Source organism: Eleginops maclovinus, chromosome 21 (assembly GCF_036324505.1).
Source record: "Eleginops maclovinus isolate JMC-PN-2008 ecotype Puerto Natales chromosome 21, JC_Emac_rtc_rv5, whole genome shotgun sequence".
In the NCBI taxonomy this organism is placed as follows: domain Eukaryota; kingdom Metazoa; phylum Chordata; class Actinopteri; order Perciformes; family Eleginopidae; genus Eleginops; species Eleginops maclovinus.
The window spans coordinates 7633391-7767445 of record NC_086369.1 but is presented as its reverse complement, the minus strand read 5'-3'; the positions used below and the strand labels follow the sequence as shown (position 1 = coordinate 7767445).

Below are 134055 nucleotides of genomic sequence, written 5' to 3'. Positions count from 1 at the left end.
ACCAGCAACACAACCTGATGGGTGGGTCGGTATTAGTCGCAGGATAGGTGACGCGGTTTACACGCACCGGGGATGCCGGTGGAGCGGTTTGTCAGATCAGCCTAATCTGGGTTTTTCTCTGCGGCAGAAGGCTTTCTGTCTTCCGTCTTCTCCTCTCCTCATCGCCCCAGTGGTTAGACGGAGTCCCTGTTTATCCGGCTGCTCTCGAAGCAGCTACTGCTCTCCTCATTGAGAAGGCACGTCACTAATTACCTGCTTTCAAACCAGGGACAGTTTCCCTCTCTCTCTGCCTTTTTGTTTCTTTCGCACCGCCCTCACGACCCGCTCTGAGCCCCGTTTTGTGCCCCTCCTCTCTCCGTCTCGCTACAATGCAGAGAAACACCACATCCATAGGCTGCTGAGTAGTGGTAGTGTTTGTGACAGTGTTAGTTAATTCTAGAAATGTATAATATGCAGCCAGAAATATGCATAAGCCACATGAATGATGGCGGCTTTACAGGCAATTCAATAGGCTATCTTAATATCCCTTTAATATTCACAAATACTTTAAAAAATGTACCTTAATGTGTAAAAGTTGCTGAGGTTTTAAAGATACTTAAAAAAAACAAAAGGTAATCTCAGCATTATTGCAGGTTATCTGTTTTTATCAAAAGCGTGGTATATAAAAAGATAGTATCAACAATCTCATGAGGCATTATCCTTTTTCCCCCTGTATGATACAAATGTACATTTTATTATGAATCATTTTTGCTACTACTATGATTTTCCTCACACAATTTAAAATGATATCAGTGTTACTAGCCTTGCTGCAGATACGTTAAATAGTATGTCTGCTATTGTGTAGCATGTTGCCATAGAAACCAGACAAATTACTTTCTTTTTTTACAAGCCCTGGTTCCCATGGCAATGGTGATGCCACCCATCCCCCCAAAACACTTGCATGCACAGTAGTGCACAAACACAGTACATGACACTTACACACTCTATCTCTGTTTCCCTAACACAAACACAAATACACACACACACATGCACGCGCGCGCGCGCGCGCACACACACACACACACACACACACAAATAGACACACCTGCTGACTCCCAATCTGCTTTTTGTATGGAGGTGTGTGATACAATGACATTAAAGGCAAAAGAGAAAAAAGAGAGACAGAGCATTGCGAAAAAGAGCTGTGGAAGTAATAATGAGTGCAAACAGCCTGAGAACACATTCTGTGTGTGTGTGTGTGTGTGTGTGTGTGTGTGTGTGTGTGTGTGTGTGTGTGTGTGTGTGTGTGTGTCTGTGTGTCTGTGTGTCTGTGTGTATGTGTGTATGTCTGTCTCAGTCTATCCAGGCCAGATCAAAAAGCCAAACAGCAGCATTTGGGCCCTTCTGCAAGGGACCAACTAATGGCTTCTTTCTCCCTAGATATCCGTCATTAAAAGCTGTTTGGATTAAAATCAGAACAAAAAAAAAAAGCAAATTCCCTAAGCATGACCTTGTGCTCAAATTTATATATATATATAAAAAGGAACATTTGTTTTGAACTGGTAGGCATGCTTTACATTGGCCTTAAATGTTAAAAGATAACTTACCTACATATACTGTAGATTTGTGTGGGTAGTTCAATTTAAATTATTTCCCTCTGTTTTGTCATCTGTTTTGTCCATCTGTTTTGTCTATATGCACAAATGAATCATAATAAGAAGAAGAAAAAGAAGACAAAGAAGAAAATGTTGAAGAAGAAGAAATAGAAATAATAATACAAAAATAAATTGGCAAAATACTACAATATATATAACTGACAGCATGTGTTACTTTATGTTTGAAAGCAGATCAATTACTCCCTCACTCCAGCACTCGACAGACAACTGCTTAAGGTCTGAACATGTACATGCAACTGTGGCATAGTCACTGCTGAGAAAAAACAATACCCATCACTAATGTTTCCTAGAAGTAAGATTGAAAAAAACAAGAAAAAAGCATCTCTCTGCATGTTCTAATCCGTTATTCAATTAAGCCTCAATTAGCCTTTAATCCCCATTACCAGTCCAGGGAGGGACAAGTGGTGAAGTAATGAATGAGTAAGTTTCTCCCCGGGGAGGAAGGACAAGCAGAATAGGAAATGACAGACTGCAGAGATATAGGGGGCTCTGGGCAGTTTTTTGATAACAAAAGTACTAATTACTGTCGCTAAATGATTTATAGAAATCAAAATTGAGTGTGTGTGTGTGTGTGTGTGTGTGTGTGTGTGTGTGTGTGTGTGTGTGTGTGTGTGTGTGTGTGTGTGTGTGTGTGTGTGTGTGTGTGTGTGTGCAGACATAACTGTGGGTGGGATGAGGGTATGCCAGGGGGTGGGAAAGAGATAGGTGCTGAGAATGGATGGAGTCCTTTGAAAGCATGCCCATTTTTACCAGGCTATTTTAGCACCTTAAGAGGCAAAGGGGGTAAATCCTCCAGGGATTGACAACTGTATCCAGCAAATGCACAAACACGCACACATGCGCACACACACACACGTACACACACACACACACACACACACACACACACACACACACACACACACACACACACACACACACACACACACACACACACACACACACACACACACACACACACACACACACACACAAATATACAAGATTGACAGATTAGGGAAATAGTTTAGGCAGCAAAGGGGAGAGTACTTCTTGTGAATTGACTTACAACAGCCTCTTGAGTGTCCATATTCGACATGCACTTCATTGCATTTGATTTGCTGTCATGTTAATCCATATGCATCACATCCATCCATTATTAAGAACATGTATGGGCCCAGAGTTGGGATTCATGGATAAGGCTCCTCTCAAACCTCCTTCTCTCCCGAACCCACCATCCTTGTTTAACATTTGTCCCATCCCCCTATCCATCTGTTTTTGGTGGAGACCATCCATTAATAAAGAGTCTGTCCTTTCATTTCTATTTCCCCTCCTTCTGTATTATTTATTTACCCATCCATCTACAGTTATGGTGAAGAGATATGGTCGCTGAATCGGAAAGGAGAAGATACAACCTTCTTCTTTGATGAAAGCTGATCATTCTTTTTGAAAAACTTGTGGAAACATGTATTATACTAGTATTAATAATGTGGCTTAAATATTTAAATCAAATATATATTACTTTACCATTCTGACACTTAAACTCTCATAAAAACACTTAGCACAGGCAATGATTGGCAGCCCTTCAAATGAAATGAAGTCAATGTACAGGGAGTAGGTGTTGCAGATGCTGAGTCACTTCACTTGAAGAAAACATATCTCATTAGAGAAAATTCACACCCCAACCCAGAACATTAATAAGGACCATCGCCAGAATAAATCACAAATGTAAATCAGTCTGGAATATTTATGGCTGTTGTCAATGGGTTGAGACCAAAATGACTCAATTGGAAAGACATACCAATTATTCCGACAAAACATATATTTCGTAAATAATGTGAGCAACAGAAAAATGCAAAAGTCATCCAACAGGCCAACACCTGTTGATGCTTGGTTGTAGCAGTGGCCATTCCCTCTTGGTGAGATGCAGTAGTCCTTCATTCCCTGGTTTAAACTGCCTCAAGTTCTTAGGTTCTTTTCTACTTGTCCATCCTCCAGAAGGTTGCCCTCACCATGTTTGAAATCTAAAGGGATCTTGCATATGTCCTCCGGCTCCAGAGCAGTTCTTCCAGCAGAATGGTTCTGCTTTTATTGTCATCCTCCAGAGAGGCATAGCGTACATTATCGACCTCTAGGTTGTCATCCTACCCTCATCTGCTCATCCAAAGCTCTTCTTCTGGTCATTCTACTGCCTGCCTTCAAGGACTGCTATGCCTTTCGGTACTACAGTACGTACGTCCTATTCTCCTCAAAATCTATTCCCAGGACACTTCCCCTTGCTTAGTTTGAGCCTAGCTGGATCAGGTTTTTTCAGGATTTTCAAAACACTGAAGAAACTAATGTCCTCAATTCCATGGTTTCCAGCCCCTCCATTCCCTCCTATTGATCTAATTATACATCTCTATTTCCTCATTGCTATTTCTGTCTATCCACTTTCTGCATCATCTCAGTGGTCAGCAGCATTCATAATTTCTAAATGACATTTCGCTCATGAGACCAGGAAGGATGCTGTATGTGGGGCGTGATGGAAGACACAGTTCATAGGGAGGGGCATGAGACGAGCAATACAGTCAAGTCATCTTCATGGCCTCTCAGAGACCCAAAGATTGGATTAGAGTTACAGGCCAGAAACAGAGAAGATAGATGCAGACGGATGCAGATAAAAAGCTTATCACATTGCTCACTCTGCTCTCTTTCACATACATTTTCGCAGGAGAAATTGAGTGCCACATGCTTTGCTTACAAAATTGGGATAGGCCCTATGATTTTAGTGGTAAAGGTATGCAAAAGTACTTAGAAAAGTCCCTGAAGTGATGTTTTATTCTGCCCTGTATCGGACTGAAGCAGACCTGGTATACAGGACAATATGTTTATGTGTTTATTTGGTTACATTAACAGTAGACAGTGAAAACAAACTAACCATTGCTGTTCATTTAACTTTGGTACTTCCCCCCGTCTGGGTGTACATGAAAGACAGTGTGTTTTGTTTCTGGTCTGGCCCTCAGACCAGGTTTAAGCCTATCAAATATGAAATAGCTACTGCCTTTCGAGCTGATGTTGCAAACAGACATTCACTCCCTAGGCACATGCTGCTTGGTCTGACCCATCTGCAGAGTTGACAAAATGGGGCAAAAAAAACAATGTCAATGATGTATAATTTACAGATTGTTCTGCTGCCTGGAAGTTGCCAAAAATGGTCATATCAAATCTGAAAAATATAAAAATTATTCATTCATTGATGAAAAGGCACACAACATGTTTCCAGAGCTGTGTTCCAAATCTCTCACAATATTGTTGTTTTTTTCTGATATTATTCTTCACTCAGTCATTCAGACTTGGGGTCAGTCTTTGTCCCTCTTTGACTTGATTTACTAATGTATGCAGATTGGATCCAGGAGACAAATCAGTGAATTAATCACTTTTGCTGTCGTTTTTACACTAGCCACTAAACTAGATTTATCAATTCAATAAAGCCATGCCACAAGTTGAGACAGTAGCTCATCATTAACTTCTCCACCAACACAGAGCACAGAAGGAGCCAGCAGGGCTCACTGCAGGGACGAATCAGTTTACACACATTCATGTTTACAGAAGTAAAGAATAAATCTACCCAACAAGTAAAATGAATAAAAATTGACAAGGCAACCCCATGTATTGTATATACAATTGTTGAATGAGAAGAAATCTTTTTTTTGTAATGATATATCATTATTATTTAGATAGTCCTCTGTCATAAAACTGATAAGGATCTCTCAAAACTGACAACAATGGAAACAAGTTTTACAAAATTGTACTGATTTTCTTAATATTTTAATGAAATATATAACAGTTCAAAACAATCCATACCTAAATATATTTTTCACAAGGGTCTGGAGGAGGTGGCAAAGTGACAGCAACAGAACTTAACCATCAATTTATTGTTTGTGTACATCAGTGGTCAAATCTGCCTTTGAAAATGAATGTCAGACTGAATGTCTGGCCAGGGGCATGATGCATGACGTTGGTAACACATCTAAGGAAATCTCTGTTAATTAACATCCATCTCACTTAGTCCTCTCTTTGTCTCTCTATTCTACAGGACCCAATTATAGACTGGGGTAGTGGACTGTTTTTCTAATTGGTGTGTATTGATGAGACTGCCGCTGGTGTTGCCACAGATATAAGTCATTAATGTGACCCCCTGCCTGGCAATGCAAGACACACTGAAAGAAAGGCGCAAAAACGTAAACACAGTGACGGGTTTAAGTTGCCATGGGAACTGCTGAATAATAGAATGAGATATGATGTGGGTAATAGCAAGTCCAAGGAAAATCAATAAATAGATATGCTTTCAGGTGCAATCTTTTATTGTATTTATTTTTAGATATTTCTCAGGCCATCAGTGCCTGTTTTGAAGGGACAGAGTTGAAAGAGGGAAACAAAGGGCGGCCGACACGCAGACCAATGATCCCTGGCCGGATTTGAACCCTGGTCCTCGGCACGTGGGTGGAACCCTATAATGTCTTTTATCCTCCATCCATCATCACCCTCCACTCGCTGTCTGCTATCATGCTCCAAGTATCTCTTAACACACACATTTCCCCACTCAGCTTATCGATTACAGCAATGTTTCAAGGTGTTATTAGAATCTCAAAAGGATTATGCACAAACAACAACACAGTCACAGTGGACCATCATCACATGTACAATAAAGTTATAATAAACAATTTGCCAATTGAGTTCAAATACTATGCATTCAGAAAATAACTAATTCATATCAATCATTTCAGTAATAAAAGGAGAAATTTGTCAAATGTTGAGCTGTTTACAATGGTAAAATAGTCTGTTTTTTGTCATTACAAACTGAATATGTTTTGTTTTTGGAAAGCTAAACCGGACACCTGAAGACATCACATTGGGCTCTGGGAAATTATGATGGGACATTTTTGATAGATATATATTGGTTAAAATATGAATAAGTGACAGATTAAAACAATATTATATTAATAAATAAATAATATAGTCCCAAGTGGACTCAGTTTGTGTTAAATGCACTTAATGTGAGAAAATACTGTCAGATATAATAGAAATTAATATAATAGAAATGAAAGAGAAACAGATAACATTTCCTGGTTAAAGTTGTTTTAATGTATAAAACAAAACAATTAACAAACACATGTCCATTGATATCAAATAACCATGCCTGATACAAATAAAAATGAAGAGACCATTCCAAAGTTTTCTTAAATCTTTATCTCTACATGCATGGCAGCCATTCCAGTGTCTGTTGAATTCCAACACAGAGAAACATTTTCAGTAGTTTATAGAATACAATAAAAAATGAATAATAATTTAACTCAAAGACATACCTATAAATAATAAAACAAGAGAAAATGATAATGCTGAAGTGGTCTCTTAATTTTTTCAGCGGCTGTATATGCTTACACATAGATACACACTCTGATGCTACATTTATTCCAGGGCAACACTGAGTAGCTACTACAAACACACTGATGTGTGACGGCACCTAAGTTCAGTCACACAAAGACAAATGGAGAGAGCATATCTTTTACTTTGAATGATTCCAAGTCTGCGAGTTCATTTGCCCCAGGCTGAACTGCAGCAGAGTGAATACAAATGTCTGACACAAAAAAGGGATTGAAAGAACCAGAAACCAAGGCAGGACTGAGATGCATAACATTAGTGAGTTGGGTAAGAGGATCCAGTGGGTAAGTTGACCCACCTCCTTTATCTAGGCAACTATGCACATGTGTTGTCACGCGACCATACATTCAGGAAGCACCCATCATTTCTATTTTGCTTGGTGGAGAGAAGCACATGGTAAAGTGGTAAATGTGTGGGGGTTTTTTTTCACAATAAAGCATATTTTGTATGTCAAAGTACGTTTTCAACATGTCAGGTATAATCACTGTTATGTCAGAGCAAATGTATCCAGGACTAAAAAGATGTATTATACATGTTGGTTATTTAGCAAGGTGTAAAACGATGTAAAATATTTAGCTAAAGATTAGCATTAAGGATAGATAGTTTGTTTCTGCAAGAAAGTGGCTGTGGGGTAAATTGAGCCAAATGCTGTTGGGTAAATTGAGCCAGTGGTTCAACTTAACCTCCCACGAAGCAGTGAGGTTAAGTTAAGTCTCTGTTGTAAAAAAATGTATTTGAATGCAATTTTAAACAATTGGAAAGAGAAGGGAGCAAGTAGGGTCTGCAACAGATCACATAGGTTACCAGGCCAAATAAGATCAACTGTTCTTGTGTTGCTCAATACAGTATCTTGATAGAGTGAGATTGGTTCAATAATTTTACGCCACCATCTTTCCTGTTGTATGCCTGAAGCGACGTCTTTAGGAAGGGCTACCGCCTTCAATAAAACTACAGTTCTTTGACAATCTGGTTAAAATGATAGACAGAGGAGAAAATAATCACATTTGATAGCATGAATGATTTATATTAGTAAGATGTTTTTTTTACTCATGCTTAAACTTGAAAAAGTAAATTGGCCAATTTACCCCCAGATGGCTCAATTGACCCCCTGGGGCGGTTTAACTTACTTATATGGGGCAAGTTGAGCCACAAGACACATTTGTGATAGATGCATTATTTGAATTGCCCCATATCATTCAACAATAATAATCCATTCAGTTATACATTGAATGACCTCTTCTTGGTTCTGCCTTCCTCATATCTTTGGATTAAAAACAAATGAATCCTCTAATGGCATATATTTTATTAAATACTCTATGCAAGTATTGAGGGTTATATAATGAATTGTCATTGAAAATGTACAAAAAAATGCTTCCATTTTTTTCTAAACTTCCAAGTACAAAGCATGACAGGGCATTTTTCTTTGATCTGTAAAAAAAAGCATTTCTTTATCTCACATTGGATACTCCATTCCTCAAAAGAAGGGTTTTTGAAGCTCTCCAGCTTGGAATCATAATTAAGAAGATAAAAATAGTTTTCATTTGTAGGCATTTTGCTCTGTCCTGACATCATTTGTATGACATGTGTGGGCGGACATTTAGTCAAAGGAAGTTTTTCTTTTTTCTTTTTATAGATATAGAACATGTAGACTGGAAGAGGGGAGAGCAAGGAGGGATACATTGTAACAAAGGGCAGCAGGTCAGTTTCGAACCAGTGCCCCTGTAGTGAGGACTCATCCTTATGGCAGCCCACTTTTTTCCACTTCAGCCTGTGAGGCAGAGCTATTTGTGATTTAAAAAGTGGGATTTCTCAAGGGAGTAACCAACATAAAACAGATCACATTTGACCCATTTTGGAAAGCAGGCAACACTTCCTCTCTTTCCTAGTTAGTGCTTTGATGTATATTCCCAAGTTTTTCAGACAAGTAACTGCCTACTCAGCCATTTTAAAAAGGAACTATAATCCATCCAAATCTATCATACCAGATACATAATTGAAATAATTCAAGGACTTTGTAGCATCAATGTACCTTGACTGAGTTTCAGAAGTCAAAGAGTTAATAAATCAGTATTTGACAGTATTATATACTTGATTTGTACTTACTGATATGATTTATGGAAGAACTGTTGTTGGGTAGTAAACTACCTGCAACACAAATCAACACAAATACAAATACACACTTTAAAAATGCCATGACTGTTATAGCCTATGGGGACAATAGTTGAAAAAATGGCTTGGCAGGTTTGGGCAATTTTGCAGTGGTTTAGGGGGGGTTATTGAGGATACTGAAAGCATTTATGATATTTTCCGGTTTAAAAATGATAGTTTTAACCAGCACATTTTCATATTTGACCTACTGCTGACCTGATTTTAATAACATTTGGGTCGTTTTTGAAGATTTAGGGGACTCTGGATCATTTGGATTGGACAGATTGCTTTATTTTTCCACAGTACAGGCAATCATTTTAATGTTGTACTCTCTATACTGTATCCAGTGGTGGTTACACTACTCCTGGTAGTCAGAATCAGCCCACTGAGACCAGAACTATGGCAATTTTCGGGTTAAGACTGCAATCTTTTAGCCTGATGATTTTAGAAGATGTCTTATAAGATGAGACCCCAGACATCAAAGTTCGACACTCATAACAAGAACAAGGCTGTCAAGATTTTGGTTAACAGCTGCAGTAATCAATATCTGTATTAATAAATGATGAGACTGTGTGTATTATCCAAGGGGTTGCTCTTTTGCCACTGATTCTTGGATTTCAAACCTGGATGTCTATGCGCTTGTTTCCTTTAGCAATGCCACAGCTTACGCTTCAGGGAAAAATCTCCTGTGAAATGATATGTCTTCATGTCAAAGCACAGAGCTTGTTAGAGGAATCAGCCATGCTGTTGTGTGGATTTCAATGTATCTATTTGCACCCTTCAATGAAGCAGTTTTTTCTTAGTAACATAGTTTTTTTACAGAACCGCTAATCAAAATAACTTCATTGAAGTCTGTCAAGTTAGTATGATTGTTTTGGTTTAACGTCACTTTTATATGTTTGATAAACCTTCAAAACTATATTTATACTTCCAATGTAGCTGATTTCCCATAACCAAACAGTAGGCACACAAAATGAATAATTATATGGTAAAGAAATTCAGGCATTTACCACCCAAACTGACAGATGTTTAGCTTGAGAGACAATGAAAACCAAAACACTGCTGTCCCCAAGTGGCCGACAAAATTCAGTGCAGCTTTAAGTTTGAAGCAAAATAACTTTGATAGGACATGTACAATTTAGAAAGGAGAGTAGTAGGTTTTTAAGAAGATTAGTTCAGTGGCTTTGGAGTTACTTTCCCGACTGAGAAAAAGCTGTTCTTGCCTTTTCTAATAAACACATACACCCAGATTGACTCAACATTAAATGTCGGACATTATCTCTAGGGGACACAGAGACAAAATACACTTAACACACACATCAGTTCATATGCAACATTAAACACCTGACCTACAATTTAGGACATGATGTCATTTCCAGAGCAATACACACCATGTATTTCTTGTCCTCCTGGAAGTGTGTGTAGACAAAGAGTTGTATCGACGTAGTTACTTATTCCATCGTGGTGTCAGAGAGGTGGTTCCCTTGGTTACCTGGTGGGTTTGTGAAGGACAGAGATGAATACTTATATTGACCCTTGACTAACACCGGTACATTCTCAATTTTGGGACTTGTATTTAAGTATAACACATTTATTTATAGACATAGCATGTGTGTTTATATAATGCTATAAAGTCATTGAAAGTCTCAGTAGTTAAAAATAGAAAAATATAGCATTGGAAATCTGAGGACATTTCCAGTTTTCTTCTTATATTTTTGAGCATTTTGGGGATATAAAACAGGGATTTAAAAGTAAAAGTTACACTTACATTTTTAAGGAATACATATATAAGTATATAAAGATGAAGCTATGTCCTAAGTCCATACGTAGCATTTATTTTCAAGCAGGTTTTGACTCCATCATAAAAATCTATTCATTCTAAAAGACATTTTTCAAGGCCTGATTTCATTTTCAAAGCAGGATGCAAGGCACAAAGGAAAACCGGCTCCCAGCTACTACACATATTAACAAATTCAGAATAAAATACTAATGCCAAGTTTATTTTCAGACATTAAAAAAGGCAGTTTTTGTATTTTGGAGAACTTCATACTATACAATAAAATGTGATTGTATTCCCCATCCTATTTGAAAGAGCTGTTCACACTGCCAGAAATGCATATATGGTAGAAAAATATTAAATCCTTTTTTTGTTTTTGGCCCAATTAATCAAAACTATACTTGATTTAGCCTATACAATATCCACCAAATTCCCTTTGGTTTAAAAACCCAAATCTAATAGCAACTTCCATATTACCTAAAAAAAATATCTGCATAATAGGAAAATCAGTATGTAGCATATCATAAAAGCATCACTTTAAGACAAAATGCTAAAGAAGATTTATGAGGTGATCCTGGAAAAAAACGGTCCTTCATTGTACGTAGTTAGCTACAGTCCTTGAAAGAGATAGAGAGGAGGGACATTAATTAAATGCCGACATGTAATCTCATTTTACACTATAATATACTTATAATGAGATACAGGGGCCCTCGAGCCCTACTGTGCGCTCATCTGTCAGTGTGTGATCTTTGTGTGTGTGTGTGTGTGTGTGTGTGTGTGTGTGTGTGTGTGTGTGTGTGTGTGTGTGTGTGTGTGTGTGTGTGTCTGTGTGTGTGTGTGTGTGTGTATGTGTTCTATCCTATGACACGTCTCAGTCCCTCCTTAGTTTATGTACCACATTCATGCAATATTTATTTTGCTGCTGTATGTGTGTGTCTGTGTTTTACACAGCACTGCTTAGCCAGGTTCATAATGAATCCTTAATGGCCAGCAAGCCCACAACCTACTGCTTTACTTAGGTGTTGCCTTAGTGAAGATGTTCCTCATCTTCCATGGGTGAATAGAAACCTTTGCTCTCTGGTGTCTTTACCCCAGCCAAGTGGGGTTGAGTCTCCACCAGGCTACCAATATCTCCCGAGACCTGCTCCCTTCAAGTGTAGATCCGTCTGACCAATTGGCAGCCCGGTCTTCGGTGTTGATGTTAATATTCAGTGCTTAAAAGGTGTGCATATTGTCAAAGGTGGGAGACACCATGTTAAGATTGTCATTGCCGTATCTAGTGGTTAACTAGTGATCCTAAATAACAACCTTTTCAACTTAAATGTATCATGCTCAACCAGTGACTATTTACAATAACTCCTCACCTGTTTCGCTGCATTCAGGGGTCAGACAGAACTCTTCCTCGCGATCAGATTTCTGAGAAACAAAAAAAACAAGAGTTGAGGAGGAAGCGTGATAACTGAAAACTGTCTTTTTGGACCTTAATATCTTGCTTGACAGAACCTGAAACCTTACTTTGAGCACAAATTCACTATACAAATTCAATACCAATTTTCATGAAAAGGAAAATTAGCAATGGTGACAAAAAAAACAAGAACGTTTTTGTATAAGGCTTAAAGCATGTTCATTTCTGTTTCCAGCCTCAAGTGGCCATTCTAGGAACTGCAGTTTTTGTCACAACTGCTTGGCTTTATTTTGAGTATTTTAGAGCCTGTTATTTGCAGCTTGGTGGTTTGTACATTATCCAAATTTACAATGATGGTAGATAATTTACTTACTAGGTTTGTAAATGTGCAATGTTACTTTTATCAAGGAGATTGTTCAGCCATTTACACCAGCAAGTCATGCTTATTGCTTACAGTACAGTGCTAAAACATATTTAAAATTCCAGAAACACTGTACACACAAACCCATGTGCAGTCAAACCTAGTAAACACTTATTGGATCACATTTTTGAATGTATGACTGCCTTCTTGCATTACGGTCAACCTTAAACAACATTTAGCTGTGCTGAATAATATATTTTCATGCTTGAGTCAAAAGCAAATATTGAATACTTTCCAAAACATACACATTAGGTTTTTGTTTTGAACTTGACCCTCAGAAGTATTCCACAAACTTAAAAAAAAAAAGCTATCACAATGCAGGAATAACACAGAATTCCATCACCAGCCATTCTTTCTAAAACTTGTGGTGTAACCACAGGTTTAACTTCTCCTGCTTTCCTAGAAGGTGAACAAATGCCCGCCTCTCTGACCTCTGAGCTGAAACCTCTGTTATGTGCTCTGAGGGCAGACAGAGGCAGTAAAAATTGGGCGTGAGTGGACAGTTTTAGAAACCAAATCCCCATTGTCAATAGTTGAGTGGAGTGTTACAGCTGCCTCAATGTCTGACCTCAGAGGTTGACTGCTCCTGCTGTTCAGGTCGAGCTGCTACTAAGAGTTACTTCATGTTGTGCCCACACACACTCAACGCTGCATGACCCACTTTGCCTTAAACAACCCCAACAGCACTCCTCTCACTGCTTGTCAGAAAACATGTACGCAGGGCTTAAACCCTCACATGCACACACACACACACACACACACACACACACACACACACACACACACACACACACACACACACACACACACACACACACACACACACACACACACACACACTTATTATTAGAAAATCATTGGCTGTTCTCTACCCTCCCTACAGGAACTTTACACTGCCCGCTGCCTCAGCTGAGCAGCCAACATACAAACAGACCCTTCCCACCCTGGACACCAGCTGTTCGAACTGCTGCCCTTGGGAAGATGGTTCAGGTCCATCAAATCACGGACAAATAGACTCAAGAACAGTTTTTACCCCAGTGCCATACGTGAGCAAAACACAGCCAGACAATCACAGCACTTAACGGAAATGAACGTATGTCCTACTAAGTATATGTTAACATCCGACTGCACATAATATTTTACCTCACAATGTTTTTTTTAGAGAATACATATTTATTTTTAGTTTTGTAATTATAAATACACGTGCAAAAGCCTCATGTGCAATAACTCATTTATTGACTTTGCCCTTTTATTGCACTTTTTACTGCCTTGACTGTATTGTTGTTTTGTATTTGAATGGCAGTGTTGTGTTGTTTTGTATTTCTGTGGCAATGTTGTGTTGTATTGCACCTTCAGGAATGCATTACATTTCTCTGTATTCATATAGGGACATTTAAAGGAATCTTGGAATCGTATTAGTACAGTCAAATAATCTGATGATACATACCAATTGGTACATACCTTCTGCTTGAACACCCAATCATCAAACAGACCCTTTTTCGTGGATCATGATGCCCCTTTTTGTTTGGATCATTTGACCATGTTTTCACCTGTTGTGATTAGGTCTTAACATGCATACAGAGTATAATAATTTCATCAAATAATGATATCATAAATAGAAAACACAAACTATGAAGGAACAGTTACAGAAGCGGCAAAGGTACCAATCATACACCATCGACTGAACTAAAAGAATGGATTCAACTTATGACAGAGACTGCCTCCTTTTACTATTTGATAGCTAAAATGAACAACGGTAAAGGGACATTTAGACAGGTATGGGATCACTTCCTTTTATATTTAAATGGTGTACAACATTAAATGTCTGACAAAACTGTAGATTTGCTTACAATTTTGAAAGGCGATGTCTTTAAATATGTTTGACTGTCTTTGTTAAGGATGTTGAGGGGGGGGGGGTTCTGTTGTGTCTTTATTTTATTTATTTTTTACTTATGTTTTATTGTAAAAATTGAAAAACTATTTCATTATGTATGAATGTATGTGAAAAGAAATGAATAAAAACTTAAAGAACAAAAAATAATATAAAAGTTATTTGCTTTTATTAATACACAAATATAATGGCAACAAGTGTTATTAAAAAGTAAAATATATATAAAAGTACAGTGTGAAATATTATCAGATATAACATTTAAATATAATATAACATCAAATAAAGTACAGTTAGTGTAATATAGAAATAAAGCGTGCAATGTAATGCGGCATATTAGTGTTTAATCTACACTTTACACTCAAATGTCTGGGTGTAGCAGAGGGGCAGGAGGAAGTGACAGAAATAACAATGTATATATATTTTGTACGTCAGTGGTCAAACTGCCTTTGAAAGTTAGTGTCAGACTGAATGGCTGGCCTGGGGGCCGGAGGCATGATGTTGCTTACGTCTCCCGACCCCCAACAACACACACCCATTCAGGACCCAATAATAGACCGACCGATTTTCTAATTGGTGTGTATTGATGAGACTGCCGCTGGTGTTGCCACAGATATGTCATCAATGTGACCCCCTGCCTGACAATGTAAGACACACCGAAAGAATGACGCAAACACACACACACACACACACACACACACAGTGACAGGTTCAAGTTGCCATGGGAACTGCTTAAATAAAAGAAGGAGATATAAGCTGGGTAATAGCAAGTCCAAAGGAAAATCAATAAATGGATATGCTTTCAGGTGCAATCCCACTTTCTTTTTATCTTTTGTCCCCAGACCATCAGCACTCTCCTTCCACTGTGTGGCACCCTGATCCAAGTGTCCTTAACACACACATTTTCAAACTCCCCTTATTAACTATAGCAATTTTACAAGGAGGAAGAGCGTAATGTCTCTGTTTGATTCGAACCCGAAGAGTTACGTACAATCAAACAGCAACAAAAATCATATTTATAATAATGGTTATATAAGTAATAACGATCAATTTGTCCCATCAGTTGTAGCCATCTTGAACAACGTTTTAGGTAATTTATCAATGAGAAATGGGTTAAATGTTGCCAGACGGACAGATAAATCCAAATGTGTCAGAACTATTAGTGCTCTTTAAAAGCAGAATATGAAGATGTTGTCCGACATATGTAAAAAAAGGAAGGAAAAAAACATAGATAGAATCTTTCTTTATTTTAATCTATACAACAAAAACCTGGACATTGGGTTTATGAAAACAGACATGTATTTTAATGAGTTCTCCTGATAAATAACATTTCATGAGATATGTCCTTGACATGACTGACTAATGGAGAGAGCACATCTTGTAGTTTGCATGCTTGTAAATCTGTGAGTTCATTTGCCTCGGGCTGAACTTTTCCAGAGTGAATACAAGACCTGTCTGACACAGAAAGGCATTGAAAGAAAACAGAAAGGGGGCATTGAGATGCATCAAGGGAAACACATGCATGCACACATACACACACACACACACACACACACACACACACACACACACACACACACACACACACACACACACACACACACACACACACACACACACACACACACACACACACACACACATACTGTAAATATCTACGTTTTTTAATTATATGTTCAACTTTTGCTTATATCCATGTTCAAAAAGGAATTCATCCTAGGAGATTTATGGAAATGAATACAGTTATCATATATTTATGTAATCCACAGTTACCATAACATTTGGCATACAAGTTTAAAATTGTGCCTTTTCTTTAATATGTACATCTTTCTTCTCATTAAAAAGGTTCTTGTTTTATCAAGTCAGCATATGTTGCAGCTACTGCAATTCATGCAGTAGCTGCAACATATGCATCAAACACACCAGTGTAAAAGGTTACATATTGGTTGCAGTAATCAACACAAAGTAGCCCATTAAAACAGGCCTCTGTCTGTAGCATGTTCCACTTTAACCCCAAACGTAAGAGTTATTTTTCTGTTAACTCAACTGTTTATTTCCACATAGCCCCAACATCATGAAAACATGTCGGCTGAGTCCAGCATCAACAAGCTCTCTGTCAGAGGTCCTGCATAAAGCTTGGGCCTGGTTCAGGGTCAAGCTGAGGTCGAAAGGTCACCATACTCTGCAAGATTGTGCACCTCTGTTCATTACTGATGTATCGGGGCAGCTGAACGCTTTCCGAAACTCTTCAAAGTTACTCATTGCTCCGATAACCCTGCAGGGCGACAGTGAAAAGGGGTTAGGTGTTAAGGATTCATCAGTGTATAAATATATGTGTGTGTGTGTGTGTGTGTGTGTGTGTGTGTGTGTGTGTGTGTGTGTGTGTGTGTGTGTGTGTGTGTGTGTGTGTGTGTGTGTGTGTGTGTGTGTGTGTGTGTGTGTGTATGCTCACCTGAATTTTGGTGGACTGTGAGAACCACTCTGGATCTGGTCCCTGGCTGTTTCTGGTCTGTATGAGTTACATCTCACCTACAGAGAACATTGTATAGATTATTTCCTATTCTGTACGTACTTCATTTCCCGCATGCATTCAAAGGCATGGCATTGACAGAGGGACAGAAACAGCTTTTGTCTTTTTGTCCATACATGTGCGTAGCTCATGAAGAACAGTTGGTTGTTGTTCAGTCCGACTCCAGGCAGCAGAGGCTCCTCAACCCCACCTCTGCTCTCATCCACCCACCGTCTGTACGCCTATAGACATACATAGATAGAAAAACATTTCCTCACCTTGGCTTTTTAACATGACATGATCATTCATATGAATACTTTCTCAAATGATATTTTGAGGTGTCAAATACAGGCAGTTTTGTAAGTAGTATCCTTAACCTAATCTATATTTTTGAATGATTAATATTGTAGGACTATAGTGTTTTACTGATTACAGAGAATTGGATGTTTAGGACTTTCTGTTGGAGAATTTGACACATTTTAAGTCCACAAAAGTGTATCATGTGTCAAAATTCTAAACTGATTTTGCCAATATAAAACACAGATTAAAATAATAATAAGCACAAATAAATAAAAGCTTCAGCATCAAGTTAAGGATATTCATCCAGGATTATTGACAGGGCTTACTATCATATTTTAATGCAATACAACATAAATAACAGCAATGATTTTCCATAGGGAAGAACAAAAATGTCATCACTCACAAAAGAAAACATTTAAGAGAAGTGTAAGGAAACAAATCCTACCCTAAAAGACTCCCTCATTCCTCCATTGTCTGCTATGTTTTCTGCCAGAGTCCTCTTGCCCCGCACCTGCACAGCAAAACATCCACAATGCACTGACTGTCATGTCTTTATCCTTCTCCAAGTAATTATAAAAATGACAATCATTAAAGTCAATTCTAGATAATCTCTCAACTGTATGCAACGCAGACTAATAAACATAATAACCTGCCACAAGAAAAATTCAAAATGCACTGAATACACATATAATGGAGCCTGTCAAATGTCAAACTTTTTCATATTTTTAATTAGCTTAATAGCTTATTCTACTGTTTTAAATTTTAGATCTTACATTAAGTTGTGCCTCCTCCCAGATGTAGCCATTATACTGGTCAATCATGCACTGGGTCTGCTCATTGAAGGCGTCTATAGACGAGTTGCTCCACCAGTGGTGAAGGTTGCCATTTTTGTCATACTTGCGACCTGTTCATGAAAAGAGATCATACAGAAAAAATCCCCAGAGCTCCGTCAAAAATCTCTGATATGGATGTTTCTTGTTTCTTAAGGTCATTCTTGTCAATAAGTATTTACCGTTATTGTCAAAGCCATGTGTTAACTCATGTCCTACTATCACCCCGATGGCACCGTAGCTTAAAGATCTGGAAACAGATAGAAAGTGGATTAAGATACTGCAAGTCTTCCTTATTATCTCGGTTTTTAGGTAGAATGAGTCACACCAGCATTTAAAACAAATGGAAATCGGGACAGGATGACTGAAATGGTTTGCAAAGAGGAAGACTATTCAATAACCTATGGATTGAAATCTCATACTGATGTACTTCATATTAACATAAAACAACCTGTCAGAATGTGCTTCGTACATAATTATGGGTTAAATAATTGGTATAAATTAAATACTTGGTGTATATTGTCGGCAAAGCATGAATTCACACTATTTCTCATATTGCCATCAATATGCAACTATTTTGGCCTCCCTCTTGGCCTTTTTATTGTAATTTATTTCCCCTCATCAGGACATTGTTAGGACAAATCATGTTTTTAGATGTGTCTCCCGCTGCTGGCAGGAGTTAATTCATAATGAAGTCTACCATGTGACCAATATACCATGTGACTAAGTTAAAAAGCCCAGTGTGAGCAGGACAAGCAGGATGATTACAATCTGCTTCAATCCTTCTTTTGGCTTTCTTTGATTGCATTCCCAGTAGGTAAAACTACTATAAACTGAATTATTTCTTTGCTGTGAAATATTTGAAGTAAGTTAAATATATAAAAACTGTATTTTTGGGATTTACAGTTTAGATGGTATATGTATGTGAACTCTAGTGCCAGTTGTATGTGTACATTTCTCGCAACTTTCTATTGAATTTTCTAAATTCAGCTTGAAGTCTTTTGTCTTTGGATGAAAAACAAATGAAGCCTCCACATTTCAGACATATCTTCCATTGCTTAGGCTACTTAATGAAAATCCTGAAGATTATTCAGTATTATCTCTTACTGATTATCATTAAATGTTATATAAATATTTATAAATTATTCAAAAAACACTATATTATAGGTAATTTATGGATCTGTAAAGTCTATTTTCATGGTCTTTCCTGTGGCTTGCTTTCAGTAGGTTCATTTAACTTTGCTCACACTGCTCCCTAATAAAAAGCATGATGTGGGATTTTTATTTAATCTGTAAATCGAGCATGTCACATTATTTTACTCTCACCTTGGATATTCTCTTCCCCAAAAGAAGGGTTTTTGAAGCTCTCCAGCAGGAAATCCTAAAAGAGAAGATTAAAGTGCTGTTATTCTTTTCATTTTTTAAAGACTTTATGGATTGCCTTTTGCCTTTATGAAAGATGTAGGACATTTAGACTGGAAAAGGGGAGACCAATAGGGGATCACTTGCAACAAAGACAAGCAGGATGGAACTTGGGACCATGCAGCATGGCAGCCCACTTTCCCAGGTAAGCTATCTGGGCGCCCAGACGACCTGTTCCTACATCAGCCTGTGTGAGGCACAGATTTTTATTTATTAAAAGTGTGATTTCTCAAGAGAGTAACTATTTTAAATCAGTACACCCTTGACCTTTTATAAAAGGCAATCATTGCGTCCTCCTTTTAAGTTCTTAATGCCAATTCACTTTCTCTCTTCTAACACTGAAATGCTTACTCGCCATTTTAAAGAAAAGATAAACCCCAAAAATGTATCATAAGCTGATACATAATTGAAATCACTGAAATGCAGTGCACCACGGTCGTTCCTGACTAAATACTAAAATCAAATATTTGAAATGTAAATGAATTATCAATCATATTGTATCTTACTGATTTGATTAGTGGAGGAACTGTAGAAGGCGTTCACAGTTGTTGGGTTTGTAAACCACCTGCAACAAAAATCAACACACACATACACACAGACATTAGTTAATGACAGCAAAGTAATTTGCACAAAGTCACACTGCAAGTTGAGTCCTGCCACTCACTCTTTACGTGGGACGGCCTTTCGGAGCAAGGAGAGATCAGATTGGACAAAGTACTTCAACGTCTGCATCACATTCCCATAGAAGTCTTCCTCACTGTATTTCAGCTAAAACAAATGCAAAGACACACTATGAAAAAACTGTACTTTTCTGCAAATATTCCACCAGCATTAGACATGTATTCGAATGGCCTCTCTAAATTATTGCAAGCAGACTATTTCTCCTTCCTAACTCATTTTTAAAACATAACTAGCTTTTAGAACTGCTTTACAAACCTGCTTTAGATCCTCGTTGAGGTAGGTGTCGTTCAGAATAAACTCGGGGTAGCCAACTTTAGCCAAGACTGCATGTGCCTTGAGAAAGAGAAGTAGTGAGAGGTGAGTTCAAACACATGTCCAACGCCATAGCCAATGCCCTGACAATGTTGTTGTCCTGAAAGGTATTATCCAATTTTGTTATCCTATCCTGTTTTACTACAGAACAAATTGGAGACAGTGTAAACACTTAAGATGTAGAATCTAAATGCAATGATGTTGGATTTTAGGTCACTACAAATCTAACTGCTTGGTTTTGCTTTTGAATTGCTTTTGAAGTTGTCATGTTGTTGCATGTGCTTCCTTTAACAACGCCACAGTTTATGCATCAAAGCAAAACCTCCCATGAAAATGTCAAGATCTCAAGCACCATTTAATTTTTTTGCCACAGCTTTGGAGAAAGGTGAAGTTTAGACTAGTAACATAGATATTTATTCACTTAAAGGGAAGCACACATTGTTTCACAGCTCCGGCCAGCTGTGTTGTGGTGTGTTTAATACACACTAACAGATATATTCATTTATCTCACCGGTGACATTTTTTGAGAGAAAACATACATCCCACAGTGGGCGTTAGCTTAATTTGATGTTGTTTAGATTTAAATGTTCATGTATTTGCACCCTTATGTCTGAGGCACTAAGTCCAACCAAGCGAAGCAGGTTTTCACAATTTTCTACAGAACCGCTAATCCAAACAACTTACACCAAAAATGGACTCCCCTGTTTATTCTGCAACACACACTGTAAAGTGAAGCACAGTGGAGTGATTTTCTGGATAGTTGAAAATCAGATACACAGACACACACAGAAATGTCAGTCATTTTAGTATGAGGCGCTATGTCCCACTTGGATGATAAACATATGGAACAACACCTGATGAATCAGCTAACAGACATTTTGCAGCCTAAATTGACAGATATTTTGCCTGGGAGACAGTGCTGCCCCTAAGTGGCAAAAACAATTGTGTGCAGCTTTAAATTTAAAGCTAAATAACTTTATTTGGGGATGCTCAATTTAGAACTGAGAGCAAATAAGAGGGAAACAAAGCAGATTATTTTATTCATTACAATAGCTGTGGAGTTACTGATGCTAGATTGCGATGGGACGGAGGGAAAAGCTGTTCTTGCCTTTTCTATGGCTTTCATCTTCGTTGGTTGATCCATCCACTCATTCTCCTTTTCCAGCATGTCAATGAACGCCCAGCGAATGCCCTCGATCAGCTCCTCCATCTGAGAAAGAAACACACACACATTAACCTAAGATCGTTTACAGAAAAAAATACTGCTCTTGGTCTTATTGCCACAGTAACCCAAACCCAGAAGGACGCAGAGACATCACTTTCATGTGACACACAGACAAAATACACTTAACATCTGCTACACATATACAAAATGTAATCAGTTGACCTGCGGTTTAGGAGCATACACACCATGTGTTTCTTGTCCTCCTGGAAGTGTGTGTTGACAAAGAGGCGTCCGGTAGCATAACCAAGCGTTTTATCAACAAAGTTAACACACTTATCCCAGCGCGGGGTCAGAGAGGTGGTTCCCTTGGTAACCTGAAGGGTGTGTGAGAGACAGAGAGGGAAGGTAACATTGATTCTTTCTCCACATGGTGCTAACTTTTACTGGTACAGTCTCTGCCTCTGAAGAGCCTACTTAATGGGAGGGACATTTTGGGACTGATACTAAAGCATAAGAAACGACTTATAACATCATTTATTTGTTAATTTAATAATATAAAGTTTGTTGGAGGTCTCTCAGTAGTCCTGTCTTCAAAATCGAAAACTCATAGTCCGTGTACCTTCATAGCCTTTCAATTATTTTCCCTTCTTGAAACAGTAAATGGAAATGCGACCAAAAAAAATCTTACTAAATGGTCCAATGATGATTGGAGCAGGGAAGGGAAGGGGGAAGTCTCCCGGTAGTCATTTCAAAACAAAAGCTTGTGCAAGCTCGGTCCAAAAAACTCTTGAAATAACCTGGCTGACATCCAGTAGGCTATATCAGCACTGGAGTCAAACTCCCGTCAGAGATGAGTAATGAATAACTTTCACAACCTCATCCTTCGAGTAACCAGCGATATTTGACCAGCCAACGCATCCCTATAACTGGTAATTAGTTGTTGATCCCTGCAGCTGTTCCCATACATTTCAACACTGAAGACAGTATGCCTCAAATCCTCCACCATCATCCCGGTACCAAAGAAAACAAGGACCACAGGATTAAATGAGTACAAACTGGTCACCCTGACCTCTGTGGTTATGAAGTCCTTTGAGCACCTTGTCCTGTCCCACCTCAAAGCTATCACAGACCCACTGCTGGACCCCCTGCAGTTCGCCTACTGAGCCAACAGGTCCGAAGATCGCAGACTACACCACCGTCATTGGACTCATCTCTGGTGGGGACGAGTCTCCCTACAGTTGGGAGATGGATCATCTGGTGACCTGGTGCTGGGACCACAAGCTGGAATTTAACTCACTCTTACGACAGAAGAAATGTTAGTGGAGTTCAAGAAGTTTGCAGCCCCACCCGCCCCATCACTCTGTGTGACTCCCCAGTCACTGCTGTGGAGTCCTTCAGCTTCCTTGGCACCAACATCACCCAGGACCTCAAGTGGGAGCAGAACATCAGCTCCCTCACCAAAAAATCCCAGAACAGGATGTTCAACCGGCCAAAGACTATGATGGTGAACTTCTACACCTCCATTATCGAGTCCATCCTCACCTCCATCACCATCTGGTACGCTGCAGCTACAGCTCAAGGACAAGGGCAGGTGCAGCTTATCATCGGATCTTCAGAGAGGGTGATTGGCAGCAAACTGCCATGTCCCAGGATCTGCATGCCTCCAGGACCCTGAGGCGGGCAGGTAAGCTTGTGGCCAACCCCTCCCACCCTGGACACAATCTGATTACCCTGCTCCCCTCTGGCAGGAGGCTCGATTCATCAGGACCTAAACCTCTCACCACCTGAAGAGTTTCTTCCATGATTATATATTCTTCTAAACTATAGCATCAATATAGGCTCTGGGAGGACATAAAAGCCTGTCTCGAAAGCCTTCCTCTCCAGGCATTTACATAATATCCAGAAACCTTACCAAGCGGGGGCTTTCATTTTGAAATAACCTACAAGAGTGACATCACACCCCTCGTAAAAAGCAAAAAAAAAATAAGCATTACAATCACTATTCTCTTTACTGGGTTAAGAAAGAAAAGTAGTTCATAGGAAGGTACTACACATAACATAATCTCAATTTCCTCATGCTCTGTCCTGTAGTTCAGCGATCAGCCTGTACGGTAGCACATACTGTTAGCTTTAAGTGTGGAATCTGAATAAACTTCCTGTATACATTGGATAAACATTCAAACTGCATCTGCTTAATGTCAAGCCAAGTTATTAGCTTTTTTAGAGTTCATTCAGCCTCCCCACAACACACACACAACCCATTTTTTCCCCAGTTCATTTAAACCCTTAAGAATGACCAAAACAATACCGACTTGGCAGATAATTTCTGTACCGACCCGTGCATAGTCCTGATATCTGTAAAGGAAACGACGGCTCAGAGAGGAGACGCTGGAAAAAACTGTCCTCCATTGTACGTAGTTAGCTACAGTCCTGGAAAGAAATAGAGAGGAGGGACATTAATAAAATGCCCACATGTAATATCATTATAATATACTTATAATGAGAGATATAGGTGTGTGTGTGTGTGTGTGTGTGTGTGTGTGTGTGTGTGTGTGTGTGTGTGTGTGTGTGTGTGTGTGTGTGTGTGTGTGTGTGTGTGTGTGTGTGTGTGTGTGTGTGTGTGTGTGTGTGCATGCACCTAGGATCTGTATTGCTGATGAGCATAACAAGGTCCTTAAAGTACTGCGGTGCTCGGACGATGACAGGCTCAGAGGAGGAGATGGACCGGACCGGTTCGACTTTAGACTCCACTACAGTTTTTACAAAACCCTGCCAATCAAACTGAAGAAGAAGAAGAAGAATGTAACATATAGGAAAAAATAATGTTTTAAAACAATTGTGTTTATATTAAGAGCATTTACAAGAAAAAAACACTTGTCAATTCTTCTATTTTACTCACTACATTTCCCAATAATACAAATTGAGTGAGACCTGTAATGAATGATGTAAAGAATTTATGCTTGTAGAAAAAGTAGTAAAAAGTCATTAAAATAAATATGTAAAATAAATGGTGTTCTTTTGTGTGTGTATGTATTTAAAGTACCTGTGATATGGTGCGCTGCAGGCGAGAGAGTGACATTTTGTTGTACATGTTTTCACTGTTGCGGTTGTCATATGGAATCAGGATCTGCAACACAATGAATAATCTTAACTGACACGCATTATCCTAAATAAAAAATGAAATAGTGTCCCTTCAACTAGATCAATCAATCATATTTTACAAAACATTACTGTGGACTATCAAATCATCTCCAAACATTCAATAGAATTATATGTATCTGACATGATGTCCTTACATAAGCCAGTTTGGTCTCGAAGGCAAGAGCCTCTTCCATCTGGGTCAGTGCTGCTTTCTCTGGAGCGCCCAGCATGACCGCTGTATCCACCATGAAACTCAGCAAGGCTGCGCGATACTTTAGCAAACAGGAGAGCGAAAGAGAAAAAAGAAAAATACGACATCAAGCAGGGGCCTCTGGACTCTGCAGATTTATTATTATCTGTTTTATGGGGACAGATGCACAGTGGTAAAACATATTGAGTAATAACTTTACGTATGCTAAGTTCAAACACGTGTTCCCAAGTGTACACACAGGTGCCATCATAGTTCACAAGTTCGTAGTAACACAAGAACAATGATAATCCTTGATCTCTAATAACAGCCTTATTTGACTTCATAATGTTAATTATGTGTCATATTTTTCTACACATTATTAAGGAGCACTTTTAGCTGCACCCTCAATATATAACCTTGTACTTCTATAGATAACACATTTTTTTACAACTGATTTACTAATATCATGATGAGAAAGTGATTTGTTACTCTGGCCTGGTGAGCCAGCTATTATGCAATCAGTATTTGCTGCCCCTACACAATGCATATCCTCCATCAAAACTCTCTACCATTTGTGAAAATGTTGAGTCTGTAAAGAGTTCTTGTTCTGATTACAAAAAGCACAATTAACTGTTAATATTTCAAGCGACTGAACCTCTTTCTGCTCCAATTTATCAGTCAAGCAGGAAGGAAAAAGCTGCTGCAGGAGAGGTTTTGAATAACAAGTAAAAGAAGTGAAAGATGGAGCAGAGACTCACCGCCAGGGCAGAGGACGTGTTGGTGATATAGTCTTCCCTGGAGGGCAGAGACAAGTACTCCTGATCAAGCTACATAAAGACAAAGAGCACATATTAGATTCTGCTGCGTTTTAAAATATTTTTTATTTTACTTTACCTTTGCTGCGACCATAAAAGTTTGAACAATTTGCAAGGAGTATTAGATATATAAAACCATAGTTTCTGACAGTATGCAAGTTGTTTTGAAATTATAATATTAGTTATGAAGTAAAACATATACAGTACATCTGCTTGATTGGTTAACAATCCACAAAACCATTGTAATATAAACATACAGGAATAGTTACATATGGGAAATACATTTATTGACTCAAACGTGATACCACTTGTATACCTCTCACACGGGAGGAAGCAGCTAGATAAAAAGCTGCTAGCTTTCAAATCTGACCTCTGATTTTTTGTTTAATTGGTTCAGAATTTGAGCTGTTAACATCACGATTAGTGATAACTGGAGGGTTATGTGTCAGAAATAAGTGTTTTTTCTAAAACATTTCAAAGTTGAAAACCTGCATGGATAATGAGAGCAAACTGTGGATGTCTGACCTTGATGATATAGTTTGAGGAGTTTTTGTCATCGGGGGAGACGTACATGCGAATCAGTACGTTCCTGCCAAACTGCTTCCTTATCTCAGTGAGTGTCTTCAGGAGGCTCCACTCCCCCTCCGACCACTGGTACTCTCCGCCGAGCCCATCCCCTACCACAGGCCACCGAAACTCAGGCTGTCTCAAAATCTTCAGCAGCGGTTTGCTGTCCACCTGCTCCAGTATACCTATAGAAGCACACACAGATAAATTAAGAAATTTAAATGAAGTTCAACATTTAGTTTGATGATTTCATGTTCGTACTGGAGTGTGTATTGGAGGGAAGTTAGGATTTTTCGATTACAAAAAAAGTCTCTCGGGAATAAATGTATGTCAATGTTATGTCCACTTAAATTACAAAATGGGTTGTGTGTGTGTGTGTCTGTGATGGACTCACTCTCATTCATACAGGAGCGGTAGAGGATCTTAGCCTTAGTCACTGCCTCCAGTTCATCAGGGTATGAAGGAGCTTCTAGTAACTCTGAAAGGACAAAAACAACTCAATCATTATTTTACAGCTCTAACAATAAACTGTCTCTCAAAGAAACGTTTTAGACATAAACTGTATCGGTGAAATATAGTCTTCATTTGTGATTGTATAGTGATAAAAGAAGATTTTTATCCGACAAAAAGAAATTTCCAGCGAACAATGGAGGAGTTGAATTAGCATCTCTCTGGCAAGCCAATCAGGAATTAAATTGGTGACCGGTTCCAAAGCCAAGTCCCAACAGACTTAGCTTCCGCAGTCCCTGAGCTACACACAGCTACACAGGCAGCTGAACAAAGGTCTAAGGGAATTTGGGCTGAAGTTTAAAATGGAAACAAAATTGGAGGTGCAGAAAGAAAAATGTGCTCTTCATGTTTGGCATCTTGAAATTCCTGCTTCTCTGCAATTCTGTCATATATGTTACCAAAAGAGCTTCATTATTTTATTTGTTAGAGTCATCAAATTATTTGAATTGAGGGATTTAAATAAAAAGTGTAGGCAAACCCACCTTTGACTTTAATGTCTACATGCTGCCGCAGCCAGGGGTAGATGCCATACGAGGACAAGTCTTCAGGGATCGAGTTCTCCTTTAACCAACCGCCACAGGAGAAACTATAGAAGTCCTCGCAGGGGTTAATGGACCGATCCATTTTACTCAGTACAGACCCCGCTACGAGAAGGAAGAAAAAAAAACACAAGCTGGTGAGTCTAAATAGAAACCATTCAGTTACAACTAAAATACATCATGCTCAACCAGTGACTGTTTACACTCCTCACCTGCTTCAATGCATTCTGGGGTCAGACAGAACTCTTCCGCTTGACTAGATTTCTGAGAAACTGAGGAAAACAAAAGAGTTGAGGAGGAAGCATGAGCACTGTCAACAGGGTTTGTATAGAAATTGTTCTTTAATTCTTCGTGGCCGTTGATCAGTGTAGGGATGTTGTTTACTTAGCTTAACAGAACCTCAAACCTCTATTTCCTGCCAACAGTTACAATAACACCACAGAAGTGTTAGTTGCAATAGAGCTGGGCAACAAAGCACAAGTCATGAAAGACAACTCAATCAATGTGACCTTCTTTCTCTGCCAATGTGATATTTTTGTCTAGTAAGACATTTACTAAAGATAATGAAATGCAGTTGAAAGCGTCGAAAAAGTAAGAACATTGACGTGAGTTTGAAACCCAGGTGGACCAATGGATCTCTGCTTCTCTGGCTGACGTCTGTTGGTGAAACTCTGTGCACAGCTTGAAGCACAAACAAGACAGAACTGCTCCTTTTTAACAGCACTCCCTCATTCATGACCTTTTGATCGACATCTGCACCTCTGCTACAATAGCACTGGCCTACCGTGCTGTGAATGGATCAGGCCGGTTCAACATCATGGCAAAGTATGCAAACCATCACGTTCAGTTCTCAATCGGCTTGCTACTCCCTCGACGTGAGACAGACCCCTTTACTGTTCTACAGAACCACGCCTGTTTGCTTTCCTGGCCCTAAAAAATGGTGGAACATAATACCCATTGATATCAGCTCAGCAGTAAGCCAACACATCTTTACGTAACAGACTGAAAATCCACATGTTTCGACTGTATCTCGGCCAATACAAATCAAAATATCTGTCCTGTACAGTATGTAGCACTTAAAAAGGTGTTGCTTTATTAAAGCCATGGCAGTAGGACTTTTGAAAGCAAATGTACTTTCAAGATTCTTGTGTTTGCTTTTATTCATGGTTTAATTCACTTGTTGTAAGTCGCTTTGGATAAGTGTCAGCTAAATGTGTGAAAATTATATAGACTTCACATCTCCATACTATCTTAGGTCCTGAGGAGTTCAGGACCTAATATTTTCATTGTGATAACTACACTGTAGCTACTGTGCACATGACAATATCATCCTTAAATCTTTGCAGAGCCATGGTAAAGCCCAAGTGGGAGGCTATGGCCATCTACATCTTGGCATTGATGCCACTGCCTAATGCTCAGGTTATCCAAATATGCGCAAAAAGGTGAAGCGTCATGGAGCAGTGGTGCTTTGGTGACAGAGGAAATCAGAGCAGGTAGCTACATTTGACCCCACCCGTCACTTAAAGAAGCCATGCACAAATTGTATTGAGCATATTATACAAAATTCCAGTCCTCTACAGTTGTCATGAATAAGGAAATTAGCTCTAGTAAACAAAAAACATGTTTATCAGGCTTTAAACATGTTTGTGTCTGCTGTAAAGTTGGGCATTTTAAGGCTATGGCCATTGACTCACTTTTGCAACCAGCCTCAAGTGGCCATTCACAGAACTGCAGATTTTCCCACAACTGTGTTGGATTCATTTTTAGTGTTGTTATTTGCAACTTGGTGTGTATATTATCTAAATATGCCATGATTATAAAAATCTATTTTGTTCAAAAACTGTTAAATTAAAGACAAATTGTGAAGTTATTGCAAAAAACTAAAAGGCTGCAACAAGAATCAAGTCCTATGTATTATTAAAACATAAACTCAAAGTGCTTGCTATCTTCAGATATTTTTTAATTGCTCAAAAATGATACTGATTATCACAGGATTTACTGTCATGCCTTGAGTCACAAGCAAATATTGAGTACTTTCACAACATACACATTAGGGTTTTTTTTATTTAAACTTGACCCTCAGAAGTACTCCACACACTTCTAATATAAGCAGTCAGAATGCAGGAATAACACAGAATTCTTACACCAGCCATTCTTTATGAAACTTAATCACGGGTTTAACCATTCTCCTGCTTTCCTAGATGTGAACAAACACCCACCTCTCTGACCTTTTAGCAGAAACTTCTGTTATGTACTCTGAGGGCGAACAGAGGCAGTAAAAAGTGAGTGGACAGATTTAGAAACCAAATCCCCATTGTCAATGGTTGAGTGGAGTGTTACAGAGCTGCCTCAATGTCTGACCTCAGAATTTGACTGCTTGTGCTGTTCAGTTGGATCTGCTAGTGAGAGTTACTTCATGTTGTGCCCACACACACTTCAACTCTGCTTGACCTACTTGGCCTTAAACAACCTCAACAACAGCTTTGTCCGAAACATACACAGGGATTTAAACACACACACAGATATCCGAGGTTCTGGTGTCACTGCTAATACCAACCTCATGTTATTACTTAAACAGCAAACATATACAAAAACACATTTAAGAAGCACACTTCATTAATAAAAATAATATCCAACACTTGGCATTCCAGTGTCTGGTCATTCGCATGGCTGCAGATCAGAGGAGGGTTTCCATGAAAGTGGGAGTTTGGGACTGCACACAGAGGCACATAACATAATTACACTTCAATGCCACCACAAAAATGTTGGCTTCCCTCAATAACAGGAAAAACAATACTTATATGCACCCCACCCCAGACACATCCAACCCCTCCCAACCAGGACCATCCTCTATACCACTGACTACTGTTACTGGTCTAATGACTCTTAAAGGAGAAGTTCAACATGGTAGGAACAACATTTGCTCATCTTCTTGCAAATAGTTAGATGATAAGAACAGACTCTCACATGGCATGGCACCCTTTAGCGTATGAGATGCATCTTTCAAAAAACTAAAATGTACACACCTTTGTTTCATTATTAGATGCTCAGAGCCTTGGTACTAGGAGAAGAGCTGTGTGTGAGATCCCAAATCTCGAAAATCATGTCAATCATGTTGCACTTCCTAGCTACATATTTAGCACAGGCGCTACCCTTCACCATATGAGGAATATTTACAAATACTAAATGAGAATGCATCTGACATGAACAATCTCCTGATCTGTGAAACAAAAGGACTGAATTCCCCAGATTTTTTTTAAAGAACTCATGTAGGAAAGACCTTGACTTTATTTGTTAAATGGCGTAGCATCTCACAATTCAGTTTTTACACAGATTCAACATACGTAAGGTACAAAGTGAACATTTGTTTGGTGCTGGATAAAAATGTTGATCATTTTAAGTATATTTTTGGACAGTTCAAAAAGCTAATGTTTTATTAACTTATAAATGCACTTTCATAAATGGTGCTTTTTTTAGTTGGTTTAATGTACGCATCTTCAAGCTGTGTATGTGGACTTGTGTCGGTACCACTTTACAATAAGACTACCCTTATTTAGGGTTTAGGAATAGTTTGTAATTCATTTATTAATTAGGGTGTGAACGCTTTATAAATCATTAATAAGCTTTTATAAGACAAGAGATAAACAGGGCGACCAGTTGCTTGCTAAATAGTGAGCACCATCAGCCAAGAAACATCAAGATGGATGGGGGGAGAATCAACTCGGTGAACAACAGATGCCAAGGACGCTGGCTCATGAAGAAGACGAAGTAAGCAAGGCAGCCAATTTAAGGCTTAGTCATCTTGCCAAATAATGAGCCTGTGTTGATGTATGAAAATGATGTTGGAACTGGTTTATAAATGGTTCTTAATGATTTATAAAGTGTTCACAACCTAATTATAAACCCTTTATGAGTCCTTTATAAGGGTAGTCTTATTGTAAAGTGGTACCCTTGTGTCTAATATTCAGGGCTGAGCTACAGCAACTCAAAGCAATTAAAGGAAGCTTTTTTCGGATTTGGCTGTATTGTGACATTGAGGTGCCGTAAGATTGCCAAAAACAGCCATTTCTCTGGCAGAAATAAACCTCTTTTTTTTTTTTTTTTTGACAACTTTGCAAATGACTGGCTCATCTCCTTTGAATTTTTTCAAACATCAGTTTTAATTTATGGGCACTGTCCCCAATAAATACACACAAACAGACACACACCCTAGCCGCTACTGTGCCACACAGTTCCCTTCCAATTAGTTTCACATTCTGCAGGAGATAATACCCACAAAGTGTCAACATACACATTCTTTCCTCTTTTCCCAGAGCTCAACAGTCCCACAGAGCTTTATGGAGAGTACAAGGTTCTGTATGTGGGCGTGTATGAAACCTTATATGAACCAAAAATAGTTTGACACAAGTAACCCGCAAGCCTTCCCGAGAACCTTTGCTCCCACCGGCTTGCTGTGTTATTTACAGTCTGCATTTACTACGATCTGGTAACAGTATGACATATATTCCTGCTGAATTCCTCCTAAACTATATTGCAGGTTGAAGAAAAATGTGTGTGGTCTCTGTGTGTATGTTTTTGTGTGTGTGTGTGCGTGTGTGTGTGTGTGTGTGTGTGTGAGTATGGTGGACTTACCCAGTATGAGAGCAAGTAGCAGCGCAGCACAGAGACACACACACATGGCCAGGGCTATCCTGTAGAGACGACTGTTGCCCCTCTCGCGTTTAACCCCGCCGTCACCCAAACGCTCCTCTTCCATGACTTACTTTTTTGTATCACACACACACATTAAAGCACACACTCACACACAGCCTCTGAAAATATAGCTTTCAGTTGGGAAAACACTAAAGAAGATATATGAAAGTCAAAATATCTGGCAAAAAAATAAAAAATGAATGGAGAAAGATTAAATCCAAAGTTATTTTAGCATCTTGATAAAATGACACACACTCTCTATGAAGTCTGGTCTTTTTAAGAATGAACCAGCAAAGACTTCATTAGTTTTCCTAGTGTTTCTCTCTGCTGCTACCTGTCTATCTGTAACTCCTCCAACTTCACCCAAGCTTTTCAAACTGTCCCTCCCTTCATTACTCCTCCTCCCCCCTGACACTCCTCCCATCCCTACCGTCATGTAGAACAGAGACCAGACTTCTCAGGGATGACCAGATATCAATTAATAAAACCAAAAAAACAGAACACTGTCTTTGAGCATTAGAGGTTGCAGACCTTGTTAAAAGCCTACATGTACAACATTTATCAGATAAGACAGTCAACCAGAGAAAAATTAGACTCACACACACACAGGCCTGAACACCCAGGCATAGGACACTGATTTGCGATCGCAATCAATTAATCTGATGACAGGGCCGCACGTAAAGACCCATCGGTGTTGTTCTTCTCAGTAGTTTCTTTGAATAGACAGACAGTGACGGTGATGACAGTGACACCCAAGCTCCTTATTGGTCCTGTAGCCTCCCCTGCTGTGGTGAGAACCTCTTTTTGCATGTGCTCATTAGGGTTTAGGGCCCTGGGCCACAAAGTCCTTATATAGACATGACTTCCTGCGCTACTTTAAACACCCATTCATCAGGCAGACACTTGGACCACGATGCTATTGTTCACCATTGTGACTCCTAATCACTTGTGTCCTGTTTTTATTCTTATTGTTTAACATCTTAATTGGGACCTTTTGCTCTAGTTTTGATTGTCTCCATCAGTCAGTCGATCCCAGACTTGGGTTAAGACTGAAATATCTTATCCGATTTCCTTGACATTTTGGACATATATTGCCATCAAACGACAAATCCCACTAAATTGAGTCATTCCTCTAATGCCACCATTAGGTAAAAGTAATATTTATTAAGTGAAATATCTCAATATCTCACCCAAAAAATTGTTGAACATGGTAAACATTAAAACTGCCAAACATGAGGATCACTCAAAGCAGGGGTGTCCAAACTACGGCCCGCCGGCCATTTTGAATCGGCCCTCACCAAATTCTAAAAGTATAATGGAATATGGCCCACAAATTAAACTTTTGCTTGTCTTATATTGTACTTCTCAAACATATATGTTAAAAATATATGAATGAGCCCAATTTTCAAATAAATTCAATCATTTAGAATTTAAAACATTTTCTAATAAATCTTAGTTGATAAAAAAAAAGCCCAATAACTTATTTTTATAACAAGTTTGAAATTTAACCTTCATATTTACTCTTATTATAAGCAATCTGAGGCTTCTGTTTTACGGAATGAGCAGCCAACACAATTAATGAAACCCTAAAAAAGAAATGGGATGTAGGCTGTTTTTTCCTGAAACCATTTGAAAGTATCGTGCATTATTCACCTACATTTGATTTGTTTTGCTAACTTATAACTTAACTTATGAGGCAATATTCACCTCTATAAGTGGCCCAGCTCTTTGTATATTTTTCTGTATGTGGCCCTCGGTGATAAAAGTTTGGACACCCCTGACTCAGGGCATGTTGGCATGGTTATGTGACCATTCCTGAATACAGCCACACAGAACAGCTAGCATGGCCGTAGACTCTTAGTCCTAACACTGAAGAGTTCACAGAGTAAATTCAAGGCACCATCCCTCAACATTCCTCCGTTCTGATCTTCCTCCCGATCGTCATCCCCCCCATGTCTGTTTTCTAAAAACATGACTCCAGGCTGTCATTAGCGCAAGATAAGCAACTGCAAAGCATACAATGACATAAGCAATCGTTTCACACAGATTAGGGAGGGAAAATCAGCCTTGGAAATGTCTTATCTGAACACAAACCAGACGCCAACTCCTGCATGCAACATCTCACCAGTGTCCGTAATTATTCAAAGACAAAGTTCCCAAATACCAACAATTTTGAGGCTGCTGACACAGGTGCTGATCGTGGGTAAAAACACCTGTGGCTAAGCTGAAAGCCTTCAGTGTTAACGTCTGTAGGAAACACCCTTCCAAATTATAATGTGTCATCTAACGCTCACAAACTCAGGAGATGTAATAACTGCACATCTCCATGAATATGCGACAGAAGAACTGCGGCCTGGAGCTGTTAAAGGTTTCAAGGTTGTATTGGTCATATGATCAGCATATACAACGTACAGTGGGGCAAAAAAGTATTTAGTCAGCCACCAATTGTGCAAGTTCTCCCATTTAAAAAGATGAGAGAGGCCTGTAATTTTTATCATAGGTATACCTCAACTATGAGAGACAGAATGAGAAAAAAAAATCCAGGAAATCACATTGTAGGATTTTTAATGAATTAATTGGTCAATTCCTCGGTAAAATAAGTACAGTGGGGCAAAAAAGTATTTAGTCAGTCACCAATTGTGCAAGTTCTCCCATTTAAAAAGATGAGAGAGGCCTGTGATTTTTATCATAGGTATACCTCAACTATGAGAGACAAAATGAGAAAAAGAAATCCAGAAAATCACATTGTAGGATTTTTAAAGAATTTATTTTCAAATGATTGTGGAAAATAAGTATTTGGTCAATAACAAAAGTTCATCTCAATACTTTATTATATACCCTTTGTTGGCAATGACAGAGGTCAAACGTTTTCTGTAAGTCTTCACAAGGTTTCCACACACTGTTGCTGGTATTTTGGCCCATTCCTCCATGCAGATCTCCTCTAAAGCAGTGATGTTTTGGGGCTGTCGCTGGGCAACACGGACTTTCAACTCCCTCCAAAGATTTTCTATGGGGTTGAGATCTGGAGACTGGCTAGGCCACTCCAAGACCTTGAAATGCTTCTTACGAAGCCACTCCTTCGTTGCCCTGGCGGTGTGTTTGGGATCATGGTCATGCTGAAAGACCCAGCCACGCTTCATCTTCAGTGCCCTTGCTGATGGAAGGAGGTTTTCACTCAAAATCTCACGATACATGGCCCCATTCATTCTTTCCTTTACACGGATCAGTCGTCCTGGTCCCTTTGCAGAAAAACAGCCCCAAAGCATGATGTTTCCACCCCCATGCTTCACAGTAGGCATGGTGTTCTTTGGATGCAACTCTGCATTCTTTCTCCTCCAAACACGACGAGTTGAGTTTTTACCAAAAAGTTCTATTTTGGTTTCATCTGACCATATGACATTCTCCCAATCCTCTTCTGGATCATCCAAATGCCCTCTAGCAAACTTCAGACGGGCCTGGACATGTACTGGCTTAAGCAGGGGGACACGTCTGGAACTGCAGGATTTACGTCCCTGGCGGCGTAGTGTGTTACTGATGGTAGCCTCTGTTACTTTGGTCCCAGCTCTCTGCAGGTCATTCACTAGGTCCCCCCGTGTGATTCTGGGATTTTTGCTCACCGTTCTTGTGATCATTTTGACCCCACGGGGTGAGATCTTGCGTGGAGCCCCAGATGGAGGGAGATTAGCAGTGGTCTTGTATGTCTTCCATTTTCTAATAATTGCTCCCACAGTTGATTTCTTCACACCAAGCTGCTTACCTATTGCAGATTCAGTTTTCCCAGCCTGGAGCAGGTCTACAATTTTGTCTCTGGTCTCCTTTGACAGCTCTTTGGTCTTGGCCATAGTGGAGTTTGGAGTATGACTGTTTGAGGTTGTGGACAGGTGTCTTTTATACTGATAGCGAGTTCAAAAAGGTGCCATTAATACAGGTAACGTGTGGAGGACAGAGGAGCCTCTTAAAGAAGAAGTTACAGGTCTGTGAGAGCCAGAAATCTTGCTTGTTTGTAGGTGAATACTTATTTTACCGAGGAATTTACCAATGAATTCATTAAAAATCCTACAATGTGATTTCCTTGATTTTTTTTCTCATTCTGTCTCTCATAGTTGAGGTATACCTATGATAAAAATTACAGGCCTCTCTCATCTTTTTAAATGGGAGAACTTGCACAATTGGTGGCTGACTAAATACTTTTTTGCCCCACTGTATTTGGTCACCTATAAACAAGCAAGATTTCTGGCTCTCACAGACCTGTAACTTCTTCTTTAAGAGGCTCCTCTGTCCTCCACTCGTTACATGTATTAATGGCACCTTTTTGAACTCGTTATCAGTATAAAAGACACCTGTCCACAACCTCAAACAGTCATACTCCAAACTCCACTATGGCCAAGACCAAAGAGCTGTCAAAGGAGACCAGAGACAAAATTGTAGACCTGCACCAGGCTGGGAAAACTGAATCTGCAATAGGTAAGCAGCTTGGTGTGAAGAAATCAACTGTGGGAGCAATTATTAGAAAATGGAAGACATACAAGACCACTGCTAATCTCCGTCGATCTGGGGCTCCACGCAAGATCTCACCCCGTGGGGTCAAAATGATCACAAGAACGGTGAGCAAAAATCCCAGAACCACACGGGGGGACCTAGTGAATGACCTGCAGAGAGCTGGGACCAAAGTAACAGAGGCTACCATCAGTAACACACTACGCCGCCAGGGACTTAAATCCTGCAGTTCCAGACGTGTCCCCTGCTTAAGCCAGTACATGTCCAGGCCCGTCTGAAGTTTGCTAGAGGGCATTTGGATGATCCAGAAGAGGATTGGGAGAATGTCATATGGTCAGATGAAACCAAAATAGAACTTTTTAGTAAAAACTCAACTCGTCGTGTTTGGAGGAGAAAGAATGCAGAGTTGCATCCAAAGAACACCATACCTACTGTGAAGCATGGGGGTGGAAACATCATGCTTTGGGGCTGTTTTTCTGCAAAGGGACCAGGACGACTGATCCGTGTAAAGGAAAGAATGAATGGGGCCATGTATCGTGAGATTTTGAGTGAAAACCTCCTTCCATCAGCAAGGGCACTGAAGATGAAGCGTGGCTGGGTCTTTCAGCATGACAATGATCCCAAACACACCGCCAGGGCAACGAAGGAGTGGCTTCGTAAGAAGCATTTCAAGGTCCTGGAGTGGCCTAGCCAGTCTCCAGATCTCAACCCAATAGAAAATCTTTGGAGGGAGTTGAAAGTCCGTGTTGCCCAGCGACAGCCCCAAAACATCACTGCTTTAGAGGAGATCTGCATGGAGGAATGGGCCAAAATACCAGCAACAGTGTGTGAAAACCTTGTGAAGACTTACAGAAAACGTTTGACCTCTGTCATTGCCAACAAAGGGTATATAACAAAGTATTGAGATTAACTTTTGTTATTGACCAAATACTTATTTTCCACAATCATTTGAAAATTAATTCATTAAAAATCCTACAATGTGATTTTCTGGATTTTTTTTTCTCATTCTGTCTCTCATAGTTGAGGTATACCTATGATAAAAATTACAGGCCCCTCTCATCTTTTTAAATGGGAGAACTTGCACAATTGGTGGCTGACTAAATACTTTTTTGCCCCACTGTATATGTTGGCAATGAAAATCTTATATCCCATGCTCCTCCAACAACTCAACATACATGGTGCGAATAAGATAAATAAAATAGTGCAAAAAGAGAGAAGAATATTTACAATAACAATAAAGATTTAAGGATGTGAAATATATACATATGTGGAATACATTGAGAGTTTTTAAATCCTTTACGCTGTTGAATGAGGAGGTATGGACCGATGCATATATTATGTATAACAGATGTATATGGCAGATATGTATAATATATAGATATGTGTACTATAAACAGATATGTATGGCAGATGTGTATAATATACAGTATATATATATATGTATGTGTGTGTACAATAAACAGATTGACAGAGCTCAAGAGTTCAGCAGTCTTATAGCCTGTGGTATAAAACTGTCTCTGAGTCTGGTGGTCTTGGTCCGGATGATGCGGTACCGTCTGCCAGACGGCAGCAGACAGAACAGATTGTTGCTGGGGTGATGGGGGTCCTTTAATATCCCACCGGCCTTCTTCCTACACCGCTGGGTGTAGAGGTCCTCTATGGATGGCAGCTCCGTCCTGGTGATGTGCTGAGCAGTGTTCACCACCCTCTGTAGAGTCTTACGGTTGAAGGCGGTGCAACTGCCATACCAGGCGGTGATGCAGCATGTGTGCTTTAGAATGCAGACAATGAGCCAATATCCCGTCTTCAAAATTGGAAAGGGGCAGTTTTATGAAAGGAAAATCAGGCTACATGCATGTTCCAAAGGCAATTGGATATAGTAGTATAAATACAAAATAAATATTTTAAAAAATCAAAGATGAAGCAGCAGTATTGTTTTCAACTTTAAAACCTTCTCGGGCGGCAGTGGCTCAGCCTGTATGGACTTGACCTTGGAACACAAGGGTCTCTGGTTCACGTCCCAAATGGACCCAAAAAATATGGAGTGTGGACTGGTAGCTGAAGAGGTGCCAGTTCACCTCCTGGGCCCTGCCGAGGTTTCCTGGAGCAAGGCCCCAAACCCCCACCTGCTCCCTGGTGCCGGCAAGACTCGCAGCCTCTTCACTCTGGCACCTCTCTGTCATGCATGTGCATATTCAGAAATGTATAAAAACCAGAGAGAAAACCTGAATTAGATTAAATAAGCAAATATATTTTGGTGTATTTAACAGACCAAACTATAATTGGAAAAAAAGTAAAACTATAGTGAAATATTGTTTTTCTTCTATTGTCGTTATCTGTTCATACCGTGCCAGTTTGCATTTATACACAGGAGTTATAGCTGTTCTTACTGCTTAACATGTAGTCAGCTAACACATATTTAATTGTTTTATACTGCTTCCAAACACTAGTTTCCAAGATGAGACACATTTCAATCTGAGGTGGCTAAACCCAACGATACTTTCATATTGCGCCTGGATATCACAATCCAAAGACCTGCAATCCAGAGATTAAAAGGATCAGTGGATTTAACTTTGACCTCCCCGTCCACCTAAATACTGGAATGTTGTCAGCCGGCTCATTTAACCGACAGACACAAATGATAAACCATAGATCAACCAAACATAGGAAGAGAACTAAAACATATTAAACGTTATGATGTATTAAACACTCTAAAATCACTTAAATAGAAGCAGCCTTTTATTCCAGAGCTGTGACAAATCATAATCATATTCATTTTCATCAATGCAAGAGGGAGAGAAAGAGAGAGCAAATCGCTTTCTTTTCAATATTGGATACCCACCTTTAAACATGTTGGATATTACCAGACATTGTTGGAGTCACAGACCTGTGAGGAGTCACATTCACTGAAATACTGTCACATGAATAATATTATTTCCACTAATGATGTGTAATAGACATTCAAGAAACCGCCAAGCATTTGCCAATAACTGGAAGGCTTTTTTAAATGATCCTTGCTTTTGCTTCTCTCCTCGTGGATCCATCTCTGCAGCACGTTGAGGTCCAACAGTGAAAAAGTATGGCATTGTGGAATCAAACCTTTTCAAAACCAAGACAATTTTCTCCTCATACTTCAAAGACAACACAGATATTCACATTTGGAAAGATTGTGCAGTGTGTGTAAACGGTCACATCAGACAGTGCTTTACGGCAAGTGCAGTATTTATTTGTATACATGTGCTTTGTGAGTATATGGCGGCAACAAGGTTGGTATTGGTTTCCCTGGTGGTCCGGTAAAGCAGATGTTCTGCTCAACAGTCTCCTGAAATTGGGCAGCCCTGCTGTCTAGTTCACAGATTAATGGTCCACACGTGTCAGACACATCCTGAGAGAACCACTCCGTCCACATTTAGTGTTTTTTGCCCTCCAGTGCGGCTCACCACTGTGGCTACCGTGCAGTGACCATCCACAGGCCCAGTGCCACGTTGGCTGCCAGCAGGGCGCTGCCTGCCAGCAGAAGGAAGAAGCCAATCAGCTCGCGCCTGTGACGGTCCGTTACCACAGTAACCAGCGTGGCCTCTAGCAGTGCATTCAGCATCCACTGACCGTCTAGAGCGAAGCACGGGACAGAGTTTACGACTGCTAAAGCTCCAGAGAGGGACACTACATATCTGAGGGACAGGAGGGTTAGGGACAATATTACAGTATTAGGTTTGGAACCTTGGACACAGAATGACCCTAAAAATATTTCTTCGAGGTCTTTTAGGTCAAAAATGACACATCACTTTCATTAGAGGATGAAGTATGCATATGTGGATCATTGTAGGACTTGGAGAAAAAACACAAAATGTACCTTTTGGGAGATTGTTTACCACTGATTGTTGCCTTGTGTATAACAAGCTCTAAAAGGCAATGCTTATTTCATGCATACACTTTGCTAAATCACAGGGCGAGTCTAGAAATATTTTATAAAGGAAGAAAAACACAAGCAGTAGCTCAAGTCTTTGCTACCATTTATTATATTTCTGTAGAGTTCAATAATATCAAAACTCTAGAATGGTATTATTCTAGGAAGTTATGTTTAAGTTCTAGAATGTTACAATTTAAAAAATTGTAGAATGTTACGATTATAATTCTAAAGTTTGACAATTATGAAATGATAGAATTCTAGTATGTTATTATTATGTTCTAGAACAGTATTTCAAATATAGTTTTACAAATTCTTCAATATTGCAATTGTAGAATGGTATAATTTAGGGATGCACCGATACATCGGCCAGACATCGGCATCAGTCGATGTTCGCCCTATTTACTGCCATCGGCCCATCGGCAAATAAGGTGCCATTCACCGATGGCAGTCGCCGCGCTTTTGTTCATTTTTCCTGCGTTCCGTCATAACATCTGCGGCACCCATAGTCCGTTTATATCTAAAAAAAAAAAAACATGAACTAAAGAAAAACAACATGTCGGCAGTGTGGGACTATTTCACTTTCACCCAGAGATCTGCAATTTAAAAAAGCATTATTCCAAAGTTGACAGCAACTTTGGAATAATGACACGGGAATAATAAACGGAGCGCGCTCTTTTCCTCTCTCCCTGTCTCCCTTTCCTGACAGCCCGTCCGTCTCATGCAGCTCGCTGATCCAGTAATGAGTGAACCGACAGCAGAGAGTAAATATATTTACAACTAGTTTAGGTAGATTCAGAAGTAGACAAAATAGCTTAGTGTAATAAGTTTAACTCTAAATGTGTGTTTTGCTCCGCTCACCGGTCCCCTCACAGCGGGCAGAGCTGCAGGTGATCTGGAGAAGCTGCGTACTTAAACTTTACCTAAGCTTTACCTTTTAAGTGTTGCATCTTCTGAGGTAATTCCAACGTCCTCTTCTCTTTTTCTCATAAGGTCTCCCTTTCTGTTTTGTCGCTTGTTAGCAGACCCTTCACACGATAGCAGAGCGAACAGGTACAGGAGGCGTAGAGCGAGGAGATCATTGTCCACTAGTTAATCGATCGCGGATGGCGTCGTGCTCGCGGACGGATAAAAAAAATAAATAATAATACACAAATAAAAATGATAAAGAGGAAATATTAATCTTCCAAGCTTTCCTTATCATGTTTATAGACAATGACCTTGTGTACAGATAACTGCAGCAGATGTGACCCCCCAAGCGAGACGGTAACATTTAGAGAACAAATCACTAATGAATCCTCTTATAGATAACAAGCAGAATGTAGAGGAAATTAAACGCAACCATGGTCAACTGGATATGCATAAGGGTTTCGCTGCACTAGCCTTATTTGGTTTTGTATGAGTGGTAACTTTTGCTGGATAACTTAAGAAACACATTTTGAAGAGAAAAATGCTTCATGCTTTAAACCGAAAAGACAGTTCTTTCTTTCAAGCAAGCAAGCCAACACCTCATATATCTCACTTCAGCCCATCTGCCCTGAAAGCAGTAAAGGATACTTGCAGAAGGTCTCCAAGAAAACAGGCAGATCCAGGTGGAGGAAACCAAACCGAGGGACAAAGTTGGTCAGACTCACTAGAAAAGACAAAGCACAAGGAGGTGTTAAGTTCACACGGTGCGGTTGACTTTATAATGATGGAAAGATCTCAGCTTTTAGCCAATCATCACATCTGTCTGAAATTGCAGCAGGCAAGACAACAAGCCTCTTCCTGCACCTATTGTACATCACATATGGACTGTCGAGGCATCACTGTAAACAGCAATTATATGAATATTACACATTCAAGCTCATGCCTCCTTTTAGGGTGAGACTTAATCATCAAAAGGTGTCTTGTTGCAACTCTTACACTGAAATTACAAGGAATTTTAACATTTAAAATAAAGAATACTGTTAGGAGTAAATGCATAGAATTGCAAATATCGGATATAACTTATCTAATAGACACCTTTCTTTTTATTTGAAATAACCAAACTGTAACTTACCAGCATACTGCAGGTGTGGTGGATACCCCACAAACAGCATGTGTGTGTTGGGTGGGTGTGTGACGCGGATGAAGCGAGTCTGGTTCTCCAGAGAGGGAGTCACGCAGAGGCTGGCACCCTGTATGTGTGCGGTGCAGTCATCGTCGGTACGACACACTTGCGTCCCCATCACCATCTTGCGCACCGGCATGCAGGCGTACTGCAGCCAGAGGATTACAGAACAACACCAAATATCAGTATATGCAAATGTGAATATATAACAGGAGAGTCACTAGGATTAACAGCTGTTGTTGGCTTGTTTTTGGTTGCCGGTACAAACTGTACATCCCTTAGTCTTTTGTTTTCTTTTTCACATATCTTTATTAATGATAACCTTTTTCAAAGATGCACTTCTAATGTGAATTTATGAGCAGTTATCCTGTAAAACTAGGTCAGGGTCACACAAAATGTGTCATATTGTCCATCCAACATGTGCACTATCATTTATTTTTTTGTATTTATTCTACTATTACAATATTTATGCAGACAATTTATGACTCAGACAAACAGAAGCTAGTCATCCAGTTGCAGGATAAAAAAAACCCCAAGATAAATCAGAAATTAAAAGCGTACACAAACAACATTCTATACATACACATACCTATGTACACATTTGTATTGCTTAGTGATATAATGTTGAAAATGTATTTTTTGTATACTCATATTGAGTTTTGATGTACATTAAACTCACATGGTTAAAAAAAATGGCAATAAAAGGAAGTGAATAATGCGTGTCTGTCACCTCTCTCTCTTTCTTGCCCTGAGGTTTCATGTAGGAGAAACAGAGATCCGTCAGGCTGTTGTTGCTGCAGCAGTCGAACGTTCCATCCAAACGCTTAAAGGCTAGCACAAAGGGGGGGGGGGGGGGGGGGAGATAAATGATGACAAGGACTGCTTGATTCATTTTGTGTCAGGGTAAAAACAGAAGATGGATGTCACAGAGTTGCCGTTTTCCCGATTGATGAATCTACTAGCGCGAGACGATTAGACATGGACAAAGTTTCACACGCTACATGACAACAGTGATTATCCTGTTGTCTCCACTTCACACATCATCAGGGACTCACACATATTATTGTGCGCATTAAAATAGAAGGCAGCAAACTCCATTGGTAAGACAGCATGTTTCTGTAACAACTAGCAGAGAGACGATGAAATTGTCATAAACATTACTTAAAAAAACAGGAAGATGTAAAGAAGATAGCCACAGAAAGGATTTAAATGCAGCACTTGCTGAAGTAACAAACTTTTTTATGACGAATGATGAAGGAACCATGTGAAATGCTGCCTTTATTTAAGCCCTCTTTGCCATTTCTCGCTAAAATATAAACTCTAATGTCTGCCGCTAGAATTGATTCAGGCCACAGAGAAACAACAGGAGCTCTGATTGGCCAGCTGTTGATCTCTGACCTCACACATGACTTCAGCTAACAGCTGGCCTATCACAGCACCCGCTGCTGCTCTGTGGATTTGACATTTTTATGCAATACAAAACTAACTTAAATAAAATGATATAGGCAGGAGACAAATTATCTGAGCATGTCAGCGTCCGTAGGATAGTATATAAATCACTAAATTAATCACAGTTTTGAGGCGCTTACAAAGCTAATATTTTAGCGATAAGGTCGTGAAAAGTTGAAGAAGGCATGCTGGTTAACATCTTTTAACATAAAAGTCCCCAACTTTCAACATCACACTTCGTACCCATTGGTTGGCAACACTTGTAGGCAAATGCAAAGTATAGATGTACCGACAAGCCTCCTAGAGGTGCACCAGTAACTCACCAGCAAGTTGTCGATTTATAATTTCATGTGCAATTTTGGGGGATTTCTCACCTTTTTGGGTGCTTTACTTAAAAACGTCCTTTCTACAAATTTTATTTTATTAACTTCACATTAAGTCAGTAAAGACCTGCGGCTAAAAGGTTATCAATATCACATGTTTTCATGAAACAACCACGGCAGCTAATTCACCCAACATGGCAAAAACAGGACGTGTTTTAACTCCAATACACGTTAATTCCAGAAGCGCAGTGCCTACTCTTTTCTGAGTTATGTACGGTTTTTGTACTTTGGTAGAACCTTTGGTGTCCTTGCTGCAGAAACAGCACACTCACCTCGTCCATGGGCCCAGCTGGGCTGCAGGCTGCTGCTAGGGACACAGTATCCAGTCTGTGGGGAGTGAGAGACGCGAGACAGGCAGCTGCTCCAGTCCTCCACCCCCTTGACTGGACAGTCCTCCAGCCCGGTCACAATATCCCCAATTGACAGACCTCGGGGACCATCGGCTGCAGCGCCCTGGTTGAAAGACACAGCTAGATGTCACATTTGGTTCAAAAGGACAAGGGTTAAACAAAACTAGGATGGATGTTTTTATGTCCTGCAATACTCGGGACAAACCATGTGGAGAAGGGATTGACCAATACACTTTCCCTTGCCAGCTAATGCCAATGAATCCTTGAGCAATAGACTTCCAACCGAAACTCTCCAGCTACTATGGCTGTGTGAATTATTGACTCTATGGATGTGCAGGGGGCAATGATTTAAAAAGTAATTAACCCTAATGCCCCGCCAATTCCACCCACATAAATAACAGCTACTGATTACTGGAACATTGGAAAACATGCCACAGAGAAGCAGTGACTGAAGTACTGACAAACAGTAATGATTTTTTAAAGCTGGTTGCACAAAGGCCAATATAATGTTACTCAAGGATTAAATCTCACTAGGTTCAATATTAAGATAACAAAAGGTCAAAAAAGGAATATAACGCTGAACAACACGTTAGAAGCCGGCTGCACTGACCTGGACGACCTCAGTGACCAGCGCCCCCCCCACCGGTTGAATACATGGGAAACAGGAAAATGGGCAACAGGAAGAGGAAGGCTAATGCTGCCACACACAGAACAAAGTTGTGCCACACTCCTAGAAAGAAAAACAGAAACATTTTAACATATTTTTACAGACACAAAAAAAAGAATCCTATAATCCCCTTAAAAAGGTCCCCTATTGTGCAAAATGCCCTTTTTGATGTCTTTAATACAGAATCATGTGTCCCCAATGTGTAAGGAGACTCACAAAGTCAGAAAATACAACCCTCTCTCTTTTCCTCTTCACCCACATCTCTAAAAACGGGGGTACAAACGAGCTGATCCAGATTTGCTTTGGTTATGACGTCATAATGAAATGTGGGCTGTCTTTACATTGAACTCCTGGCAACGTCCAATAATATGGGGTTTAATCACGGCAGCGTTTAGCTGAGTATCTTCTCCCGGTAGAAAACATTCACAGAGGAGAGAGAGCTGCATGATGCTCCAAAGGGGCGTGGCCAGCTTCAGCTCAGCTCAAATTTAAAGCGACAGTCACAGAATGAGCACTTCAGGAACAGGGCTGAAATAGAGGGGTATGAGGCATGCTACAATGGGTGATCTGTTTGGTTTTTTGAGCAAAACACTTCACTGACATGTTTTGTATAGATATGGCCCTATAATGTATTCTTTCAAATATAATATAATACGGGACCAAAAAGGGGCATAGGAAGGATTTTAGCTTCTCAAATATGCCTTTAAAACTTTAAGTTTATGAACCTGATCAAAATAACCCTCCAAAAGATTGAATTGAACGAAAATATCACACCACAATTGAAACTAGAGTCCTGTTTACATGTTCTGCACATATTTTTGAGTGCAGGATGCCGTGGCAAAACAGTAACCGCTGCTCACTAAAAATAGCTGTTTATACCATCTTAATTACGCATGAAGGCGCATTCAGTGTCCCAAAACCACTTGAGGAAATGTCTCATTGCTTGATGAGGTCAAGACATGACATTTAGGCCTTACATACATAAACATGCAAAGCCATCATTCAAATGTGGAGACAGCAGCATTAAAGCACTGAGTCTCTGCAAAGGAGAAAATGAAAAGCTGAAGATAGCTGGAGGAATATTCCTTTCTCTTGGGAAAAAAATCAATCCCAGCATGTTTTAAAAGTCAGGCCTAAAAGCTGCGTATAATTCTATATTGATTTTTGATTGATTACAGCACACAAACTTAAAGTTGCATCACCTATCTCTACAGGATTCACAAATAAACATGTTACAGGATAACACCCTGAGTGCAGAGTGCTCCGCTGTGAGGAGGGAGAGAGGCAGGAAAATAAACTCAGCATGCTGTTATGTCACCACTCCCCTGATGGGAATAGCATCCTCTCTGTCCTTCTCTACTGAGTCATATGACTTGATAGGAAGTCTCCGTGATGTGCCTGCAGTCATCACCCAAGTTATATTCTTCTCACATAAACCAAAGACAGGCCTGGAGGAAATGTGTATCTATTAAAAGATTTGAGAATAGCTCTTCACTGCCCTCTAAAGGCTTGTAAGCGGCATAGAGGAAGTAGCATATCATTAATGTTCTTGCACAAACTGACAGCTGACACATTAAGCATCTGGAGGGAGTTTAGAGCCTCTAACCAACAAATCATCTTGACATCCTTGCTGCTGTTTCTTGCAGGAATACCACTGATGTTTTGTGACAAATAAGATGACACGTAGCATTGAGGATGTCAGGAGTGAAGTGACGAGTATGCTATTAAAGTAGCAATGATCTTTATTCCACACAACACTTAACTGTTCGTTGTCAAGAACATCTTTATTATTTTTGTAGCTTCAGCCCAATACTAAAGCTTTTAGGTGGTGGTTTAACTCCCGGGGATGACTTGGCTGACTCGTTTCACTGTGTTTATCAGATGCGGAATAGTTCAATCCATTTATTGACCAGTTTGGTGCATCGTGAAAGTGAAGTCCATTCAATATTTCATTCCATAACCATCAATCTTTTCGGTTCACACTGATGCGGTCAAAAACCATTTGCCTTTCCGGGATCAGGCAAACACACACCTGAAATACCTGTGCCTTAGGGAATCAGACAGCGACACCCAATGGCACACACAGTGGATAACCCCCAAACGTGAACTCATTAAAATGGCTCTTAGAGTAGGTACAAACCTGATTTTTATGTGTAAAATAAAAATCTAATTAGTGAATCAAGGCTGCACAATTAATTGTAGCTTAATTGAAATCCCGATGTGGACTAGTGCATCAAAATTGAAATCGCAGTAAGCTGAAGTTCTTGCCTACATATGGTTTGTAATTAAAAAAGCCTTGTTTGGTTCAGATCCTCTTAAAAAAATCACAAATGCAATATCAGTCTAAATAATTAACTCATAATTAAGCAGCACTATAATAACCATCATAAGTCATAAGCTACAGCTGACATAAATCAGAAGAGAAATTAGCTCAAAAAAATGAACCATCCGTTTTCCCTCGCTGATCTTTTATCGGATTGTTGAATAAGCTTTATATAATATTGTTTTATACATAATCTGAGTCATACAAGCCTATTTTTTGCTGCTTTAAAGTGTACTTATCAAAGCTTGCAATATACTTCTTGGCCAGACTGCATTGAAAATAATCAGCCTTTCCCTATTAGTCTTATTCATGCGTGACTAACTGCCAACTCTGCCAATCAATTAATATCTAATTTCCTTAATTGCAGAGTGGAATGATGAGTTGATGTGTAGCAGCTGCTCAGAACTTACTGACCTCAGAGCGACCTTCACTCACAGAAATGAGTATTTAACTCAATGCCTGGAATAATTGTGATTAATAACCGGGATGTCATTAGCTGGCAAAATAACCACCTCTGCCCATAAGGACTGATCAAAACATCAATGTGTAAGAGTCTCACCGGCACAGAAGATGCGGAGCTGCTGAATGGGCGATATGATGTTGAGGTGCGTTGTGAAGAGGTCCACAAACGCACCGGGATACACAACAAACACAAACATGCCGAAGCCGTTTACTCGCACTTGCTCCCTAGAAGGAATATGACACATTGAAACAGGGTCAGAAGAGAAGGAGAGCACACCAAAAGGCATTGAAAACATATTATTTTAAACAACTGCTATTTATGTGGGATGGAATCCAAAATTAACAGACAATTTTCTGCTTCTGAATATTTCACAATTGAAATGGTTGCCTACTAAATACTTCAGATTCTAACATTTCCAGTCCAAGTGCTTGGAATAAAACACAAATATTTGGACACGTTCAAAGGACAGAAGGACACCAAGTTAAATTAATTGAATAAATGAATACAATTATAGAAAATATCTTATACCCTTTCACATTCCTGCAATTGTACAAGGGCTAACATTGCCCAACTCTTTTCTAGCTTTTGGACAACTTTTTTATTATATAATATTAAATCCAAGATATAAATCTATTGGATTTGCTTTACTGATGGACACGTTAACAGATTAATGACAAGGATGTGTGTGTGTTTTACCTCAATGCTGCCACAGCGTGGCCCAGCTCATGTATGACTCCGCTGAGGAGCAGGGCGATGAAGAAGTAGGCCAGCTGACTGGTGGGCAGATTGACACCGGGGATCTAGAGACACATGCATTAAAAAGCAACACACAACTCTGACTTATACAGATACACAACATGACACCAACAGTCTTCTTAGGGGGAATAATTTAATTTAAGATAAGATGTACTTTATTCCCAAATTTGGAAATCTTTTTGTTGCAGCAGCAAAAAAACAAACAAGGCATTGCACATAATTAGAAATGAAAAGAGTAGAAATTAACAATTCTTAAATACAAACATCTCAAAATAGAAATAGAAATAAACACGCATTAGAGAGTAATAAATATACAGATGACTGTGAAGATAAAACAATCTATAAGGGCCAATTTTCAGAGAACACAATATAAAGCAGGATATTATTTAGATTGTGTATAAGGAATGGAATATTTAATTAAATGTAAATGTAAAATGTACAGTGTGACGCCGAATACCTTCACACTGTACATTTTACATTTACATTGAGTATGTATTTATATTTTTCAATCTGATCATAGATGTTTCTCCTCTTTGATCCTTAAGAACCTTTAAAAAGTATTTGAATCCCTTTTCAGGAGGATATTTTATTAAACTATGATATGAAACGCACTGTATCCAGGCTGCACATTTGTAGAATGAACACAATATTCTTAATACCACGATGTATTCAAATTCCTACTCTTTTTGTTTGTTTCAGGTTATGCTGATGCTGTGGTTTTCTCTGTGGTCTGCATGTGTCTTCTCCCCCCGGCAGTGTGCTGCATTAACTCCAGGCTGAGTACTCCTTTATAAATGGCCAACTAATAGCTTCCCATGAATCAACCTACAGAGCTCCACTGGGGATTGTGCTCACATCAATGCACGGCTGTTTGAAATAAAGGGAGAAATGTGCTAAATAAGACCCCTTCTCATAATTGGGGGCATTTTTCACACTTTCATTTTTAAATCAATGGCTTTATATGAACTTTCAAGGACATGTAATGCTCTGAGCTCCAGTTCATCTCCAGTTAGACCCTGTAGCCTGAAAAGACATCCACACTGGTTCGGTATGTACATACCACCACCTGCAGGGTCTGCTGACTCCCCATCCTAGGGTTGTCTGAGGTCATCTGGGCGAGAGTCTGCTGCAGCGTCCTGATCAGCAGCACCACTGATCCCACCATGGCCATTACACCAAATACCAGACCACTGTTGAACCTGTGAGGTATATAAAGGATGAAATAGTGCATAATCATTAAGATTTGGTTGTACTTTGTGACCTATACATGTGATACATTTATCTCAAAACAAATGTAAAGCTTGCAGGGAAATTAAAACTGCACAGGACAGAGGCACAGTGTAAAGGTAATATCAGGATTTTGGAAGACTGGCCCACTTGTTCATTACGTGATGAGAAAAGATGAACCAGAATGATCACTGCAGTACTTCAGCAGACATTATGTTGAGCGATAGGTATAGCTGGCCACTAACACTATGTTATGAATGAAAATGTAAGTTTTTGAACGGTAAATGCAGAGCTACCCCTTAGTAAAACTTCATTGGTGTTAAATTTGGCATTGCTATTAGTTTGTTATCTTTATAATGAATAACCCTAATTAAAGAACTCTATTTACCCTTGAAAGCTTGCATTTAGTTAATTATTTGGGACACTATCGATTTGTTCGACATTTTTTTTCATCACTAGCACCAACCGGAGGACATATGATTGGTTGCCTGAAGAGGAACGAAGATGATATTTTGTTAGAATGAGTGCTTTCTTTCTGAATGACCACACACCTAATCACCTAGAAGTGTATTTAGTCTAAAATGTTTTTAAATCTTTTTGTTTGTGTATTAGTTCAAAATTATTAGTTTCTTATTTTTCATTTGTGAGGGAAACTCCTGTATGTAACTAGAGCTTCTCGACCTCTCCTGTTAGACCCATTTCCCTTTCCGTTTGAATTCTGTTTGTATATTTGTGTAATAAAAAATAATATATCTATTATACTGAATCAATCATTTTTTAAAAAAATGCTTAGGTAGACCCACTGGGAAATTATTCAAAAATATAGTGTTTACATTAAAAGCAGAAAAACTGAAAATACAGAAATGATTCAGGACCAGTTCAGGGTAAGGGCAGTTTATTAATCAAACAGAAGTCCTTACCACAGGTATTGGGCTCTGGGGTTGATGCGGGCGCAGTACGCAAACAGACGATTGAACATGGTGGTTTGCCATCTCACATGGAAGGGAGACAGCATCAGTCCTCGACTGGCCAGCCATGACTCGTACCTGATCCTATGTGTCACTGACGACTGCAGGAGTCCATGGAAAAGTAAAAAACATAATCCAAGAATTCAACCACCAATGAGCAAAAAGCACAAGAGACTTTTAAGATTTCTACAAACAATTCGGGGAATATATCTGTTCTTATTATAAATACAAATGTCTATAAAGAATCACTTGAATGATGAATATGTGCAGTTATGTTACAGGTACTACAAGCAACCTATAACGAAATACTCGCATTTCAGCAATATTTTTCAAACCAATAAAACTGTAAAATCTTATCAACCAAGATTCCTATTTCAATTACAACTTAAATTAAGATTCTTGGTTGAAAGAATCATAATTTAATGATTTTCAGCAACACTTTTAAGGTTTGCTAAAAATCTTTAACAAAGCTAAATTGAAAAATTGGCACACAGATGATTGTTTTTACTACTGTGTCACCAAGTTGAAAGTCAACTAGTTGTCTATACTTTTGTAAATCCAGTTTTGTTGTTGTAGGCCTAATTTATTTTACAACACATTTGGTAAAACGAACGTTTAGTTATGTCATGTTGTTGTTGTTGACGTTATTGAACTTGTCCAATACTGCCGAGAATAAAGGCTTCAGGTGGTAAACATTGATTTTGGAATGATTTAAGCTATAGCTGCATAGCTCTAGCTACACTTTAGTTGTGTATACACATATATACATATGTATAGTAACTACACTAAAATGTGCAGTTACTATACCGGACAGAACAATAATAATAGCATAGAATAGATTGTGGGGGGCGGAAGTGGAGCTATTCCTATTTCACATACCAACATGTCAAAAGGCTGATAGCTGTTACATACACGGTTGGCTAATGACTCAACCTAATTCCTCCATGTATGATAGCTGGCAGTTCATTCAAGAACGCAAATCATGGACATATATTCACCTTCAACAGTGTGTCGGTGAGATAGACCGCACACCAGGCTCCCATCACACACACCAGCAGCGGCACAGGGATCATGATGCTTCAGAGGACCCTTCGCTGACACAGGGAACACAACCTCGCTGTCTCCATCACTCCGTCTGCCCGCTGTGCATCATGCAGCTAGCCGCAGTTATTTGTGTTTAACACAACACAACTGTGTTAACATTTCGTATTGAATAAAGAAGGGAACAAAACATTTGTTTTGAGATGATCTGCAGAGAAAGAACAGTGAGCCGTGTGAGACAAACTTCCGGGTAGAGCTTCTTCTGTTTCTTTTTTAATAATACAAGTCAACCAAACGGAGCGATAGCGCCTCCATGTGTTCAACTGCATAATTTAGGAAAAAATAGATGCACTGTATGTATGTACTTGTCCTGTATTATTTTTTTTTTTTTTTTCACTTACTCTTTTGTCAGTCGTGAATTGAGTGGCATGTAGGCTATTTTTTCTAACCTTGTGAGTCTGTATGTGTCAACATGGCAACATGGTCTTGCTAAAGTAGTGCTGAGTACCTTGCTACAGTAGTTGTTTATTTTGCGCAATAAAGTCCTTATCGTGCCAGATGAAATCACGAAACTTAACAGGTACTATGTGGTTGAGATATAAATGAGGGCTGAGTTTAAAGATGAGTCTGTTCCAACTGAAGATCTGTAATTGGCATTATAGGAAGTGGCACCCCCTTTTTCTGCCCCTGGCCTTATTTGGCTATATGGCCGGTGTGATCCCAACAATAGTTGCTTGTTCAGCAATTAAATGACATTTTTATACATTTTATCAGACATCTTACTTTATCTTATCTTAAAGTATCTTAACTTATCTTATCTTATTTTATAAAATAGAATATACTTGATCAATCCCAAATTGGGAAATGTTTTTGTTGCAGCAGTATGAAAAACAAGTATTGCACATAATTAGGCATTTTTAAAAAAGAGTAGCACACAAACAATTATTCAATATAAACATCTCTAAATAGCACATAAAACAGACCTAAAAGAGTGAAAATATGTCCATAAGTTGATCGTAAAGAAAACATATGTGAACTATTTGACAAATAAAACAGTATTGAAGGGCTAAATGACAGCTAACTCAGTATAAAAGTGGGATATAATTAACATCTAGTTTGCAAGAGGGGCATATTAAATTAAATATAAATGTAAAATGTACAGTGAGAATTTACAGGTCCAGTTAACAAAAGAGAAACTATGTTGCAGTAAGTTCTCGTCCAGCCATTAGCTGATGCTTTGTACTGTGTAAAACGAAAAATTCAAATGTACCTTTTTTAGGTTAAAAAAATACTTCCTTTTAGCGAAACCATGGTCTTTTACTTTACCTCACATAGTTGTTTTTGTTGCCATAACATAACCAAGAAGTTATACAACTGTATTCTTTCAAGAGTCAACTGTACAGTGGACAGACCATGGATGTATACAGAGATACAGACATACAGTATATTCTAGGCTCACTGTTTGCCAATAGGCCATAATATATCCAAACCGAGTCCACATTTGTGAATCCTTAGGAAGATGACGTGACAAGAAACTATTTTACCAGCTGTAAGATCCATATCCACAACCCACCTGAAAAGCAGCCTCAGACTACTGTAATTAAAATGTCCCAGCCTACTCCAAAAACTTCAGCCGTCTAGATTCAATAGCAGGCCATTCAGCTGTAGCATGTTGTAAAACACAATAAATACATTAAGTGATGATGGTGTTTATCTGTAATAGGTGAGTGTTGTCCTTTCCAACAAGTAGGACCAGTGTGTGAGTGAGATGTATTTGCATAGTCCCAAATTTGTAACAAGGCTACAGCTCACGTCTATTCATTTTACTACCTGCACACATGGACTAGTTTCATAGGATCTCTGCAGTTTGATGCCATGAAGGTGGACAACTCTAGCAGAAGAACACATTTGTAAATCCCTATAAGAAAGGTAAGTTGAAATACTGACAAGAATAAGAGTCAACACATTTATTTACAAAAACACACAGTGGCTGAAAACGTAGTCTAATTCTCTCATGATGGGTCAGATTCCTCTCAGGGAGGAGCTTCCTGTCTCTCTGAGCCAATCAGGACGAGCAGAAACAGGTCAGGTAGCCAAAGAGGACCTCAGAGAGAGCGCAGGCAGGGCAGAGCAGCCACGCACGCCAGGAGGTAAGAGAGCACACACATACACACCTTTAACTCTGTCAGATCACAGTTTCCCTCTGAGCTTGTAGATGTATCAGTGTATAGCGTACATATACCAATGTATGTGTATGTGTGTTTCTGAGTTTTTCAGTGTCAGAGCAAAAATAGGCCAGGGCAATTGCAGTCACTGGTGCTTTAAAGATTCAAGTGTCAGGTTTTAATGAAGATGCAAAAACGAACATAGCATGCATGTGTGAGTATCATTTACACAGCCTGTTTGTGTTTTGAATGCTTTGATGTGCAATATGTGATTAAAGTTTAGTCTGCCGGTTAAATAGTTTCTCTCTTTTTAGTATTTGATTGAGTCTGAAGTTTGAAAAACATTAAAAATATACTTCAGTTTAAGATATCCAAGTGATACTGTGTGACAATGTTTTGGTCCGTCACTCAGCGTGCCCATGTGTGTCCAAGGGTGTGTGTGGATAGAAAGCAGGTCCCTTCTGTGTAACACTCTTCTATTTATAGTCAGAACAAATCCCAGATATGAGAGGAATCCTTCCACCACTTACGAGGCAGAGCAAGAGAGAAACAGAGAGGGTGGAGAGAAGAGGATATGAGAAAGAGAATGAAGGAGATGGAAACACGTGTTTGAGAGAGGGGTAAAAAGAGTTATTGAACAAGTGAGAAGTCCTACCGTTCCAAATCAAGCATTAGATAATACAGTAGTGTGTCATCAACAGGTAAGCTATATGATTTGTTTTTGTGTAGGTGATTGTGTTTGAGAGTCATTGAGAATGGAAAAAAAGGCATATACATAGTATTTTGTAGTTCCCTGGTTGGAAAAAGACCGGTGGTTTCCATATAACCAACAATATTTGCAAATGAGAAGTTGAAGTTGAACTCTTATCTAGGCTCTCGATGAAACGAAACACTGGATTATTTCCATTTGACTTGTTTTCTTACTCCATCTCTCAGTACTTTTGTATATTTCCTGCCAGCGAAACTCAACTCTATTCTCAACGGTACTTACCGAAAATCTGTTAAAAAGAAAAAAATGGGTGTAACACTTTTGGGGAAGATGCTATTCATTTTTTGTCAAGGGGGCTATGAGGAGAATGTTTGTACACTACAAGCCCCCAGAGAAGAGTGAAGAAGAGAGGATGGGACTAACAGAATGAGCAATTTTCATAGGAATGACTGGCTCCAGCCTTCAATGCATTCATGGAACATTCAAACTAGAACCAGGAGATTATTAGTTTAGATTAGCGAACACTGGCTTTGCTCTGCATTCTTGCCAAGAAATAGACGTAGTAACCACAGCTTTTGTTTGGACTTCATTATTAGAACAGAACCACTAGAGGTGTGAGACATTTGGGTACTTCACAATAAGACTACCTTTATAAAGGCTTTACGAATAGTTTGTAATTCATTTATTCATCAGGTTGTGAACACTTTATAAATCATTCATAAGCTTTTATAAGACAAGAGATAAACAAAACATCAAGATGGATGGGGGAGAATCAACTCAGTGAACAACAGATACCAAGGATGTTGGCTGATGAAGAAGACAAAGTAAGCTAGGTAGCCAATATAAGGCTAAGTCAACTTACCAAATAGTGAGCCTGTGTTGATGTATGAAAACTATGTTAGAAGTGGTTTATAAATGGTTCTTAATAATTAATAGTGTTAACAACCTAATTAATAACCTAATTATAAACCCTTTATGAATCCTTTATAAGGGGAGTCTTATTGTGAAATGGTACTGTCAGTCGGACAAAGCTTTCTAAGTCCAGTCTTTATGCTAAGTATGGCTTATCGCCTGCTAGTTATAGTTTTATACTAAGCCTACATATAGGTGTGGTATCTAATATTTTGGCAAGAAAGAAAACGAGTTTCCAAAATGTTAATCTATTGCTTTTAACAAAGACAATACTTGAGGTGTACATTTGCATAGGATCGACTCCATTTTGGTTTCCCTTTTGAATAGGATAGGATAAAACAAATAATGCTTTCTTTAGGACATAGTGCTCCCAATGACAAGGTTAACATACTTTCCAACAAGCAGATAAATGTTGATTCTCCATTTTACTTAAGTCTGGTACCATGCTAACATTTGCAAATAAGTAGCTCAATCCTAAAACCACATCTGTGGCTGCAAGTGTTTTTAAGTAAACCAAAGTTATTACAACTAAGGGAATGTAAAACGTTATGGTCTAGGGATCATACAAATGAGTGAAATCCAAACAATACTTAACATATTTCACAATTAAAGCTCATGTTAGCCATTGTAAACTGACATCACTAGCCTCATTATTGTTAATGAAGCAAAGGAAACGCATTTCTTTGGTAATTCACAAGTTGTTCAGTTTGAAGCTGTAGATCTCTAAATATTTGTTTGCTTTTCATATTCAGTAAGATAACCCATTGAAACATGCTGTCACACTCACAACAACAACATGCTGTGCCTCAAAGAGCCTCTCCGTTAGGGGTCTGCATTGAGGTTTGAATTGTTGAAGATTTAAATAATTCAAGGAATGACCGTGCCTGTGCTTATTAGATTATGCCAGTGTCACATAGTCACACAGTATGTGTAAAGTGAAAGGCTTGTGAGCATTTGGGGGGCATCGGGGGGCAGCTGCTACTCCCAGCCAACTTAAATATCATCGCAATGTGTAAGCACATGAGTGTGTCTGTGGCCGTGTATTTTGGGGTGTCTCGGCTTTTGCTCTCATGTCAAGGACAGCAGAGCTTTTACTGTGTGTTGTTACACAAACAGCACCCTGGCAACGGTAACTAAGGACTGCCATAGATCGCAGCAGCAGCAGCAGCAGCCGGAGGGCCAGGGACTTTCTTTGGTTCCCTGCTCTGCTCTGAGCCACTTAGTAGATAACATAAATAGGCCATGGAAACTTTTTACGATTAGGAACCACTTGATCTGTAAAACAAGAGGAGGAAAGTCTGAAAAGAAAATGGAAAGAAGTAGACAAAGCGTAGACCAATTTTGTGTATTTCTAATAGTGGGTTTTATTAGTATCTTGTGCTTGATGATTGTTTGGTTTTGCCATTCTTCTATTTTCTATTGTCACAGAGTTACCACAACAGTAACCCACAGAATTCAGACATTGCTGGTCCTTTTAAATCATACTGTATTTGTAAAACTCCATGAGCTAGTCGAGCACGCCACCTATGTCTGACTTTTTTATGTTTTCAGCTAACTCAATGTAAAAGGAAAATGTTCTTAAAAGGGTTTTAAATATCCACTGTGGGTTTAGGCTTTAAAAGCACTGTGATTTAAGTTAGTGATTCGGGTTACAGTTAGATCACTAACCTTGACTTTAACCACGTCTTGTAATATGCTGTGATCTTTAACATTATGTTACACCAGAATGGGAGTTCATGTGGTTTGTAGATATTTGAATTGAAGCCAGTGTGGTTAATAACCTAATATGAACCTCTGGCTGCTGTTCCTGCTCAGTAAAAGAAGAGGACCACATTGAAATTTCCTTTAGTCCATGCTCGATGCAAATGTTCTAACTCAAACACTTGCTGAACGCTGTTGCACTTTTATTTTGACATTCCCTGCTCTCTCCCTCTCATGAATGATTCAGAGGACAGTTCCTCCACCTGCTTGTCTCTGTGAGAGTCGCTAAGCAACTGAAATGTTATCCCGTCCCTTTAAAACCCCAGAAACAGACTCCCAATGCCCCCAACACGCACACAACTCACGCACGAACACACACACACAAACACACACAGCTGAATGTCTGTGATCTGTGCTTTCTCCAGGTCAGTGGACTTACCTGGGGGGATTATGTCCAAACCTTCGTCCAACGTTAAGGCCCTTCAGGTAAAATATTTGTGTGCACAATATGGTATGAATGTGTGTACTGCATTGAAACGTAACTTTGTTTTACGCCTTGATGAACATCATGTTTTAATTACAATTACACAACAAGAATACGGAGTAAAACTGCATTAAAGGCACAATAACTCTCAAACCTGGGGAAAATAAGGTTTCCAGATATAAGTATTTATTGGCAAAGGCAAGTACAGAGTTCAGACTGTGCATATTACAGTTGTATCGAGGCTTTATAAGTGCTGAGTTTTAGCGAGGCATAGGATGAAGAGTTGTCTGTATCACTGTGTGTGTAAATGTATTTGTGTTGAAATGGCTTTGTGCGTGCTCAGGGAGAGGGTTTCTTCCATGGTCCCTCTCTTCTCATTGTGCTCATTTTAATGTCTAACCATGGGATAGGCATCTGGACGGGGGACTTTTGAACACAAATACAGTACTGTACATACATGAGGTTTTTCGTCTCAGCACTCCACCATTAGTTCAAATCAGTCACAAACAAAAACAACAGCACACATTATAATCATTTTCATAAATAAAAACCTTCGTCTTTAAAAGTTCTATATCTAGTTGTTCCTACATCTATTTTATCTTTCACATTTTTAACAAGTATACCATCTTCCAACATTGATTTTTAACACAGCTATTTTCCATTTTCTTCAACAGGGGGTCAGAGTTACTGCAGAGGGGGCGCAAAATTATTGTTTGATGACATTATTGAATACTCCTTATAAAAATGACCTGAGTAGAACAAATACACTTCACTGACTGGCTCCATAAATTCCCACTAAAAAGTGAAATCAATGTGAATTTTAATTTAGCTGACCAATAAGGACAGTAGGGGAGACCCAACCAATAAAATGAATGAATCAGCGTGCTTTAGTATCTTGCTCAAGCACACCACAAGTGCAGGGTGGCTGCTTAATAAAGCCATACATTGATTGGTCTGCTATCCAATGAGACCTTTTCATATCTCTGAAAGCCAGCTTTAAAAAAAATAAAGTATTGTTTATCGACAAATGTAGGCCAAGTTGTATTTGTCTGATTGATCGGCATACAGCCAGTACCAATCTCTATTATTACCTCAGCCTTCTCCCATAATATTACCCTGTAGCCTATCATCTTTTTATTGCTCCAAAAGGCAAGCAATAAAAGGTACATTACATTTCTACACCTTGTGCAGTTCAACTGAAGCATTTTCTTCCCAAATGTTTCCAGTGTGGATAATAAAGTCTATATTGGACTTTCATGGATTTTACTTTTCAGATAAATATATTATATTTCACTACATTTGGCCCCCTTAAGTAGGAAGGCAGAGTATTCACTTCAGTGAAAATAATCGATAAATAAGCAGTTAATGTAAATTAACTCAAGTAATTAATCGATAGGATTTAAATTAGAAAATGTACACGATGATTCTTGTACATAAAGACTGTTGTGGAAAGTGGAAACAGCTAGTGTGTCTGTACGGACCAAATAGCAAGTTATAACATATTATCATTTAGCTTTAAAGGTGCTGGTAGATTTCCATCAGAGGTAGCCTAGCTGCTCTCCCAACATTTATGCTATGCTATGCTAATCCTGCCCCTAGCTTCACCTATCAGACAGATATTAAAGTCTCCCTTTGCTCTCGGAAAGAAAGCAAATAAACTTGTTTCTTTAAATGTCAAATTATGACTTTATATCCAATTCAGGGTGAAATGTTCCTTTATCCTTCGGTTGGAACGTCAGTAGATGATTATTGATAGCTTGCTAAGCACAAGACAGTTAACAACCCCAGCCAAAGCTACTTTACAGAGATACAAATCTGAGCAAACGTGCTGCGGTTGAGGCGATTTCTTCCAGGCTTTTAAACCTTAATGTCTGGAAAAAAAAGTAAAAGCCATCATCCTCAGTGCCATACATCACACTCACTCTCTGTACAGCTGTACAGTATGAGAATATATTGTATATACAATACAGTACATTACAGTACAATACAAAAAAAAACACATCAAATCCAAGTGACAGGATGCTGGAGACAGGCAGCAGTTTAACATCAAGTAAGCGGGCAGATCGCTGAGCTCTGTGTGTGTGGTGTGTGGTTGTGTGTGTGTGTGTGTGTGTGTGTGTGTGTGTGTGTGTGTGTGTGTTTGTCACATTTTCATAAACACACAATGCCCTTTTTAAGGACACCATGATAACCAGGAAGTAGAGGCTATAATCAAAACAAGGGGTTTGAGGAACAGCAGGTGTACATACATACACACACATGCGGAGAAAAGCAAATGTGTTCAAAGTGCTCTCTCTGTCCGTCAGGCTAATTTGAACATCCCGATGGGAGCTCTGCGTCCAGGGGCGGGACATCCTGTCAAGAGGAGAGAGGAGACAGTAGACATAGAAGAGGTAAGAGAAAAACTGAAATTACACACACACAAACAAAAGTGAAAGAACATATTTACCAGTTGGAAGAAAAACATCACTATATAGCTTTTGTCTGGGAACGACAAATACGTTCACTGTATTGTGCTTATTTTACTCTTATCTGTTTTTCAGCTTACTAAAGTTACATAATATAATGTGACATATAAGAAGTCTGACTGGAGTATTTTTGGATTGCATTAACCTACAAAACACATGTCCGGCCATGTGCTACTGCTTCATTTTCCATCAACGTTGTTCACAGCACTCCCTGGGATAAATGGGAGGCACAATTCTGCCATACACACAGATAACAGGAGCTTTATAAGGATAAAGTTAAGAAAAAAGATATTTAAATATTAAATCTTTAGATGGAGAAAGTCTGCGATATTGGTTTAAATCATTTTGTCAGTTAGGCTGGTAATTATTTAAAGTGTTCAACTGTAAAAGATAAAAGTTTGGAAGAATTGCAAAATGTAGCTTAAGCTGAGACTTGCTGCAACTACTGTATCTCGCAAACTATTTGAAAGTTTGCCTTTAGGCTCTATTGTTGTTTTGCAAACTTAACATCATATTTTTTCTCAGATTAAACAGTTCTAGGGCATAATATTTTCACAAGGTTACACACATTCCTATAAACCTCTAGTGTAATGTCAACAGATAAAACAATTGTCATACCATCTTGGTGGTAATGGTAAAACTACTGTTTTGATAAAGTAAATGTTGCTAAGCGTAGTGAATTTTGAAGAAACAGCAAGCTATTTCCCTATTTTTTCCTCGAACTTATCATCATCTTCCAAAAGAATAACAGTATTCATAATAATACTTCTGTTTTATTTTTTTATCCCCAGGCTCCTTTACCAGAGGAGCCCATCGCCGCAGCCCAGACGCCAGAGGAGAAGAAGGCCATGCCGGGCGCGGTAAAACTGCCCGGTCCTGCTGTTAACCTGTCAGAGCTGCAGAACGTCAAGAGCGAACTACGATGGGTAACCAAGGACTAACATGTAGGTGGCCATATCAACAACGTCAAATATGCAAACATGCTTTCTATGTTCAAATTATAATTATAATATCATATTTATACATTTGTATATGTTTTTCTTCTCCTCACCTCAATCAAACCAGATATGATGTTATAAGAAAAGATTCTCGCATTTTGTGCTCATTTGCCTTAAAATCATTCACATACAAGAAAATGTACAATGCATAGTGACTTTCCTTATAGTTTGGGACGATTTTGACCAAAAAGGTTAAAAGACCATTATCAATAATCTAAATAGGGTTTTGGGAGTTATACAGAAACTAAATTATTCTTACAATTGCAGAACAAAAACTCCAGTCTAACATTCTGTACATATTTTACACAAATGAAGTGCAGGAAACAAGAGGGATCTTGAACTAAATTACATGGTGAGAACTAAATCCCCCAGTATAGATCAATGTATAAAGAGAAAAATGATTAAAAAGTACAAACAGATTACCAAATGACTTAACCTGTATGTCCCCTCACAGCATGATGTGAAAAGGAGCCAAACAACATGTGGTCCTTAATCTTTGCTCGAGAACAATTCATATTTTAATAACGCTGCCATGAAGAAGATAAAGAACACAAAATCAATATTTTTTAGTCAGTATTTAATCATCACTTAAAACAAACTAAAGGTATTCAATTGTTATCGCTAAGTTTTTTCTAACCAAAATGAAAAGACGAAAACTAAATAAATCTACTCAGTAATGAAATAAATAAATAATTGGAACTCTTCTTCCATCATACTTAAAAAAAGCACACTTTTTTAAGTACAAGGGAATATTTGATTGATAACCTATATAAATAATTGTAACGTTCTTTATCTTAAGGTTTAACATCTATTCTAATTGACCTTTCTATACAGCGGAAGAGTCCAAGCCTTCTGTACTGAATATGGGAGAGTAAAGATTAAACCTTTAAATCCAAAATAGTGTTGTTTATATCTTTATGAAAATTAAGACGCTATCAAAAACCTGGACATAGACAGCAAGACTTTCAGGGAATCCTGTGTATTTCTTAGATTGTAAAGGTGTCATTTGTTCATCTGTTGATCTGACAGCTATTTTTGAAGTGCAAAAATAAGAAAGAATGCAAATCAGACACACACGAGAGTGAAAAAGCACAAAAGCGAATTCAAAAACTCAGTCACCAGCTCTTCATGAATTATGCAAATCCAATCCATGAAAAGTTGAATAACTATCTACTGAAACAAGAAATACAGGTCTTCAAATCCTAGAGTCCTACAGTTGATTCATTTTAATCACACGAAAATTGTGAGAAATTCTGTCAATATTACTCAAAGCCAAACTAATATTTATTTTATTGTCATTCAAGACAAGGAAAGGCATCATATCTTCATATTTGAGAAGCTGAAAACATGAATGATTGCTATTTTCCAAGATAATTAAAACTTTATAAATTACGAAAGGTTCAGATATTAATTTGCAGATTATTGTTTCACCCATATCATTTCATAAGAATCCTAGACAAATTAAACAACTACTATCTGTTTGCTTGTTAAATAATATTACATGTCCATAAGTATATATTGAATCCTGGTACAATACAGAATTTTTGTTTTACCTCTTATATGAGCAAAGTGTTGCTTCAAGAAGGAAATATTTTTCATCCTGACCCAACAAGAAACGAAAATACTGAACATTACGTCTTTGTAGGGGAACAACTACTTGCAGTGGTTGGAAGTCGCCACAGGGGGACACTGTGGGCTGCACAGTCTTTGTTTGGGTCAAGAGGCGTGTGTGTTTATGCCTCTGTGTGTGGGCAGGAGGGTTTGAGTCAGGCTCTATTTTTACAGCTTTTAGAAGTGTGTGTGTTTTAGAAAATGTGTGTGAGCACTGAGGGGCAGTCTGTTCTGTGACTTTCTCAGCGGGACGCAGAAACCACAACATTCAAACACGTTGGCTGTTCGGGCCCTGCCTTAACTATGTGGGTGTGATGTGTAGGAGATAAATGAGAAAAATGGTTCAAGTTATATTACTTAACATGTTGCTCAATGGTGCCATCTTACATTGTACATTAATTTCATGTCCCACGACTGCATCATAACTAGCTACAATTTAAAACCAGATCATTTTTAAACCACTATGGAAAACTAAATGTTTTTTTCATAAAAGAGCAAGTCATTTCTCAATTTATAATTAATGAGCTTGGAAACCTTTCTGACATAGCTTGAAGCAAGCATAATCATTTTAACTTGAAAGAGAAAGCAAAGCTAACTACCGTAATTTAGCATCAACGCCCAAAATGCAACATTTAAAGCTACCAACGAAATTCCCAGGCTTTTATAGTATTAACCTCCCTCCCAGCCTCTTGTTTGTATTCACTATGCTCTAGTGTAACATTACATAACTAGCTCTTTGACTCTATCCACTGAACTTGAAGCCTGAATACCTGCACTGAGAATTCTTGTATGAATAAAAGTTGAGTTTTGAGATTGACGTAAACAGAAAATGTTTCAGAGGGTAAGGGGAGATCAAGATAGAGGAAAACTAAAATCGAAAAAGGTCAAGAGAGAGATGAGTGTAGACAGAAAACAGCCGATGGATCAACCAGATCTTATATCAGGCTGAATCACTGAAACCTGGCACTCTCCGTGTCACCCTGGCTCTTTGGCTGTCCATCACGGGTCAGCAGCTCTGAGAGCCTGTGAATCCCAGACAGAAAAAAACCTCACGGTGTTTTTATCTGTCTCTTTCCTTCAGGATCCCCAGCAAGGCGAAGGCAAAGGAGAGATAATCTTTACAAACAGACTTGCCCACTGCCACTGAAGACTGAGCAAACTACAATCTAATCCCAACATGTTCCAACAACAACAGCTCTCGAGAAGCCAATGGTTGCAGAAAATGTTCAGCGTTTAACCAAAACCACTACGACGCAGGCATCCATCAGTCCTCTAAAGGTCAAAGCACTGCAAATATATTTATCTTCCCATGTCAGATAGTTGTGTCACTACTGTAAATTCAAACTTGAATCATAGTTTGTACAAAGTGAATGTGATAAAGCAAGATATTCTGGCTTGCTTTTGCTGCAGAGGAGACTCAACCTAACTCAGACTTTTAGAAGTAAGTGAGTTGTGTTGCAATAACAGCATATTCTTCAGCATAAATTCTTTGTTTTATTTAAGTGTTTTGAGTGTTTTAAGTCTAAAGTAGCTGGCTTAGAAGGACATTTGTTGTACAAATAAAGAATTCAAACTGATTCTCCTTCTTTATGATGACACTTACTGTCTATACTGTCAAAACTCCCAACCACGATTCATAGTGAGGATTTCAATTATATCATAATTTCTAAATGTTTAACAATTTGAAAAGATGCGATGGGAGTTCATTTCAACTGTACTGTTTTTTTTGGCAGGGGAACTTTAATCTTTTACTTGTTTTATTGTTGTGATTCCCAAAAACTGGTATCTTTGTGAAAATGTTGCAATAAAACAATATGGTTCTAAATATCAACTGTTACTGTATGTTCATTACTAGATCTACTATTACAGTAAAGGAGAATAGAGGTTGAACATTTGACATGTTTTTCATTTTTCCTAATCACTATGAAATACTTGCTTTATCTAATTCATTTTAATTTGAAACATCTGCCTCTACAGGTGGCCATTTTGATTCCATGATTGCATCCACACTGATATACAACTATTGGATGCCCCACATCTTAAAGTTCTCCTATTATGCCATATTTGAACAATACATTATAGGGCCATATCTACACAAAACATGTCTCTGAAGTGTTTTGCTCAAAATACCAAACAGATCCCCCATTGTAGCATGCCTCATACTCCTCTATTTCAGCTCTGTTCCTCAAGTGCTGATTCTGTGACTGTAGCTTTAAATGAACTAGCTGCTGCTGGCCACGCCCCTTTGGGGCGTCTGCATGGTAGCAGTTAGCTCTGAGAAGAGAGAGGTTTCTAACAGAGATACTCAGCTAAACGTTGCAGTGACTAAACATCATATTATGTTCCCAACCACATGAAGCATTATTTCTGAAACAATACAGAGCTCAAACTTTTCTCTCTCTTTACCACAAGAACAGGACCTTTTATATCCTGCTTCTTTACACATATTCTCTCCAGTACAGCGTTAGCTCTGAGTTTTAGCGATGCTTGCTAATGTAAACTCAGACCATATTACTTCAAAACACGTTTCTGATACAGCACATAGACTGACATGTTCTTTCTTCAGTGTTTCCTAGCAGAACAGTGACATTATATGTATTATATATACAACATCTCAAGACCCTCCTGCAGACATCCTGCTGAACACACATACACACAGAGGTGCTGCGGAGGGGAGTCAGCTTGCGACTGTATATGGGGGACGATAGGTTGGCAGGTGTCACATTGGCGGGGCGTTGCCAGGAGCTCAATGTAAAGCCAGCCCACATTTCGGTTATGAGGTCATCACACCGGGGACACATATTTATTTATAAAAGACATCACAAAAGTGCATGTTGCATAATAAGTGACCTTTAAGACAAATATATCAAAGTTTCCTTAAGGATTAATTAAGCACACTTTGGTGATCCCCAAACTTTTAGCATAACCAGCAGCACATTTTTTCTTTTACTTACCTAGTAAAATGTTCCACTTATGTTTTCATATTTTTTTTCTATTAGATGTTATGTCATTCTATCAGTGTCTATCATTCTATTTGATTTGCTTTCTTCTTTCCTGAAGGTGTCAGGAGCTTGACAGTAGACACAGTGTGACACAATGCATCAACAGATTAAAACGAATATATTCCATCATACCCTGAACACTCTGACAAAAGGAAATTAAAACCCCAAGATTAATGTGATGAAAAAAAGAGTCATCATATTTCCCGCTGTAATAATGTTGTTTTATGGGCATATGCAATAGGTATTACAGGATATTAGGTGGGAGTCAGGGGTGTCTTTGCGCATGGAGTCACTTTGATCCTCAGTTAAACCCTCAAATCCAACAGTTTCAAGAAGGAATGGTGTAGTAACGGAGCACCCACATGCCATCATACACACCACCAGACACCATTACAGCCGCTGTCCAACATCACATCACATGTTCAAACAGACAAACACACAGAGCAGCTGTACTGGGGCTAAGTTTAGCGTGCATCAGGTCATGATGGAGAGAGAAACAACCATACAGGAGCATCTGACATTGCATGGGTAAGATTCAAATACTTTGCAGTTTCAAAGAGGGTAAATCTGTTGTTATGTTTTGCCAGTAGACAGTGTGCTGCATTTTAAACTGGTGTAACCTTTCCATAAAACAAATACACACCCATCTGTAAATGTGAGCCAACATTATTTCAGAGAACATAACTCGCTCCAAAATGTATGTACTTGTAAGCATGTATCGGACAGACAGCATATTCCCACAGTAGCTCAACATCAATCTGATCATAGATGCTTGGCAACTACTAGCTTGATATTAAAAAATTGTTATCATCTGCATAAAAATAATAGCATGACATCAATCTGCATCATTTTATAGCAGCACAGGTCATAGGAAGTTTAAATGCCTACCATAAAGTCACGGCTTACTCTCATACCAAATGCTGAATGCTACTTTTGACACTTGTAAAATGTTTTGACAGCGTCCAGTGTCTGTGTTTCTATTCTTGTAGCCTCTCGATGTGGGCTCAGATAGGTGCCGTGGCAACCGTGCCCTGGAATCTTGGTTCGCAGACTATAGCAGCTGTATTCACCGATGAGTTCATCCACTGGGATAGTCACTAAAAGCCTGCCAGGCTCCCTCTGTGTGTGTGTGTGTGTGTGTGTGTGTGTGTGTGCGTGCATGCGTGTGTGCGTGCGTGCGTGTTCGCTGTGTTTATCGATGCAACTACTCGCTTGCCCAATCGGTGTGCATGTTGGATGCATGTATTTGGTTGATACTCCCTCCCGGACACAGAGGAAAGGGCAGCTGACTAATACAAAGCCACCAGAGCTGGGACATCACAGAGGAGACAGAAGGACATGGGACGGAACAAGTTTAAGGGCCAAATGAGGATTGTGTTTACGATTGTAGAAGAGACGTCCTATCATGGTATCAGATACCCGCTGCAGCAGACAGAGCAGGACAAAAGCACAGATGAAGAGACCTCGTCTAAGGACACACACTTTACACTTGCTCCCTCTCAGCTCTCTTGTCTTTTCTCATCATTTCCTGGTCCTTGCTTTCAACAACCTATCATGCTGTACTGCCAGAAATGTCAGATTTTATTTCTGTCAAACGTTTTTTAGTGCTGCTTTCGGACTACATATTTTTTGATAACACTCATTGCTGCTATGCTTTAGCTTTTGGCTTTTTTCCAGCCTCTCACTCCTGCTACCTTCTGACTTGTTTTGCTACTAACCCTCATTTTCCCTCTCATTCTCTTATCTTTTGAATTCTTATCTTTTGGATGGATAGCTACTCCCTCCTCTACAGTTCCTCCCACAGAACCGGACTTCTGTCTGGCTTTCAACGCCTGCGTGCTCAGACAAACATGTGTGATGTTGTCCTTGAGGCTGGGGGTGTATATTTCCCTTGTCATCGTGCCCTTTTGGCCAGCTCTAGTGAGTATTTTTGGGCTCTGTTTGGAGAGACTACCTTGGAGAGATTAGCTGGATCCGTTAGCCTCCCGGCTATAACACCTGAGGGTTTGGAAGCCATTCTGGACTTCCTGTATTCTGGCTGGCTCAGAATATCAACACCATCACTTCCTGCTGTCTTGGAAGCAGCCAGGTACTTGCAGGTGGAGACAGCCGTGTCTATATGCGAGAGTTTTATGACTGATGGTTTGAACGCCTTGAATTGCTGCTGCTATGCTAACCTGGCCGAGCATCACTCCCTCCGCGATGTTTTAGAAGCTGCCAATCAAACCATTGCTGTAGAAATGAGACATTGCTGCAAGAAAGCAGGGATGATCTTCTCAGGCTGAATATCCAATCACTGATGGCTGTGCTTGAAGCAGACGAGATACCTGGTGTGAAAGAAGAGGAGCTCATAAAGCTTGCTCTGGATTGGCTGGATATTAATGGGCCCCTCCCTTTGCTGAAATCCAATCTTCTGCTGAGTCATCTGCGCTTTGGATTGGTAGCCCCCTCTGAGTTCACCAGTCTTAGCCATGCCCACAAAGCCATGGCCACACCTCTCATCAGAAGTCAGCTTACTCGAGCATTAGAGTACCACCGGATGGGTTCAGCTCAGCCAATCAGACAAAGCAAACAGTCGACACTCAGAGCTTCGCCCAATAGTGTGCTGCTTGTGGGTGGAGGATCCAGTCCTGATTGGCCGGAACAGCAGATGCTGAAGTTTGATCCAAGAAGAAGGAAGTTTTCATCTCTGAGTTCCAGTCTCCCGCTCCGACTGAGAAATCACTGCGTGTGCTCAGTGGGAGGTTTCCTCTTCGTGATTGGAGGAGAGGAAGTGAGAGAGGGAGATGAGAATGGGAAAAAGTCTGTCATCGCGTCAACATCCAACCAGGTGTGGCGCTATGACACTCGCTTTGACTGCTGGGAGACAGTACCGTCCATGAGGGAGAGGCGGGAGCAGTTCACCTGCTGCATTGTGGAGGATGCTATATATGCCATTGGGGGACGACACACACAATCAGAAGCCAACACACACACCTCTGTAGCTTCTGTCGAGTTTTACGACATGGTGACAGGAGCATGGAGAAGAGGAGCAACATTACCTCGTCCCCTTTACGGGCACGCTTCTGCTGTGCTTAATAACGGCATCTACGTGTCAGGTGGTCTGCCGGGCAACCAGGGCGGAACTAACCATGGGGATGACCAGGATGAACAAAGAGAGAGCAGCAGAGAAGTAATGTTCTGGGACCTCAAGGGAAGAGTCTGGGAGAAGCGAGCGTCAATGTCCATCGCCAGGTTCAGTCACCGTCTGGCAACCGCCCAAGGCCACATCTACGCCCTGTTGGGAAAGTACGAGCCTTTCTGCGATATTGAAAAATATGATTCCCAGGCAGACAACTGGACCCGCCTCCGACCACTTCTCATTGGCTCCTTCAACTACGGGATGGTGTCAATGACGTCTGGGAATCTGCTGGTGTTTGGAGGGAGGAGATGGAGCGATGGACGCGAGGTGATTGTAAAGAGTGTGTTGGAGTACGATACGAAGAAAGATCGTTGGAGAGAGATCTGCCAACTCCCAAAACCTCTCACTGGGACTGAGTGCACACTGCTGCCTCTATCAGACTAAAGAGTGCACAATATGAGATAATCTTAACATGAAAGTGAGACAATTTCACTAATAGGTTCTCAATGTTCTTAACTAACTCTTTTACTTATTCTTTCTCTTTATGAATTTGATGGGAAGCCAGATACTGTTGTATTCAGTTAATCATGGAGCTAATGTTAGCTTAGCATTAACATCATTAGCTTAGCATTATCTTTAAATGTTTTGTATGGATTATACATATCACATATAATGTGAGCTTTAGAGGAGCTTGTAGGGAGACTGTATTTATGTTTCAACTAGACAAATCAGGCCATGCTAGCTGTTCTTCCTTTTTACCACATTTATGCTTACCTCCCTTAGTCTATGACTATTGACTATTCAAGTGTCACAGTGGTCTGTTTTTGAAAATTGTGAAGCTAAATCAGGAGATATTGGTTTTCCATAAACCCCCCAAAATAAGGCTGTGTTTATTTGTGAGTTTAAAGTACATGTTGGACAGAGCTAGGTTAGCTGTTTCCTTCTGCATCAAGTGTTGAGCTAAGCTAAACTGAGCTCTAATATTTATTTTGTTAGTAGTTTGACATTTAGGTATGTATTCCTACTGTCGGTCTTGCAAAGGAGAAAGATTGTTGAAAATATATCATAAATATTTTCAAACTAAATTTAAAAAAGGGGACATTCCGGTTTTATGTAGTTTGATGGTGTTCCATTTGTTCATGTAATACACTGCGGTGCAGGCGGACAAACTGAATTCTGTACACATAGTAACTTTGAAATAATTGTGTAGACTTTTACCCAGTTACTGCTGAAATATTATTTTAATATAGCCAAGTCAGCCAATGACTGTTTGGTAGAACTAGAGCAGAAAATAGTAAATTATTCAAAATAATGAATTAATAAAACAAAAACAGTAGGCATCTTAAATACTAACTAAAAAGGATAAATAAATAAGATAATGATATATTATATTGGTAATATAATACAACTATATATGTAAAATAACCAACCTAATCTATGAATAATAAAACGTGATATCGGTTATGGGGTTTTCGTAAATTCCTGAGACCCAATGTGACACTGTTCTAATAAGAGAAAAAATCAAGCGCTAAGGAGAGAGATAAAGGGGATTTGGAGAAACAAGCAGAGGAGGGGTAAAAAGATTTAGTAGGAGGGAATTTAATTCTTGAACAAATGAGATTTCAGGAAAAGGTTGAGCCAGGCTGCGGAGGAGGCTATCACCGCATACGAGGGAATAGAGAAGTCAAAACAGTAGATAAAGGGATGAAGGTGGAGGAGGACATCTTGACAGCAACCAGCTAAGCTGATTTTTTAAATATAGGATAAGGGTTAGATGCATGTGACATTCCTGTTTATTTACTAGTATTGAATAATTAGGATGATGGATAAAGAAATAGATGCAAACCAAGGATATAGAGATACCTTTTTCAGTCTTGTTTTCATTTCCACTGACAGCCAAATGGGAAAAGCTTAAGCTTAGCTTATTTCTTGGTAATAGCTTGGTACCTGCATGAGTTCATCATTCATGAACTTTGTACTATTTAATCTAAACAGATACCAAATACACAAGAAATATCATCATTTTTTATATGTTTGAAGATAATGCTGGATTAAAAATGTATAGGGTTTTATTACATCCTGCAGTGAATGTTGACGTTGAAAATACGGTAAAATATGCTTGAATGTGTAAAGGTATGATATTATACATACAAGCAACTGGTTTTATACATTTTCTCTATTTGAATGTATATTTTTGAAGCATTGTACAATTAAAAATTCTCATTGGTGTTCTAATTACCCTACTGATCTAAAAATGACAAAAAGCTATGTTACATATTCTATTCACCATCAAAAACATTAAAAAACAAATTCCAAAAGTGATAAGCTTTCTGTCTGTTGACTGTATCTCTATTTGAATAACCTGAGTTTTCTACAGAAAGTAGAATCCTTTTATTTACAGACTATGGACAACAGTATGCAGGCACTAACATCAAAACCACATTTGTTATGTAACTCCAAAACAGAAGGCTTTATCTGATGGAACAGCGTCCACCCTTAGCTTCTTACAGATATTTTAGCACTTTTGAGGATTGGCTACTATCGATGTCAGCTACTGAGGCTATTTTCTGGGTCTGAATCCAAGCTAATTCAAATGATGTTGGAGGGGAAGTAAAATGCATATCATTTGAGGCATGCTACAGTCTCCTCTTGCTCTACACAGATGTATTTTTGTCACTACAGTACACATTTAAACCGCTTTTTTTGTGAACCTCACATTTGGTATTGCGTGCACCAATTGTAACTACTGTATATCTGTAAAGGTGTGAATAGAGAGGTGCTTGCTCTGCTCATGGTAAAAAATGAGTTAATTTGTACTTTGGCAGCGGGACCGTTTCCAAGGATCTCACCCACGCCTCTCTTGAAAATTAATGACTAGGTGAGTCAATCACTCCCTGTCTGAAATCACTTTAAAACTGGGTCAGAAGTTGTTGTTATAGTGACAAAATGTTCAACTCAATGTAGCAGGTAGCAGAAAAGATTTACTGCAGTTGCCCAAGTTTTGTTCAGCTGTGGTACTATTGAAGGATTGGCAGGGAATTGGATTGGTCAATTGGGAGAAGCAGCAGAGTAAAGTTTCCAAACCAAAGGATCTGGTTTGTCATTGACTCGCTCTTTTCCTCCCTTGTTGAAAGAGAAGATAGAACAGCTGTTATCGGTGCTCATCATCCTGTCAACCTCCTCTCTTTCTCAGCGTCCACTGAAGCAAAAACAAACCACAAATACACCCTTATCCAAATGACCAGATTTTATTGATCCAACCTTTTCCGACAGAACAGTTAGAATGATAAATGAATACTATTATTTTACTACTGTAATTTATAAATTGAACATAGATTAAATAATCTTTACTCAACTTCCCAAAAGAACTGATATAATTAGAGAACACTATCCAAGACACTTAGTTTGCACTCTGTAAAGAGAGACCTACTGTATCTAGAGATTTCAAACACAAAAACAGAAAAGGAATATTGTTTTATCTACAACAAAGACATGCTACTACAACCAACTACTGGCAGCAGCACAGACAGAGCATTCAAACGGTCTGTGTGATGTGTGTTATTAGTGTGTGTGCTTGTCTCTATTTGTGTGCACGATTGCTTTTATAGTTTTGTGCATTGTCTCTGAGTATGGAGACACTTGGCAGCAGCATACAAATAACAAACTGATATATCTTTTTATGAGCTCCATATTTCTTTTCCTATGCACAAATCTCCTCATATTCTCTATATGGCATGCAGAATGCAGGAGCCAAATGGTAAGGAAAAATCCAGCCCAAGAGACTTTTACACCGTTGTGATATATATATATAATATAAATAATAGTGGATGTTCAGAAACTTTCAGGACTTATTTTGTGTTTTTCTTTGCCTATTCATAAAAAAATTAAAGAGTGGTTTAGTGTTTCATATGATGACTTTCTATGGCAACCAGTTGACTCATATAATTGTAGTTCTCATGGTGACCATATTTCAATTGTTAAAGCAAGGTTGCCTATTAAAGCACCAAGAAGCAAATACTTATAATCCAGTCTTTTCCCCTTTGAAATAGTTGCCTACAGGTCAAATGTATGCCATTCTGAACTCAAGAGAAGCCTTATAAAATGAAAATACAAATTCTAAAAAATCTCATAGTGTCCAGACTTGTGTATTTTACCTCAACATATTCCAGTATACATCCTGTAAATGAACAGGTTATGTGGGATGCAATATGAGTAAATATGAGTCATGCTGGTTTTTTTTCAGTTTTGTATAATATTGCATCTTATATTATATCAAGGAAGGAGGATTTTCTCTTTTTAAACACAAAAATTACTTTAAGAATCAACCTGGTTGTAGTCTCGCACTTGATGTAACTTATATTGAAATATAACAATGTATATATAACAATATCTAAATCAAGATATTCCTGCCAACAAGATGGGATTTAAGGAAATATTTCGGCCTAGCGAATCATAAATTAGCTTTATTAAAGGAAGTTGATGTAAAATTCAATGAATGGTATCAACATTATACCATTAACAAGACTGTGTTAAAGTAAAATAATACTGACAGTAAAAATTGAGTGACAGTTTGATACGGAAACTGGCCTCATATAATTTGCGTAAAAGAAAACAAGTCAAAAGAAATCACTGGCTGTTTGAAAGCAGTGTTTAAAAGGTTCTTAAGGTAGACTTTTCCTTTACATGGATTCTATACCAGGAGGCTCTTGAATGTGCATGCTTCAGGTCCAGCCCAGCAAAGTACAGTACGTAATTCTACCAAACCAGCACAAACTAAAGTCTCTATAACTACATAGAAACAGTGACTAATTAATTTTCAAAAACCCTGTGCTAATTGTTCTATGTTTTAATACTCACTGTACAGAAAAGACCATCATAGACATCAAGTATAAGGCTTGACAGAATAAAATGCATGTCACTCTGTGGCTGTTAGATTGTGTATGAGGCTATGTGCAGTTGGTATAAACATGGCACAACAAGCATTGTGAAATACTGGTAATGGTGGCTCATGAATATACTTTTCTGGTCTCTGTCCATGTCAGGACAAACAAACTGTGGAAAGTTGTGTAAAGTAAGTATTTAAAGAGCACAAAAGCTAACATGATATAATCAACAATCAGTTTATCCTTCACCCCTGAGCCAGCCGGAGAGGCTTAACCAATCAGCTTGTAGATTTATGTGACATGCAGGCCACACAGGCTTCTCCTCAGAAAGTTCTCATGTTGAACTTTGACCCTTTGACAGCTGAAAGCGTATAGGGATTTGGAGTCCCTACTCTCCTCTTTTTAACAAAGTCCATCACTGATCAACACTGTCACATCAAAACATCTGCGGCTGATTCTGGAAGAGCAACTCCAACGTGTGTGTGTTTAACTCATCAGACGTGGGTCTCAATGTAGGAGTGTGTGTGAGAGAGTGAGGGGGTGAGGGGCGGGCCGGGGTCTGATTCAGTGGTCGAGTCTGGCTCCTGAGAGAACAGCTCCTGATAGGCTCGTTTCCACTCCTGGAACTCTGCCGACGACAGCTGGGGATTGGCCAACAGCCTGTCAATCAACGCTAGCTCCCCCTCCCTGTCCTATGGGGGGGATGCAGAAACACAGGAAGGGGGTGGGGTCACTTTTTTGTGTTTTATATTTCTAATCACTACACTTTTAAACGCAGACACACGTAAAGCAAGACACACACTTAATGGGATACATTAAGCTTTGGGAAGAATTCACCATTGTTTCACGAAGGACATCCATCATGATTTGAGGTTATTCGTTCTGGAGAGTTTGACCACTCCAACTACTCTAATGGTTTTTCTTGAAGTATGGAAGGGTTATTTATGATCACTCAGTTATAAATGTTTCTTAAAATGAGCCAGGGTTTGGGATTTACAAAATAGTTGCCAGTTATTTCCTGTAAATAAACTAACTGAACAAATCAACTAATAAACTATTCCAACTGCACCTAAAAACACTGTTAAGTAGCTTAATTTATAAGAAAACATCATACTGTATAAGGATGTTATGTATTTTGTATAGAAAAATATGAGTTGGTAGGTGTTTAAATCTGTAAATGTAGTAAAGTAAAAATACAAAGCTTAATTTAAAATCGACAATTGAACTAAAAACAAAATGATGGTGTATAAGTGTGTATATGTAAGTAATACAATATAACCGTATAAGAGTATGGTGTAATGCTCATAAAACAGTATTTCACCCTCAGAATGATAAAGTATTTTGACGGATTAGTTAACTCAAATCGTTTTTTAAGTACTGTATGTGAGTCAATGTGCGGCGAACCATTCCACTACTAGATTGTAGTTTGTTGTTCGGTTCAATTTCAGCATATTAAAGACAGAGAGAAAATGTGCCTTTGCTGTTTCCACAGCAACCACTGCGGATAAGTCACTGCTGGTTGCCTGAACACACACACACACACACACACACACACACACACACACACACACACACACACACACACACACACACACACACACACACACAACCTCATACCTTGCAAACAGCAGTTTATGGTTTACCAGGGTCACATGGATTACTATGGTGTCTACTGTATGCGCTCATTATTTGACAGAGGTTTTTTCCCAAACTCTCCCCAATAAACTTAGTGTATGCCAGAGAGACGCCAGACAAGGAACACACATGTAGGCTCCTCCACCCAACCTGCATCATCACACACGGGCTAACAAAGCCACAGACCCTTGCAAAAAGCTCCAACAAGCAACAAAGGCCCTTGCCAACATTCCCGCCCACGTACACGGAGAAACAACAAGGATACAAACTCTACAGAGACAAAAAAGAAAACAGCCACATAAAAAAGCCATTCACAGGCACTCAGCCCAGAAACATGACCACTGTTCCTGTAGCATAACGCCACAGACGGCTGGATAACAACGCTTGCAAACAAAACCGAGGAGACAGACTTGGACAGTAGACGCCACGCCAAGTAAAAAGACAGAGACAGTGTGTGTAAAGATGTGTACAAATATCATGGTCTGAAAGTCATTTTGTGTCACAGCTAAAAATTCACATCGAATGTTAAGTATCCCTGCACAAAGTAAAAGGTGTGATGCGGTGTTGTGTATTGGTTAGGGGCATTGAATGTAGGCCAAGAAATATACAGATTGACAAAGATAATTACTTCAGAAACAACCTACTTTTTTAAAATATGCATTCAAGACGAGAATGTATTGTCGCCGGGATTGATGTTGACAGGAATATTTCATTGAAAAGCAAGTAAACGGTCATTTTAAGCATTATTGGACAACGCTTTTCTGATGAATTTGACACGAATTAATGCAACCAGTGGGAGCAGCCATCGTGAGCTGTTGGATGAAGAGCTGAAATTGCATCAGCAGATCCTGATTTTTAAAAACTGTTGGTTTCCTGTTAGATTTAGTAGTAGCTGTCTCCCAAATGCTTTTAAATAACACTTGGTGAATCCACTAGTAGCAACTGTAGCCAAATCTTAATGATCAGAACCTAAATTAAACATTTAAATCTTACCAGATGTTATTTTATTTCCAATACAAATATCAACGATGTCAAAAGGCATTTGAAAATTCCAATTCATTCTTACTTTCGTGTACCAGCTTAAGTGATACAAATCCATTTCAATCAGAATCGGTTTTATTATTAAAAGTAGATATGAGGAATGTGCTTAGCTATACATAAATGATTATGCGTGTTTGTGCATATTTATATGTGTACATTTCCTGCACGCGGGTGAACCAACCTTCAGGGTGGATGTCAGTATGCGGAGTCGGTGAAGACGTTCGTTGAGCTGAGGGTCTGCGGCCCGTCGGAGGAAGGACTGCCTGCACTCTGATTGCCCTTTGGATTCTGACCCCCGACCCAGAGGACACACCCCGCCTTGCTCGCACGCTCGGAACAGGTCGCCCAGGGATGCACCCTCGCTGCCGCCTTCGCACAGTCAAAAGAAAGACCAAATCACACACCTAACGAGGATTTAAACCTCTTCTGTGCTATCTCATTCACTGTTGTCAAATAATTTGAAGCTAAGAGTATAAAAAATCTGATCAGATGGTGTTCTATCTTTGAGGACAGAAGCACGTCTCAACCTTCTACTGCATAATGCCATATTATCAATAATGAAAAAGCCCGTCTTCTGCTCGACTAAGGAAATGAAAAATGGTTATTAAATTTAATTGTTTACTATTTTAGTTTGGCACTTTTCTCTCTTTATGCCGCCGGGCTCATCTTGGCAGGCAGTGCACCGTTCTCTCATTAGCCTCATTAGATGAGTGTATCACCAGAGTGTATGTAACTCGATACTGATGATTTAAATGGAAATGTGCCTGCCTGAGAGCGTTTTTATTTCTGGCACCTTCACTGACGTCAAAGTCTTTAACTTTTTTCAGTTTCTAGTGGCTGTCATTCGATGTGAGACACACTGATTCTGTCTTTATCCATCCACAGGTAACACAGTACAGGTATCTTCCTGATCACTCACTGCTGTGTGTTTGCTGTGCTTCTTTCACAGGGGGCGAGAGGAGTGTGTGTAGGTTGCTGTCTCGTGGCAGTGTGAAGCTGCGGGGTTTGCCTCCCTTGGTTGCCATAGGAATTAGCCTTGTCATCGCCATGGGCAACGGGATATTCCTCTGAGCAGGAAGAGTGTAAACAGCTCCGGTCATCATACTCCCGATTACTGGACTAGGATCAGCAAAGACGGCGTCCTCTGTAACGTAGAGGCAAGAAATAACAAAAAAGTTACATTTTCAAAACCAAAAGGAATCTATTAGCTCATAATGTGATTGCTTATTGAGAATATAGAGCTATGTACACACAAACATATACACCACATATATATTAGATATTATTTAAAAAACAAGTAGAAACAAAAGATGTTTGCTATACAACATAAACCCTCTTCATCATCTCATCAATTTATATACATTATTTTGTACAGAATCATGAAACAAACACGACATTTTTAAACATATATCTTGTGAGTTAGGATACAATAAGATATTAATGACTTTATTAATCCCAAACTGGGAAATGTTTGCGTTGCAGCAGCAAAAACGAGGCATTGCACAACATTAGAAATAAAAAATAGAAACAAACAATTCTGAAAATAGAAAAACATCTTAAAATAAAAATAGAATAAAATAAACCAGCCTTAGAGTAAAAAGAAGTTGAGTGCAAGGAGTGGTAGGCTATATTTAATTACATTAAATTAAATTACATTCTCATTGGAGCAATGTTCTATTTGGAGGATGACCACCAGTGATGCAAATGGCAGCAGTGATAGCAAACCTGCCCTATCTATCTGTCAGTGTCAAATATACGGCTATATCGGGCTCTGTGACCTGAATCAAAGAGTAACAGATGAGAAGTACAAGCTGGGGCTCTGTCACCCTAACATAATATCAATTGAAGCAATTTATCTAAAAAAAGAATCTTCAGCTGGTTCGATTCATCATTTGCTTTGTGGGCTACCTAGAGGTCCAGTTTGTAGGTAGTGCAGTCCCGCCTCAGTTAACGGTGTCTCAATCAGGTCCTGCCAGGAACGTCTCTGAGACGAGGAAGAGCGACCCGGAGAGCCCGTCTCACTGCTGCCCCCTGCGGGACTAGATCGGTACTACGAAAAACAGTAACAGACAATCAGTTATGATATTCATGAATTGTATTATCGTGTTGTTATTCTTATGTAGAGTTTCTGACGGACCAGATTTTAGACTAGCATTATCCAATACTCATATTGTTTACTGTACTTAGAGTAAGTGCAGACATTCATGGTTTTGTATTTTAAACATGAACCCAAGGAAGAGTAACTGGGGATCCCAATAAACACAAAAAGACAGGTTTTTAGTCACACAACTCTATTGGACGAAAAAAACCTTTCTGATGTAGCTGCCTCCATGAAACACCGATTAAAGTTAAGAGTCTGGTAGTCACAGGAACCAAAGCTGTTCAATCCAAACCCTACTGGTAGCACATTTTGGAGTTCATTTTCTAAATAGGGTTATAAGCCAGCAACATTTTGGCCTGATGGTGGTGCTAAAGGAAAAAGGGCGTCCTACAAAATATTAATTGTTGCGCTATATAGCATTTGACAGAGCAAAACGCACCTCTACAGTATCACATCTGTACTGCATGTCGCTGCTGCTGCTGCCCCCTGGTTTCCTCCCACTGTGTGTAGTGCCTCCGCTTAGAGGGCCAGGGTGATACTGTGGCTCTGCAGCCAACCCGGGGGGCTCGCCACAGAGAAAGTCCTCCTGAGAAGAGCGAGAGCGACACGTCTCTGTAGAAGACAGTCGAGTTCGGCCTTCCATATAAGTACTCATCTGATAGAGAAAGAGGAAAACTGTGTCTCATCAATTGTAATGACACTCTTGAAAAAGACGAAGAGGTAAAGTGATGAGTGAATAAGTATCAATACAGAAAGACAAATAAATAAATAATCACCGTTTGGAGTGTAAATGTGTTTTTGTAAAAAAAGGCAAACACCGAAGGCTCTTCATGATTGGGATTTCAAATATTATTATCCTGTGTCTCTGGAGCCTATGACTATTTGACTATTTGACACAGTGAAATCTGTAGTTTGAAATGTAATCCTAGTTTTAAAAACACAAAACATGTCATGTGGAGCAAAGCAGTGTGAGGGAAATTTATAGCATCAATTACACCATATTCAGCCACATCACTCCCTGGAGTCTAATTTGCAATAACTTTAATTGGGGAGGCGCACTGAGTTCAACTTTTGCCTTCAAGCACAGCAGGTGAGTGTGTAATGTGTGTGTGTGTGTGTGTGTGTGTGTGTGTGTGTGTGTGTGTGTGTGTGTGTGTGTGTGTGTGTGTGTGTGTGTGTGTGTGTGTGGGTGTGACTCACTGATGGAGGCCGTGGGTAGGTATCATATGGAGGTGGGGGACTGTCCTGTTTGGGGCTGGAGGTGGTGTCCTCCTCATGTTCACTCTCACTCCAGTAATCTTCAGGAAACCCACACATGGACAGTCAGAACCACCATCCATGCATCCATTGTAATATCTAATCTCACGTAACCACTCACCCTGCTCCTGACGTATCCTCTCTCGCTCGGCATAGCCCACGGCGGCCATATTGAGACGACTCAGCCATCTAACAGAACGGAAGAACCGCCAGCTGCAGTGAATCACACTGAGTATGTTTTCACATAACATCCATTATGAAGACATTGTTAAATGCTCTTGGAAATTTGCTAATTTGCTTCCGACAAGATTGATAATGCTCCAGCAGACGGTTAGCTTAGCTTAGCTTAGCATAAAGACTGGAAACAGTGGGACAAAACTAGCATGGCTTCGCTAATGAAGCTAACACACTATTACTACTGTCAACTCTCTTTTTATATTTTGTTTGTTTAATCTTGAATCAATATTGTGTTTATTTAATCTAGAGAAAACAAGAATTTGTGTTTTCTTTCAGCAAGGCTAGCTCTTTCCCCCTGCTATAGGTCTTTGTTGGAACCTTAGCTAACCTATTACTTCTTCTTATCTCACTTCCAGCAGAAAGTGAATAAGCACATTTCTCAAAAGGTTCATTAATAAATCATGAAAAGGGTATTAACCACTTATTTCTCCCAAGCGTCCTGCAATTTTACCTATTGAGGAATGTTGTAAAATATTGGGTTCAATTATTTATTTTAGATTTGGAAATGGCAGCACAGTTCAAAGAGCCTCTACACAGGTGGAAACTAGAGTCTCTATGCAAACATATCTTGAACATTATGTTTTCATATTCATCACTGATAACAGGCCGTCCCTTCATCAAGAGAAAAACATCTTTCTTTAGTGCTTTGGGGATAGTTTACAGAAAACTGCTCTCATGCCACCCAGCAGGGAGTTTGCACTTTTGCATAACCTTCATCCATGTGCGGTACATGCTGAGTTACCTGTTCATGTCATCCACTCCATCTGCTGCAAAGTAGAAACTCTTGACCTTGGGGTGACATGCTTTGAAAGCACTAGAGAGATATGAGGGAAATAAATGGGTTATTTTTGCAGGGAAACATAATGGTCCATCTTCTTGGACATGGAGTAAACACATGAATATCGTTTTCGCAGCGCACTTACTACTTCTTGCGACATTCACTGGCACGGTCAATCTTAAACTCTGGAAGACTGACAAAACCCTCTGCCTTCTCATCCTTAAAGATAATAGGAGAAAATACATAATAAGCCAATGGAGAGTAGGAATAAAGGAAAATGTTTCTTACAATGTGGTTTATTTATCATAAATATGACTTTTGTTGCCCTATGAGGGTGGTAACAATGCACTTCCCATTTCCCCTGTAGAGATTAAGAGAAACGCAGATTCAGTCAAAATAAGTCACATGAGCCTCCTTCCTCTTTCGAAACAAATATGTCCTAACTTTGATCATTTGAGGTTAATGCCCCATCTCAACCAATTGCACTAACCTTAACCAGCTGAACAGTTTCTTGGCTGAAGAAAAATAGTGTGGAGGCACACCTCTACTTTTCTCAGCTGATCTTATTTTCTGAACAATGACCCAGCCCAATCCTAACCCCTCAAGCTAATACCTAATCTTAACCAGTGGAATTGACCTTGAGTTCTGTGATTTAAGCTAAATGCTCAAATATTACCATCTTAGTTTAGTGTGTAAGCATGTTAACAATTGCTTATTAGCACTAAAACAGAAAGTATGGCTGAGAATGAAGTCAATTTTGCAGGTATTTGTTCATAAATTGAAGGTATAACTCAAACTTCGACTTAAACCCAGTAACAACCAAAAAATATATCACAGAAAAATGTCATCATTGCCTCTTTGTTTCATATTCTCTCTTAAAAACGATGAAGTGTGTTACTTAACATATATTTTAGTAGAAGGCTGGAAAAAATTAGAAAAAAACAAACAAGCACCAGACTTACCTCCTCATTGATGTACCAGTACAGGCAGTTGTCCTTCAGGACAAACCAGTATTTCTTCCATTTGTGAGAAAAGTAACCCTTTGCATCTCTCTTTCTCCACAGCCAGCCCTCACAGTCTCCTCTGCCCAGCGCCTTGCAGGAAACACGCCTCCGACTCAGCGAGGCCAAACTCCGTCCTGTAACAACACAGAGGAAACATATAAATCAGAACAATTAAAGAAGCGAGAATTTAAAGCAAGATACATGGCTTTTAAGTGCTCAATCTCTTAAAGTAGTTTGAACACTGTCGTAAAATGCCACATCCTAATGGCGCAATAATTCTTGCTAACAGTTTAGTCTCTGGGTTTGTCAGATCACTGCTGCACTGCAGTGAGGTAAGAGCTATTTAATAAAAATTGCCTTTTGCTCTGGCACAAAAGCACCGTCACATTTTTCATAACACACTCCTCATTAAAGAAAACTTGACTCCCAGTTACAGCTGCTGAGAAACTTATATTGTGCTGTATGAAAAGTTAACGTTAAAGGTAAATGCGAAAGCAATTCAATATTCACTTTTATCTACAGCAATGGAAAGATCTGTGTTCAATGTATCTCTTAAAAACTCTACTACAGACTAAATCTCAAACTGTGTGACAAGCTTACGGTCTTATAAAAGTCTGATGATAAATAATCAAAGATTTCTCTGATAAAGAGTTAACTACATCCTGAAAATGTGCAAAGATGGCTTAGATTTTTCAAATTATTTTCTTTGCAGCAGCTCCATCACACATGTCACATTTCAAGAGAGTCTCAACCAAGCTCAAAAGAAGAAGCATATCTATATAACATATATCATCACTTGTCTGATAAGGGGGCTACTCCAAGCAAATAAAATAATTGGTAACAATCATCACATTCATTTTCAAACTTTGGTTTAATTGCTGTAAACAAACAAAGCTGTTGCGCGGAAAAGTGCAGATGGCGCTAGAGCTTCCAAAGCTTCTCGTGATGGCAGATGGTAAAACAAGTGAAAGAAAATCACTTCCAACATGTTGATCCTCGATAGTGTGATGGAAATCTTTTAAAAAGTGGTTCCAAGAGGCCAAGAAACTGATACCAGGAAGTTGGAAAGAATACAGATAGGGAGTAAAACCATCGAAACAAAAGTACAAGGATTTAGGGGAATTACAATGTTCTTAAACAATTTTTCTTTTTGTTTCTATATACCAATGATCTGAACAATTGTCTCGTCTGCTCTAAAAAAAAAATAAAAAAACGTAGTCGACAGGAGGAAGTGTACAGTACAGTATGTAGAAGATGTAAAGATGCCTAGCCTTGCAGTTTGGTCTGGACTCGTGAAAATCAGAGAAATGAGCATGTGTTAAAATGCAAATTGGTTCCCAGCACAAAAATGTGATACAAATATTTTACCTGACTAGGAATTGATGTTGTGGAGACTTAAAGCTGAGGTCGGTAGTTTTATGCGGCCTCATTAAGCAAACTTTTCATAATAACTGTTCCATTGTACTGAGAGAAAACTTGTGTGCAGTTCCTCAGAAGTCTGCACTGACTCTGGCCTCTCAAAGGTAATTTCGGAGAGGGCATTCCTATTTATGTTAAAATAGCGAAATATTCATATCTGATAATTAACACACATGTTGAGAATCACTTTTGTACTGTTATGGTTACAGGCTCTCTACTTTAAAAAAACAAAACTTTTATTAAAATGTCTCTTTAGACGAGAACACATTAAAGAAAAACGTTCAAATCATGAAAGAACAAATGAACACATTGATATGTGGCCTATTTATTTATGGAAATTCTTCTGTTTCTGCTTATAAACAGAACGACCAATAAAGTTTTAGAATTGTTTGCCTATGATTGGTAATAGGAACTTCTTAGCAAATTACAGTCCCGTAAAAGTGTTACTGAGATAATTGGTTTAACTGAAGCAGCAAGCGCTCTCCAATTTTGATACAACTTCCATTTGTTCCGCATCGACGAGAGGGTAAATGAGTGTAGGACTGTGATATGGCTCTCATAAAAAAGGAAACTGAGCACGTTGTCTCCTCCGCTTACCTTTGTTCTTCTTCCTGTTCTTTGACTGCAGAGAGGAGGACTGTTGGTATGTCTAAGAGCAAAATAAGAGAATAAGAGGGAGGGTGAGATGAGGAGAGAGCCGCCTGTCGAGATGAATCAGTGCCCTTTGTTTACTGCAAAGAATCATGGGATATAAAAGATGACAGTTCATAGCGAGCGAGGAGGAGAGGAGAAGGAAGACACTTGAATACAAAGGGAAACCCTTTCCCTCATTATCTTTCTGTCTCACACTGACGGGTACTCATGTTGGGGTGGCAAAGTTGACCTTATGGAGGACTTTAGCAACTCTCACACCTCTAAACATAGAACAAAGGGACAGGAAGGGGGCGGGGGTGTTAGCACAATAGGATATCCAGGTGATGTGCACTGGGCCTCTGGGATTAAACAGAACATTTCAGAGAGCAAAACATGAAGGACAAACATATAAATCAGGGGTTTTCAGGTCTGTATGGGCTCCTGAGCTATGGGCTACAGTCTGAGTCTTGTTTTTGAGCCTGTGTTTTTTGGTAAATAGCTGCCTTAAAGGCCATCAAATTAAAAGTGCGAAATTATAATTAGCCATCTCTTTGGAATTTACTGGAACACAACATTCTCACTTGACACTTTACATTGTACATTTATATTTTATTTAATATTCAATTCACTGCACTACTATGTTTATAATATCCTGCTTTATATTTTGTTAACTTCAATCGTGTTTACTTGTCAGTTTACTGATTATTTATGTTCATAGTCAACTGTATAATAAATATATATATACCGCATATATATATATAATTTTTATTTCTATTTCTTCTTTTACGTTCAAACTTTAGAATTGTTTATTTCTTCTTTTTCTTTTTTTTTTTTACTATGTGCAATACTTTCTATTGTAGTGTATTATGCTGCTGCAACACCAACAATTCCCAGTCTGGGATTAATAAAGTAATTCTTATCTTATAATCTTGTTTTATCAGGCGTTCCTGATTGTAATCTACCAATAGATGTAAGGACAAATATGATTGGACTACTTTGTTCAAAAGAAAACTCCAAATGATTCTATTCTAATGAGTCTATGGAGTGTCTTTTCTGTATCATTTCTCAGATTACATTGTAGGTTCATGAAAATCCACGAAAAGTGTAAATCATATATGTAATAAGTTGTAAAACCTTTCATCTACAACATGAAACTCACATGGTCAGCTTATTTGAGATGTGACCTCCCTGGATAGGTCAGAAGGGCCAACAGATCAGCTCTGATGTAACAATATTACACGTGTCACAACCTGGAGCTTTGCCATTCACAGCCCCATGCTCAGCAAGACAGATGACATGGGCCCGCCCACACCCACTGACACGCCATCTGCCATCGCAGCAACCATGCACACTGTAAATACACACACACATGGAAACACATTTAATTTTCAAAGAGATGCTGTCAGGACGTATAACGTCACTATCGGCCAAATGGACTGCCTGGACCTGAGCTTGGACTGACAGGCAGGGCACAAAGATGTAAGGAAAGTGACAGAGGGTAATAACAACTCTGCATTCGCACATCCCTCTTTTTCATCAGGGTTAAAAGCTCAAATGTTTTTCTCAAATCGTTGAATCCTGGCTGCATCAAATGTAAGAGAGAGTGTGTATTCAATTTGTAACTTTAAGGAGGCAGCTGAGTTTCATAACCTTATCTAAGCCACATCATACAACTACAAAATTACATTTTAAAGCTACTACATGCAACCTAACAGAGAATTATCTTTACTTTTCAACATCAAAGGCAGGAATGTCTCTTGCTTTATCAATTTTTGAAAACTGTTCTTCGCTATGAGCAGTCGGCGACAAATAACAGCTTGTGTCATAGTGTGACCTATGACATCAGTCCTGATTTATCCGAGCACTGCAATGATTCAAAATCAACCTGACAGATATTCAGAATGCAGTAAAGTCAATGTTATAACTTCGGTAGTTCTTAATCTGTTTGTTTGTTTAGAAAAATCATAAAAAGTGACTTACATGATAAATGGAGGCCGGCTCTCTCGGTGGAGAATCTCTTTGATTTGTTTGGAGGACATAGTGGGAGGGGCTTTGGCTGTGGTGGCTCCGCCTCTTTGCACGCTTGGCCGTGTCATTGGTCCGTTTGCCTGGGCGAGCTGTGTGGGAGGAGTAATCTTCAGAACTGGTTCTCTCGTCCACGCCGGAGAGTCCCACGTAACGCATCAGGGACGCTTCTGTGAAATCATGTAGATAAATCAACACATAATCACCTTAAGTTAGAATGTGTCGGATTCACCTATGGTAGGGTTGACTTGACCGTTAACCAAAACAAGAAACACTAGGTATGGATCTTCAGTTTTATATTCTGTCTTATGTTCTTCATTAGTTCCACCTATCATGAGTATTGGCTGGTTTATTATAGACTACATTATTATCTATAAATAATAATGTCAAAATGTTGCATCACTCTAAAATTAAAAACATTTTGACCACTACATTATTACTGAGCTAAGCAGTTCATTTGAGAATGTCAGAACAAATGTCTGCAAAGCCTTCAGATCAAATATATACTGGAAACGCACATCTCTAAGATAATGTTTCTTTGCGCCTGTCCATTGTTAATAACAGAAAAATAAAAAGGTCATTGTTTGTTGCCTTCCAAAACATTTCAAATGAAAGTTACAAAAAGTCATCCCACCAATCCTGTGGTAGCGTGACTTCACTTCATTGAGTATGTTTTGGTCCACAAGTGAGAACTATAGTACATGTATTAGTTTATTTGGTGAAAAGCACTAAATAAAAACATAACTTTTTTTGAGAACGGGCACACTCCACATACATGGTTATCTTTACACATATGTTCGGGCCAAAGAGTTAATTATCAGTTTCTCTAAAAGATAAATAACTATTCATGTTTATAAAGCAGTAAGTGGTTTTGAAACACTTACTGTGGTCCTAAATGCTAAAAGTTGCAAATGTGTATCTGGGTTTTTGAAACTTTGGTAAAGTATTCTTGTATTCTTTGGCTGCATTAACTGGACCTGTTACTGGACCTAGCTTAAAGCTAATACGTGTATACTGTAGTGATGTACACCGGTTCTTTGAGGGTAAATACACTTTAAATGCATCACTTCTTAAGAGGATTTCAATCAATAGCTTGACAGAAAGTCATTGGTTGCTCAAAATGACCTGTGCCAAATTGTAGAATTGTACTGAGTTTGAAGAAATGATTTATTGAGATATGCTAGGTGGACTGAAGGATCCATATTTTCCCCCATCTAGGTGCCATTGTGAGAGAACATGTTCATGTGTGTGTGTAAGTGTGTATATTAGTTCTGGTTCACTGAATCTAAGTCTACATATTTTGTTCCGACCGACTTCCTCTTCACCGCTCCCACCGGGGGAGGAAACTTAGGTCTCACTTCTTCTCTCTCCTCACGGTTCCAACCCTGTCCTCCCCTGGTTGCTAGGCAGCGGCCAGAGAAAAATTGAGACACCGAGAAGAGCTGCTGTCAGTGTCGCCATGGCAACTGCGTGAGTGATTCAGGTGGAGGTCAGGGAGAATAGTCTTTTTTCTCCCTCCTCCACCTCCTCTCCTCTTGCTTCCTCTCTTTCATTCTTTCTCCCTTCATGGCTGCCTTTCATTTTCTATGCCTTTGTATCAACTGTCTACCTTTTCTTTTGTTCCCCTCCTTTCCTTCTTATCCCCCCCCCCCCCCCACTATTTCCTCTGTGATGCTAATCACAGGGAAAATTAGAGGGAAAGGATGGAGGCGCATTGATCTCCACACACACTGATCTCTTGCTAATACAGAGAGACAGGAACATTTAACTGAATCTAAGAAGCTCTTAAGGGGAACACACACACACTCACCTCTGCGGCTCTCTCTGTTAAGCTTGGCTGGATCTTCATAGTTGCCCACCCAGTTACACTCCACAGGCATGGAGATGGGCCTCAGCCTGCCTACAGTAAGTAAACACAACAATAAAATCTAAAATTCTCCTTTAAATTGTTTTATTCTGAAATGTGATACAAAATTTCTTCCAAAGTTGTATTTTTTTATAGCCACAACCTATAATGTTAAGCTGCATCACTTTTAAAAAAAACGTTTCATGGACCGCCTGAGGACAGCAGGTGGGTTCTTAAGACTCATGATTGTTTTCTGAAGTGGCTCAATGCAGCAGAATGAGATTAAACTTCACCACTGGAGCGTACCATATGTAGGTGTGGTGCAGTACACAGGCTCCTCCTCTTCTCTCCGATGAGACTCTTGATCCAGGAAGGAGTTTGGTGACTCAGAGCGCTTAGCAACACTGACGCCAGCGTGGTTACGAGATGCCTCATCCCCCGGCAAGACTCCTGTCTCATCTCTATGGCAGCAGAGCGGTGGCAGATTTACCGGCAAAGAAACTTACATGAAAGTCAAAACTCCTCTTTGCTGTCACTCATTTTCTCTTTCTCAGACTACACTGTACCTGGGTGTGTATGGCTCAGCAGGTGGAGGGGGGATGTAAAGGTCCTGGATGGCGGAGTTCTTGGTGGGTGTGCCTGAGGGTGTGGCAGAACTGCTGCCTGGGCTTCTGGTTGGCTGCAGAAGGCACAAGAGTGCATGGTTAGGACAATTGCTTTTCTCTGTAACTATCTGATACACTTTTATGGACTTTATTTTTTACTTTTAATGCCTCAAATTGATTAGTTCAATTAAAAAGATGACTAAAAAGACTTTACCCTGATTGCTATTTGTTTTAATTACAGTTGAAGCCAATATCGCTGGTTTCAGATTTTGTTGAGGAAGTACCTGGGAAGTTGGACTCCGGACCAGTAGAGGACCAAAACATACTTATGTTGGAGGACAGTGAATAAAAAAAGGTTGATGATGTGACAAGGGCACCAGAACGAATGGGTCCAAGGTGCCAGTGTCCAATCAGAAGCTTTAAGCATATTAATTCTTGATTTATATTCAAAAAATAATTTAATGAAGTCACAGTGACCCTACCATCAAAGTGGACATTTGTGCCAAATCTGCAGCATTAAGTCAAAAATATATCGCATTTTGGTGGAACGGGACGGACGTGAGGTCACAGTGAAGTTGAAATTTGACTACCAAAGTGTAACTAGTTCTTCCCTGTGTGTCCTTTTTCGCTAAATGTAAAGGCATTCCCCAAAGACGATAATGGCTGACAACCCCAAAACTGACGGCAATATAAACCTGTAGCCATTTATGTACTGCAGTGTCAGTTAGCGACTAAGCCTTTGAGAGTTTGGTTCCCAATAAGGTACAACCTTGCTAAGGTTGTGACGAAATCAATAAAAATAAATATGATGGGGGAAAAAAATCAGACAGGCAGGTTTTAAACTAAACACCTGGGTTAGATACATTACATTTGGCTAAATTGTCCTAAATAAACAAGTTCAGAGAACAATTTAGCCTTCAATTTGATTTAGTTTCGACATTTCCGATGCCATTACATATGGTTATACCTCCTTATAAAGTGTTTTAGATTAAACTGCTTGTTGACAAACTGTCCTCTTATGTTTCTTGGTCAGACTTTGCCAAAAGCTGTTCTACTGAACGAATCTGCCAATGTTGATTGACATCGCGTTTATTTGTTTTACTAACGTTATCCGGTTGTCACAAATAAAACATGATCGACAAACAAAATACATGTTTACTTCTTTAATTAAGAATTAGATTTCTAAGGATGCCACACTAGCATTCACTTACCAACAGAAATCTTTTTTGTTAAATGTGCCAAGAAAACAAACAAACGTATTTACAGGAAGGTTTTACATTTCATTTCAAATGTATGTAAATAAAATGAGTCGTGTATATAATCATTTCTAGTTGGAAAATATATCCATTACAAAAATGGTCACATGTTTTCCTCTGTGTTTCCTCCTGATTTTCAGATTCAGTGTTAATTACAGATATAAATTATATAATTGCGGGTGCACGGGGAATATGTGTGGAGGTGGCCATTAAATCTCTCCTACCATTCATTCCAGTGTTCATCTGGCAAACAACACCATTCTGAGACACAGAATTCTGACCTAATTACACGCTTTGGCTGCAGTTGTGCGGGGAGTGGGAGCGCTGTGGGGAGTAATGTGGGCCAGTGCAGTGTTTTAATAAAGTCTATAAAAGGTAGAGCTCGCCCCACCTGCAGTGCTAGGGGTTTCCAGCGCATGTTCTTCAGCAGAGCAGGGGCGGAGCTGAGCGTGCTTTGTGGACGCTTCTTTAGGGTCAGGGACACAACGCCTTTATCTGCCCTCAGCGAGCCGACTAGGTTGCGTAACTGCCAGCCCACCTATGGACGTGAGAGGGTAAACGCTTGCAGTTATAATTATCTGGATAATGAACAACAATCACAGCGTTATACATTGGTATTCAGCTTGCAGTTTGAGTTCTGTCCAAGTCGTGATTGGATCTCGCTTGTTGAGCCTTCTGTGCAAATCAAGTGGGTGTGGAGGTGGTGAGTCTATCTATAGAGCTGTCATATGATATAACCTGCCCCTCAATTTGAAAACAAAGCCATCTTATAATATCTCTCTCTTCTCTTTTAGCAACAAACATAAAAATGGCTACTAGGAAGTCAACAAAACGTCTTGTTGTTTACAGCTCTTTCTCTTGGGTCTTGAAGTCATTTGCGCCTTGTTGAGAGAGACGCTTTCTGATTAAGGCAAACACACAATCTTAATTTACTTTACTGGATTGACCTTAGATCTGATCAAAATGCAAGAGGAGGTGCAGAGAAGATTAGAGCCTCTGATTTGTTTCATCGCAATTCATCATGCTATGTGCATTTGCACCTCGTCAAATAAGGGCACAATCTGCATTGTAGATGTAAACAGACATTAAAAAATTCTAACCAGATAATTGTAGAATCAAGTCCTGATTTGATAGAAGGTGAAGTGAAAAGAGATCTCAATTGGTTTATCGTGATTCATAATAAATAAGAATTATGTTTTGTTTAGATCTAAAAGCCAAATTATTGAGTTCTAAATGAGGTTCTAATGAGGGAATTAAAGAAAAAGACACTTTTCTACTCTCAAACACATGCACACAACATCTATAACAAATGTGGAACATATCGTCCCACACACACACAGAAACACACAGAGACACACACACACAAACACACACACACACACACACACACACATGATAAACCCACCACAGTCTGGTGATTGACTTGAATGACTTCATCTCCTGCATGGATCTTCTTACAGCGGTCAGCTGGGGACTACAGAGACAGAAAAGAAACGCTGATTCATTGATCCGAGTATATTGATCCCTGTATACTAGTGGAGGCAAGTTGAGCAACAAACTGAACTTTAAATTGCTGGAAAATAATATAAAAGCCTTGGAGAGTCATCCCTCTGGAACGGAAACCAAATATTGAAGATATTTGGAGTAAGAATCAGTTTTCTACACACCATTTCTGTGGTGTGAAATCCTCTTCATTGATGTTTGTGAAAAGCGTTTTGTTTTTGCCACACTTAAAGCAAACTGTTTTGGCTGTGGTTTAGTTTGTGGGAGTGTGAAAATGGGATTCTAAGCCTCTTACCCCTTCAGTAGTTCCTGTGATCACATGGAGCCCGTCATAGGTTGACTTGATGTACATTCCCTAATGGACAGAGGGAAGTTTAGCTCAGTGGGTGAAGTATTGCACTTCTTCAACTTTCAATTCCAGCATCTTGTCCACTTCTTATCCTTTAAAATTTAATATCTACAGTAAATTCATGAGGTTTATCCGTCAACAATGACTGAATGCTTAAATACCTACAAAGTATCACATTTGGAAGGGCCGGAACATTACCGTTTTTTACTGGCATCCTAAATAATGTTTACAACCTGCACTTACAACCTGAATGAGATATGGGGCAAAATATATCAAATTGTTAATTATTCACACATTATTTAACAGCTGTAGCCTTCGGTACGTCGTAAAATACTTCACCTAGTCCTGTTGAAATGAGTCCATATGTAACAAAACAATCTTTGGCTGAATACAAGAAGCAGCTGCAGAGGGCACATTCACCAGAGAACAGCCAACATACTGAATTAGCATTCATTAGCTACTGGACAGCTGATTTTATGTCATTTTAACCAGCCGAAGAACACAAAATGTGTGCTAGAATTAGAAGCTGCAATATGTTTCCTATTGCTGTTTGAGAAAACACATGAGACAGAAGAGGTTTGGGATTCAATGGAGCTTAACTGGAACTGGATCCACAATCCAGGCTAACATTTCAACCACATACCATCTCTTAATGTGTTGGAAATTGTATCTTGTAAAAGTTGTTTTCACAAATGTCATTAGCAAATAGTTTTGAGCCAGTTGTCTGGATTCTTTAATCTAATATAATACAAATGAACACAGGGTTTGACCTCCATATTAGTGTTAGAAAAGAGGAGACGTCTAATAATCAGGATTGTCTTATATCCTGGCTATTATTTCTGTTTTAAAGTCTACAGATTTGTATTTAAATAAAATGTATTTCTATACAGATATATCCTATCCTATCCAACAACAATGCCAATGTACACATATTATGATATCCTAAATACCAGCATACAGAAAAACAGAAGGGAATAAAGACACTAAACCAAACGCTCACACACACACACACACACACATTACCAGGCCTTCCGAGGGTTTGATGTTGGTGAGGTGAACCAGCTCGAGGTGGGCTGACTGAGAAACAAGCGGGTCAGATGACACACACACAATGTGCTCACACACCTCGGACAGAGTCTTGCACTAGAGAGAAGAAGCAGAAGAAAACTAAATAGACAAATAACAACACCGAGCATTTATGAAACAGGTTCAGCAGCGGTGCTTTATAAGAAAAAAAAAACAGAGATAAAGACAAAACAACACATCTTGTTTCTTTATTAGAGGTTTGCTCTTGGGCTTTACTGAGGAAATACACATATTTGCTTTCCTAATATAAATACAATGCCTCAGAATTACAAACTGCCATTGTAGACACCATGATGGTTTATTACTAGTGCTTCCTGTAGCATTTGCAGGCTTTGTTTGCCTTAAAAACAATAAAAGAACATGATTTCGACCTAGCAGCAAGCACGTAGTTATGCATTTAGTTTGATTCTTACTTGTCAAGTGCTTTCAGACATCCATCTCTAAAACATCTGCCTGCTCAGCAATATAATGCAGGTGTTAAACAAACAGAACTTGTATGCTGTCGACAGTTTTAGGGACCATTACCCTGATAGACAGGTAGAATGAAAACAGCGGACATAACTTTCTGGCTCCAAAAAAACATTCAAATAAGCATCCTATGATATTGACAGTGACCTCAACAACATACAACATCATCTTCATTATATTTTGGAGTTTTGCTTTTCTTCTTTAGCATTTTCGGAATTCATTTCACCCGACCTGAATCTGGACAGCTCTGCTGGCACACTTGTTTCTCTCCCTGTCACAGACCTTTGTTCTACTGCAGAAATTGCAACTTGCCATAACAGGACAAGGCGCAGATGCAACTAATAACATTAACAAGGGTTCTGTTCCTTCAATTACGATTCCCTCAGTAATTGGTGTTTGTATTAGTAACACCTGCACTTGACAAGTCGAAATGACTGCTGTGGATACGGTTCATTTGCTGCCCTCTATTTGGGGAACCACTGATCTTTTCATTCTGGAATGATATGTTACTTCTGAGTTTTTTAAATGTCTTTTACTTCCATTGTATTGGTAGCTAAAATGTTATGGATGAATATTTAAAATGTGTCCTTGGCAGATACAACCTTAAGGATTTCTGAATACTACTCTCATATCTGTCCCTTTTACTTCATTCATATATCTCACTCAAAATATGGATCACAATACGATACAATAATACTTTAATGGTCAGATCCTTCTTTTTGAGTTGAGAGAAGATGTTGCTACGATCTGAGGGTTACACAAGATACCAGTTTACCAGATATTTTTAAGCAAATGAAAAGATACATTCCTTATATAAAGGGGTTATCTTAAGGGTTCTGAGATTTCATTGTTTTTCACCTTATTTTGGTATACCCACTGACCGTTTGCCTGCATTAAACCAAAGTCTGGATGCGTGATTGGTCAGTACACTGGGACTACCAGCGATAACATTAATGTACTCTTTTATACACATAATTTAAATAGGCTAGTGATGCTGTCAACCCAAACCATGTTCTGAACAACGAATATGAACTACTGCCATCTGATCGGAGAAACAGGTTTCTGTGATTCAATAAAGTCAGACTGAAGCCCTCTTTTGAGCACCAGTCAACAGTAAATACAGAGCTAAAGGGTCTTTGAGCATGTTTCTCTTAGTGATTGTGATGTTATGTGATCCTTATATGTTTGTTTGTTTGTTTCATATCTTGATATCTGTCCATGTTGATGTCGCAGGTCAAATTTGAGACTTGGGAAGAACTATTGGGGATGTTTTTTGATCTTTGGAATAGAGCTTAGTTGTGGTCGAACAGTCATTATATCTTAGGAAGGTTCCTAACGGAGCGAAATGACCTGGAAGTACCTCAGTGGCAGCCATGATAAGAACTGTTCGAATTCTCTAGATGATAGGAAAGGAGCTTTGAAACTTCCCTTATTACCTCCTTTAGCTTAGGAAACAATGGACCTTCCTTTACGAAAGGACAGGAGAAAATGCTGTCCCGCATAAAATATTTCATATAATCATACATATTGGGATTCATGTGGTTTCAAGTGTGAAACGGAGGGTGAGGGTGACAAGCATAAGTTTAAATTTCCTTTTTTCTTTCAATTCCAACCTTGGTAATGAAGAATATTTTCACTGTTGTCGAAGCATAAAACAACACCATCAGAGCGTACGGTGCCATGTCTTTAGGTGCGCTTACAGTGGTCCACTCTGTAGAGAACTGTAGTTCCCCACGGCAGACGCACATTTATAACGTCCAAATACCTTGGATAGTGTTAGTGCAGTCGGATTCTCAAAGCACAGCAGTCTCTTTTCTTAAATCCTTTGGAATTCTCCTATCTCCAATCCCTAACCCCGTGACGTTTCACAAAGGGGTCAAGGAATAGTAGATAGGAATAGATGATAGGAACTCATTTTTGGACAATTCGATCGTCCCCCTTATTTCACTTTCTTTTCTGTGTTTATGCTAAGCTAAGTTAATCCCTTATTGGCTGTGGCTTTCAAATTGAATAGACAGATGTTGATCTTCTTGTCTGACTTTTTGCAAGAAAGCAAAATCACTATATTTCCCCCAAAATGGAAAACTATTGCTTTAAAATATCAAAGGATGTCCATTTAAAATGCACTACGAGGTCCAACTGCAGCTGGACTTTTTGTGATTGCAGAGTTAGGAGGGAGGGTAGGTGGGACATTTATAATAAAGCAGGACACTACCCATGCATGCAGAGCAAATAAGTGACAGCTGGCTGAGGAAGCAGGACTCACCACATGAAGGATTTTGTTCTCCGTCTCAAACACTGTACAGTCCTGGGGGAAAGCAGAATTTAATGTAGCGCGAGCAGAACACCCTGTCTTGCAAATGCTCAAAACCACACACAGTCAAAATGCTTTGTATAATGGCTGAGCCTCAAATTACCCTGCACCTGCACACTGTATACCCCAGTAGACGACAAAAAACAACACCCACACAAACAGACACATTTATCTTTATTTACACACATATCAGTCATACAAAAGACAGAGTGTAAGAATTGAGCCTTGCTCGAGGATGCGAGTCTGAGGCTGCTGCATCACGCCCACACACAGCATTCTATGACAACCAAAAGCTATCAGCCTTTAAAACACACACACACACACACACACACACACACACACACACACACACACAAACACACACACACACACAAACAATTACACACACCTGCTGTACAATGGTGGTGAGCTCCAGACAGAGCTGAATGACATTATTTCGGGTTACTGAGTAGTCTGCCACTGCAGCAAAGGGAGACCTGGGAGGAACAGATAACACAGCAGTATGTCTTAAAATGTCTTTGCTGCATTAGATAAGGTACAGAGGAGACGGAAAGGAGCCTTTTTAGAGAGAGAGATACTCATGAACACACATAAACAAGCACACACATTTAGAGGAATTTGTTTAATGACACATTCATAAATGATGATGTGTGTGAGTTCTGAATAAGACAAGTTGCATGTGTAGCTAGAACATTAAATACAATTGGGGGTTCATCCTAAGCAGGTATGAAATGTTAATTATTAACTACCTCTTTTATGTTTGATTGGTTCTCAAAAATTCCTACCTTAAGTATTTTGGTTAATTTCCAATTATTTGTAACTAATTGGAACAAATGGCTATCGCTACCATGGTTTTTAGTATTTGCTGTAAGCATCTGGAAGGTTTGTGATAGTTTAAGACTTAAAACCAAATCATTTTACTATCAGTGCTAGCTGTGCTGTAACTCCAATATATTTTATTTACAACTATGTTATGCTTCAAAATGAGGAATCTGTAAATGGAGAACATGTGAAATTTCTGCTTGAGAATGTACTTACTGAAATAAAAACCAATCCAAATTGTTCGTTTTTCAGAAGGATTCAATAATTTATTCAACTATTTGTTCCAGCACTGTTGTTGTAAAATAGAAAATGATAAACACCCCTCAAATCAAATCAATTCAACCTGTAGTTAACTTTGAAAGTCAATGTACCTCCGATAATAGATATTTGGTTTTTTTTATGTGCAAAAATAGGACGTGTTTCGAACTGGGAGAAGTTAGAACTGCCATTTCTGCCGTGCAGAATGGAAAATCGCCGCGGCCAGATGGCTTCCCAATTGACTTATATAAAAAATGCAGATCCACTGCAATGTATCAATACAATTATTTCAGTGTTGCGTACGTTTGGTCAGATTACAAACTTAGCTTAACAAAAAGTGAATGTTTACCTGTGAATAATTTAGCTATGCAAATCCCAGACCATGCTCTGCCATTACATATCTCAAGGTCGGGATTTAAATATTTGGGTATTAACATAACTCCTTCATTTAAAAACCTCTTTGATGGGAATTTTGCCGCACTCATTTCTAAACCTAAACTAGATTTACAAAGATGGGACATTCTACATCTGACATTAGCAGGCAGAGTGGACTGTGTTAACATGAACGTTCTGCCAAGATTTTTATTTCTCTTTCAATGTATTCCTATCTTCTTACCAAAATCTTTTTTCTGTCAGCTTGATAAAATGATATCTGGATTTATATGGAGTGGGCGGTGCCCTGTAATTGGGAAGGAGTTCCTCCAACAACCACGAGCAGAAGGCAGGTTGGCTCTGCCGAACTTTAGAGGCTATTGCAGCAAACGTACACAAGATATCATACTGGATTCAATCTCCAGATACAGACTGGTGTGAACTGGAAGGCATGTCATGTATATCGTCATCCCTCCGTGCTCTGATTTCATCAAATCTTCCTGTGAAGGTTTTACAGTTTACATCTAACCCGGTTGTCATCTCCATTCTTAAAATATGGTCCCAATTTAGGAAGCAGAACAACGCGATGGAAACTCTTTTGTTTTACACCCCGCTGTGTAACAACCACAACTTCTTACCAGCCAATTGGATCAGACATTTGCATCATGGCATAGAAAAGGGATCATGAGGTTCAGTGATTCATATGTAGATGGGACCTTTTTTAGTTTCAATGATTTACGTCTTAAATATGACCTCTAACAAAAGGACCTACTTTCAAACGCGTCAATTTGCTAAGACCCATAGCCCACAGTTTCCCAACCTTCCTAATAAATCACTTGTAGATTTAATTTTGGATGTTCCTTTTTGGTTGAAGGGTTTCACGGCACGCTCTTACACAATGATCATGTCAATGGACAATGCCAAGCTGGACAGGATCAAAATTAGCTGGGAGAAGGAACTTGGAACTGAAATCTCAGAAGATATTTGGTCTGAAGCTTTGCATAGGGTGAATAATAGCACCTCCTGTGCAAGATTGGGTCTAATTCAGTTTAAGGTGGTACATCGCCTGCATTGGAGTAGAGCGAGAATGTCCTCCTTTTATCCAAATGTCGATTATTGTGCCAGATGTCATGTCTGTGTGGCAGACCTGACACATATGTTTTGGTCTTGCCATAGGCTAACAGGGTATTGGTCTGACATATTTGATGTACTGTCTAATGAACTTGGAGTTACTTTACAACCTTGTGCAAAGATTGCATGATTTGGTGTACCAAATGAAGACACAAGCATGACTAAGAAGGAACTCAACATCACGGCATTTGTTTCTTTGCTTGCGCGGTGACAAATATTACTTAATTGGAAATCAAATATCCCACCCACTGCAGCACAATGGCTGAAAGATGTAATGCTATGTTTACATTTGGAGAAGATTGAATTTGCAATGAGAGGCTCAGACAAATTTCGGTCAGTCTGGGAACCTCTTTTGTCATACTTTAGTAATCTTCGAGAACTCCCCGGCACACTGACTGACCGGGTTATAAGTAGTCAGTAATGGAATCTCGTGGCTTGGGCCCAAGCTATAACATACTTGGCCTGACATGCAGAGCTCCGAAGTCATGCTTTCTCCCATGATGGTCCTATGAATTTGTTTGTATTTTAACTTTATATAGGAGTAGTTCTCTTTAGATACCTGTTACTAAAACCTTTTTTTTGGGTCATTATTATTGTTGTTTGGGTCCAGTCGGGGTGGGTGGGCGGGTGGTTGGGAGGGGGGTGTTTTGTGTGTTTAAAAAAGACAAAAAGAGTGGAAAATATTATGTAACCTTGCTGATACGTTATTGTCACTACTCTTGATTTTTCAATAAAAAGATTTGAAAAAAAATAAATTAAATAAAATGTCTTTAGTTACCAGATAAAGCAGGACAGTGGACATTTAACAGTAATGTTCCATCACACAGGAAAGGGGGACAGATGAATCATGCATTAGCGCATAATAGGCCATTATGTCCTGAGCGCACCAATTTAAATCCTCTGAATACTTTTACAAAACAAAAAACACAACAGTTAAGGCTGTGGAGAGATATTAGCTATGAGGAGGGTTATTAGACTTTTGTGTATTTATTAGTTTTCTTTGGGATTGAAGCCATTCATTCCCAATGTGTTGTATGCATAGAGTTCCCACTGAAGTGTGCATCCTTTCCCCCTGATAGAGGGTCTTTAAAGGTGCCATAGAATGGATCTATCTGGTATTTGAAATTGTTCTCTGATGTTTACAAAGAACGTATATAATTTTGGGTGATCCAAAAAATGTCCTGATGAGGTTTTACAGGTCCATGTATAACTCTATGATTTGGTCCTAGAATGACACAAGCTGAATTGCCTTATTTGGGGGCTCGTTTAAATAATTGTGACGAGCTCTGCTCTGATTGGCTGGTTTACAAGGAGCAATCCATGGCTGCCTCAGAGCCCACAGAAGTAAGTGAAGTTTTTGAAACTGTGAGAGATGAACCATGGAGGCTGTTGGCATCCAACCTCACATGTTTGAGCCTTTATCGGAGGAGGAAACTGATGAATTTGAAGAACTGCGAGTTGGTCGGAGATTGGAGAGCAACATTACGGAGTGGTAAGTATTAGCGTTAGTGTTTCCAGCAGCTGGTGTATGCAAATGTTGGGTCTGGACTACCGTGTGTTACGTCACACACAGGAATTGTTGTAATTCCCTGTTTAACCGCTGTGATACGCATATTCATGATTTGCACGTGAAGGAGGGAACAATGGTGTTTGAGGTTCACGGTATGTCAGTTCAATGTACTGAACCCTCCTTATTCAACTATGCCAGGTAAATAGTTTTCCATTCTATGGCACCTTTAAGTGAATCCACTTCCACCACGGGTTGCACCGGTTTAAGGAAATTAACAACAAAATCACACACAGACACAGACACACACACACACACACACACACACACACACACATACACACACACACACACACTGCTCTAAAGACCCAGTTTGAAATTCAGCCACAGCCTCTAGTGAATGCTATATCTGTGGTTTGTGTGTGATTTGGGTCATTAGTATTGAGACTGTGTGCTATATATACACAGAACCTGAGGCTACACAGATAGTTTGCTAACTGTCAGGATCCAACAGTTAAAAAGTGCCAGGAAATCTTCAGGTAATGCTATGTGATTGGCTCCGTCGAAATGTGCGGGGTGTAAAGCAAGTAATGTAGTTTAAGGTAAAAAAAAAAACGTCCCTCTCAATACAACCCCCCCAATATTGTTCAAAATGTAAAGTCTGCTTATTCACCAGACTGATTAGAAATACAACAACCACCACTTTTTATCCATCAGCAAAAGACATTATACAAACTCTATGGTCTCTAGGCCAAGATACTAATTAAAAGGCAACGGCTTTATAATATGCATTTTAAGAGGGAATGAAGAATCCAAAGAAAGAAGATGCTGCAAACTTCAGTCATCATGGAAACCTTTTTTCACATTTTTCCCTGACATATTTAAATGTGATGTCTGCGTGGAGATGAAAAAGGACACATTAGAGTATCAGAGGCAGGAAAAAGGTCATTGTGCTTCACCCATGCTGTTACTTTACACATGGAAAGGTTGCAAAATGACTTCTCAAGTCATGGGAGGGAATATGCGGTACATTTGTTTCCCTTGACCTAAACTGATGTTGCATCCTCGGGAGGTCTAGTTAACAGTGGGGGGTTACAGCTCAGCTTTAACATGCTTTATGCTAATGTAAGCATTCTGGAAAACAGAGTAAGCACTCTTATAGGACAAACTCTAGCCCAACATGCTTGGAAACCCTAACCATCTTTAGGATATATTACTGAATTCTGAATTCTTCCTGTCCACCACTCATCTAAAATTCATGCTTGTTTTACTCGCTCCTTTTCTTTTCCTCTGCTGTAAAAAACAATATGAGGAGATGAAATTTCATTTGAATAAAAGCTCAGGTGGGATTATATACATGTTAATTTCACCAGTGTTCCTGATGGAAAATATGCTGTTGGATTATTGGACAGTGCCTGAACACATAGCTATATCTCAGGAAGGAGGAATAGAGAGCATGAAGCTCCGGCCCTGCTGAGTCTATCACTTTCTGAATGTCGCTTTGCCATTTACAGTTGCATCATCAGGCGTGGGCGAATGTGTGTGTGTGTGTGTGTCAGTGTGTGCAGATGTGAGGAGAGTGTCCGCAAATGTTTGTGTTCTGTACAAAGTGCGTGGGTGTTTCTATGGGTCTGAGTGCTTCTGGACGTGGCTGTATGCTTTTGTGCGTCGATAGCCTAAGGACAGATGTGGGTGCCTGGCATTTGGAGAAGCCGATGTCAAAGACCTTTAGTTTTCTATCTGACATGTGTCGTGTGCAGGGGTTTGTGTGGAGTCATGAATAAATGAAGTGACAGAGAGAAGAAGAGAGCAGAGGGAGAGAGAGAAACACATAGAGATAAAAAGGTCTTACATTATTCCTTTGAAAAAAAACAAAACATATTCCACAAAAGATGTCAACAACCAACAGCTGCAAGAGAGAGAGTTTGTGGATTGGATATTTGGAACAGAACACAATATAAAACTTTTACAGGCGCTGGATCAACAGAGGGAAGAATAATGACTCTTCTAAATAAAGTATTTAATACATCAAGGCTGCATATAACTATTATCTGACATTGTTAGATTGCTGCATTACTTGTTCAGGCTGAATGTGCTTTGTTCAGTTTAACTGGATCTTGTAGAGTTTCCATTTATTATTTGTATTTCATACACCTACTAAATCAATTATGTTGTTCTATACCGTTCTCCATTTATCTGTGCTTTCTGCTGCTGCAACACAAATTTCCCCTCCGGAGATCAATAAAGACTTCCTTAACCTTACAGTATCTTATGTCACACAATAATCAATGATTATTGAGCATTTCACCAGCAGTCGACTAGTAGTTTCAGCACTAAAATACATTTATTTACAAACAAAACTTGTTGTGATTACTAAAATAACAGTAATTATTCTGAAGCTTGTCTTAAATTATAAAAATATGCACCTTATTCACTACCAAACCAAACTATAATGCACCATAAAATAAAAACAAATTGTGAGAATTAGAAACCGAATGCTTATCTTTGATGAAAGGTGGGAAAAATGAGTCAAGTATAGAAAACTATAATGAACATTTAGAAAGAACACGAGGTAAGAATAGACAATTAATGTACACCTGAGTGTGAATATTGTATCCATTATTTTATTATTATTATTTATTTATTTTCCTTGTAGATTTGTCAACTGTTATGTAGTTAATTAATGTACTGTATCTACCTGATGACATATCACAAGTAATATAATACAAAACCTTCATGTTTACTTATCATATCAAATCTGTTTACAACAGCACGTACCTGTCCAGCCAGGCTAGCAGGCTCTTGGCGGCGGTGATGAGGTCCACCACAGAGGTCAGCAGGTCGTTGGGAAGCCGCCGCGAGGACCTGCTCTCCGATTGGCTGCTGCGGCGGCGGCCGGATATGAAGTTCTGCAGGTTTTTGGCCGAGGCGCCGAGTTTGTGAGCCAGAGTCCTGACGCTCTCTGTCTCCAGACCTGAGTTCTACAGACACACACAACGATGAGCTAAACCTCCAGACACTGAATCACCATGAATACTGATTAGGTTCTTATTTGTCAACATGTTTACTAGAGTCTGTTGCATAATCATGACTTACATTACATATGTGTCACAGAGAAGGTCAGCACAATGACTGTTGTCATTTTAGAATACATTCACTCTTTGTTAGTTATTCATGTTTACATCCACTTGCAGGAATAGTATCCATTTAACATTAAGTAGTTTGTTCATATTTACTTTTTAATTTATTTACTCAATAGCCAATTATTCCCTTCCAATTATTCCCTTCCAATCCAGTCTACACAGACCTTATTACAGCTTGTGACCTTTGGGTTGTAGAAAACTGATTAAAAGAAACTATTCTTACTTGAGTAATGGAATAAAGTACAGTTAGAACCAGTGGCGTCGTTAGGCGTGTTTTAGGGGGAATGAAGCCCTCCTAAAATATTCTTAAGCCCCCCTAAATAGTTTGGTGTTGTTTTATTAAATATATATATATATATGTATATATATTTCTTTTTTTTACAAAGAAATGCCGACAAATTCAATATAAAGCGGCCGGCATATCAGTTTAAATAAACAATCATATAACCTCTCATTAAGGACTTAAATGTGATCATAAATCAGTCAGTTTCCCTTCACTTCGTATTGTACGCGCCTTTCAGAACGGCCACATTACGGAAAATCCAGTCCACGTTTTCCCTGCGACCTTGCTTGCGCTCGTTACCTGCAGCAGCTGTCAATTTGGTACTTCTACCATTGCACACAGAGCCCAATAGAACACAGCTACGAGAATAGCATGAATGGATGGATGAAGAATGGACATCAGAACGTCTTTCAGGACAGAAAGTATTCATCACTGCTGGTAGTAACAATTAGTTAGCTCCATCCCCCAGCTAACAGCAGAAAGTCCCATGCAATTAATGAAATGCTCCATGTTTGACAAATACAAACCTGGCTTACACACTACAGAGTCCTAAAGGATTTCACAGAATAGAGTCATTTGTGATGCAGACAGTCTTGGAATGTTATGGAACTGAATTTGGATAGGAAATATGAAACATTTCAGTCAAGGTACACCATATAAGACTTATTTAACTTATATATATGTAAACCAGATTAGCCTGACCCAAATATTACTTTAATTCAAATAAGTAAGTAATATTTTTCAGGGCTTGAAATTACAACCATTTTAGTCACATAAGTGCCCAAAATGTAATCTGTGCGACTTCAAAATATTTGGGAGCAAACAATTATTGTGTTCTGAGTGAAAGTCATGGCATTAGCCTCTATGATGATCAGTTATTAATTCAATTTATTGTGTATCTTGAAGGGTCAGGCAGAAGGAGATGCTGAGGGAGAAAATGATCAACAGGCAAGGTCAAGTCAGAGAGAGCAACGGGATCCAGAGGCAGAGGAAAATCAGGTTACTACAGAGAGAGCAGGAGAGCAAACGGACCAAGAGAGGGAAAATAATGAAGCAGCTGCAGCAACTCACTCCACTACAGGGTTTGATTTAGGTGACAAAGACACAGGGCCCAGAAAGGTAAAGCTGAAGAGCTACCCACAACAGAAGCAGAAGCGAGCATTTCACCACAGCTGGTTTGAAAAGCACAACTGGTTAGAATATTCAGTCAACCAGAATACCGCTTTCTGCTTCCCATGTAGAGTGTTTAGCAAAAACATCAAACATGATAGTTTGGTCAGTAGTGGTTGCAAGAACTGGAAGAAAGCTTTAGTCATCTTTGGCAAGCACAAACACATAAGGACAGTGTTGTTGCATGGAAAAGCTACCAGGCAACTAGCAAAGGGACACGTTGCACAAATGATAGCATCTGCAAATGTGAGTGAGATAGTAGAGAGAAGAGAGTATCTCAAGCGAATCGTTGCAGTCACTTCTATGTTAGGGAGACAGGGACTCCCTTTTCGTGGCCATGATGAAGGTACAGACAGCACAAACAGAGGGGATTTTCTTGTGTGCTTGGAGTTTTTCAAGGAATTTGATCCTTTTCTTCAAAAACATAAACCCCCATCAAATGCTCAGTATATCTCACCAACATCCCAGAATGGGACGATTGACTATTGTGCCCAGGAAGTCACTAGTGTCGTTGTGTCTGAAATGACAAAGTCCAAAATCTATGCCATCATGGCAGATGAGGCAAGGGATGAAAAATCAGAGCAGTTAGCTGTTTGTGTCAGGTATGTGTCAGAGGGGGCAGTGAAAGAACGTTTCCTAGCACTTGCAGAGATCAAATCAGTTGATGCCCAGTCCATTGCAAATGAGCTGCAGCAGCAGAACCAAAACAATGGTCTTGCAGAGCTATTCATGTGCATTGTTACATTCATGAACTTAACCTGGTGTTGTGCCATATTTGCGAGGCCATCCCAGAGGCTGTGGAGCTTTTCGGCTTGTTGGAGTGTGTGTACTCTTTCTTCAGCACCTCCCTATTGATCATCATAAGTTCATGGAGGCTCAGACAAGGCTTGGGTGGACAACAACTGAGCTTGTGCAACTTTCAAACACTCGCTGGGCATGTCAGTTGCGATCGATCAATGCAGTTCTTGAGACATTGCCTGCCATTTTGGAGTGCCTTTCTGCCATTCGATCCCCCATCGATGTTGGTCTCAGAGCAAAGCTCTATAGGTTATCAGCAGTCTACGCACTACTGATGTTTCAGTCACTTCTGTCTGTAACCAAAGGACTTCACAAGTTCCTTCAGCAACAGACTTTAGACCTAGCAGAAGTTTTGATCTGCAAACAAGCAATGTGTAACACACTTAAGGGCAAACGCACAGATGCATTTGCCACAGAGCTATATGAGAGAACCAAAGCCCTGTGCCACACCCACAGTATCCCAGAACCAGGTGCCAAGACAAGGCATAAACAGAGGAGAATGGAGGATTTTGTGCTGGAGGCAACTGCAGGTTCACGCACTGAACTGAACAACTCAAGACACATTGAAAAGAGAGTTACTTTTCCCTTGTGTGGATAGGATGGTTGGCGAGTTTGAGCAAAGATTTTGCAGTGTAGATGCATGGCTACTAAAAGGCATCCAGGCATGCAGTCCTAAATAAGAGACCTTCTTGTGTGAATCACACTTGAATGAACTTGCAAAACACTACAGCATTGACCTGAAAACAGAGGAGGTTCTGGTGGCCAGAAACATTCTTACCCGGAAAACAGAGGCTGGATGTTCACCTGAAGATATATTGTCTGTGCACAACCTTCTTGATTCAGACATGTTTCCCTCTCTGAAGGCAACAATCCAAGTTGCCCTAACAGTGCCTGTAAGCAGCTGCTCATGTGAAAGGTCCTTTAGTGCACTGCGTCGGCTGCACTCCTGGCTGCGTCAAACAATGGGTCAAAAAAGACGTCACAGTCTTGCAGTCATGTGAATTGAAAAAGCCGAGCTTCAGCATCTGAGTCACAACAGAGTGATAGACTGATTTGCCACCCTTAAAAACAGACGGCATTCTTTGATACTTCCACCCGCCAAGTAAATTGCAATTGTAGCCATTTTTTTTCTTGTTAATGTTAATTGTTGTTGTACCGTTGTTGTACTGTATTAAAAAAAACAGACTTATCATAAATACTAATAAATAACAACTATTAAATCATTTCTCAGCCTTTGCTAGCTGTTTGTGAAATGTTGTGCTCGCGCGCTACGTTCACTCACATCCTGTGCATCTCCTTGGGGCTAAGCCCCCCCTGTCCTTAAAACTTAGTGACGCCTCTGGTTAGAACCTTTCCATTTTCGGCAACTTTATCCATTTACTCCACTATTTACTTTAGTAAATATTGTACTTTTTATTCCGCAACATGTATTTGACAAAAATAAATTACTATCTAAATTCAGATAATTAATGTAACAATAGGATTGTTTAATTAAGTACAGTTGTACGGGGGACGGATTTCTATGTGACACCGCACTCGCGGACCAGTTCAGTAATGTACAAGGCAGAGAGTGGATGCCTGGATGTAATAAAGTTCAAGTAAGCAAGACTGCTTTAATCGTCCATTATGTATAGTCCGGTAGAGGCAGAACATAAATGAAACATGGTGGCAGTGGAATGCACGTTGGAAAAATTGTAAGCATTAACTTGGAAAAGTGAAAGTTTGAACTAGCCAGCACGCTAGCCTGACGGAAGACGGCAGCACAGCTACCTGCGATCGCGCCAAAAGACGGCTAGTGCTAGCTGACAGCAATGGAAGGGCTAAAACCTCCGGGAAATTTGGATTTGGACTCCAGCAATTTGGCGAAGACATGGAAAAGTTGGAAAGAGGAGTTCACACTGTATGCAGACCTTACCATTCCAGATGCCGACGAGACCATGAAAGTCAAGCTATTCAATTACCTCGTCGGAGAAAAAGGCAGAGAACTTAAGACAACTTTGCCAACCAGTGCTAGCGCTTCAGCAAAGACCACATTGACTTCAGTGATCAAGCAGTTTGAGGAATACTGCAACCCCAAGGTAAACGAGACTGTGGAAAGATACAGATTCTTCGTGAGAAACCAAGGATTAGATGAAAACGTAGACAGCTATGTAACAGCCTTGAGAGTGCTTGCTAGTACTTGCAGTTTTGGGGACATTAGAGATTCATTGATAAGAGATCGACTTGTGTGTGGCACAAATAGCTCAGCACTGAGGGAGAGATTACTTAGGGAAGATAATCTGACTCTTGATAAATGCCTGCACATATGTAGAGCTTCAGAGCTGTCAAGGGAGAATAGCAAAACCCTTCAAGGACGGACAGTGGAGGAAGTACATGCACTGAAACAAGCAGAAGAAAGACAAAAAGACAATGAGATACTGTGCAAGTTTTGTGGAAGAACACACGAGAAGAATAAGAAAAAATGCCCAGCTTTCGGAAAAAAGTGTAAAAAGTGTGGAAAGGAAAACCATTTTGCAGCTCAGTGCAGATCTAGACAAGAGAGCAGTTGGAAAACTAAGAAAGTGCATACAGTTACAGAGCAGACCAGTGACAGTGACTCTTATGAGGATGTCAACTGTATAACTGAAGTAAATGGAGAGGTTGAACATGTAAACCAGGTTAAAGACAGCCACAGTCAGAGCCAGCAGCTCTTTGCGAGAATGAAGATGGGTGAAAAGTTAGTTAACTTCCAGATAGACTGTGGGGCCACCTGTAATATCATCCCCATTGATCTACTAAACCCAGACACAAAGTTAGAGCACACTGAGAAAGTCTTAGTGATGTATAACAAGACCAAGTTGACTCCTCTGGGTATATGTAAGGTTAAGGTCAGAAACCCCAGAAATAACAAGCTGTACAGACTGGAGTTTCAAGTGGTTGACCAGAGTAGCAGAATCCCTCTACTGGGCAGAAAAGCCAGCGAGGCAATGAAGTTGATAAAGATACAGTACGAGAACATTCTGGCTATAGACAGCATAGTGACGAAAGAGCTGAGCCCAGTGACGAAGGCAGCAGGTGGCAAACACATGACCATGGACAAAATCAAAGAGGAGTTTGAGGATGTTTTCACCGGAGTTGGCTGCATGGAAGGTGAATATAGAATAGAGATAAATGACAGAGTACCGCCAGTGAAACTGCCAAAGCGAAGAGTGCCCGTGGCTATGATGACACCTCTACAAGAGGAACTCAAAGATTTAGAGAGAAGACACATAATCACACCAGTGGAACGCAGCACTGACTGGATCAGTAGCATGGTAACGGTGAGAAAACCTAATGGGAAACTGAGGATCTGTATAGACCCAAAACCTCTGAATCGAGCACTTAAAAGAAGTCACTATCCACTCCCAACTTTAGATGACATCCTGCCGGAAATGTCAAAGGCAAAAGTTTTCACAGTCTGCGATGTGAAGCAAGGCTTCTGGCACGTCAAACTAGAAGAGAAGTCGAGCTACCTTACCACATTCGCCACCCCATTCGGTCGCTTCCGTTGGTTAAGGATGCCAATGGGAATAAGTCCAGCACCAGAAGTGTTCCAAAGAAAGCTCATGCAGGCCCTGGAGGGTCTCCCAGGAATCTACATCATAGCAGATGATGTGTTGATCACAGGGGAAGGAAAAACACAAGAGAAGGCAGAAAAGGACCACGATGAGAAAGTCAGACGTTTTCTAATCAGGTGCAGAGAGCGCAACATCAAGCTGAACGCTGACAAATTCAAGCTCAGACAAAAAGAGGTACCCTACATTGGTCATCTGCTGACGGCCGAGGGACTGAGGATTGACCCAGACAAGGTACGGGCAATCAGAGAAATGCCACAGCCAACCGACGTGAAAGGGGTACAGAGACTAGTTGGGATGGTCAACTATCTTTCTAAGTTCTATAACCACCTTTCAGATGACTGTGAGATTCTGAGACAACTCACACGCAAGGAAAACATGTGGGAATGGACAGACATCCAAGAAGGGGCGTTTCAAAGACTGAAAGAAAAAATCGCTAAAGCACCAGTCCTACAGTACTACAACAAGGAAGAGGAGCTGACACTTCAATGTGATGCATCAGACACAGGACTTGGGGCCGCCCTGACACAGAAAGGTAAACCGGTAGCATTTGGTAGTAGAGCACTTACACCAACTGAAAAGGGCTATGCCCAAATAGAAAAAGAATGTTTAGCAATAGTATTTGGGATGGAAAAGTTCCATCAGTATACTTATGGCAGGGAAGTCACAGTACAAAGCGACCACAAGCCCCTTGAGAATATACACAGGAAGCCATTACTTAGTGCACCTAAGAGACTGCAGAGAATGCTACTCAGACTGCAGCAGTATGATATTAATGTAACATATGTTCCAGGCAAGGATATGCTACTAGCAGACACACTGAGTAGAGCGTACTTACCGGAGAGCACTAAGGGAGAGAGTGAGACAGATATAGAGACTGTGAACATGGTCAGCTACCTACCCATTTCAGCAGAGAGGCTGAGCGCCATCAGGGCTGCAACGAAAGATGACATGAAGTTACAGATTGTAGCAAATAGAATACTGTCAGGGTGGCCCAAGAGAAAAAATGACCTACCAAGTGACATCAGACACTACCACACTTTCCAAGATGAACTGAGTTTCCAGGACGGCATAGTGTTCCGAGGTGACAGAGCTGTGATACCTGACGCACTCAGGGTGGACCTCACTCACAGGATCCACTCCTCTCACCTGGGAGTAGAAGGATGTCTGAGGCGAGCGAGGGAGTGTGTTTACTGGCTTGGAATGAATGAGGAGATCAAGACCTTCATCTCCAAATGTGACATATGTAGGTCAGTGGACCCAAAGCAACAAAGAGAGACACTACACCCACATTCCATGGCCAACAGACCCTGGGCCGAGGTGGGAACAGACCTTTTCTCCTTTCACAATAAAGACTATCTGATAACAGTAGATTATTATTCAAACTTTTGGGAGGTTGATTATCTACCTGACACTAAGAGCAATACAGTGATCAGAAAACTCAAGGCCCACTTTGCACGACAAGGGATTCCTGACACTGTTATCTCGGATAACGGACCCCAGTATGCCTCTCTAGAGTTTCAGCACTTCAGCCAGAAGTGGGGCTTTGAACACAGGACATCGTCGCCAGGATACCCGCAGAGTAATGGGAAGGAGGAGTCAGCGGTAAAGACAGCCAAGCACCTGATGCTGAAGGCTGCAGCAGCAAGACAGGATCCGTATTTGGCCATGTTAGATCATCGCAACACACCGAGCCAGGGCCTCAACACAAGCCCGGCACAGAGACTCCTGAGCAGGAGGACCAGGACCCTGCTTCCCACAAAGGACACTCTGCTGAAGCCAGAGGTAACACACAACGAACAGGGACTGAAACACAACAGACAGAGACAGGAAAAGTACTACAACCGCACAGCAAAAGACATGGACGCTCTGAAAAGAGGGGACAGTGTGAGAGTACAGCCAGGTGACACACACAGGAGCTGGAGACCAGCGAGAGTGGTCCAGCAGGTGAGCCATAGATCATATGAGGTGCAGTTAGAGTCAGGAGGGGTTGTGAGACGAAATCGTCGTCACCTCAGACATAATCACACCGTGCTCACACCAACACGAAACGCACCCACACCAACAGTGACTGAGGCGGCCGTACGGCCAGATGGCCCAGTACAGAACCAAGACAAGTTCACCAGGTCAGGTCGACAAGTTGTCATGCCACACTACCTGACGGACTATGTTCAGTGATTGGAGTATGGACAATGAAAAAAAAAAAAAGAAATGAAAATGATGTTTTGAACTGATACCTTAGGAAAGAGACTAACTTTAAAAAAGAAAAAGAAAGATGTAACAATAGGATTGTTTAATTAAGTACAGTTGTACGGGGGACGGATTTCTATGTGACACCGCACTCGCGGACCAGTTCAGTAATGTACAAGGCAGAGAGTGGATGCCTGGATGTAATAAAGTTCAAGTAAGCAAGACTGCTTTAATCGTCCATTATGTATAGTCCGGTAGAGGCAGAACATAAATGAAACAATTAACACACAATATAATCAACAAAGACATTTTGATGTACTACAATAGGTTAAAGTTGGGTAGGCATATTTTTTTGTAGTGTAAGAAATGTTCTTTTATTCGAAGCCCAGGAGTCGATTTAAAAGAAAATGAAGTGAAGCTCCTCATATAAGTTTTAAAAGGAGTATTTGATAAAAGGATGCAGCAGTAGGTTTTAAAAAGTTTCACAGCTGTGGCTCAATAGCCCGGTACACGCGTCCACAGGCCGCTGAATGAGTGGTCCTCATCAGTAGTTACTGTCTTGGAGAGATCAATTTCACAATACAAACATGTTTTATAGAGCCATCCCTTTCAGGTCATACAAAAACTAACTTCAAAATAAGACGAGATCCGTTCTCGTCCTCTCATTGGTTGGTAGTGGGGGCTGGATCCTGTTGGCCGCTTGTCGTCACATGGGGTTCTCCGGACTCTTCTATTGGCTGACGTCGTCAGGAGCTCCTATGACGTCACCGTCGCCTTCTTGTTAGCGGACTCTTGAAGCTCTCACTTACGATATCCCATTATGCAATCCTTCTGAGGTTTATCAGTTATTATACACGCAATAGTATTATTGCAGCATCAATGAGTGAGAGGTAGAGGCGGTGTGTTTAGTATGTAACTCCACGCGTCCTTCTCCCTCTATTCATGGATTTCAGTCACGTGACTTTTGTTGTCCTGCCGCCATCTTTAGGACCGTGCAGAGCATCGAGTGCTAAGCGCCTTCTAATGGTTCGAGTGGGACATGGCTAGCCAAATGGGTACACGACCCGCGGATTTATCATGTGAAGATTAAGAAAATGTTCGTAATCATAGGAAAGGTACTATGGTCTTATTACTATGCTATTAAGTTGCCTGGTGCTTTTAACTGACCTAGCCAGCCAGGCTAAGTCAAAGCTAGAAGCTAGGCTAATAATTAACATTTGCCAATGGTATCATTAACTGGTCTTATCTGTTAATGTAAACATAGTAATGTAGAAAATAGCTAGCAGTCTTAAATAATTTTATATGTTGAATCATGGGTTATCATGTAATCTGGCTATATCTCTAAATTTATCATTTGCAATTTGTGTTTCAAACTTAATAATAATAAATAAAAATAAATAAATAAAAAATAATAAACCAAAGGTAATTGTTTATTGTGTATTTTAAATATACCAGCCCCTGTAATATGTTACCACTATTTGGCTGGTGCTAATTTCCACCCATGCTAGCTAGGCTACCTAACGTCAGTTCCAGTCAACTCACCCGAAATAAAATGCTCATTGCACAGCCTGGAGTGTTCTGTTGGCGTCCATTGATCCCTTTTAATTGCAGCTATCCATTTCTGTCTCCTTTCTGTGTTCTTGGGAATGTTATAAAATGTGTGTCCATCTTTATTTGACTTGCTGTTATTGCAGCCCACAGCACAGCAGATAGATGGCATTGTTTACTTTAGCGTAGTAAACGGTCCTCAAGATGGCGCTGCGATTCATGTGTGACGTCACATGAAACCCATGAGCTACATGCTATCTGAGGCTAAAAACAACATCTGGTGGATACCGCTCTCTACTCACGAGAGACCAAAAGTCCTGGTCTCTTGCTCTGGCCTTCAATTCAATGTCGCTTTGCATTTCAATAATCTCCATGTCAACGCCCATAGGTAATGTAAACACCTCCTGCATTTTAACTGACAGCTGTTCAATGTCAATGCTGAGGAAAGGGTTTGATACAAAACCAACTACTTGCCCCACGTCTTGTACCTCCACAAATCGAGCGCCAAATTCTGATGTGAGTTTGTTCAAATGGGCGCAGAATTGTTCAGGATGAAAAGCGGTTTTGTCTGAGGTTTTGTGACACCTTTTCAAGATTTGGGAAGTGTGTCAGCCTCGCATGTCTTAACTGACTGGTCCACCAACTGAGCTTCACTTTGACTGCCTCCACTGCGCTAATCATGTGACCAAGCTCTCGGTCTTTCCCTTGCAATTCTCGTTTAAGGTCATTGAGTTTTGCGGTCAGATCGGTAAGGAACCCAAGGTCCAATAACAAGGTATTGTCGGACAGCTGCTCATACTCCTCGTTCCTCGACTTCAGAAAACTGATGATCTCTGGCAGCAAATCCAGAAAACGCTGGAGCACCTTGCCCCGACTGAGCCACCTTACATCTGCGTGAAGGATCAAATCTCCATATTCAGAGTCGAGTTCGTCCAATAAAGACTTAAATAGACGGTGCTGAAGCGCTTTTGCCCGAATTGAATTGACTATTTTAACAACAACATTCATTACATGTTAGCTGCCAATGCCTGTTGATGTATCACACAGTGATAGTTTACAAATGGTGGAAAATCTGGGCTTTTATGCACAATGCGACAAATCCTGAACGAACACCGATCATCGCAGCACACTATTTTATGAATGGGAATCTTGTACTCGCGCACAAAGTCCTTGAATGCCTTGTACACGTCCTCACCCCTGGTTCTTTCTTTCAATTGGATAAGGGCCAGAAAGTCCTCCTTGACGGTAAAATCCGTGAAAACCATTTGGACAAACACACTTAGCTGGGCTGTGTCTGTGGCGTCGGTAGACTCGTCAAATTGAATTGAAAAGTATTCAGAGAAAGATAAGTCTTTTAATACTTGCTGGGATACATCTTCGGACAATGACTCGACTCGTCTGGCTACAGTTGGTGCACCAAGTGGTACACTTCTTATCCTTGCTTTTATGTCTTATTAGTTTTTAAAATCAGCAAACAAGACGTCAGCTGTAACGCTCATTGCTTCTTTGATGAACTCACCATCCGTAAATGTTTTTTTTGTGCTTAGCCAAAATATGGATAACTCAGAAGGACGTTTCTGTAGCTGCCTTGCTCTTTGCTGTAGGCGCGATGAAAAGCGACTGCTGTGCTTTTAGTCCTCTTTTCAGTTCATCAATTATTTTCTATCTTAATGCGCTGTTGAGTGGATATGAGTCTTTGAATTTAGCATGGGTGCTAGCATGATGGCGCTCCAGGTTACCCGCCTGTTGGCATATGAGGCATATATATAGTGTTCGATTTGCTGATGTGAAAAAAAATTCATGCTCCCATTCCGGGTGGAAATAATACATTTTTGATGTATTTTTTGCCGGACCCTCAGCCATATCAATATTAACTGTTAGTTAAGGTTGGCAGAACTTGGCACAGTTTAAATTTACTACTTTCTCAAGATGTCCATTAGGATATGTTTTTTTTTTTTAACCTCGCCCACAATTGCATGCAGCCTCAGCATAGACCTCTGCATATCAAATAACCAATTGGAGTTTGTAAAATGACCTATGTGTGATTCAAATCAACAAGCCAGAGCTAGGTCTAAAAAGCTTCTTTTTTTTTTTTTAGAAAATGTGAAGGCTTTGAAGATCGACCAGTCGATCGCGATCGACCTGTTGGTTACCCCTGCTTACCACATTCAGGGACGCAAACAGGAGACCCAGGCTTGGAGGGAGGTGTAAGAGACAGTGGGTGAAACTGGTATGTATTCGCCTATTTTGGGAGTTTATATCCATTGTACTTCGTTTTAACATTGAATGGACAGCTAGCAGGCATACAGCATATTAAGCTAGCATGGCATGTTGCTTAAAATATCGCCATAGACATTAATGCCATAAATCTTCATCATATAAATTCATTTTCGCAATAATCGAGCTCTAGAAAGCGGGCTTTTTTGCTTTGAGTGTCCGGAGGCGGGAGATTAATGTGATTGGTTGTCGGTCGTATTAACCCCAAGCGGCAGACAACCCCTCTGGCACGCGTCAACGGAACGGAACCGTGTGAACGCTGCGTTAGCCATAAGCAGCAGGCTAAACTATTAGTAACTTTTTCTCGTCATTTAAAACTTTTGCAGAACGCTTAGTAATTTAAAAAGCTCCAGCAATAATTATGATACAATAATATATAAATGATTCTGAAAAGCAAGATTGGTACTTTTACTTTTGACAACTTCTATTACATTTTTATGTTATTACTTTTGTACTGCTATTTATTGTGCCAGAGTACAACTACACTGTGGTATTACTTCTAAAAATGTGATTCCAGCTCTCTCTACTTTGTATACGATATTTCAGTTGTATCTTTTTCAATCTCCTATTCTGGCAATCACAACACTTGCATAATTTTATACAACCTTTAGTTTGTAGAGGATTTAAAGTGCCATTTTTAACTTTATTTTTGTGATTGTGCTAACGCAAGGATTTGCAGCAACATTGTGACAAATCTATAACATTGTGAACTCACTTAGAACATGAGTATATTACCTGAATCAATAAGGATGGTTAATGACATCTGAACTGCATTTAAATGACAAAAGAAACCCCCAAACTCACCAGAGCACAGAGCAGGTCGACGGCCTCCAGGATGAGCTCCTGGTGTCCGATGCGAGAAACTCCCAGCTCTTCCAGTTCGGCATGGCTAATCCTCAGCAGCCTCTCCCCACACACACCTCCACGCTCAAACACACCAACGTATTGCTGCAAGCAGTCGTCCAGACCTGGGGCAAGCACACATTATTGGATTTACTCACAATAAATACACTCATATTTATTACAAAATGAGATCACGACTGCAGCGTAAGGTCATAAATGAATATTTCTTATCTCCAAGGTGATAACAGAACGAGATGTTTGTTGTTGATGAAAAGGTTTCCTTGATTAAACTGTGTACACAGCAAACCTGAGATAACCAGGGTTGACACATTTTAGTTTTTGCCAAGAAACTTTATCATCTGGATACATTCATGAGAAATAGACAGCAACACATTTATCAGGTCATTCTGTCCAAAAAGTAACCTGTAAATCTTGAAACGCTTGAAAATTACAAATATTTGAACCTGTTTTTAAGACATTTAATCTGTTTCATGAAATTCCAAGGCACAAGATTGTTACGGAACCAAGAAAATACTTGTTTTGCATTGGAACACATTTGAGATAATCTTCACTGGCAGATTTTTGGGTTCATAAAGAAAGACTTTACATCATCTACATTTATAATTTAAGCGGATTTCTGGAGCAGAAACAAGCTGTGACATATCATCATTTTTTAAGTAGATATTACTTGATAGCAAACAGTTGCTTATCTACAAATGCAGCAGGACATAACATTGATTTGGAGTCATGTTTTTGACAACCTTATGTCCGATGGAGAGGCTTGACAGGAATGACATGTTAAGGGAACAGTGTGTGTATATTAAAGAAGTGTATAAAACCCTTTGCCATGATTTTTAAAGTAAATTATCCTAATAAATAATGTATTTTATGCACAATCGAGGAAGCTGTCTCTACTGGAACAAGCAGCTGAGCTCAGAAAGACTGCATCTACAATCATGTGGGGGGGGGATCACGTAATAGGTTAAGTAATAATAAAAAAAAGAATCCTCTGCACCTGTTCTTGCGTATTTTGGGTTTAGTCTTATTCCAACTACAAAAGCAGTTTATTGCCAGGTGATTTTATTCAACTGCCAATCTGCCACCACCACAGCATCTCCGTTTGGTACAGCTAGAGAGAGTAAATGTTAAAGAGGAAGAGGACAAGCAGGAGATCAAAACTTCGATGGATAAATTAAATCTTTATTGTGGTTATTGTAAATATTCTTCTCTCTTTTTGCACTATTTTATTTATCTTATTTGCACCATGTATGTTGAGTTGTTGGAGGAGCATGGGATATAAGATTTTCATTGCCAACATATATGTTGTATATGCTGTGCACTTCGACCAATAAAACCTTGAAACCTTGGATTGTTTAAATATCTTTATGGACTCGTCTCCTGAAACATTATACAGCTAAATTGTGGTTGAATGTGTTTATAGCTATACTGCCTGCAATCATATATTCTACACATGAGGTAGATGGAAATGATGGGTCATAAATACAGGAGGGAGTTTCATCCCATAACATTGTCTTTTGGACCTGTCCACAGCGGAGACTTTACTAGATCGATAATATTTGAAATGATGTGTTTTGGACTGCACTCCAGAAACGATAGTCCGTTTTTCTTACTTTCCACCTGAGGTTTCCCTCTCCAAAGTCAGACTATAGGGAGGACAGATGTTGTTTGTTTGTTTTTGCCTTTGTAAAATGCTTGACACATTTCTATGATGCTTGTTCTGGTGTGTCTAAGATAATACAAACAGCTGCTGTGTCATGTTTTTGAGGCTTTTCAGCTCGTCTGCAGTTTGTAGATACCAGCCCATTGCTGTTGAAACACACAATAGGATTAGATATATGTTTAAAATGTAGTTCGTTTTATAGGTACAGGGCCAAAAATGCACTTTGTGTCTTCACTTGATCTCTTTATATTTATGTTTTGAGACCCATTCCACAAGATACAATAAGAATTACTTTATTAATCCCAAACTGGGACATTTTTGTATACAAGGCAAAGAAAGAAATTAGAAATAAAAAGGCAAAGAAAGAAATTAGAAATAAAAAGAAGAAATAAACAATGCTAAAGTGTAGACAAAAGAAGAAATAGAAATACAAATAAATAAAACTGGCATTAGAGAAAAAGATATATATACAGTTGACTATGAAGATAAATAATCTATAAACTGTCAGACAAGTTAACAGTTTACAGATTATTTATCTAAGGGTAGATGTGGGCAGTTGTGGCTCTGTGACAATCAACAGGGGAAAAGAATATATGCAGGACACTGAAAAAAAATAAGGTTTATTGTAAGGTTGCAGGGAATGGGAATGGGTGTGCAGACAGAAATCCGGCTGGGTGAGGCGGAGGCAGCGTAATGGAGACAGCATGTGGGAGCTTAGCAAAACAGCAGGCAGGCAGGCAGAGATTCACCGTGTCAAGATACGAATGAGAGGCGCCCCCCCTGACAACACGGACACAGACAGGGGATTACAGGAGAACACACAAGAGAGTCACTGGAGTCAGGCTGTGGGTAGAGCAGTCTTACGTTAATTAGAAGTCAGTGATTCCGGTGCAGTGTTCGAAGGACTGCAGGACAGTCGATATACTAGCAATTCTTTCATCCATTTTGGGCTTTACCTCCCCCAAGATGTTAATGCTGTCAACACAATGTTTGTACCTGGAACACTAGTCAAAAAAGTGGAATAAAGAGGTAATAGTTGGGTAATCAGGCAGTCATCCAGGCTTTACTCTCTGTTGGATTGTGTAATGTCTGAGTGGGACAGTCTCTTTAGATCTGCGAGTGTGTGAGCGTGTAAGTGGGTGGGTGCGCGCTTTGATAATTGTTTGTGTGTGTGTGTGTGTGTGTGTGTGTGTTCTTTTGGCCTGACCTGGGTTTGCTGAGTCAAAGGAAAGCAGAGCAAGACAGAGCTGCAGCCCCTGGCTCCCAAAACAATGAATGTATCTATAGCTTCCAACCTCTTCACAAACTGCCAACACACACACACACCAAACTCACACATCGCCCCCCCCCCCCCCCCGCTTCAAGTCCCTGCTTCGTAATAAACTCATCTATCATAACAACACAAGATGTGGAAAAGAAATGCATGGGGGGAAAAAAGGAGAGAAAGAAGGAAGGCGGAAAAGAAAAAATACTCATAAGCCAGCTGCTAAATTGCATGCTCTTTCACACACACACACACACACACACACACACATTCCATCTCTCATCAGAGTCGCTCAAACAGCATTTGTTGCTTTCCGCACCCCCCTATTGCTTCCTCCCCCTCCACAGCCACTACATCTGAATTGTAAATGAAGCGTTCAGTTTCAGACTGCCATTCATCAAGTTTGGGGAAAAAAACGATTTGGAAAGTAAAATCCATTATCTTTAAAAAAAAAAAAGATTTGACAGCCAGCCAGCAATCAGCTTTGAATATGAGCCTTCTTTTCACAACCATTATCTCGTGTTTGAAGGAATCTAGACGAATTGATTCCACTATCTGGACCCCCAAACACTTGGAGTCGATGAGCGATAACTCGGCTCACAGCTCCCACTGACAAGCATGAAAGGCCTCAATAAGAAGACCTCCAACCGCTCAGAGGAAATTTGTGCGGCTCCCATAGCTCTGATGCTGGAAGAAGGTCACTTGAGGTACACTTAAGGTTCATTGAATGACTTTAAGTGAAATATGTGATGCTACTCCACACTTGTTCTGAGTAAAATGTATATTATCTCTGTGTTTTAAGGCAGGAGGCAATTAGTGCAGCTAAGCTTAACATCTGATAGAGGGGTAAACATCCAGCCTGACTCTAACATAATAGAAATATGCCTGTAGTGCCTTAGAAACTCATTAACAAGATGTCTCCCGTTAGCAGTGAGTTTCCAATATGAACTTAAAAGGTGCTGTTTTTTTCCCCTGCCCACAAAGTTGCTAAAAGAAATCAATAATGCATTTTCAAACTACCCACCAGTATGATAAATAATGAAAAATAGCTCAAAATGAATCAGATACAATATTAAAATGCTGCTTATATCCATCCATCATTATATTAGATAACTCATGATGATATACATCTCTGAAAACGCGCTATCATGCGAGTGCACCTTGCTGCTCATACTTTCAACTTTTTTCCTCCGGATTGAAACAACGTTGGCTCTCACAGGCGGAGTGTTACTATAGCTGAGAGAGGCAGAGCGAGGCAGGGAAGCAGAATGGGGGGGGATGCACACTGTGTAGCAACAGTTCACTGATAATCAGCATCGCTTATCACTGCCAGTGAGAGAGAGCGTGAATGCCCTGAATACTGATGAGACCAATTGTGAGCGACATCAGCAAGCACGTACCCGCCCACACAGAGTGAGACACTCACTGACACAGAGGATATGTATACAGCATAATGACTGCTGTATGAGATTCACTCTTTTACATTTTCTGTCAAACAAGCCCTTTCAGAAAAACACAATACCACTTCATCAATGGCATTATTTATTGATTTAAGCTATTTTAATATCGATTCAATAAGTACATTTTTGTTAAAGCTATTTGCCCTTTATCAGGGATTCAATTTTTCCTAACCAATCACAAGTGACCTCTAGGTCTCTGCTGGGATCCAATAGCAAAGGTGGATAAGAATGAGGACCTGAATGAACTTAAACTCATCTTTCTTGGTGTGGTCCGCCCTTTGCCATTACTTTCAGATATCTTTTTCCACTGTTAATCTATTACTTAATATTTCAACCGTTTTCATTCAAGCAAACTTTTATTTACCATTTTAGCTAGCTATTTTTAAAGTACATGTATTTTTACTTTTTCCCTCACTCTTCAACTTCTCTCCTTGCTATCCTTAACTTTTTTATTTTTACAGGGTCAACTTTTGGTTCGAAATTGAAACAGGTCTTAATTCCCTCCGTTTTTTTATATTGCTGTGAAAACATGTATTTATTCAAGTGTTTGTGTGTCTGTCTGGAGCCTCTGATAGATACTGTTCCTTCAGTAATATAGAAACCCGTTCTGTCACTTTTTCAGAATTCGTTATCAACTTGGTACCAAAGAGTGGGTTCTCTTGACATCTCTGCTCAACACTACAACTCCAATCATACTTTACTTCTTTCACCCCTTGACAATTGAAGAAGTACCACCTGGGGAACAAGAACTCTCCTAGTTGAGTCACTTTTCTGTCTAAATGGTAAAATGCACCTACCAAGTTTTTTTCTAGAAATTGAACTTTTCAAGTTGAATTTAAATATCAGTATGTGTTTGTTGTGTAATGGTGCCTAATATGTACAATAATGCGCTCACATCGCTGTATGTACAGTATGTGAGCGCATATTTTTGACTGATACAGAAAGTGTGTGATTCATAGCTGACTCACACACTTAACTCCCACAAAGGCACACTTTTCACAACAGCAGGCGAGCCAAACTCCCACAAACACCCTCTTTCTCTCTCACACACACACACACACACACACAAACAGTCATCTAATAAAACTAGATTTTGCTATGACTTCTGGGATGTTTGGGAGTTCTCTAAAATATCTGGCCCTGTAAGGGTTGTGTCATCTGTTCGGAGCACATGAGGCTCCGGAAAAAATAAAAGGGAGACGAGTATTTGCTGTGTACATGGAATTTTAATGCAGGATGTTAGAACCCTGTTGTCGGTCAGAGGTGACTTTATGGTAAGTTTATACATCCCAGTATCATCTTGGGTGATACTGCATGGGGGGAATAAAGCTATCAAATTCCTCTGATATTGAAAACGATGTGTGTTCTTGCAGTTCCTTACCGTAAATGCAATTTTTTACTGTGTGTTTCTCTCCTTACTTTTTCTGGTTTGCCTCATCGACAGACCTTTTTGGCAGAAAGTCATTGAAAAAGTCATTAAACACAATGCTTATTTTGGCAAGCAGACTTTTATCCATATGTCTGTAAATTACTGATCAATGTTATTTAAAACTGGAAGAATGTGCATTATTTTTTGACCAACGTCATGAGAACAACCAATTGAAATGGGACAAAACTACTTAAGGCCTAGTCGGTGCTATACCTTACCATATTTGGGTTGCCTGCACTTCCGCTTAGACATTCTTGGAGGTAAAACAAGTTAAGTTTGTAAAACATTAAAACCCAGATATAATGTATATGAATATCCCAAATATTGAGCTGGCCTGAGGTTTATGAAGAAAAATAACATCTTTAAATACAGCACCAACATGCTTGTTAAGACATGTATTAAAGGGACAATGTCAAAAATATATATTTTTCACATTTCACCTAAACAAAATCCTTATTAGCTTCACATTTTGGGCATATTTAAGAATTATGTACAGCTCATTGTTTCGGGTTCCAGCCCAATATTTTAGCCTTGCTGATTTTTATTAGCCCTTTGTCCAAATGCAACAGCTGTTAGTTGTTGTTAAAATAATAAAGCTTTCATAAATCCACTATATGCAACTTGCTTAGCACCAAACAACAATTATTGTTTTGTTTTACTTGTCCATTTTGAATAAATCATCCACACATTCAAAGTGTAGGTTGAGAAAAGTATGTGAACCCCTAGACTTCAACAAAAGCCAATTGAGAACTGTTGATTTGCATAAAGCTTGACGAGGGTTTCAGAGTAATCTCCAAAGGTTATGTTATTTATCAGTTCCCAGTTAAGACACATTTTATATAAATGGAGACAATTTAGTACTGCGGCGGGTCTCCCTCGAAGTGAGCGCCCAGTAAAGATGAGATTGATCAGTCATGGTGTCCATGGCAAAGTTTTACAGAAGAAGCCGCTGCTCTCCAAAAAAACACCACTGCATGTCAGAAGTAGGAAAGAGAACCTGCACTCCATGATACCGCGAAAATGTGTTGGGACTGATTAAACAAATGTTGAACGAAGAACATGCAGCACTATGTATGGAATTAAAACAGCAAAGCATACCAATATCAAAACATCATCGCATCGATCAATTAGGGTGAAGAGAGTATTTCGATTTAGGGCTGTTTTGCTGGACAGTCTGCTATCACCAAGTTAATTAAGATATCCTTCAGGATCCTACTTATTTTATTATTATTATTATTATTATTATTATTATTATTATTATTATTATTATTATTATTATTATTATTTATTTTATTATTATTATTATTTATTTTATAATTATTATTATTATTATTATTATTTATTTTTATTATTATTATTATTTATTTTATTATTTTTATTATTATTATTATTATTTATTTATTTATTTATTTTAATTTTTCTACTATGACGAGTTTCCCAGTCTGGGATCAATAAAGTTATTTTTATCTTATCCCTATAGAAATTGACTGGAATTCCACTGGCGATGTGAATGTTAATGAGGTAATCAAAAAGTACATGAAAGAATATCAATATTTGTGCTTTATTCACTTTATCACAATGTATTTGTCTATAATTGTGAGTCAGAAGAATATCAGATCACATTTTATGACCAATCCATGCATAAAACCAGGAAATTCTGAAGTGTTCACCAGAGATAGAGTACTCGAGTCTGAGTCGAGTCTAACTCCAGTTATCCGATTTTCGGGATTTGTGAATTTACTCGGTCTCGCGCACTGATGGGCTCGGACTCGTGAATTCTCGCATATGAGGACTCGCACATTGACGATAATACTTGGACTCAGACTCGAACAAGTTTTGTCTCAAGTCAGGATGTACTCAGCCACAGGCTTGTACAGCTGCAAGGCGAGTTCCAGTACCGCACGCCCCCCGCATTGTGCTGTGTGCTTTGACAGAAAGAGCAGGCTAAATGCTCTTTCTGTGAGAGGACGATTGTGGACATTTCATGACCTAAAGTTCTGTGACATTCTTTACCATCGGTATATAGGCTCCTTAACCATTGAAACTGTTCTTAACCCCGCCCAGCTTGGGTGCATAGAGGCATCCCCCGAAATGTGCAATAGCTTCCTGCACTTTTTCATTGACAAGGTTACTACTGCAAGGGCTTTCATCTCTACTCCTGCGACTGACCCCTCTGACCCTGTTCCATGCTTGGCTTTGTGTTTGATTTGTTTGCGCCTGTGTCTCTGAAGGCTTTAGAAGCTGTGGTTGGCCAGATTAAGCCATCAGGTTCTCCCTGTGACACTGTCCCACCTCACTTTTTTAAAGAGGTCTTCCCTAGTATAGGGCAGTCGGTTCTGGCCATTATTAACAGCAGTTTGTCATCTGGTGTTGTCCCCCAAAGTGTTAAACATGCTGTGGTGCAACCCCTGCTTAAGAAACCTGGTCTTGACCCTGGTGTGCTAGTCAATTTTAGACCCATCTCCAAGCTGCCTTATATTTCAAAAATCCTGGAAAAAGTTGTTTATACTCAATTAAAATCATTTCTGGATGAGCATGATGTCCTGGAGGTCTTCCAGTCCGGTTTTAAAACACTGCATAGCACAGAGTCAGCCTTATTAAGAGTTTTTAATGACATCCTCCTGGCAAATGACTCTGGAGACTATGCGATTCTTGTCCTCCTGGACTTAACTGCGGCTTTTGATACCGTGGACTACAACATCGTAGTGCCTCGGTTGCAGCACCTAGTGGGCATTTCTGGTACCGCCCTGGACTGGTTCAAGTCCTATCCGGCAGACATAACCATGTGCATAAGCCTTGGTGGTTCTGAGTCCCGCACTGCTCCGCTGTCATATGGGGTTCCACAGGGTTCAGTTTTAGGGCCACTGCTTTTCTCATTGTACCTGCTGCCCCTGGGTTCAATCCTGAGGAAGCATGGTATCTCTTTTCATTGTTACGCTGATGACAGCCAGATCTATGTGCCACTGAAGAAGAAGGATGCTTTCTCTCTGAAACCATTTCTGTTATGTCTTGAAGACATTAAAGCCTGGATGTCCATGAACTTCTTAAAATTGTATTAAAACAAAACAGAAGTGATGGTGTTCGGTCCCAGTGGCTCTTGTGAACCCCGTCCTGTTGACGTGGGCCCCTTGGAGCACTACAGGAAGACAACAGTCACAAACTTGGGTTTTAAGATGGACAGCATAAGCACTTTGAAACAGTAATCCACGCCTTTATTACATCCCGGCTCCCCAGTCCTCCCTCGCACGTCTCCAGTTAGTCCAAAATGCTGTGGCTCACCTCCTAACTGGAACACGTAAAAGGGAGCACATTACTCCCATGTTAGCCTCCCTCCACTGGCCGCCTGTGCATTTTAGAGTCCATTTTAAGATTCTTTTATTTGTTTTTAAATCTTTAAATGGTCTCGCCCCGTCTTACCTCTCTGAGCTGCTCCATCCTTACGCTCCTGCCCAGTGCCTCAGGTCAGCTGATTAGCTGCTCCTGGAGGTACCAAGGCTTAAACGGAAGCTCAGAGGGGATAGAGCCTTTTCCGCTGCCGGTCCTAATCTGTGGAATCACTTCCCATTGCACATTAGACAAGCCCCTTCACTGCCCATTTTTAAAACTCATCTTAAACCCATTTCTATTCCTTGGCTTTTCACCCAGCATGAGACTATGTTTCTGTATTTGTTTCATTGGGCTTGTTGTTTTGATATTGTTATTGATTTTTTATTGTTGTGTTTATATTGTTTTTGTGTTTTGTGCTACGTGTTTTTATCCGGGTGCAGCACTTTGTTTCAGCTGCGGCTGTTTTAAAGGGCTTTATAAATAAAGTTGATTGAAATAAAGTTGATTGATTAACCGTAGTTTCGATTCTCAGCGGCAAGTTCTGACACGGCTCGTTGCCAGCCGGTAACCAGCTGTCCAGACTATTATTTATCACGGAGAAACGATGGACAGGTGCCGTTGGGAACATCCGTTATTGCTGGTTCTCCAGTTAACAATAAACCGCGACTGTAATATATCAAACTAAACTGGACAGTTGTCTTTCAACTACTTTGTCTCTCTCTTCTCTTACATGCAAGTAAACCTGAAATGCTGACAGAGGGTCATTGTGTTTATTGTAGAGCATTTTTATTTGTGAAGCAGCTCTTTGAAGGCAGTCTTGGAGCTCGACCCAACCTTAATTATTTTTATAACTATATTTATAAGCCTTATATTTGTATAGCACCTTTTATACAAGAATTGCAACAAAGTTCTTGTAGCAGTTATATAGACTGAAAAGCAATGCAGAAAATAAGAGGATAAACGCAACGTAGACAATAACAAATATTGATTGATAAGAAACAAACCCACTGCTAGATTTAAGAAATATATCCTCACAGATTAATATACATGATGACTTAGACTTGTGACTTGGACTCGGACTTGGGTGACTCGGACTTGGACTCGAGCACAGGTAATGATGACTCGGACTTGACTTGGACTCTTCCTAGGTGACTCGGACTTGGACTTAAGCACAGGTAATGATGACTCGTAATACTATGACTGTGCATATCGTTAGCTCAAAGCTAGCAACAACTTTAGCTTAGCATAACTAAAGGCTGGATGGCCTCACTGTAGTTACAAGCCATTCATCCAAGTTTTTGACAAGGGGTTAAACACTGTAATATCCTTCATAAGGAGTGAATACCAATGAGTATCTGGCGTCAAATCTAAGTTTTGTCATTAAAGATACACGTAAGATTTGACCCGGTCGTTTTCAGGGTGAGCACGCATGCTCAAATAAAACCTCAGGTAAATACTGTGTTCTATACAGAGGCTGTAGGCTTCGATGGTGATGACATAAAATAATTAAACCCAAAAAGGATGCTCAATGGATGGGGTCTGTGTCGGGTGAGTTCCCAGATATCACCGTGTTTCATTCTTTGACAAAAATTTGGAGGAATGGCTTGTCTCTACAGTGAGGCCATCCAGCAGCTTTTAGTTATGCTAAGCTAAAGTTGTTGCTAGCTTTGAGCTAACTATATACACAGACAAAGTATCTCTGCCGACCCCTGAAAAACTGTCCAAATCTCCAGGAAACTGCAAGGTAAGGGTGCTGTCATGCCACCTTCAACACAGGCTCTAGGACAGCCTAGAGCACACAAGCCATCGCTGAGAAGAAGTCCCATGAATCCGTGCATTTTATTATACACATACAGAGATATGATATATCATGTTTCCCTCTGTCGCGACAGACACACCCAAGAGACCCGGCATAAACCAAATGCCATACTAAAGCATGCCACGTGTGTTTGGTGTTTTCGGGTGTGTGCGAGTGCAAATGTAGGACCCGGGTGGAGCCTTCTGTTCAGAGCTGGTGTGTGTGTGTCTGTCAGCTGTTCTGCACAGACGGTCTGAGACCAAAAACTCACCATCCACCCACACACACACACAAACACACACACAGGGCAGACATAAACACATGCCATATGCACATGACCAACTGATAACCCATCCAAAGAAGAGGCTCCGAGAAACAGAACATCATGTAAATAAATCTCTGTCACGATTTTATTGAAGCGTGTGAGTCAATAAAATCCCTGACCTGCTTTTTATGCAATAAACAGACATGATGAATAACAATGATGTCTAATATTAGTTATATTATTAGTCATTTTCTTCTGAGTGTGGGACTTTGGATCACGCTAGGTTTTGTGATAAGCTGATGGAGGTGATGCATCTGTGCCTTGTGTTACAATACAGATGTCGTTGAGCTGATGATGACCTGATAAGGGCATGATTGCACTATTGTCTGCCCCTAAAATAAATAAAACTATAGACCCTTTAGAAATGTCTGCATGACCTTCACATAGTGCCTTGTTGTTCTAACCTAACATAACTTTTCAGTAGAGCTAAAGTGTTGGCATCACTATTACTGAGCTATTCACTTTAAATACATTGGGTTGGATAATAAATCTGATTAAAAGTTTGGTTTCTACTGTGGCAGGTCCCTTTGGGAAGCCAGTATGTTATTGGCATTGCATGTAGAGCCTCAATGAGTTGTGACAAATGTGTTACAAATAAATAAGCTTGTGCGTTACATATAAATTAAAATATGAACAAGCTATGTTAAGTACGGAAGCCGAGAACGGCCATGGATTTAAAAAAATGTGTATGCACTGTTATCTCGACATAACAAAGAATCGTTTTCTCGTGATAACGAATTAATTTATAATATGTTCGACGTGATTTCAACCATTTCAACCTGATTTCAACCTGTTGAGGTTGCCACGAGCTGCCACGAACGGCTTCCGTAGCCACTGGCTGTAGGTGTAGCCTACCGCTAAGTTACACTTTATGTTAGTTTGTTTACTTGACTGGGATTGTTTAGGGGCTACTGTTAGCAGATGAGAGGCTGACAAACTCCTATCTATCCGGCTGCTTCAGCTAAGGTAACGTAAATATTTCTGTTATATCGAGATAACCAAATAATACATTTGTTATCACGAGAGAACGAGCTTTGTTATGTCGAGATAACGAAATAAATGAATTCAGAAAACAATCTTTGTTATATTGAGAAAAGTCGTTATCACGAGATAACTGCAAAACACCAGGACATTTTTTTTCCTTAAACTGTCATCAAATTACATTTTTTCCTTGATGTTTTTTTGAACATTTTACAATTTAGACAGCCCTTTTTTTTGGTAAGAGTTTTCAACCCTTCCCTCAATGCAGGGAAACAGAGTGAGCAGGTCAGCGAGTCCAGGGCCCTGGAAAGCAGTGAGGTCTGAACGAGGGCCACTCCAAAGCTCATGGGCTTTAAAGCCAATCTAGAGTCGGTCGTGCTACATTGCCAGAGAGGAAATGTAGCCACCCAAGGGCCAGCCAGAGCCCCAGTTTAGAAATTCAAATATCATTTAGGTTCATTATGAAACTGTGGCATGGGTAAGTGTTTACCATTTGGCCTTTCTAGGCGGTATCCAAAGGCCCTGTCTCATAATCAATCCATTTTAATAAATAGCAGCTATTCATTTTTAATATCTTTCCTTAATGTGCCCTTTTCTTTGAGTCAGCACTTTACCCCCACTCCCCCAACAAGACACCCGCCCTCAAAATCCTTAACCGTGAAAGCAGTGAAGTTTGGCTGGTTTTGCTCCTGTCACTCAGACATTACATCACTGATCATCAGGTGCCAGGATGATTCATGTACACACACACACACACACACACACACACACACACACACACACACACACACACACACACACACACACACACACACACACACACACACACACACACACACAACATACATACATACAACACACAAACACACACACACGTCCGGTCATAGGTGTGTCATTTATGTTTGATAATGAATGTAGGTATGTGTGTGTGTGTGTGTGGGGGGGGGGGGGGGGGGGGCTTTCTTGCTGTAGCCTACCTTTCATCCAGTCCACCACCTGGCTCGTGCTCCATTTGCTCACCGGCTCCATCACCAGCGCCATCGAGGAAACTTTGCGCCGACTCTCCGTTGCGCTCAAGCGATGATGTTAACCCAAAACAAAGCTGTCAGCCGGGCGCCCTCCCGCCCTTCTGCCTCCCACCCTCCCCTCCGTCCGCAACCAGGTGACTCCTTAACAACACTATCCCGGTGTGGTCCTCCCGCCAGTCGCTCAGCCCGGAGTAGTGTCCCGTTAACGCGAGGCAGCCCTCAGTGCGGGACAGTCCGGGCGTGTGTGCAGCGGACTCCGGTAGGCTACATTCCCCTGCTCGATGCGGTCTGACATGTGTCTCTTTCCCTCTCCTCCTCCCCTCTTCCCAGTGCGCCACACCGTTCCCCCCTTAGTATGTATGCGAATCAGTGTGTGTGACATAGAGAGAGGAGTGTGTGTAGGTGTGTGCGCAGCCGGTCCGTTACCGACAGCAGCAGAGTAGGATAGATAAGTCACACCGGACTCAACAACTCTCTCTCTCTCTCTCTCTCTCTCTCTCTCTCTCTCTCTCTCTCTCTCTCTCTCTCTCTCTCTCTCTCTCTCTCTCTCTCTCTCTCTCTCTCTCTCTCTCTCTCTACAGATATGGTTCAATCATGCCTGTGGGTGGCTTCCCGCGCACATCATTTCCCGCTGGTGCGATAGAATCATGCAGCTTTGGGCAAAATATATTCTCAGTAGATGTTTAATCAGGCCGTATGAGTATGATAACGATACAAAATGTGTGTGTGGGGGGGGGGGCAGTGGTTGTCCGTGTGTGTATACATCTAGGGACAATGAAAACTTGGTGAATCCTAAGCAAGTCACTCCGCCTCCATATGTACCTTTAAACCATTCCCTTTTGTCCACTTGAAAACAAATTGATACAGCAAATGTGTTAGCAAACATTTGCCCTGTGACATATCCAGCAGGTAGAGAGCTACATTTTCATCATTTCAACCGGTTTTTGTCCACCTGATAAGTCTAATATTCACAATTGTATTCGCCGTATGACTCCGGTCAGTGGTGGGAGTGAAACAGTTAAGTAAAACCGAGGTCAGCTGCAGATTCAGGTGATAAAATATTAACTAAAGCAGTCTAACTTTTATGTAAGATTTAAATGTATTACAAATTCAGTTATGGTAGCTACCTTTTACCTGAAATCTACCTTTCATTCTCTACTTTGAAAGGAGTCGAGTCATTCATGGACCATGGTCCCCAGACTATGAAGGATAAACCTGGTTCCCGTTATTTTCCTAAAGTGCCATAGTTATTCAAATATCTAAAAGTTAACTTAAAATATTCTCAATGCAATATCAGAGCAAATATGATTAAGGAATTACCTCGATATCATGATTTTTTCACATAGGCCTATAAATGTTTGCCAGTGAGTTGTTGAGCCAACACATTTGAGTAAAATTGTTCATATCAATGTTAGTGAAAACATTATTCAATATAATGAAAACATCAACGATGTATTGCCTGAGCTACATTACAGAGTGTGTGTGAATGGTATCTCTGAATAATGGGAGACATTCATATACCGTATGTAGGTCAGGGGTGTCCAAACTATGGCCGGGGGACCAAATGCGGCCCCATGTCAATTTCGAGTTGGCCCTACCCAAATTCAAAAAGCATAATGGAATTAGTTGATTAAAAAATTTGACAGCTTATAACTTAAGCTATGAGACAATATACCTCACCTTTACTCAGTGGCCCAGTCCTTCATATGTTTTTCTGTATTTGGCCCTCGGTGAAGAAAGTTTGACCACATCTTATCTAGGTGTACAAAGACAGCACAGATGCCATGAAGCCTGTCAGAATGAGGATGTCTACAGTTTCCCTTCCCTATATAGACCTCTGCTGGTGACAGATGTTGGTCACAATGTGAGAAACAGCACTTTAGGCTCTACTCTTCAGCTCTCTAGCTACTGCAGAGACTTGGGAAATGGTGTAATGTTTTTAGTTGTATTTCTCCGTTGTAATTGGGACACTAAAAGTAGTATGACAGTTTTCAGGCAATAAAAAACAGTTTTTAAATAGTTGTGGCTTGTTGCTGCAAGGGCTGGGCCCCTCACTAGATGTGAGGTACTGTATATTGCCTCATAAGTGAGTTATATGAGTTATAAGTTAGCAAAATCAATCAAATGTAGGTATGCTTGATAATTGAATATGCTTAGCGTTAACAGCTCATCCCTTAAAACAGAAGCGTCAAATCACTTATAATAAGGGGAAATATGAAGGGAATATTTCAAGCTTGTTATAACAAGTTATTATTTTTTTAAAGATTTGTTAGAAACATTTTTCAACTTTAATTGCCTGAATTTATTTGAACATTGGGCTTATTAACTCATAAATACTACTGTGTAATATACAGTATTTTAATATATATATATTAAGTACAATATAGGAAGTTTCATGTGAGGGTCAGATACCATTATACTTTTAGAATTTGTTGCAAAGAGCAATTTTTAGATCATGCAAAGGCAGCATTACTTATTTCCCTGACTTTTTTCGTTTTTTTTTTTCGTTTTTTGTTCTTCGGCCAAATTCCATCTTAGTCGCAAAGAGGAGTCTGTCTTCACAGAACAAGAAGTTTGGAGACTAAAAAAACTTGTGTATAGAGTACGAAAACAAATAAGCAGCAATGAAGTTAAAACCCCTTATGTGTGTTTTAATTAACTGTTTTGTTTTTATTATTGTATGCACTACCTCACTCACAATGGACACTTTTAGAGTGGGAAGCCTGAATGTCAATGGAGCCAGAGAGCTAAGAAAGAGGGCTTTAATTTATCAAACAGCAAGAATAAAACATGTCGACGTGCTTTTTTTTACAGGAGACGCACAGCGACGTTGGTAACGAGAATGACTGGAAAAAAGAGTGGGAGGGCGAAGTCATTTTAAGCCACAGCACCTCTCTCAGTGGAGGGGTGGGCTTCCTTCTCTCCAAGTCTTTTAATCCTGTCTCACTGGAGGTCGAACAGTTTATCAAGGGGAGGTTGCTTTTAATAAAAGCAAGGTTTGACCTTTTTACGGCTGTTTTTATGAATGTGTATGCTCCAACAAACGGTGCAGAGAGGAAGCTGTTTTTACAAAAAGTTAATGATGTTTTAAACGACTGTGCCACGGAGGATTTTTTATTCTTGGGTGGGGATTTTAATTGTACGGAAAATGCATCTTTAGATCGCAACCATGCAGAGCCGCATCCAGCATCCCAGCATGCTCTGAGGCAGCTGGTCCACTCCCACGGCCTGGTGGATGTATGAAGAAGGATGCACACAGACGATAGGCAGTACACCTGGTCCCACATCCGAGAGAATAGGATTTCATCAGCCAGACTAGCAATCGCATTTATTGCTTTAAGCATCATTTCAATACTTTTAAAATGTGCAGTATGCTCCCTGCTGGTTTTACAGATCACTCTTTGCTTCTATGTAATGTTTTTATGAGAAATGTTTTACCGAGAAGTGCTTATTGGCATTTTAATTCGGTTTTAACATTTGATAAACATTTTAAAGAGGCCCTTATTTATTTCTGGAGTGTTTTTAGACAGAGGAAGGGAGAGTTTAGCAGTCTTAGGCAGTGGTGGGACCATGGTAAGGCTGAGATAAGAATGCTCTGTCAACAGCACACCCTCAATGTCACACAGGACAACATCAGATCTATGAAAGACCTGGAGAGTGATATAGTGGAACTTGAAGCAATAAGCGAGTCCACAGGAGATCGAGGATATATTGAAATCCTCAAAGAGAAAAAGATGGCTCTAGCCAGCCTGCTGGACGTTAAAGTTCAGGGTGCGCTGGTCAGGTCCCGGTTTTTAAACATAAATGAGAACGGATGCTCCCACTGGTTTCTTCTTCGGCCTGGAGAAAAAGAATGGACAGAGGCGGGTAATCCACTCACTGCTGTCAGACACAGGGCAGGAATTAACAGAGCCAAGCCAGATCAGGAGACGAGCTGTGAGTTTTTATTCCACCCTCTACACGAGTGAATACAACGAGGACGAAACGCCCTCAGAGGAGTTTTGTGCAGAACTACCTCAGGTCTCTGAGGAGGCCAACTCACAGCTCGCAGGGCTGTTGACAACGCAGGAGTTGCAGGCCGCACTGCAAGGCATGCAGGGACGGCGGGCTCCTGGTATCGACGGCCTCTCGGTTGAGTTTTTTAAAGCGTATTGGGACATCTTGTCTCATGACCTGTTAGACGTTTTTAATGAGAGTCTGGCCTCTGGCTCTATGCCAATGTCCTGCAGCAGAGCGGTGATCACGCTGCTGCCAAAAAAAGGGAACTTGCAGGACATCAAAAACTGGCGCCCTGTGTCTTTGCTGTGTGTGGATTACAAGCTTCTGTCCAAGGCTTTGGCCACCAGGTTGGGGAGAGCTATTGAGCAGGTCATCCATCGGGACCAGACCTACTGTGTGCCCGGCAGGTCCATGGTGGACAATGCTCATCTGATCCAAGATGTTTTGGAGGTCTCCAGCTCATTGGGCATTGATACTGGTCTGATTTCTCTAGATCAGGAAAAGGCTTTTGACCGCGTTGAGCACAGCTTCCTCTGGAAAGTAATGGAGAAGTTTGGGTTCAGCGCTGGTTTCATAGCTAAGATCAAAGTGTTGTACAATAAGATTGAGAGTGTGCTGAAGTTCAACGGTGGGCTGTGTGCTCCTTTTAGAGTGTGTAGAGGGGTCCGGCAGGGCTGTGCTCTGTCTGGGATGCTCTATGCACTCTCCCTAGAACCCCTCCTCT

General features: G+C 39.7%; 5 protein-coding genes across 7 annotated transcripts; 2 read left to right on the top strand and 3 right to left on the bottom strand.

Annotated features, from left to right (window-relative positions):
- Positions 1-15926: 15926 nt before the first annotated feature.
- On the bottom strand, positions 15927-32713 carry phex (phosphate regulating endopeptidase homolog, X-linked). The gene is made up of 22 exons (XM_063912128.1): positions 32311-32713; positions 27891-27950; positions 27622-27783; positions 27024-27107; positions 26588-26814; positions 26006-26074; positions 25213-25329; positions 24960-25043; positions 24555-24697; positions 24253-24346; positions 22162-22290; positions 21860-21961; positions 20695-20772; positions 20423-20526; positions 20265-20323; positions 19663-19717; positions 18519-18586; positions 18280-18410; positions 17952-18017; positions 17344-17448; positions 17150-17226; positions 15927-16972 (listed from the first exon to the last, which is right to left on the bottom strand). The coding sequence occupies exons 1-22, from the start codon at positions 32432-32434 to the stop codon at positions 16870-16872; spliced, it is 2241 nt and encodes a 746-aa protein (XP_063768198.1). The 5' UTR covers positions 32435-32713; the 3' UTR covers positions 15927-16869.
- Positions 32714-39588: 6875 nt separating this feature from the next.
- Positions 39589-52750, bottom strand: mbtps2 (membrane-bound transcription factor peptidase, site 2). Its single transcript, XM_063874080.1, is given in 12 exon segments — positions 39589-40538; positions 42332-42407; positions 42816-43014; positions 43597-43697; positions 44971-45151; positions 45659-45688; positions 45690-45778; positions 48598-48725; positions 49198-49301; positions 50318-50456; positions 51405-51553; positions 52451-52750. Coding segments are annotated over 12 exon segments (1494 nt in total). The 5' UTR covers positions 52526-52750; the 3' UTR covers positions 39589-40315.
- Positions 52751-54519: 1769 nt separating this feature from the next.
- On the top strand, positions 54520-65368 carry smpx (small muscle protein X-linked). Of its 3 annotated transcripts, none has more exons than XM_063873766.1 (5): positions 54520-54643; positions 58406-58466; positions 60771-60857; positions 61724-61876; positions 64623-65368. In XM_063873766.1, exons 2-4 carry the CDS (start codon positions 58431-58433, stop codon positions 61871-61873), a joined length of 273 nt encoding a protein of 90 aa, XP_063729836.1. In that variant the 5' UTR covers positions 54520-54643; positions 58406-58430; the 3' UTR covers positions 61874-61876; positions 64623-65368. The 3 variants fall into 3 exon arrangements, with proteins under 3 accessions (XP_063729836.1, XP_063729835.1, XP_063729837.1); XM_063873765.1 differs by lacking the exon at positions 54520-54643 and adding an exon at positions 54651-54872; XM_063873767.1 differs by lacking the exon at positions 54520-54643 and adding an exon at positions 55163-55359.
- A 2527-nt stretch (positions 65369-67895) lies between these two features.
- On the top strand, positions 67896-71986 carry LOC134883849 (kelch-like protein 34). The gene is given in 2 exon segments (XM_063912306.1): positions 67896-68784; positions 68787-71986. Coding segments are annotated over 2 exon segments (1797 nt in total). The 5' UTR covers positions 67896-68309; the 3' UTR covers positions 70109-71986.
- Positions 71987-72893: 907 nt separating this feature from the next.
- Positions 72894-129428, bottom strand: cnksr2a (connector enhancer of kinase suppressor of Ras 2a). Its single transcript, XM_063874053.1, has 24 exons — positions 129282-129428; positions 116001-116164; positions 102973-103175; positions 96493-96580; positions 96057-96098; positions 93260-93379; positions 92183-92242; positions 91790-91858; positions 90776-90922; positions 89090-89202; positions 88830-88984; positions 88488-88577; positions 86633-86847; positions 84617-84668; positions 82559-82734; positions 81742-81815; positions 81561-81632; positions 80703-80770; positions 80525-80622; positions 79764-79979; positions 79132-79273; positions 78143-78367; positions 77405-77592; positions 72894-75239 (listed from the first exon to the last, which is right to left on the bottom strand). The coding sequence occupies exons 1-24, from the start codon at positions 129343-129345 to the stop codon at positions 75042-75044; spliced, it is 3039 nt and encodes a 1012-aa protein (XP_063730123.1). The 5' UTR covers positions 129346-129428; the 3' UTR covers positions 72894-75041.
- Between the last annotated feature and the right edge of the window lie 4627 nt (positions 129429-134055).

What these genes read in the sequence shown, in the direction of transcription:
- phex (XM_063912128.1), bottom strand. Translation starts at nt 32,434, where the DNA reads ATGGAAGAGGAGCGTTTGGGTGACGGCGGGGTTAAACGCGAGAGGGGC. An exon ending in ATCAGCAATACAGATCCTAG is followed by an intron (nt 24,347 to 24,554) that starts GTGCATGCACAC and finishes ATTTCTTTCCAG; the next exon opens with GACTGTAGCTAACTACGTAC. An exon ending in ACATGGCTTTGACAATAACG is followed by an intron (nt 18,411 to 18,518) that starts GTAAATACTTAT and finishes TTTCATGAACAG; the next exon opens with GTCGCAAGTATGACAAAAAT.
- smpx (XM_063873765.1), top strand. An exon ending in CCAACGTTAAGGCCCTTCAG is followed by an intron (nt 58,467 to 60,770) that starts GTAAAATATTTG and finishes TCTGTCCGTCAG; the next exon opens with GCTAATTTGAACATCCCGAT. An exon ending in AGACAGTAGACATAGAAGAG is followed by an intron (nt 60,858 to 61,723) that starts GTAAGAGAAAAA and finishes TTTTATCCCCAG; the next exon opens with GCTCCTTTACCAGAGGAGCC.
- cnksr2a (XM_063874053.1), bottom strand. Translation starts at nt 129,345, where the DNA reads ATGGCGCTGGTGATGGAGCCGGTGAGCAAATGGAGCACGAGCCAGGTG. An exon ending in GCTGAGCCATACACACCCAG is followed by an intron (nt 88,985 to 89,089) that starts GTACAGTGTAGT and finishes CTGCTGCCATAG; the next exon opens with AGATGAGACAGGAGTCTTGC. An exon ending in CCTACAAACTGGACCTCTAG is followed by an intron (nt 78,368 to 79,131) that starts GTAGCCCACAAA and finishes TCTACGTTACAG; the next exon opens with AGGACGCCGTCTTTGCTGAT.